Raw genomic sequence first — 144,179 nt, 5'->3', positions numbered from 1 at the left:
CCCCCATCATCCACGTCGGCTGCCCTGAGGCCATACCCCTCCCGTTGGGGGTTATACTATCACGCTGCACCATCCTTCCACCGGCCTCAGCGGTCTGCCCTGCAGCAGCAGCCCCCTGGCTGCATTCAACGGGTGGCGTAGTCATCAACCATTTTCTACCGCTAACAGACTGCCGTCCAGTTTGACTCCCTGGGCACGGACCGGGTCACCGCCACGAGACTACAACCCTAAACAGATCCGGCTCCGGGTAAGCTCCCGCGTGCGCAACGCAGCGCGACACAGGCCCAGGGGCGCGTCAATTATACAGTATGGAGCAATCTATGGAGCCATTATGCAGTATGGAGCAATCTATGGGGCCATTATGGAGCATGGAGCAATCTATAGGGCCATTATACTTATGGAGCAATCTATGGGGCCATTATAGCATGGAGCAATCTATGGGGCCATTATACAGCATGGAGCAATCTATAGGGCCATTACAGCATAGAGCAATCTATGGGGCCATTATACAGCATGGAGCAATCTATGGGGCCATTATACTTATGGAGCAATCTATGGGGCCATTACAGCATGGAGCAATCTGTGGGGCCATTATACTTATGGAGCAATCTATAGGGCCATTATACTTATGGAGCAATCTATAGGGTCATTATACAGTATGGAGCAATCTATGGAGCCATTATGCAGCATGGAGCAATCTATGGGGCCATTATGCAGCATGGAGCAATTTATAGGGCCATTACAGCATGGAGCAATCTATGGGGCCATTATACTTATGGAGCAATCTATGGGGCCATTATACAGCATGGAACAATCTATGGGGCCATTATACAGCATGGAACAATCTATTGAGCCATTATACAGCATGGAACAATCTATTGAGCCATTATACAGCATGGAGCAATCTATGGGGCCATTATACAGCATGGAGCAATCTATGGGGCCATTATACTTATGGAGCAATCTATAGGGCAATTACATCATGGAGCAATCTATGGGGCCATTATACTTATGGAGCAATCTATAGGGCCATTACAGCATGGAGCAATCTATGAGGCCATTACAGCATGGAGCAATCTATGCGGCCATTATACTAATGGTGCAATCTATAGGGCCATTATACTTATGGAGCAATCTATGGGGCCATTATACTTATGGAGCAATCTATGGGGCCATTATGCAGTATGGAGCAATCTATGGAGCCATTATGCAGCATGGAGCAATCTATAGGGCCATTACAGCATGGAGCAATCTATGGGGCCATTATACTTATGGAGCAATCTATGGGACCATTACAGCATGGAGCAATCTATGGGGCCATTATACTTATGGAGCAATCTATGGGGCCATTATACAGTATGGAGCAATCTATGGAGCCATTATGCAGTATGGAGCAATCTATTTGGCCATTATGCAGCATGGAGCAATCTATAGGGCCATTACAGCATGGAGCAATCTATGGGGCCATTATACTTATGGAGCAATCTATGGGGCCATTATACAGCATGGAACAATCTATGGGGCCATTATACAGCAGGGGTCAATCTATGGAGCCATTATACAGCATGGGGCAATCTATGGGGCCATTATACAGCATGGAGCAATCTATGGGGCCATTATACAGCATGGAGCAATCTATGGGGCCATTATACAGCATGGAGCAATCTATGGGGCCATTATACAGCATGGAGCATTCTATAGGGCCATTACAGCATAGAGCAATTTATGGGGCCATTACCGCGTGGAGCAATCTATGGGGCCATTATACTTATGGAGCAATCTATAGGGCCATTATACTTATGGAGCAATCTATAGGGCCATTATACTTATGGAGCAATCTATAGGGCCATTATACTTATGGAGCAATCTATAGGGCCATTATACTTATGGAGCAATCTATAGGGCCATTATACTTATGGAGCAATCTATGGGGCCATTATACTTATGGAGCTATCTATGGGGCCATTATACAGTAGGGAGCAATCTATGGGGCCATTATACAGTAGGGAGCAATCTATGGGGCCATTATACAGCATGGAGCAATCTATGGGGCCATTATCCTTATGGAGAAATCTATAGGGCCATTACAGCATGGAGCAATCTACGGGGCCATTACACAGTAGCGAGCAATCTAGGGGGCCATTATACAGCATGGGGCAATCTATGGGGCCATTATTCAGCATGGAGCAATCTATGGGGCCATTATACTTATGGAGCAATCTATAGGGCCATTACATCATGGAGCAATCTATGGGGCCATTATACTTTTGGAGCAATCTATAGGGCCATTACAGCATGGAGCAAACTATGGGGCCATTACAGCATGGAGCAATCTATGCGGCCATTAGACTTATGGAGCAATCTATAGGGCCATTATAATTATGGAGTAATCTATGGGGCCATTATACAGTATGAAGCAATCTATGGAGCCATTATGCAGTATGGAGCAATCTATGGGGCCATTATGCAGCATGGAGCAATCTATAGGGCCATTATGCAGCATGGAGCAATCTATAGGGCCATTACAGCATGGAGCAATCTATAGGGCCATTACAGCATGGAGCAATCTATGGGGCCATTATACTTATGGAGCAATCTATGGGACCATTACAGCGCGGAGCAATCTATGGGGCCATTATACAGCATGGAGCAATCTATGGGGCCATTATACAGCATGGGGCAATCTATGGGGCCATTATACAGCATGGGGCAATCTATGGGGCCATTATACAGCATGGGGCAATCTATGGGGCCATTATACAGCATGGGGCAATCTATGGGGCCATTACACTTATGGAGCAATCTATAGGGCCATTACAGCATGAAGCAATCTATGGGGCCATTATACAGCATGGAGCAATCTATAGGGCCATTACAGCATGGAGCAATCTATGGGGCCATTCTACTTATGGAGCAATCTATGGGGCCATTACAGCATGGCGCAATCTATGGGGCCATTATACAGTATGGAGCAATCTATAGGGCCATTACAGCATGGAGCAATCTATGGGGCCATTATACAGCATGGAGCAATCTATGGCGCCATTATACTTATGGAGCAATCTATAGGGCCATTATACTTATGGAGCAATCTATAGGGCCATTATACTTATGGAGCAATCTATAGGGCCATTATACTTATGGAGCAATCTATAGGGCCATTATACTTATGGAGCAATCTATGGGGTCATTATACTTATGGAGCAATCTATGGGGTCATTATACTTATGGAGCAATCTATGGGGCCATTATGCAGCATGGAGCTATCTATGGGGCCATTATGCAGCATGGAGCAATCTATGGGGCCATTATGCAGCATGGAGCAATTTATAGGGCCATTACAGCATGGAGCAATCTATGGGGCCATTATACTGCATTGAACAATTTATGGGGCCATTATACAGCATGGAGCAATCTATGGGGCCATTATACAGCATGGAGCTATCTATAGGGCCATTACAGCATGGAGCAATCTATGGGGCCATTACAGCATGGAGCAAGCTATAGGGCCATTACAGCATGGAGCAATCTATGGGGCCATTACAGCATGGAGCAATCTATGAGACCATTACAGCATGGAGCAATCTATGCGGCCTTTATACTAATGGAGCAATCTATGGGACCATTATACTTATGGAGCATTCTTTGGGGCCATTATACTTATGGAGCAATATATGGGGCCATCATACAGTATGGAGCAATCTATGGGGCCATTATGCAGTATGGAGCAATCTATGGGGCCATTATGCAGCATGGAGCAATCTATAGGGCCATTACAGCATGGAGCAATCTATGGGGCCATTATACTTATGGAGCAATCTATAGGACCATTATACAGCATGGAGCAATCTATGGGGCCATTATCCTTATGGAGCAATCTATAGGGCCATTACAGCATGGAGCAATCTATGGGGCCATTATACTTATGGAGAAATCTATGGGGCCATTATACAGCATGGAGCAATCTATGGGGCCATTATACAGCAGGGAGCAATCTATGGGGCCATTATACAGCAGGGAGCAATCTATGGGGCCATTATACAGCAGGGAGCAATCTATAGGGCCATTACAGCATGGAGCAATCTATGGGGCCATTATACTTATGGAGCCATCTATGGGGCCATTATACAGCAATCTATGGGGCCATTATACAGCATGGAACAATCTATGGGGCCATTATACAGCAGGGAGCAATCTAGGGGGCCATTATACAGCATGGGGCAATCTATGGGGCCATTATTCAGCATGGAGCAATCTATGGGGCCATTTTACTTATGGAGCAATCTATGGGGCCATTACAGCATGGAGCAATCTATGGGGCCATTACAGCATGGAGCAATCTATGGGGCCATTACAGCATGGAGCAATCTATGGGGCCATTACAGCATGGAGCAATCTATGGGGCCATTACACTTCTGGAGCAATCTATAGGGCCATTACACTTATGGAGCAATCTATAGGGCCATTATACAGTATGGAGCAATCTATGGGGCCATTATGCAGCATGGAGCAATCTATGGGGCCATTATGCAGCATGGAGCAATCTATGGGGCCATTATGCAGCATGGAGCAATCTATGGGGCCATTATGCAGCATGGAGCAATCTATGGGGCCATTATGCAGCATGGAGCAATCTATGGGGCCATTATACAGTATGGAGCAATCTATGGGGCCATTATGCAGCATGGAGCAATCTATGGGGCCATTATGCAGCATGGAGCAATCTATGGGGCCATTATGCAGCATGGAGCAATCTATGGGGCCATTATGCAGCATGGAGCAATCTATGGGGCCATTATGCAGCATGGAGCAATCTATGGGGCCATTACAGCATGGAGCAATCTATGGGGCCATTATACTTATGGAGCAATCTATGGGACCATTACAGCGTGGAGCAATCTATGGGGCCATTATACAGAGTGGAGCAATCTATGGGGCCATTATACAGCATGGAGCAATCTATGGGGCCATTATACAGCATGGGGCAATATATGGGGCCATTATACAGCATGGAGCAATCTATGGGGCAATTATACTTATGAAGCAATCTATAGGGCCATTACAGCATGCAGCAATCTATGGGGCCATTATACAGCATGGAGCAATCTGTGGAGCCATTATACTTATGGAGCAATCTATGGGGCCATTATGGAGCATGGAGCAATCTATGGGGCCATTATACAGCATGGGGCAATCTATGGGGCCATTATACAGCATGGGGCATTCTATGGGGCCATTATAAAGCATGGGGCAATCTATGGGGCCATTATACAGCATGGAGCAATGTATGGGGCCATTATACTTATGGAGCAATCTATGGGGCCATTATACAGTATGGAGCAATCTATGGAGCCATTATGCAGTATGGAGCAGTCTATGGGGCCATTATGCAGCATGGAGCAATCTATAGGGCCATTACAGCATGGAGCAATCTATAGGGCCATTATACTTATGGAGCAATCTATGGGACCATTACAGCGTGGAGCAATCTATGGGACCATTATACAGCATGGAGCAATCTATGGGGCCATTATACAGCATGGAGCAATCTATGGGGCCATTATACAGCATGGGGCAATCTATGGGGCCATTACACTTATGGAGCAATCTATAGGGCCATTACAGCATGAAGCAATCTATGGGGCCATTATACAGCATGGAGCAATCTATGGGGCCATTATACTTATGGAGCAATCTATAGGGCCATTATACAGTATGGAGCAATCTATGGGGCCATTATACAGTATGGAGCAATCTATGGGGCCATTATACAGTATGGAGCAATCTATGGGGCCATTACAGCATGGAGCAATGTATAGGGCCATTACAGCATGGAGCAATCTATGGGGCCATTTATACAGCATGAAACAATCTATGGGGCCATTATACAGCAGGGAGCAATCTAGGGGGCCATTATACAGCATGGGGCAATCTATGGGGCCATTTTTCAGCATGGAGCAATCTATGGGGCCATTATACTTATGGAGCAATCTATGGGACCATTACAGCATGGAGCAATCTATGGGGCCATTATACAGCATGGAGCAATCTATGGGCCCATTATACTTATGGATCAATCTATGGGGCCATTACAGCATGGCGCAATCTATGGGGCCATTATACAGCATGGAGCAATCTATGGGGCCATTATACTTATGGAGCAATCTATAGGGCCATTATACTTATGGAGCAATCTATGGGGCCATTATACTTATGGAGCAATCTATGGGGCCATTACAGCATGGCGCAATCTATGGGGCCATTACCGCATGGAGCAATCTATGGGGCCATTATACTTATGGAGCAATCTATAGGGCCATTAGACTCATGGAGCAATCTATAGGGTCATTATACTTATGGAGCAATCTATAGGGCCATTATACTTATGGAGAAATCTATGGGGCCATTATACAGTATGGAGCAATCTATGGAGCCATTATGCAGTATGGAGCAGTCTATGGGGCCATTATGCAGCATGGAGCAATCTATAGGGCCATTACAGCATGGAGCAATCTATAGGGCCATTATACTTATGGAGCAATCTATGGGACCATTACAGCGTGGAGCAATCTATGGGGCCATTATACAGCATGGAGCAATCTATGGGGCCATTATACAGCATGGGGCAATCTATGGGGCCATTATACAGCATGGGGCAATCTATGGGGCCATTACACTTATGGAGCAATCTATAGGGCCATTACAGCATGAAGCAATCTATGGGGCCATTATACAGCATGGAGCAATCTATGGGGCCATTATACTTATGGAGCAATCTATAGGGCCATTATACAGTATGGAGCAATCTATGGGGCCATTATACAGTATGGAGCAATCTATAGGGCCATTACATCATGGAGCAATCTATGGGGCCATTATACTTATGGAGCAATCTATGGGGCCATTATACAGCATGGAGCAATCTTTGGGCCATTATACAGCATGGAGCAATCTATGGGACCATTACAGCATGGAGCAATCTATAGGGCCATTACAGCATGGAGAAATCTATGGGGCCATTATACAGCATTGGGTAATCTATGGGGCCATTATACAGCATGGAGCAATCTCTGGGGCCATTATACAGCATGGAGCAATCTCTGGGGCCATTATACAGCATGGAGCAATCTCTGGGGCCATTATACAGCATGGAGCAATCTATGGGGCCATTATCCAGCATGGAGCAATCTATGGGGCCATTATCCTTATGGAGCAACCTATTGGGCCATTACAGCATGGAGCAATCTATGGGGCCATTATACTTATAGAGCCATCTATGGGGCCATTATACAGCAATCTATGGGGCCATTATACAGCATGGAACAATCTATGGGGCCATTATACAGCAGGGAGCAATCTAGGGGGCCATTATACAGCATGGGGCAATCTATGGGGCCATTATTCAGCATGGAGCAATCTATGGGGCCATTATACTTATGGAGCAATCTATGGGGCCATTACAGCATGGAGCAATCTATGGGGCCATTACAGCATGGAGCAATCTATGGGGCCATTACAGCATGGAGCAATCTATAGGGCCATTACACTTATGGAGCTATCTATAGGGCCATTACACTTATGGAGCAATCTATAGGGCCATTACACTTATGGAGAAATCTATGGGGCCATTATACAGTATGGAGCAATCTATGGAGCCATTATGCAGTATGGAGCAATCTATGGGGCCATTATGCAGCATGGAGCAATCTATAGGGCCATTACAGCTTGGAGCAATCTATGGGGCCATTATACTTATGGAGCAATCTATGGGACCATTACAGCGTGGAGCAATCTATGGGGCCATTATACAGAGTGGAGCAATCTATGGGGCCATTATACAGAGTGGAGCGATCTATGGGGCCATTATACAGAGTGGAGCAATCTATGGGGCAATTATACTTATGAAGCAATCTATAGGGCCATTACAGCATGCAGCAATCTATGGGGCCATTATACAGCATGGAGCAATCTGTGGAGCCATTATACTTATGGAGCAATCTATGGGGGCATTATGGAGCATGGAGCAATCTATAGGGCCATTACAGCATGGAGCAATCTATGGGGCCATTATACTTATGGAGCCATCTATGGGGCCATTATACAGCAATCTATGGGGCCATTATACAGCATGGAACAATCTATGGGGCCATTATACAGCAGGGAGCAATCTATGGGGCCATTATACAGCAGGGGGCAATCTATGGGGCCATTATAGAGCATGGGGCAATCTATGGGGCCATTATTCAGCATGGAGCAATCTATGGGGCCATTATTCAGCATGGAGCAATCTATGGGGCCATTATACTTATGGAGCAATCTATAGGGCCATTATACTTATGGAGCAATCTATAGGGCCATTATACTTATGGAGCAATCTATAGGGCCATTATACTTATGGAGAAATCTATGGGGCCATTATACAGTATGGAGCAATCTATGGAGCCATTATGCAGCATGGAGCAATCTATGGGGCCATTATGCAGCATGGAGCAATCTATGGGGCCATTATACTTATGGAGCAATCTATGGGGCCATTATACTTATGGAGCAATCTATGGGGCCATTATACTTATGGAGCAATCTATGGGGCCATTATACTTATGGAGCAATCTATGGGGCCATTATACTTATGGAGCAATCTATGGGGCCATTATACTTATGGAGCAATCTATGGGGCCATTATACTTATGGAGCAATCTATGGGGCCATTATACAGCATGGAGCAATCTATGGGGCCATTATACAGCATGGAGCAATCTATGGGGCCATTATACAGCATGGAGCAATCTATGGGGCCATTATACAGCATGGAGCAATCTATGGGTCCATTACACTTATGGAGCAATCTAAAGGGCCATTACAGCATGAAGCAATCTATGGGGCCATTATACAGCATGGAGCAATCTATGGGGCCATTATACTTATGGAGCAATCTATAGGGCCATTATACTTATGGAGCAATCTATGGGGCCATTATACAGTACGGAGCAATCTATGGGGCCATTATACAGTATGGAGCAATCTATGGGGCCATTATACAGTATGGAGCAATCTATAGGGCCATTATACTTATGGCGCAATCTATGGGGCCATTATACTTATGGCGCAATCTATGGGGCCATTATACAGCATGGAGCAATCTATGGGGCCATTATACTTATGGAGCAATCTATAGGGCCATTATACTTATGGAGCAATCTGTGGAGCCATTATACTTATGGAGCAATCTATGGGGCCATTATGGAGCATGGAGCAATCTATGGGGCCATTACAGCATGGAGCAATCTATGGGGCCATTATACTTATGGAGCCATCTATGGGGCCAGTATACAGCAATCTATAGGGCCATTACAGCATGGAGCAATCTATGGGGCCATTACAGCATGGAGCAATCTATGCGGCCATTATACTTATGGAGCAATCTATGCGGCCATTATACTTATGGATCAATCTATAGGGCCATTATACTTATGGAGCAATCTATAGGGCCATTATACTTATGGAGCAATCTATAGGGCCATTATGCAGCATGGAGCAATCTATAGGGCCATTATGCAGCATGGAGCAATCTATAGGGCCATTACAGCATGGAGCAATCTATGGGGCTATTACAGCATGGAGCAATCTATGGGGCTATTACAGCATGGAGCAATCTATGGGGCCATTATACTTATGGAGCAGTCTATGGGACCATTACAGCGTGGAGCAATCTATGGGGCCATTATACAGCATGGAGCAATCTATGGGGCCATTATACAGCATGGGGCAATCTATGGGGCCATTATACAGCATGGGGCAATCTATGGGGCCATTATACAGCATGGGGCAATCTATGGGGCCATTATACAGCATGGGGCAATCTATGGGGCCATTATACAGCATGGGGCAATCTATGGGGCCATTATACAGCATGGGGCAATCTATGGGGCCATTATACAGCATGGGGCATTCTATGGGGCCATTATACAGCATGGGGCAATCTATGGGGCCATTATACTTATGGAGCAATCTATGGGGCCATTACAGCATGGAGCAATGTATAGGGCCATTATACAGCATGAAACAATCTATGGGGCCATTATACAGCAGGGAGCAATCTAGGGGGCCATTATACAGTATGGGGCAATCTATGGGGCCATTATTCAACATGGAGCAATCTATGGGGCCATTATACTTATGGAGCAATCTATGGGACCATTACAGCATGGAGCAATCTATGGGGCCATTATACAGCATGGAGCAATCTATAGGGCCATTATACAGCATGGAGCAATCTATGGGCCCATTATACTTATGGAGCAATCTATAGGGTCATTACAGCATGGAGCAATCTATGGGGCCATTATACTTATGGAGCAATCTATGGGGCCATTACAGCATGGCGCAATCTATGGGGCCATTATACAGCATGGAGCAATCTATGGGGCCATTATACTTATGGAGCAATCTATAGGGCCATTATACTTATGGAGCAATCTATGGGGCCATTATACTTATGGAGCAATCTATGGGGCCATTACAGCATGGCGCAATCTATGGGGCCATTACAGCATGGAGCAATCTATGGGGCCATTATACTTATGGAGAAATCTATGGGGCCATTATACAGTATGGAGCAATCTATGGAGCCATTATGCAGTATGGAGCAGTCTATGGGGCCATTATGCAGCATGGAGCAATCTATAGGGCCATTACAGCATGGAGCAATATATAGGGCCATTATACTTATGGAGCAATCTATAGGGCCATTATGCAGCATGGAGCAATCTATAGGGCCATTATGCAGCATGGAGCAATCTATAGGGCCATTACAGCATGGAGCAATCTATGGGACCATTACAGCGTGGAGCAATCTATGGGACCATTATACAGCATGGAGCAATCTATGGGGCCATTATACAGCATGGGGCAATCTATGGGGCCATTATACAGCATGGGGCAATCTATGGGGCCATTACACTTATGGAGCAATCTATAGGGCCATTACAGCATGAAGCAATCTATGGGGCCATTATACTTATGGAGCAATCTATAGGGCCATTATACTTATGGAGCAATCTATAGGGCCATTATACAGTATGGAGCAATCTATAGGGCCATTACATCATGGAGCACTCTATGGGGCCATTATACTTATGGAGCACTCTATGGAGCCATTATACAGCATGGAGCAATCTATGGGGCCATTATACAGCATGGCGCAATCTATGGGGCCATTATACAGCATGGAGCAATCTATGGGACCATTACAGCATGGAGCAATCTATAGGGCCATTACAGCATGGAGCAATCTATGGGGCCATTATACTTATGGAGCAATCTATGGGGCCATTACAGCATGGCGCAATCTATGGGGCCATTATACAGCATGGAGCAATCTATAGGGCCATTATACTTATGGAGCAATCTATGGGGCCATTATACTTATGGAGCAATCTATGGGGCCATTACAGCATGGCGCAATTTATGGGGCCATTACCGCATGGAGCAATCTATGGGGCCATTATACTTATGGAGCAATCTATAGGGCCATTAGACTCAAGGAGCAATCTATGGGGCCATTATACTTATGGAGCAATCTATGGGGCCATTACAGCATGGCGCAATCTATGGGGCCATTATACAGCATGGAGCAATCTATGGGGCCATTATATAGTAGGGAGCAATCTATGGGGCCATTATACAGCATTGGGTAATCTATGGGGCCATTATACAGCATGGAGCAATCTATGGGGCCATTATACAGTATGGAGCAATCTATGGGGCCATTATACAGCATGAAGCAATCTATGGGGCCATTATACAGCATGGAGCAATCTATGGGGCCATTACAGCATGGAGCAATCTATGGGGCCATTATACTTATGGAGCAATCTATAGGGCCATTACAGCATGGAGCAATCTATGGGGCCATTATACAGCAGGGAGCAATCTATGTGGCCATTATACAGAAGGGAGCAATCTATGGGGCCATTATACTTATGGAGCAATCTATAGGGCCATTACAGCATGCAGCAATCTATGGGGCCATTATACAGCAGGGAGCAATCTATGGGGCCATTATACAGCAGGGAGCAATCTATGGGGCCATTATACAGCAGGGAGCAATCTATGGGGCCATTATAAAGCATGGAGCAATCTATAGGGCCATTACAGCATGGAGTAATCTATGCAGCCATTATACTTTTGGAGCAATCTATAGGGCCATTATACGTATGGAGCAATCTATAGGGCCATTATGCAGTATGGAGCAATCTATGGGGCCATTATACAGCATGGAGCAATCTATGGGGCCATTATACAGCATGGAGCAATCTATGGGGCCATTATACAGCATGGAGCAATCTATGGGGCCATTATACAGCATGGAGCAATCTATGGGGCCATTATACAGCATGGAGCAATGTATAGGGCCATTACAGCATGGAGCAATCTATGGGACCATTACAGCATGGAGCAATCTATGGGACCATTACAGCATGGAGCAATCTATGGGACCATTATACAGCATGGAGCAATCTATGGGGCCATTATACAGCATGGAGCAATCTATGGGGCCATTATACAGCATGGAGCAATCTATGGGGCCATTATATAGCATGGAGCAATCTATGGGCCCATTATACTTATGGAGCAATCTATGGGGCCATTACAGCATGGCGCAATCTATGGGGCCATTACCGCATGGCGCAATCTATGGGGCTATTATACTTATGGAGCAATCTATGGGGCTATTATACTTATGGAGCAATCTATGGGGCTATTACAGCATGGCGCAATCTATGGGGCCATTATACAGCATGGAGCAATCTATGGGGCCATTATACTTATGGAGCAATCTATAGGGCCGTTACAGCATGCAGCAATCTATGGGGCCATTATACTTATGGAGCAATCTATAGGGCCATTATACTTATGGAGCAATCTATAGGGCCATTATACTTATGGAGCAATCTATGGGGCCATTACAGCATGGCGCAATCTATGGGGCCATTATACAGCATGGAGCAATCTATGGGGCCATTATACAGTAGGGAGCAAACTATGGGGCCATTATACAGCATGGGGTAATCTATGGGGCCATTATACAGCATGGAGCAATCTATAGGGCCATTACAGCAGGGAGCAATCTATGGGGCCATAATACTTATGGAGCAATCTATGGGGCCATTACAGCATGGAGAAATCTATGGGGCCATTATACAGCATGGAGCAATCTATGGGGCCATTATACAGGAGGGATCAATCTATGGGGCCATTATACAGCATGAGGCAATCTATGGGGCCATTATACAGCATGGAGCAATCTATGGGGCCATTATACTTATGGTGCCATCTATAGGGCCATTACAGCATGGAGCAATCTATGGGGCCATTATACAGCATGGAGCAATCTATGGGGCCATTATACTTATGGAGCAATCTATGGGGCCATTATACTTATGGAGCAATCTATAGGGCCATTATACTTATGGAGCAATCTATGGGGCAATTACAGCATGGAGCAATCTATGGGGCCATTATACTTATGGAGCAATCTATAGGGCCATTACAGCATGCAGCAATCTATGGGGCCATTATACAGCAGGGAGCAATCTATGGGGCCATTATACAGCAGGGAGCAATCTATGGGGCCATTATACAGCAGGGAGCAATCTATGGGGCCATTATACAGCAGGGAGCAATCTATGGGGCCATTATAAAGCATGGAGCAATCTATAGGGCCATTACAGCATGGAGCAATCTATAGGGCCATTACAGCATGGAGCAATCTATGGGGCCATTATACAGTATGGAGCAATCTTTGGGGCCATTATGCAGCATGAAGCAATCTTTGGGGCCATTATGCAGCATGAAGCAATCTATGGGGCCATTACAGCATGGAGCAATATATGGGGCCATTACACAGTATGGAGCAGTCTATGGGGCCATTATACAGTAGGGAGCAATCTATGGGGCCATTATACAGCATGGGGCAATCTACGGGGCCATTATACAGCATGGAGCAATCTATGGTGCCATTATACTTATGGAGCAATCTATAGGGCCATTTCAGCATGGAGCAATCTATGGGGCCATTATACTTATGGAGCAATCTGTAGGGCCATTATACTTATGGAGCAATCTATGGGGCCATTACAGCATGGAGCCATCTATGGAGCCATTACGGCATGGAGCAATCTATGGGGCCATTATACTTATGGAGCAATCTATGGGGCCATTACAGCATGGAGCAATATATGGGGCCATTATACAGCATGGAGCAATCTATGGGGCCATTATACAGCATGAAGCAATCTATAGGGCCACTATACTTATGGAGCAATCTATAGGGCCATTATACTTATGGAGCAATCTATAGGGCCATTATACTTATGGAGCAATCTATAGGGCCATTACAGCATGGGGCAATCTATGGGGCCATTATACTTATGGAGCAATCTATGGGGCCATTACAGCATGGAGCAATCTATGGGGCCATTATACAGCATGAAGCAATCTATGGGGCCATTATACAGTAGGGAGAAATCTATGGGACCATTATACAGCATGGGGCAATCTATGGGGCCATTATACAGCATGGAGCAATCTATGGGGCCATTATACAGTATGGAGCAGTCTATGGGGCCATTACAGCATGGAGCAATCTATGGGGCCATTATACTTGTTCAAGAGAGGCCTGGACGCCTTTCTTGAGAACAATAAAATTACATCTTATGCTTAGTTAATTAATCCAGGGATTTAATCTGACTGCCAGATTGGTGTCGGGAAGTGAATTTTTCCTCAATGATGTAAATTGGCCTATACCGCATGTTTTTTTGTTGCCTTCCCCTGGATCAACGCTGCGGAATAGCTGCAGTGCACAAGAAATAGGCTGAACTGGATGGGCGATTGTCTTTTTTCGGCCTTATAAACTATGAAACTATGAAACTTGTGGAGCAATCTATAGGGCCATTACAGCATGGAGCAATATATGGGGCCATTATACAGTATGGAGCAGTCTATGGGGCCATTATTCAAGAGGGAGCAATCTATGGGGTCATTACACAGTATGGGGTAATCTATGGGGCCATTACTGTATGGAACAATCTATGGGGCCATTACAGGATGGAGCAATCTATGGGGCCATTACAGCATGGAGCAATCTATAGGGCCATTATACTTATGGAGCAATCTATAGGGCCATTACAGCATGGAGCAATCTATAGGGCCATTATACTTATGGAGCAATCTATAGGGCCATTACAGCATGGAGCAATCTATAGGGCCATTACAGCATGGAGCAATCTATAGGGCCATTACAGCATGGAGCAATCTATAGGGCCATTACAGCATGGAGCAATCTATAGGGCCATTACAGCATGGAGCAATGTATGGAGCCACTATACAGTATGGAGCAATATATGGGGCCATTATACAGTATGGAGCAATATATGAGGCCATTATACAGTATGGAGCACTATATGGGGCCATTATACATTATGCAGCAGCATGTGGGGGCATTATACAGTATGGAGTTATATATGGGGCCATTATACAGTTTGCAGCAGTATCATGTGGGGCCATTATGCAGCATGGAGCAATCTATGGGGCCATTATATTATGGAGCAATCTAGGGGGGCATTGTACAGTAGGGAGCAATCCATGGTGCCATTACAGTATGGAGCAATCTATGGGGCCATTATACAGTATGGAGCAATCTATGGGGCCCATTATACTGTATGGAGGTTTATGTGGGGCCCATTACATTTTATAGAGGACTTTGTGGTGCCCATAATTCTGTATGGAGGACTATGTGGGGGCCGGGAATTGGATGGTTCGCCCCCGCACAGTTCGCCCCCAGGATGTTTCGCCCCGAACATTTCGCCCCCAGCAGTTCGCCCCCAGGATGTTTCGCCCCGAACATTTCGCCCCCAGCATTTCATCCCTGGATGTTTTGTCTCTAGCAATTTGCTCCTGGATCTTTCGCATACGGGAAAGACCTGCCTGAACTGAACTTTGGCAGGTTCGCTTATCACTAATAATACACCATATGAGTCTAAGATATAGAATTTTGATCAAATGATTTTTTTTTATTCTAAAACATTGTTTTCTAGATAAGTCATTTTACAAACAGACAGGAAAATAGTAGGATTTCATTGGTTACTAAGGAGGTCGAGCCCCCTTGGTAGCAGAACGGATCCTGGCTCCCTGTGATACATTCAGGGCTGCTTGTTCACAGCCCTCTGCAAAGCTCCCCTTCACCCTCCGCTCATGTGCTCTGTCCTGGACAAGAGGAGGGCTCCCCCCCGCCTGTGTAAAGCCGTTACAGGACGGAACACATAGGGGGGGGCTCTGCAGAAGACTGTAAACCAGCAGCCCTTTATACATCATAGGGAATCTATTGTTACGGTAGTTGCATGCTCCTGTGCAGCCACAGCCTCTAGAATCCATCCACAAGTTCTGCTACTAAGGAGAAACAACCTCCTTAGCCACCACTGAAATCCTACAGCACATGGAGCTTTAACTTGGAGGAGACTTTTCACACAGAAGTGAAGCTGCTGGAAGGTCTCCTTTGGAAATGAATATCATGGGCACAGGTACTATAACAGAACTTATGTTTTTTGGAGAGTTATGCTTTAACTGTATATATCAAAACTGTTGTAACAAGAAACATAAAAAGGTATAGAGTGGAAGGATTAGAGAAAAAGAGAAAAGACAAATTACAGGTTATAATGCTTGAATGATTTTACAGCTAAAAACACTGCTCTCAAAACATACAATATGTGACCATGAACTAAAATCCAAAGCTGTAGGCAATGCCTCTCAGATAATCCATCACGCTTCTATTATTGAAATCTTGCTCGATACGTTTAACCCTTGCTGAAATTGCGGCATACTTTTTGTTTCTTGCAGCGATGGGATTTCCTGCTATTATCTGAATAATTTCAAAACTATGGAGCTCTTGCTGATGTTTCAGACAGTTAATGAACCGGTATATATTTTGGAAAAGAGTACCACATGTTTCTCGAAAGCTACGGTGCCATCCTTCGACATCATTATTTGTTCGCTGTTGATCATTCAATGTTCGTTCATACACATTCCAGAGTTGAACTGGAAACAAAGGTGCTTGACGTCCTCTGCGATTCATTCGACCGATATAGCTGTCTTCAAAATAGTTGGCGATAGGTATTGCTTCTTGTGGAAAGTCAGGATCTTCCACCAATTCTTCAAATGATTGCACAAAATTCTGTGGTGGTATAAAGGCCAGGGCAGGTATCATGCGTATCCAACGGGCAAATTCATGGTCACCTTGGTATTGCATCTTGAGTCCTTCATTTTGAACTTTACGCCAAACCGACTGTGATAGGTGGAAAAAGCAACCAGTCTTCTCAAGGTTGGGGAATTCACTTTCAAATGCCTGTATTGCAGCTAGTTCAAAATCCAACATCAGGTTGTCTGGCTGCCGTCCAGGCTGCAAGTTCTTCAGCTCTTGCAGCAACCTCTGGTATGTAGAACAGCTCTTGTCTGTCAGCAAGGTGCACACTAGCGGAACAACAAGGCCGCTATGGACTACATGGATTGTGTAAAGCTGCTTAAACAAGGCTGGTGTAGTGAAAAACATGCCATCAGCAAACCACTCTTTAGTTTGTGCCAGTAGATGGAGATTGTCTCTTGTTCCAAATATCAACATACGGCTGTGTCCATTTCCTAATTTAAAATGAAAGTATTAGTAGAGGAAATAACAGAAAAAGTGTAACAAGCATCAGACAGATAATTTTGGGATGAATTCACAAAAAAAAATATCCTAATCAGAAGCCTCTGTTCATATCTCACATTAAAAACTCACATTTTGCTCCAGATTTTCTGATTTCATAACTGAAGCAAAATCTAGTGTAAAGGGGCCAACCAATACTTTTTGACAACATATATTGTCCCAGTGGAAAATGATATATTTTTGTTTAAAAAAAAAAATTATGCATAATGGAATTGTTTTAATACAATGTTAAATAGTTAAGTAGCTTACCAGAGTCATGCAGAAGGTACTGCTGCTGGACACCATCAATACTGATCTCCTGAAACTCCTGGGGGATAGCAAGTTGATCAAGGGTTTGAGGGAACCTTGGGATATTGCCAAGCTGCCTTGCTAATCGTATTGTTCTCTTCAGTGATGCTTTCCTTGGGAGAAGTGCTACAACATTAGAATGGGCTCCTGAAACGACGTCTGTGAGAATCTGTTGTGGTGTCTCCCGTGTTGTCCTTGTCCTGGTCCTGCCACATTAACAAGTCGGATTGCTTCAGGTCTTGCAGCTGGTGCTGCGTGACTGTGAAGATTGACTACTTTCACAACTTTGCCAGATTCTTCATTGGTCCAAACACGTCCCATGCAAGTCGACCGTTTTTCACATACCCAGATGGAATGGACATCATCAGCGGTTCGTTTGGAAAATAAGTAAATGTGATTCTCATGGACCAACTTCCTCCTTCCACGTTTGGACAGAACTGAATTCATAGTTGTAGAAAGTGAATTGCTGTGGAAGCGGACTGATTTTTTGTGGCAGTACACTTCTCTCTTTGTGGAGATTTCAGACACTGCTATATTCTGATGTACAAATGGAATAAAAGCTAGTCTAATGTAACTTGCAGGACACCTGACCTGCTACTTGTTACATCTGCAACAAAACTTGCAACAAAGCAGGCCCGTGCTGGGTCAGGTAAAAGTTGAAAATGGTTTTGATTTTAGGCCTCTTGCACACTGTAATTTTAGAGTGGTTTCACACTTGTGTTTGGGGCCGCCAGAGGTCGATCCGCTCTGGATCTGACATCCAGCTGACCCCGGGGCAATGCTGGCAGAATGCTGGCATTCTGCTTGCATTGTCCATAGATGTGAACGGATGGGTTCCGCGATCTGCAGCCGCCCGTTCGCTTTCGTAATACCGCATTCCGCTATCAGTGTCAGAACAAAAAGAAAAGCATTTTCTTCTTTTCATTCCGCTGCAGGTTAGCGGAACGGCGGCATTACAGAAGCGAACAGGAGGCCTGTAGTACATATGTAGTGGAAGTGTGAAAGCACCCTTATGCTGCCACTGTTTTAGAACTCCAAAGCACGTGCTTTACTAGCATTTTTAAGAGCACTTTTGTGAGCGCTCTCGGTAATGACCCATAAGATACAGGCTATTGATGAACGCTAAGTGCTCAAAAATAGCTCCTGTAATAAAATAAAAAGAGCTGGCCGAAACAACACCTCGCTTTTCCAGCCATTGACTTATATATTCAAAATTGGCAATCTTCTTAGCAATTTTCCAGTGCTTAGCACTTGGGAAAGTGCCTACTGTGAAAGAGGTCATAGGGCTAAAACACAAGACCGAAATTCCCTGCCTAATTTGGGGCCAAAACATCTGGGGGCAAAAAGCTGGGGGCGAAATGTTCGGGGGCGAAACATCCTGGGGGTAAAATGCTGGGGGCGAAATGTACCTGGGGCAAACTGCTGGGGGCGAAACTTCCTAGAACCGTTTGAGGGTACCATTGAATCGCTCACACAAACCATTGGTTTGGGGATGATACGTGCTCGATACCAGATGCTGCACCTGCATTTTCTTACATAGGGCCTCCATTAAGCAACACATGAACTGGGTCCCCTGGTCGGTAAGCATCTCACTGGGGAAGCATACTCGCGAAAAGATGGCCAAGAGGGCGTCCGACACCTTATCCGCCCTAATTGAGGACAGGGCTACTGCCTCCGGATACTGGGTAGCATAGTCTATCACAGTAAGGATGAAACGTTTTCCAGAGCTGCTGGGTATGGCCAGTGGTCCCACAATGTCCACAACAATCCTCTGGAAAGGCTCCTCTATCACTGGCAAAGATATCAGGGGGGGCATTGGGAGCCGGCTCTGACTTTCCCACTCTGACACGTGGTACAGGAGTGACAGTAGTTCACCACATCTGTCCTCATTTTGGGCCAATAAAAGTAGTGAGACAGCCGGGCCTTGGTTTTGCTGACCCCCAAGTGTCCAGCAAGTGGAATCTCATGGGCGATCTGCAACAACTCACCCCTGAATTGGTAGGGGACGACCAGCTGTCTTCCCCTCAGCCACTCCTGTTGGGGTGTACAGGGAACTGTCTCCCAGTACAACCTCCTATGGTCCCACAATACCCTCTCCTTATCCGACTCGGAGGTGGGTTTCTCAGCGAGGCTCCTTAACGCCTCTAGGCTAGCATCTGAGTGCAGAGCTGCTTGAAACTCCTGGCTGGAGGAAGCCAGAAGTGAGGTTAAGGCCACGTCCTCACTGGGACCGGCTCTGGGTCCCTAACTGATTCCGTTATTCCTCTGTCCGAGGAGGGTCCAGAAGGCAGGGCGTTACTTGCATTCTGGGCACTCTGACTGCGGGTAACAGCGGCTATATAGGCCGTCTCCCCGGGGAATAACACCGTCCCATCAGCCTGCGCGGCTATGCGTGCCACTTCCCCATCCTCCCCCATTACCTCAGGCGCAGTGCTACTTATGGGGCAGCTACCATCAGCCAGATCACAGTCTGTGACACTGGTCGCTGGCACAGCACCACCTGCTTCATGGTCCCCGTGCCTCTCTCCATTACCCATAGCACTGACACTTGCTCCTGCTAGGGGATCTTCAGCAATATCACCCTGCAGCGTGACATGGCTGAGTTCTCCTGTACCTTCAAATACATCATCATCAGGTAAAGCTTTGACATTCACATTATCAGCATTAACCTTAACAACTGTATCAGATCGGGCAGGGGTGTCAGGGATATAATAAGCAAATATCCTCCCCAAATCAGATCCCAACAAAACATTTGCAGGCAGGTTTTCAGATTCTCCCACTTCCTTCACCCCACTCCCCGCACCCTAATCCATAAAAACCTGGGCAAGGGGCATCGGACACCACCAATCCCGGTGACAGTCAGGGTCTTTCCTGGAATAAGCTTCAGCGGACTCCATTTCGGGTCGGATGAGGGTTCGTTTGGCCCCAGTGTCCTTGAGGCCTACAGTGACAGTATCCACCACAGTGACAGACTGCAAGTTTTCACAGGCCCTCCCAACCGGCCCACCCACCAAAAGAATTGATGCATTAGGCCCTGGGACCTTGGATGGGGGGGTTCTTCCTCTGCTTCTCTGGGCAAGTGGCGCTGAAATGACAAGTCTGGTTGCAGAAATAACACTTGCGGGCATCAGATGCAGGCCGGGCGTTGGTAACGGGGACAAGGCCTCCAGAAGGTCGGATGCTGGGGCAGGGATGGCGGTTGATGGCTTACCCCCTTTCCAGCTGGCAACGCCCGGCTTCCGCACCTCCGGTTGGCCTTGTAGGTGTCTGCGATCTGCGCTGCTTTATTGGCATCTGGTGGCTCCCGATCCATTACCTCAGTCGGACACAGATGCAGGAACTGGTCTTTCACCATCAGGTCCTTTAACTGCTCAAAGGTGGTCGCTGACAGTCGTTGGATCCACTGCTTGAAGTTGGTTCTGAGCCCATGCACCACATCGCTGTAACTGTCGTGCGGTCCACGTTGGAGGTTCCGGAACTTTTTACAGTACACCTCAGGAGTCAGTTGGAACCTCTGGATTGGGGCCTGCTTAATGGCATCATAGTTCCCATCTAGGCCCTGAGGAAGAGCCACAAACACATCCAGAGCTTTGCCTCGCAGCCCTGCAGTTAAGTACCGGGCCCACTGGTCCACAGGCAGCTGGTACTGTCTGCAAGTCTTTTCAAAACCCCTCAGAAAGGTGTCGAGGTCGCTGTCCTTTAACATCACAGGAAAATGCTCTGGACGGGGTTTAAACAGGGTCGCATTGTTGGTCTCACCGTTCCGTGAGGTGGATGGTGAGATCCTGAGCTGGGCCATCTGCAGTTCATGGGCCTTCTGAGCTTGGGCCTGCCTCTCGGCCTCTCGCTCGGCTCTCTCTGCCTCTGACTGGGTTTGGGCCTCCGCTCGTCAGCCTCCTGGTGCTGCTGAATTACTTTCAGCCGTCCTTCATGATCCTCTGCAGGAAGTTGCTGTAGAGCCATCTGCAGATAAGGGTCCAGGCTGCCCTGGTCGCTGACGCGGCATGCGTCTACAGGTGGGACCCCTGCAGCAGTACTGTCCATATCTTGGCTGACCCCTGGCCCTGCTGAGGTCTGGAGAAGGGCTTGCTCTGCCTCCAGTTGCGCCAGCGCAGCAGCCATTTGTTCTTTGTTTTTGCCGAGGGGGTCCATGCCTTTGGTTATACATATTCCAATAAGAGTGTCCATTTTCTGCTGGCTGTACCAGAACTCCCCAACAATGACCTTGATCACCAAAATACAAATAGAAAGAAAAAACGAAGAAGGGTAGGGGTGACTGCTGCACATACAGTATTGTCTCAGATCTAATAAACACTGAGTTCAATCTTCAAAACTTTTGTGCAGGGTCCAGGTAAGAACCGTGCAAGTTTTTAGTGAGAGGAATGATTGCTCAAACCAGATCACTAATGTCCTATGATCCCACCGCTTGCCACCAATTGTCAGGAAAACTTGGTCAGACCTTGCAGCACTCTGGCACCCCCTTATCCTGCTGGTGAAACACGGTATTGACCGAGGATAAGCAACAGGGCGCAGCTGCTCTCATTTATGTCGACTATTGCGGCACGTGATGTGACAGGATGTATATATACCACCAGTTCCATCCAGGAACGTATATATACCTCAATCCCACCACCCTCAACCACAATATCACATAAATACACCGTATGCTGCCACCACCGATCTCTTAACAGGTGGATCGGGTACCCGTTCGGTAACGTGAATTAGCGGGTGAGGAACGGGTTTGCTCAACATAGGACAAGAAGAACGAAGCTAGTAAATAATAATTTACTCCTGAAAGTTGGCAGTGTTTGCAAAAGATATACAAGATATTATAAAAGACAATTTACATATATGCACAAAACAGTTATTAAAATAAAAGGGGTAAATAATAGCAAAACCTGCGCCACGAGGTGATGGTCTCAGATTCTGTGGGGGGGACGGCTCCCCGGAAATTAGGTGTGATTCCTCCACGCAGCTAGGAGTGCTTGCATCTGACGTCCCAACATGGACGTTCTGGTTTTTAGTAAGGAGGCAAAACACTAGGACACACCCATGTTGTTTACCTCACACGGGGGCTCGGTTTTGTGAACCCACCCAGCTGCACAAGACATAAAAATCCTTCATCTTCCATATCTTGGTATGGGGGGGCCCACATCCAAGATGGATACATCATGTTTGCCGTCACCAATATTCACGGAGATTGATATAAAATTTGATATTTCTATGATGTTCAGAAGCTCAGAACCCATTTCCTAGGTTTCTGGTGGTTTCCCAGTTATGAAAGATACATCATAACTGGAAAAAGGTGAGCATCCCAAAAATGTGGTCCATGTGTTTGTGACAGTCATGTGCATTGTTAACCCCTTAACATTTGACGTACTAATACGCGTCTGTGCCCTGGGACTTAAGAGCCAGACCCGTATTAGTACGTCATGGCGATCGCGCGCGCATACAGGCTGTGCGGGCGCGATCGCTGCCGGGTGTCAACTGATTGTCACAGCTGACACCCGGTACTATGTGCAGGGAGCGGTCACGCACCGCTCCCAGCACATTAACCCCCGCGATGCTGCGATCGAAGTCGATCGCAGCATTGCGGTGGCAAGGGGAGGTGATCGCAGATACTCACCTCCTCTTCCGGCTTCCAGCGCTGTCTGCCATGGCTTCCAGGATGTTGCCATGATGACCCGATGTTGTCATGACAACATCCGGGTCACCAGACAGCAGGAAGATTTTTTGGACATGCGCAGTGCATCTCCAAAAATCTTCTCCCTGTCCAGCGCTGACAGCCTGCATGACACAGGGATGGCGCTGCATTCCTGTGCCATGCAGGCGATCAGAGAAAAAAAAGTGAAAGTCCCATAGTGGGACAAAGTAATAAAGTATAAAAACTATCAGAAAGTGAAAAAAAAAATAAAAAAAATTGTAAAAATATATATATAAAAAAATAAAAAAAAATAATCCACCAAAAATAAAAATATAATGTACCCATCAATGAATATTATTATATATAAAAAAAAACAAACAATAAAAGTACACATTTGGTATTGCCACGTCCAGAACAACCAGACCTATAAAACTGTCCCACTAGTTAACCCCTTCAGTGAACACGTTAAAAAATAAAAATAAAAAACGAAGCAAAAAACAATGCTTTATCACCATACCGCCAAACAAAAAATGGAATAACACGCGATCAAAAAGACAAATATAAATAAAAATGGTACCGCTGAAAAAGTCATCTCGTCCCGCAAAAAACAAGCTGCCATACAGCTCCATCAGCCAAAAAATAAAAAAGTTATAGCTCTCAGAATAAAGCTATGCTAAAAAATAATTTTTTCTATAAAATTGCTTTTATTATGTAAAAGTGCAAAACATAGAAATACGATATAAATGTGGTACCGCTGTAAACGTACTGACCCAAAGAATAAAGCTGCCTTATCAATTTTACCACACGCGGAACAGAATAAAAAAAAAACAAAAAAAACAATTCCTGAATTGTTGTTTTTTGTTTATTCTGCCTCCAAAAATCGGAATAGAAAGCGATCAAAAAATGTCACGTGCCTGAAAATGGCACCAATAACAACGTCAACTCATCCCGCAAAAAAAAAAGCCGTCAAATGACTGTCTGCCAAAATCTGGAAAAATTATAGCTCTCAAAATATGGCGATGCAAAAACTAGATTTTACAAAAAATGCGTCTTTTAGTGTGTGACAGCTGTCAGTCATAAAAACCCCATATGATTCTGGTATCTCTGTAATCACACCGACCTGAAGAATAAGGTCATCTAATCACTTATACCGCATGAGGAACGGCGTAAAAAATAAACTCTCGAGTTGTGCTAGGGTTAGGGTTGTGCTACGGTTAGGGTTGTGATGGGGTTGGGATTTTTTTCAAAAGTAAGAAAAAAAGATGACGATATGGTGACTAGTGTTGAGCGCAAGTGCTCGCTACTTGAGTTTGCATCGGGTGTTCTGGTATGCATTGAGTATCGTGGGTATTTGAGTGACATGCTCGAGTCTCCGCCCCATATGCTTCACGCCCCAAAAAACTTTGCGGGGATTGCCTGCCATGCACGAGCGATCCCTGCATGTTTTTTTTTGGGTGTCTAATAACCGTGAAACATCCGGGCGGGGACTCGAGCATTTCACTCAAGCACACGCAGTACATGGTGCATACCTGAGTACCCGATGCAAACTCAAGTAGCGAGCACTTGCGCTCAAGACTAATGACAACTTATTCAATATGATGACCTAATGTTATCAAATTCTGTGTCGTACCTCCAAATGCAACATGGTGTCCACTAAAATTGTCGGCTCAAATTGTTAGCGGACACCATGTTGCATTTGGAGAGTCCCTGTGTGCCCAAACATTGGAGCTCCCCCACAAAGTGACCCCATTTTGGAAACTAGACCCCCCAAGGCACCTATCTAGATGCATAGTGAGCACTTGGAACCCTTAGGTGCTTCACAAATTGATTCATAAAAATGGAAAAGTATTTTTTTTCCACTTTTTCATTTTTACGAATCAATTTGTGAAGCACCTGGGGGTTCCAACTGCTCACTATGCATCTAGATAGGTGCCTTGGGGGGTCTAGTTTCCAAAATGGGGTCACTTTGTGGGGGAGCTCCAATGTTTGGGCACATCAGGGGCTCTCCAAACACAATATGGCGTCCGCTAATTATTCAAGCAAATTTTACAATCAAAAAGTCAAATGGCGCTCCTTCCCTTCCGAGCCCTGCCGTGAGCCCAAACAGTGTTTTTTCCCCACATATGGGGTATCTGCGTGCCCAGGGGAAATTGCACAACAAATTTTATGTAGATACAAGTCTGTACATCAGTACAGGGGAGAACACAAGAGCGGTGTATGATCCGAGCTGCGGTAATACATTATACCTGTATAACAATTGGCGCAGGCTTTGGCACTTTCCGGTCTCCTTTCAGAGGCTGCCCGTTCTTCTGGGTCATTACTTGCTTGTTGCCATTTCCTAGAGCTTTTCTTGATGTTTTCCCACATGATACAGAACCGCGCACTTTGTCCTGGTGGCTTTTGACAAGTGACTTTACTTTAGGGAAATATAGATCATGTGAGGACGGTTCCTGAGCCAACCATGTGGAGCATCAATGGGCATGAAAGTGAAAGATTGCCAACACCAAAGCTGCAGAGGCAAAAGTCTTCCAATACACAAGGAACAGAATTATGCCCACCTGGATGTCAGGTGTACTAGTAATCCCAGCACCCAACCCTCATGCCCAAAAGGACTACGTCATTTCTGCACTACAAGTATTTCACGTGTCAAAACCCCACTGAAGTGGCACTTTAACCCCTTACCAACATGATTTGCAGTTACATCATATGCCAGCTCTGACTTCTTGCCTGGAAGATGATGGCTGTGATATTTAGCCATCTGCCTTTAATAGCCACATGTAGAGCAGAGCTCCACCTGTTAGAGATGGACAGCAGCATTAACAGCGAACTGAGAAGGGAGTCATGCCATGTGCCCAACTGTGCCCCTGTAACACGATCGTGGGATGCCATCACTGCCAGGAAGGAGTCTGCTGAAAAGACCCATGCCTGTCATGACAGATCTGTGAGTGCTGGCTATATACTGCAGTATTGCTGTACATAACACAAGAAATCAGATGATTGCATGTTCACGTCCCCTAAGGCTATGTGCCCACGATGCAGAAATGCTCCGGATTTTTCCTGAGCCTTTCTGCATCTCTCCTGGCAGACAAAACGCATGCGGATTGTACATGCGGATAGTACATGCGTTTTTCCTGCTAGGGACATGCGGATGTGAAGCGTTCTTCACATGCATTTCTGCATGCGGGTTGACAAGCGCTTTTCAAGCGATTTTAGCATCACTTGGAAAGTGCTTGTCAACTTGGTCACACTATATAAATCCATGCAAATGGAGTGTGACCCGAGAGAATGTCAAAAAAATAAAAAATAAATCTATACTTACCTTGCGATGGCGCCCGGAGTCTTGCTTCACTCGGTGCTGACTGCTGGCAGATCGCGGTACAGTGCACTGAAGGACCTGCCGACGTCAGCGTCGCGTGACCAGTCACAAGAATATGACGTCAGCGCAGGTCCTTCAGTCCATCGCGATTTGCCGGCATGAGAGGAGGAGCGCAACGGGGGCCGCCAGAAGGTAAGTATCATATTTATTTTTTATTTTATTCTTTTTTTTCACAGTTTCTATGGTACCTGGGTCTGGAGGAGAGTCTTCTCTCCTCTAGACCTGGGTACCATCCGCACATTGGAACACGTGGATTGCGCATCTACAAATACAGTGATGCGTAGTCCATGCGTTCTAATGAAAGTCAATGGCGTATAGCAAATGTGGTGCCAATATTCAAAAAGGGGACAAAAACTGAACTTGGAAATTATAGGCCAGTAAGCTTAACCTCTACTGTGGGTAAAATCCTGGAGGGTTTCCCAAGATATGCTATGATAGAGTATCTGAAGAAGAATAACCTCATGACCCAATATCAACATGGGTTTATGAGGGACCGTTCCTGTCAAACTAATCTGATCAGTTTTTATGAGGAGGCAAGTTCTGGACTGGACCAAGGAAATGCAGTGAATGTTGTGTATATGGACTTTTCAAAAGCTTTTGATACGGTTCCACACAAAAGGTTGATACATAAAATGAGAACATTGGGGATAGGGGAAAATATATGTATGTGGGTTAAGAATTGGCTCAGTGATAGGAAACAAAGGGTGGTTATTAATGGAAAACACTCAGACTGGGTCTCAGTTAACAGTGGGGTACCACAGGGGTCAGTATTGGGCCCCCTTCTTTTTAACATTTATTAATGACCTTGTAGGGGGCATATAGAGTAATATTTCAATATTTGCAGATGACACTAAACTCTGCAGGGTAATCAATACAGAGGAGGACAATTTTATATTACAGGAGGATCTATGTAAACTAGAAGCTTGGGCTGATAAATGACAAATGAGCTTTAATGGGGATAAATGTAAGGTAATGCACTTGGGCAGAGGAAATAAAATGTATAATTATATACTTAATTGTAAAACACTGTGCAAAACTGGAACTGAAAAAGACCTGGGTGTATTGGTGGACGACAAGCTCACGTTTAGTGGCCAGTGTCAGGCAGCTGCTGCAAAGGCAAATAAAATAATGGGATGCATTAAAAGAGGCATAGATGCTCATGAGGAGAACATAATTTTACCTCTATACAAGTCACTAGTGCGACCACACTTAGAATACTGTGTACAGTTCTGGTCTCCGGTGTATAAGAAAGACATGGCTGAACTAGAGCGGGTGCAGAGAAGAGCGACCAAGGTTATTAGAGGACTGGGGGGTCTGCAATACCAAGACAAGTTATTACACTTGGGGTTATTTACTGTGGAAAAAAGAAGGCTTAGAGGTGATCTTATTACTATGTACAAGTATATGAGGGGACAGTACAAAGACCTTTCTACTGATCTTTTTACTCTGAGGCCTGAGACGGGGACAAGGGGGCATCTTCTACGTCTGGAGGAAAGAAGGTTTAGTCATAATCACAGACGGGGATTCTTTACTGTAAGAGCAGTGAGACTATGGAACTCTCTGCCGCATGATGATGTAATGAGTGATTCACTATTAAAATTTAAGAAGGGCATGGATGCCTTTCTTGAAAAGTACAATATTGCAGGTTATAAATACTAGATTCCTTGATAGGACGTTGATCCAGGGAACTAGTCTGATTGTCGTATGGAGTCGGGAAGGAATTTTTTTCCCCAATGTGGAGCTTGGTGTTTGCCACATGGGTTTTTTTTGCCTTCCTCTGGATCAACATGTTAGGCTATGGGTTGAACTAGATGGACTTAGTCTTCCTTCAACCTTAAAAACTATGTTACTATATAATGGTGGCGAAAACGCAGCACTTCCGCAAAATAATTGGTAGTGCTGTTTTTTTTCCGCAATGATAATCCGCAGCGGAAATTTCCACAGCATGTGCACAGCACATGCGGATCATCATTGGGGAACATGGCAGGCCTTCTACCATGCGTTTTTTAAGCATTTCTGCAGCGTTTTTGCCGCTGTGGAAACACTTAAAAAGGAATCGTGGGCACACAGCCTAAGGGGACAAAAAGGAAAAAGTTTAATCTGAACATTCAAATCACTCCTGCCCCTCTATGACCCATTTTAAAATAAAACATATGGGCGTTATCCAATCAAAATATAAAAATAATTAACCTGATCAGTGAACGGCATAAAAACAAAAACCCTCATATGGCTGTATTGACAGAAAAATAAAGCTACTGCTCTTAGAAGAATAAGAAAAATGCAGAGCCGGGAAATAACATGGTCAGGAAGGGGTTAAATTCTGCCACTTCTATAGAAAATTGAACCCATTTCGCTGACTGCCTTCAATGGCAGCCAAATAAGGCAGAGGGTTAGAGGAATACCGACCTTATATTGTAGACTTCTAGGATGCTTAAGAAGTGGACAATCCCTTTAAGCTACATTGTGCAGACAAAGCCATGGCAGTGTAGAAGGCCGACAAGATCTCAGTGGAAAGGCTGCAGGTTTGCGTCTGCATTAGGCAAGTTATAGAGGTAGAAGTGTTGGGACCTTGTTGCTGTGCAGGTAGAATCTGGAGCCTCGGCACCGTCCTGCGGAGCCCATACTACAGGGAGGAGGCGCAGCGCCATGTGTAGTAATCTGAGCAGGATAGTCAGTGTTCAGCCAGCACTGATGGAGACTGACACCCCAACTCATTACCCAATACATGACCGGCTTAAAGACCCTCTCCCATCAGAGCTTATCCTCTTACTATATTGTAATCAGATTATACAGCACTGTACTTACAGCTGCTCATTATACCTTTCTACTGGGCTAATTATTCTCTTTTCTCTGCTCTATGTAGAATTAGCTGGGTCCCCTCCTGACCCAGCCGCTCTCATCCCCCTGCCAGGGACTTTTGCAGGGACTTATGACTCATACAAGGAAAACTGACCTCCTGTTTCTACATACAGCTTATAAATATTAGCAAAAATGTCCAATCACATTGTACATATAACGACATCCAAAAATGTGTGTGTCCAATGGACATTCCACACGGACAGTGTAGAGCAGGGGTCTCAAACTCGGCTGGGTATATGGGCCGCATATGGAAAAAATTGGAATTTGGGGGGCCGCATTCTTTGCAGGTCAAAGTGACATTTTTAGTGATGCCATTTTTTTTGTATACACCGTCTGAACATTTTTGCTGTGTTTATTTTATTTTTTTATAGCTTGGGTCGTTACGGATGTGGCGATAATAAATGTGCACTTTGTGTTTACTTTAGTTTATATATTTAGTTTATATATAAAGCAGCATTTTTAGTGGCAAAATATTTTTTCATGCTTTATTTTTATTTTTACAATTTTGTTTCCCTCTTTTGGCCACAGAGTAATATAGTTTCAGAATTAGCACCATATATAGTAATTCTGGCAAACATCTAGTAATTTGCCCCATCCTGGTCCCCACCTTGTAGTAATGTGCCCCATCCTGGTGGTCCCCATCTTGCAGTAACGTGGCCCATCCTGGTGGTCCCCATCTTGCAGTAACGTGGCCCATCCTGGTGGTCCCCATCTTGCAGTAACGTGGCCCATCCTGGTGGTCCCCATCTTGCAGTAATGTGGCCCATCCTGATGGTCCTCATCTTGCAGTAATGTGGCCCATCCTGGTGGTCCCCATCTTGCAGTAATGTGGCCCATCCTGGTAGTCCTCATCTTGCAGTAATATGCCCATCCTGGTAGTCCCCATCTTGTAGTAATATGCCCCATCCTGGTGGTCCCCATCTTGTAGTAATGTGCCCCATCCTAGTGGTCCCCATCTTGTAGTAATGTGCCCCATCCTGGTGGTCCCCATCTTGCAGTAATATGCCCCATCCTGGTGGTCTCCATCTTGTAGTAATATGCCCCATCCTGGTGGTCCCCATCTTGCAGTAATATGCCCCATCCTGGTGGTCCCCATCTTGTAGTAATATGCCCCATCCTGGTGGTCCCCATCTTGCAGTAATATGCCCCATACTTGTGGTCCCCATCTAGTAGAATTGTCCTCTGCGCTGTTCTTCACACACCTAAAAAAGTAAAAAAAAAAAAAAAAAAAAAAAAAAGATTCCTTTCACCTGTCCTCCGTTCCCTCTGCTTCCTTTGTGCACATGTGGTCCGCGGGTCGCGTGTTTGAGACCTGTGGTGTAGACGGTTATGTAAAAGAATGGGAAGCCACTAGGTGGCAGCACAACGTCACATAACAGGATTTTTTATCCAGATGGCTGTGAATCTACTAGTCATTAGGTTACCTGACTCAAGTAATCATTCATAGATCTCCACAGCCCAATGTAGATGTATTGAAGTAGAACAGTGAGAGCAGAACCAGTTAGGCTTGTATTTTACCAGTGAGATTCAGAAACACAATTTAAACTTCCTTGACATTACAATAATAAATACCAACCAAGGCCGGTTACCACAACACTGAAAACTGACAGCCACAAGTGGGTTACTATCCTGGCAGAGCTACCATCCGGCTCCCCTACGTAGAGGAATACCGAAAAGCCAATATATACGCCTAAGGAGAAATTGCTCAACGGTGAATGAGTACATGATAAAATCGAGGGAATTACAAAAACGCTTCCTACAAAAGGGATGTCCTAAAAAAGTGCTAGGCCAACGCCCTTACAAGAGACAGAAATTCTCTATTGACCCCTAAAGCACGAGAACAAGATAATGAGATCCATCTAATAGGAACCTACGACGACCGAAATCAGGGGGTGATGAACATACTCTATGATCTTTGGGCAATTTTGAGATCAGATAAAGATCTGCAAGATGTGGTCCCTGAGAGCCCCAGGGTCACATACAGGAGAGGCAGGAACCTTAGAGATCACCTTGTGCGCAGCCACTTTGTGGAGGACAACACGGGCAAAACAACGTGGCTGAGCAGTGACACCACGGGGACTTATAGATGTGGTGACTGCAAAGCCTGCAAATACATCTGTAAAAGCAAGAAATGTATCAGTGCCACAACCAAACTAGAAGACCAAAATCACGAATTCACAAACTGCAAGACGCAAGGAGTAATCTATATGGCAACTCGCCAATGTCCGATGAACTACATCGGCAAAACCAAAAGAGTTCCGGAGACGGATATTGCACCATATCGGTTATGTCAGACGTAGGGAGGACACAACTCTCTCGAGACACATGCGTGAGAAACACACCTTGGACCCGTTTTCTTTATACTTTCAAGCCATCGAAGTAGTACGCCCCCCCGAGAGGAGGTAATTGGGACCAACTGCTGCTTCAGAAAGAAAGTAGATGGATCCATAGAATGAAATCCTATAACCCACACTACATAAATGAAACATTGTCCTTCTCATGTTTCATTGACACATAATAACATTTTCACCCCCTATGAAACCTCTTGAACCTCGCTAGACCTAAAAACTCTAAAATATAATATGTAGAATCCAGTCCATGTTCTTCATAATGGATATTGGTCCACATAACTATCAAATCAGCGCCATATAGGACCAAAACTATTAAAGTTATTATACTTTAAAATCACAAAATGACCTCTTGAACAAATTGAACTTTGATAACAATTGGACAAATTTCATCAGAATTTCTTCCTTTGTTTTTAGATTATAAAATACTCATCTGAAGACTTAATAATACAGATACATCGATACAATCAGACACACTGATACAATCAGAATAAAAGTCATCCCAATGTCTATTATGGACATATTGATACGATCCAATGAAATGAACTTTGAGGAAATAGACGTCCGCAAGCGTTTGCTGGTGCGGAAGCAGTGACATAGCCAGATGGCATTTGTCACGATGAAAGGAAGTTCTGCATCGATGTAAGTGTAGGTGGGACGAGGTAGCACATGAAACAGGCAGATCTGTCTGTAAACAAAACAAATGACAAACTACGAACAAACACTATTAACAACTCATATCGCAACAAACTCGTAGAGACGACATTATAAGATGCAATGCAATATACCAGTCTCCTTCCCTAGATATAAAAGACATATTAATACTGTGAGATCGCAGTGCAGCCAAGACATCTCTGTGAGAAAAAGATCCTACTGGAAGAATGAGACAAGTCCCTGCATGATTATATGATCGCAACATGATACGCCTGCAACGCACCCGAGTCACTCGATTGGATGACAGAAGGGGGGGCGCACAAGAGGGGGCACCAACTTTCCTATAAAGTCACGCTGGTTTAGCCGCCAGACGCTGCCGGCAACTCTGCCAATAAGTTTATTACAAAACTATCGTACTATCAAACCAAAACAGATCATAGACTGTGAGCCCCTGATGACCATGAGAGTCTCATAAGAATGATGAAACGCGTAGGGCTGAGCATTTCTATAGAAAGTCCTACAAGATATGATTAGCCAGGCTACCTCAATATAAAGCTCCTAGATCAGGAGAAACAAGCACCGCACCGGTATATGACGGCAGCACTATAAAGCCGTTCTGAAGAGAATAGCACAGGACATGGTAAAATGAAGATTATTAATGCCATTATCAGACTGCAGACTCACAATGAGGAGAAATGAGATGGCATGATTTCTAATAGCCAGAGGCTAAATTGAAAAGGGGGTTATAAATATAAATAAAGAGATACCCCTAGGAATTGTGACTAATCCCTGGCCTCCCAACAAGACAATATATATAAATGGTTAGCCGGTGAGATAAATTAAAACCATACACAATAGTCCTATGTTTAGGATAATTTTAGGAAATTTGTCACGGATTTTGGACACTTAAAAAAAAATCCTTTTTAAAATATTGAATAAAGGTTATTTTTTATATTTTACTCCCATTGGATTTGACTGTGAAATACTGCAGAATTATCTTGGAGCATATTTATACTATATAAAACAGTGAGGGGTCAATATTGGTTTAGTAGTTTCCATATTACTCTGGATAGGCTTCTCAGTGTCTGCGGCATGGCAGGCTGGATGGCAGCGTTCTGCTACGATCCAGCCTGCCATCTCAATGTAGCAGAGCTGGAGCCGTCGTAGGAACCATGGAAAGGTAAAGATGAGGTTTGTTAATTATTTTACTTCTATTGCAGGAGACATTGGCTTCAGCTGGAGTGGGCGTGATGGTAAGTATGGTTTAATTTAGGATATTAAAGTATTGTGTGTTTATTTCAATTAAAAGATTTTATTCTGGGTGTTGGTGTTTTATTCACTTTCACTATGGGGTTAGTAATGGGCGCGTCTTATAGACACCTCCTCATTACTAACCTGGGCTTGATGTCAGCTGGCATTATAAGCTGACATCAACCCCAGCCCTATTACTCCAGTGCCACCGCTACAGGGCAGTGGGAGAGCGAGGCTAAGTGCCAGAATTGGCGTATCCTATGGATGTGTCATTTCTCGGGCGGCTGACGGCTGGTGTTTCTAGCCTGTGAGGCGGCCAATATTCATGGCACCCTTCCTGGGCTATTAATATCAGCCCCCAGCTGTCTGCCTAGCCTTTGCTAGCTATTAAAATAGGGGGAACCCACGTCATTTTTCTTTGGGTCCCCCATTTTAAGATGGCGGATACACAGATGCAAAATACTGATGAAACAATCACTCACAACCTACAATTTCATGGAGGGGGTGACTGCCTAGTATTAGAATTGCACAAAGATAGGCTTGTATAGGGTGCTGTTCACACTAGGGTAGTGCACAGTATCCGGCCCTGGGCACGGAGCGGGTCTGGGCCATGGCTGCACCCCATCGACAACATAGGACCCGGCTCCGAGTCCCCCATCCCCCAGGGTAGGGCTTCCAGCGTCACACATCTGCTATCTTTATGTGGGTCTGCTGCATCCTGGTAGTGCATTTGGCTTTGAAGATCTGGCCAGGTAAACACTGCTGCCCTTTCCTTACCCCCAGCATAGTGAGCGGGGGTGAGGAGCAAGGGGGAATGTGTGTGTGGAAATATAAGGAACAGGGGGGTAATGTGTCAGGAGACAGAGTAGGGGGAGAAAAGTTTGTGCGGGCACATAATAGAGACTAGGTAATGTGGGGAAAGGGGTAACATGAAGAGACAGTGTGAGGGCATACCAAAGAGGAGACAGTACATGTACTGATGATGTTGTACTGTACTGATGAGGGTTGTGATGCTGTATTTCTGCATACTGCTGGTAGTTCTATTGATGTATTTTTGTGCAGCTATTGGTTCTGATCCTGTACACATGGAACAGTCCATAACTTGTAAGATTACATGATACATGGCCATGTTAATAAAGTGTTGTGCTGTCTGAGAAGAGTTACTGTTTTTATTTGTTTTAGGAAAATTAAAGGGTTAGATCAAGTTTGTGATGAAAGTCTGCAATCACTGACAGCACACCTCTGAATTCTCATCGTGCGCATGTGCACTGCATGCGGTCAGGATTCTCTGGTGCTAGTGGTGAGAGCAGGAAGTCTTGAAACCACAATTATGCGAATTGCATACACATGATCACATGCCGACTAGACATGCATGGCCTCATTCTATACAAATTACTTGAGTGAGGCTGGTCACGTTTAGTTGGAATGTGGCCAGAAGTATGAAAATCTCATACTTGCACGCACATGACCTTTCAGGATTCTCCTGTACTGGAGGAAAGGTGAAAGTGTGCAGTGCATGCGCTGCGAGTATTCAGAAGTCTGCAGTCACCTAGAGTTCTTCCGACTTTAATCACAAACCTGGACAACCCTTTTAATTATACAATTAAGTACTGTAGCATGCCCAATCCTAACAGCGTGTAATATACTCAATGTCAGGATTCAGCTCTGCTAGCTGGGTCCAGCAGACACCACATGACCACTCGTATGTGATTTTCATACTTACGGTTATGTGACAACTAGCCTTTAATCCTGCTTCTCTTTATGAAATAGGAGCTGTAGTTTTTGACTGAAATTGAGAGAATTAGGAAGAGTAGCTAGTCACGTGACTGTCAAAAAGCAAATCGTATATGAGCGGTCACATGACTACTATTCAAACTGCATGAGCGGTGTGTGTGGGGGGCGCCAAACTGAATTCCTGCTCCGGGTGCCGGAAAACAGATCTGCCTCTGTGCTAAGCTTGCAGATATGGTCAGAAGGTTCTGTAAGACATTGCTCTATAGATCAGATATTCTTCCAGAAACAAACCGCCTGGAAGCCTCCTTGTCAGATTTATGCTTAAGAACTAATTATATTTTACTTTAAATATTTCTAATAAAGAAAATAATCAATACAGTAATTATAATCCATAATATTCCAATATGTTCTATTACTTGTGATACGTCTGATATAGTCTAGCTTTATTAAATCATGTTTTGTTTCTGTAAAGGAAATCAAGGCTGAGCCTGCAGATATTGTTAGAAAGTTCTGTACCATGTTATTCTATAGATAAAATGTACTCACAGAAACCAGGTGTCTGGAGGTCTCCTGCAACAGACATCCTTGAGAACTAAGAATTGTAATGTTTAATCTGAACATGCATGGAAACTTTGTTACTGTGAGCCAGAACTTTGGTTTAGATCCTGCACTCTTCTGTAACAGAGTAGGTCCCGCTCTCATTCATAGGGGTCCTGTATACACAATTTATGTCTCATCTCCATCTCTGAACTGTAACTATTATTCAAAATACATTTTTCTCTCATTCTAATCACCTGTGAATATGGATGTTTTGCTTGGAATACAGATTTCTATGTCATTTCATTATATTGTCTGGGCGTGCGTGGAAACTCCATGCAGGAGAGAAATTTACATTTATATACTTCATCCTTTTGCAAGAAGGCCGACCCACTGCTCATTCCTAGAGGTTTCTGTAGAAGTGTTTTTATATCTTAGCCTTATCTATACCTTTTTTAATTGTAAGTTTATTCTAAATTAACCTCCATTTTATTCAATTACCTATGAAGACCTGGTTTGTCCAGAAGTCTGCACAGACTTCTGCTCTCAAGCTCATCCAGTGGCCGGTATCATTATGGTATGGCATCCAGCGGCCAGTATCGTTATGGTATGGCATCCAGCGGCCAGTATCATTATGGTATGGCATCCAGTGGCCAGTATCATTATGGTATGGCATCCAGCGGCCAGTATCGTTATGGTATGGCATCCAGCGGCCAGTATCGTTATGGTATGGCATCCAGTGGCCAGTATCATTATGGTATGGCATCCAGTGGCCAGTATCATTATGGTATGGCATCCAGTGGCCAGTATCATTATGGTATGGCATCCAGTGGCCAGTATCATTATGGTATGGCATCCAGTGGCCAGTATCATTATGGTATGGCATCCAGTGGCCAGTATCATTATGGTATGGCATCCAGTGGCCAGTATCATTATGGTATGGCATCCAGTGGCCAGTATCATTATGGTATGGCATCCAGTGGCCAGTATCATTATGGTATGGCATCCAGTGGCCAGTATCATTATGGTATGGCATCCAGTGGCCAGTATCATTATGGTATGGCATCCAGTGGCCAGTATCATTATGGTATGGCATCCAGTGGCTAGTATTATTATACACACTATAATCCTCCCAATTGGCATCAAGATAACAGAACAGTAGTGTTGCGCAGACGTGCTTGGAAAAGGTGTCATCTGAGCATGCTCAGGTGCTAACAGATTATCTTTTGCGTGCTCTAATAATATGTTCACACCGCCGCGGCTCCACACAAACTGGCAAGCCCTGCATGTATTGCGGCGGTCTAACAGCCGTGAGACATGCAGCCGCGGTGACGCAAACATATTTTTCAAGCACGCCAAAGATACTGTTAGCACCCGAGAATACTCGGATAACGCCTTATCGGAGCACGTTAGCTTATCACTACAGAACAGATCTGAACAGTGCTCAGGATTCTCCTCACCTAGCACCCTGCCGAGAATAATAAATGCCTGTAGCCAATTTCCAAAAGTGCCTCCTACATTGCTCACCCTCCACCTCCCTATGCTTTTTCCCTGCTCCCACATTTCAGTGACGAAACACTCAAGAGGCAGTAAAGTAGATAAAGCTGCAGTTTTCCTTTTCCAAATATTTTTAACTTCCATTTTTTAAATGAGGCCCTAATGGTCCTTGAAAGCATACACACACGCTCCCAAGTCAGACTTTGTTGCAGACGGACAAGCCTATTTTTGGTAACAGTCTCTGCTGCCACTGGCCAAGTCCCAACACATCCTTCTGCATCATCAACCCTAACAGACCATGCTGCTACAGGCCCCTCACACTGTGGTCCCAACTTCAACACCCGGTGGCCTAAAAGATGTACCCAGGTCACCGTACGTGAGGTGTGAAAGCGTGTAACTGGCATGTCTCACCGGAGGTCATCACCACAACCCACTAATGGTCCATCCTAACTGACTCTGGGCATTCTGAGGACATGATGCAAAGTATCTTCTGGATTAACGACCTCTGATGAAGTCTGCAATAATGAAAAATAATAATAAAGTAAACGCTGCATTGCACCGAATGACCAGCAGGTGGCAACGAAGTCACAACATTAACTAGCCCCCTATTGTAGAAAACCTAAACACCATCAGGAGGTGCTGAGGCTTCATGAGAACGCGCCACCCCCAAACTTAAAAGGCTTTTCCACTATTCAGACAACTTCTCAATCACTGTTTCCCCTGAGTAAAATAATAACTATTCTACTCTGTGCCATTCCAGCAGTGTCAGCACTGGCTCTCCCGGGGTCCGCGATCCCTGCAGCCAATCAGAGGTGTCTTCACTCTCTCGTACTTTGGAGGAATTGACCGCTGCAGCTGCTCTCCCACTTCCTCCAGATGTCAATGATGTCTGTAGGAGAGGAAAGTGAAGCCAGCGCTGAATGTCACGCCAAAGATGGCTGCCCTCCTATTATATAAATCTCACTAGAACTCCACCACCAGCCTATCACATTCCTAGTTCCACATCCAACCTCCATATCAAACCCTGTAATAAACCCTTCATTACCTGGTCTTGTCAGGACCTCAATAAACCCAGCCTTTTTGAGGCCTAGTTCTGTACGGCCATTAATAATGCACTGGTGTAAATAATGTGTGTGAGGTAAATTGTGTGGAAAACCAGATTGTAATCAAGCAATGATTTCTTCAATTGGACTGCAATGTCCTGAACCCTACGACTTGTACCAGTCATGTGACTTATGCTGCCCCAGGACTACAGCCATATTGGCCAAAGCTGTGATATCACAGAGGCACATACCAGCATGTGGAAGCATGGCGACATAGCGATGACATCACAATGGCAGGTGTCGGAATGTGGATTCTATGACATAGCGATGACATCACAATGGCAGGTGCCGGAATGTGGAATCCATGACAGCGATGACATCACAATGGCAGGTGTCGGAATGTGGATTCTATGACATAGCGATGACATCACAATGGCAGGCGCCTATATACACAGGAGCGCAGGTGAGAGGAGACACACGGGAGCTCACAAACCACAAGGAAGGCAAGAAGAATCGATTGGAGAATAGGGACAGGAGAAGCCAAGAAGAACAGAATAACCCGCTTCTTAGCCTTCACTGAGACATGACGAGACTGAGCGGATGGAAGCGGAGGAGGAGACCCAGGACCCCGTCACATCCACCTGACTGATGAGAAAGGGGAGAAATTATGTAGATTATGTAGCAGCATTACAACTATTCTCGTTACCCATAGCAACCAGTCAGAGCTCAGCTTTTATTAAAGGGGTATTCCCATCTCCAAAATCTTCTCCCAATATGTAGTAGGTGTAATAATAATAATATTAGATATCCATGCTTACAACCACCAGTTATCTAGTTGCTAGTGGTCGTAACCATGGATACCTAAGGTCCTGCAATGCCTGCACATGAGGAAAGAGACACAGCGAAGCAGAAAAACTATTCTACATTTCTAATTGAGGTTTTTTCTAATATTATTATTACACCTACTACATATTGGGATAGGATCTTGGAGATGGGAATACCCTTTTAATCTCTGATTGCTATGGGTAACTAGGAGAGTTTGTTGCTCAGCTTTGATGAGGGATGACAGATTTTACTAGACTAAGTGGATATCATTGGTGCTACCAGTGCAGCTGCACAGGGGGCTAATAGGTTAGGGGGTCACTCACCTTCATTTTGTTAATTCTGTGTATTGCTGTAGCAGTGCTGTGCGCGTATATTGATGCTGTGGGGCAGGGGCGTACATAGAAATCATCGGGCCCATAGCAGAAGTTTGAGTTGAGGCCTCCCCCTTCAAAAGATATTTTTAAAAAAATTATATTTGTCAGTGTCACAACTTTCCAGCCTTTACATAGTAATTTTTCCCCTGCTGAAGTCCTAGATTCCCCTCTCATTGCCACCATAACGTATGATGCCAACAAAAGTGCCCCCCAAACACAGTATGATACCCCCCATGGTGAATTCCTCTACCTTAGCCTCCACATGTACAGTAGGGTCATCAAACTATGCCCCCCCTCAACTCCCAAGGCAAAGTAAGGTGACCACAACACAGCAATCCCCCAACTGTGACCCCCACACAGCCCTCCATGTAGAGTAATGGGCCTACATACAGTATAATGGCCCCACACTGTATAATAGTCTGCACTAGCCCTCCAAACAGTATGATGGACACCACATAGGTCAGAGTAATATTCAGCTCACCCTTGAAGGATTCCCAGTGGGTTCCATATAACGAAGCACAGGATCCAGTCTCTGCCAGATGTAGAAGCAAGGTGCATCCAAATCCAGTACAAAAAAAGTCTTTATAAGAACGATTGAAACAATGGCATTGTTGTGACACACCATTTAGGTGTAGTTGGGGGTTTGGAAGGTGCACAAAATATGAGTCTAAGAACATGCAGAGTGTTTGAAACGCGTTCGGTGTTGCACATTTTCTACACCTTCCAAACCCCCAACTACAGCTAATGGTGTCACAGCAATCCATTTGTTTTTTTACTGGAGCTGGATATTCACTTCAATCCAAGCATGATGGACCCCACACAAACCTTAACACTGTATAATTGCTTGCATACTGTATAATGGCCCCACACAACCCTTCAAATATTATAATGGCCCCCCATAGTATAACACGCCACCATAATCCTCCATACAATAAAATACTCACTATAGTGCTCCACAGAGCATAATTTACTTCCCCATGGTCCTCCTCACAGAATAATACACTCCCCATGGTCCTCCACACAGTAATATGCACCCGCCCATAGGGTAAAACTCAACCCCCCCGCCCATAAGATAAAACTCAACCCCCCCCTCCATAGGGTGAAATACAACCCCCCCATAGGGTGAAACGCAAACCCCCGCCCATAGGGTAAAACACAACCCCACCCCCCATAGGGTAAAACGCAGCCCACAGTTTTCCAGTATTATGGGCACCACGTACTCACTGATTTTTTTTAAGAAAAATACAATACTCACCGCTCCTTGTTCCCCCACTGCTTCAGTCTCTGCAGCGCATATACTCACCTCAGCAGCTACACTATCTGACACAGCATGGAGTGCGATGAAGTGTCATCATCGTGCCCGCTGTGTCAGATGCAGGAGGGAGGGAGCATTAAATGCTGCCGTTCAGTCAATACCATGGCTAATCACTAACAGAGGCATTTAAGTGTCCTGGTAGCTACTTCACTCATGTACCTCTTACCATCGCCCCATAGAAGTGATTGCTGAAGATTTACCATGGCAGTCAGGGGCCTTAAAGAAGGATTCAATCACTGCCATCTTAGTACTCCTATAAAGCTCGGCTTCACAAGAGAATGTCAATTAAACTACATGCATATACTGCAATAATACAAAATTACAAAATATAGTATAAGGGGTTAAATGATCACATAAGTCCACTAAGTTAACTTAAAAATAAAGTAAAAATTGAAAAAGTTTTGAAAAATATGAACGTTTAAATTATACTTCAACCGTTATGTTAAAATACCCCCCAAAACATAAAATGAAATGCTCTTCTTCACAAAAAAAACACAATCAAAAGCAATGACATTTAATGCAACCCAAAAAGGTATCAAAAACGGATCAATTCACTTGTATTGAGAGAGGCTGAACACATCCAGTCGGCACGTGATAGCGTGTATGCAAATTGCAATCTTGCGGCGCCAGTACTAGAGAAATTCTGTCCGCTCGCACACTGTGCACTTTAAGGAGCCACAAGTCTGACTGCAGATGGCGCCCCAAACCTGGGCAAACCTTTTAATATACCCCAAAATTGTATCAATAAAAGCTACGCAAAATCACGCCCTCACAAAGGTCCATCAACAGAAAAAAAAAATGTAAAAGGTCTCAGAATATGGTGACCCAAACCAATTTCTTTAGTGTTGTTACATCGTTGTTTAACCACCATGGGAGATAAAACACCTTGAGTTTGGTATTGCGGTTATCTCAATGACCTGGAGAATTATATTATAATCTAAAAACAAATCCTTAAAAGACAATAGTGGAATTGCTTTTATCTCATTATTTCATCCCAACACAGATTTTGTTTCTCTCCACATTTCAGACCTATGATAAATATATAGTTGTATAGTTTGTTTTTATCTTAGTGGTGAAAACATTTTATTTTGTTTCATTTTGCAACAAAGAAAATAACTCGTTTCCCACTATTTCCTGTGGCCAAATATTTTCCTATTGGTAAAGCAAAATGAGGATTTAGTTTGTGTGAGTGAAGCTCATGTTTTTATTGACAAAAGTTTGGGGAACATAGAAGATTTTGATTCTTTTTTAAAATTATTTGGGTATGTTATATGGTTATTAAAGGGGTAAATACTTGTTATGGTGCTAATATTATGGGTTCAATAATTTAACGTTTTATATTACGATTGGATTAAATGATACTTCCGCGTTTTAAATTTTTATACCGGGGACAGGTGATCGGGGCCCGTCTGCCCACCGGGGACAGGTGATCGGGGCCCGTCTGCCCACCAGGGACAGGTGATCGGGGCCCGTCTGCCCACCAGGGACAGGTGATCGGGGCCCGTCTGCCCACCAGGGACAGGTGATCGGGGCCCGTCTGCCCACCAGGGACAGGTGATCGGGGCCCGTCTGCCCACCAGGGACAGGTGATCGGGGCCCGTCTGCCCACCAGGGACAGGTGATCGGGGCCCGTCTGCCCACCAGGGACAGGTGATCGGGGCCCGTCTGCCCACCAGGGACAGGTGATCGGGGCCCGTCTGCCCACCAGGGACAGGTGATCGGGGCCCGTCTGCCCACCAGGGACAGGTGATCGGGGCCCGTCTGCCCACCAGGGACAGGTGATCGGGGCCCGTCTGCCCACCAGGGACAGGTGATCGGGGCCCGTCTGCCCACCAGGGACAGGTGATCGGGGCCCGTCTGCCCACCAGGGACAGGTGATCGGGGCCCGTCTGCCCACCAGGGACAGGTGATCGGGGCCCGTCTGCCCACCAGGGACAGGTGATCGGGGCCCGTCTGCCCACCAGGGACAGGTGATCGGGGCCCGTCTGCCCACCAGGGACAGGTGATCGGGGCCCGTCTGCCCACCAGGGACAGGTGATCGGGGCCCGTCTGCCCACAAGGGACAGGTGATCGGGGCCCGTCTGCCCACAAGGGACAGGTGATCGGGGCCCGTCTGCCCACAAGGGACAGGTGATCGGGGCCCGTCTGCCCACAAGGGACAGGTGATCGGGGCCCGTCTGCCCACAAGGGACAGGTGATCGGGGCCCGTCTGCCCACAAGGGACAGGTGATCGGGGCCCGTCTGCCCACAAGGGACAGGTGATCGGGGCCCGTCTGCCCACAAGGGACAGGTGATCGGGGCCCGTCTGCCCACAAGGGACAGGTGATCGGGGCCCGTCTGCCCACAAGGGACAGGTGATCGGGGCCCGTCTGCCCACAAGGGACAGGTGATCGGGGCCCGTCTGCCCACAAGGGACAGGTGATCGGGGCCCGTCTGCCCACAAGGGACAGGTGATCGGGGCCCGTCTGCCCACCGGGACAGGTGATCGGGGCCCGTCTACATGGTGGGCGCTTCTAGAAGTACTCCTAGTGTGCAGTTCTAGAACTACCCGTAGTGCCGTGAGCAGTTCTAGAACTTCTAGTCAGTTCTAATACTGCTCCCGGTGGGCGCTTCTAGAACTACCCCCCCCCCCCGGTGGGCGCTTCTAGAGCTACCCCCCCGGTGGGCGCTTCTAGAACTACACCCCCCCCCCGGTGGGCGCTTCTAGAACTAACCCCCCCCCCGGTGGGCGCTTCTAGAACTAACCCCCCCCTCCCGGTGGGCGCTTCTAGAACTAAACCCCCCCCCCCCCCCCCCCGGTGGGCGCTTCTAGAACTAACCCCCCCCCCCCGGTGGGCGCTTCTAGAACTCCCCCCCCCCCCCCGTGGGCACTTCTAGAACTACCCCCGGTGGGCGCTTCTAGAACTACCCCCGGTGGGCTCTTCTAGAAGTCCTCTTAGTGTGCAGTTCTAGAACTACACCTGGTGTCTGTGGGCGGTTATAGAACTACCCCTTGTGCCGTGAGTAGTTCTAGAACTTCTTTTAGTGTGCGGTTCTAATACTGCTCCTGGTGGGCGCCTTTAGAACTTCCCCTGGTGGGCGGTTCTAGAAGTACTCCTAGTATGCAGTTCTAGAACTACCCCTGGTGGGTGGTTCTGAAACTACCCCTGGTGCCGTGAGTGGTTCTAGAACTTCAACTAGTGTGCAGTTCTAATAATGCTCCTGGTAGGTGGTTCTAGAAGTACTCTAGTGAGCAGTTCTAGAAATACCCCTGGTGCCGGTGGGCTCTTCTAGAACTATCCCTCGTGGGCGCTTCTAGAACTACACATAGTGCCGGTGAGCGGTTCTGCAGCTACCTCTGGTGGGCGCTTCTAGAAGTACTCGTAGTGTGCAGTTCTAGACCTACTCCTGGTGGGCGGTTATAGAACTACACCTGGTGGGCGGTTATAGAACTACACCTGGTGCCGTGAGCAGTTCTAGAACTTCTTTTAGTGTGCGGTTCTAATACTGCTCCTGGTGGGCGCTTTTAGAACTTCCCCTGGTGGGCGGTTCTAGAAGTACTCCTAGTATGCAGTTCTAGAACTACCCCTGGTGCCGGTGGGCACTTCTAGAACTACCCCCTGGTGGGCAGTTCTAGATCTACACCTGGTGCCGGTGGACGGTTCTAGAACCACTCCTAATGTGCAGCTCTAGAACTGCCCCTGGGAGCGCTTCTAGAACTACCCCTCACGGGCGCTTCTAGAAGTACTCCTAGTGTGCAGTTCTAGAACTACCCGCAGTGCCGTGAGCAGTTCTAGAACTTCTAGTGTGCAGTTCTAATACTGCTCCTGGTGGGCGCTTTTAGAACTACCCCCGGTGCCGTCGGGCGCTTCTAGAACTACCCCTCGTGGGCGCTTCTAGAACTACCCCTCGTGCCATGATCGGTTGTAGAACTTCTTCTAGATTGCGGTTCTAATACTGCTCCTGGTGGGCGCTTCTAATACTATCACTGGTGGGCAGTTCTAGTACTACTCATTGTGCTGGTGGGCACTTCTAGAACTACCCCTGGTGGGTGGTTCTGAAACTACTGGTGCCGATGGACTCTTCTAGAAATACCCCTGGTGGGCAGTCATAGAACTACCTCTGGTGCTGGTGGGCGCTTCTAGAACTACCCCTGGTGGGCGCTTCTAGAACTAACCGCAGTGTAGTGTGCGGTTCTAATACTGTTCCAGGTGGGCGCTTCTAAAGCTACCCCTGGCGGGCGCTTCTAGAACTACTGCTAATATGCAGTTCTAGAACTACCCCTGGTGGGCGCTTCTAGAACTACCCGCAGTGTAGTGTGCGGTTCTAATACTGTTCCAGGTGGGCGCTTCTAGAACTACATCTTGTGGGTGCTTCTATAAGTACTCAGTGTGCGGTTCTAGAACTACCCCTGGTGCAGGTGGGCGGTTCTAGTACTACCTCTAGTGTGCAGTTCTCGAACTACTGCTAACATGCAGTTCTAGAACTACCCCTGGTGCCCGTGGGGGGTTCTAGAGCTACCCCTGGTGGGCGCTTTTAGAACTTCCCCTGGTGGGCGGTTCTAGAAGTACTCCTAGTATGCAGTTCTAGAACTACCCCTGGTGCCGTTGGGTGGTTCTGAAACTACCCCTGGTGCCGTGAGTGGTTCTAGAACTTCTACTAGTGTGCAGTTCTAATAATGCTCCTGGTAGGTGGTTCTAGAAGTACTCTAGTGAGCAGTTCTAGAAATACCCCTGGTGCCGGTGGGCTCTTCTAGAACCACTCCTAGTGTGCAGCTCTAGAACTACTCCCTCGTGGGCGCTTCGAGAACTACTCCCTCGTGGGCGCTTCGAGAACTACTCCCTCGTGGGCGCTTCGAGAACTACACCTAGTGCCGGTGAGCGGTTCTGAAGCTACCTCTGGTGGGCGCTTCTAGAACTACCCCTGGTGGGCGCTTTTAGAACTACCCCTGGTGGGCAGTTCTAGACCTACTCCCGGTGCCGTGAGCGGTACTAGAACTACTCCTGGTGGGCAGTTCTAGAACTACACCTGGTGTCTGGGCAGTTCTAGAGCTACATCTGGTGGGCGGTTATAGAACTACCCCTGGTGCCGTGAGCAGTTCTAGAACTTCTTTTAGTGTGCGGTTCTAATACTGCTCCTGGTGGGTGCTTTTAGAACTTCCCCTGGTGGGCGGTTCTAGAAGTACTCCTAGTATGCAGTTCTAGATCTACACCTGCTGCCGGTGGAAGCTTCTAGAACTACCCCCCACGGGCGCTTCTAGAAGTACTCCTAGTGTGCAGTTCTAGAACTACCCGCAGTGCCGTGAGCAGTTCTAGAACTTCTAGTGTGCAGTTCTAATACTACCCCCGGTGGGCGCTTCTAGAACTACCCCCGGTGGGCGCTTCTAGAACTACCCCCGGTGGGCGCTTCTAGAACTACCCCCGGTGGGCGCTTCTAGAACTACCCCCGGTGGGCGCTTCTAGAACTACACCTAGTGCTGGTGAGCGGTTCTGAAACTACCCCCGCTGGGCGCTTCTAGAAGTACTCTTAGTGTGCAGTTCTAGAACTACTCCCGGTGCCGATGGACGGTTCTAGAACTACCCCCGGTGCCGATGGACGCTTCTAGAACTACCCCCGGTGCCGTGAGCGGTTCTAGCACTTCTAGTGTGCGGTTCTAATACTGCTCCTGGTGAGCGCTTTTAGACCTACCCTTGGTGGGCGGTTCTAGAAGTACTCCTAGTGTGCAGTACTAGAACTACCCCTGGTGCCATGATCGGTTGTAGAACTTCTTCTAGATTGCGCTTCTAATACCATCACTGGTGGGCAGTTCTAGTACTACTCATTGTGCTGGTGGGCACTTCTAGAACTACCCCTGGTGGGTGGTTCTGAAACTACTGGTGCTTCTAGAAAAACCCCTGGTGGGCGCTTCTAGAACTACCCGTAGTGTGTGGTTCTAATACTGTTCCAGGTGGGCGCTTCTAGAACTACATCTTGTGGGTGCTTCTATAAGTACTCAGTGTGCGGTTCTAGAACTACCCCTGGTGCAGGTGGGCGGTTCTAGTACTACCTCTAGTGTGCAGTTCTCGAACTACTGCTAACATGCAGTTCTAGAACTACCCCTGGTGCCGGTGGGCTCTTCTAGAATTACTCCTAGTGTGCAGTTCTAGAACTTCCCCCTAGGGGGTGCTTCTAGAACTACACCTAGTGCCGGTGAGCGGTTCTGAAGCTACCTCCGCTGGGCGCTTCTAGAACTACCCCTGGTGGGCGCTTTTAGAAGTACTCTTAGTGTGCAGTTCTAGAACTACACCTGGTGTCTGGGCGGTTCTAGAGCTACATCTGGTGGGCGGTTATAGAACTACCCCTGGTGCCGTGAGCAGTTCTAGAACTTCTTTTAGTGTGCGGTTCTAATACTGCTCCTGGTGGGCGCTTTTAGAACTTCCCCTGGTGGGCGGTTCTAGAAGTACTCCTAGTATGTAGTTCTAGAACTACCCCTGGTGCCGGTGGGCGGTTCTAGATCTACACCTGGTGTCGGTGAACGGTTCTAGAACTACCCCCTGGTGGGTGGTTCTGAAACTACCCCTGGTGCTGTGAGTGGTTCTAGAACTTCTACTAGTGTGCAGTTCTAATAATGCTCCTGGTAGGTGGTTCTAGAAGTACTCTAGTGAGCAGTTCTAGAAATACCCCTGGTGCCCGGTGGGCTCTTCTAGAACCACTCCTAGTGTGCAGCTCTAGAACTACCCCCGGTGGGCGCTTCTAGAACTACCCCCGGTGGGCGCTTCTAGAACTACCCGCAGTGCCGTGAGCAGTTCTAGAACTTCTAGTGTGCAGTTCTAATACTGCTCCTGGTGGGCACTTTTAGAACTACCCCCGGTGCCGATGGGCGCTTCTAGAACTACCCCTGGTGGGCGCTTTTAGACCTACCCTTGGTGGGCGGTTCTAGAAGTACTCCTAGTGTGCAGTACTAGAACTACCCCTGGTGCCATGATCGGTTGTAGAACTTCTTCTAGATTGCGGTTCTAATACTGCTCCTGGTGGGCGCTTCTAATACTATCACTGGTGGGCAGTTCTAGTACTACCCATTGTGCTGGTGGGCAGTTCTAGTACTACCCATTGTACTGGTGGGCAGTTCTAGTACTACCCCTGGTGGGTGGTTCTGAAACTACTGGTGCCGATGGGTGCTTCTAGAACTACCCCTGGTGGCCAGTCATAGAACTACCCCTGGTGGCCAGTCATAGAACTACCCCTGGTGGCCAGTCATAGAACTACCCCTGGTGGCCAGTCATAGAACTACCCGCAGTGTAGTGTACGGTTCTAATACTGTTCCAGGTGGGCGCTTCTAGAACTACATCTTGTGGGCGCTTCTAGAAGTACTCTTAGTGTTCCGTTCTAGAACTACCCCCAGTGCCGTGAGCGGTTCTAGAACTTCTAGTGTGCGGTTCTAATACTGCTCCTAGTGGGCGCTTTTAGACCTACCCTTGGTGGGCGGTTCTAGAAGTGCTCATAGTGTGCAGTACTAGAAGTACCCCTGGTGCCGGTGTGCGTTTCTAGAACTACCCCTGGTGCCATGATCGGTTCTAGAAATTCTTCTAGATTGCGGTTCTAATACTACCCATTGTGCTGGTGGGCAGTTCTAGAACCACCCCTGGCGCCGTGAGCGGTTCTAATACTGCTTCTGGTGGGCGCTTTTAGCACTAACCCTGGTGGGCGGTTCTAGAAGTACTCCTAGTATGCAGTTCTAGAACTACCCCTGGTGCCGGTGGGCGCCTCTAGAACTATCCCTGGTGCCAGAGTGCACTTCTAGAACGACTCCAGGTGGGCGCTTCTAGAACTACCCCTGGAGGGCGGTTCTAATACTGCTCCTGGTGGGCGCTTTTAGAACTACCCGTGGTGGGCGGTTCTAATACTGCTCCTGGTGGGCGCTTCTAGACCTAACCCCGGCGGACGCTTCTAGAACTACCCCTGGTGGGCGCTACTAGAGCTACCCCTGGTGGGCGCTACTAGAGCTACCCCTGGTGGGCGCTACTAGAACTACCCCTGGTGGGCGCTACTAGAACTACCCCTGGTGGGCGCTACTAGAACTACCCCTGGTGGGCGCTACTAGAACTACCCCTGGTGGGCACTACTAGAACTACCCCTGGTGGGCACTACTAGAACTACCCCTGGTGGGCACTACTAGAACTACATCTTGTGGGCGCTACTAGAACTACATCTTGTGGGCGCTTCTAGAAGTACTCCTCGTGTGCGGTTCTAGAACTGCCCCCCGGTGCAGGTGGGCGATTCTAGAACTACCTCTAATGTGCAGTTCTAGAACTACTGCTAATATGCAGTTCTAGAACTACCCCTGGTGTCTGTGGGCGGTTCTAGAGCTACACCTGGTGGGCGGTTATAGAACTACCCCTGTTGCCGTGAGCAGTTCTAGAACTTCTTTTAGTGTGCGGTTCTAATACTGCTCCTGGTGGGCACTTTTAAATCTACACCTGGTGCCGGTGGACGGTTCTAGAACTACCCCTGGTGGGTGGTTCTGAAACTACCCCTGGTGCTGTGAGTGGTTCTAGAACTTCTACTAGTGTCCAGTTCTAATAATGCTCCTGGTAGGTGGTTCTAGAAGTACTCTAGTGAGCAGTTCTAGAAATACCCCTGGTGCCGGTGAGCTCTTCTAAAACTACTCCTAGTGTGCAGCTCTAGAACTACCCGCAGTGCTGTGAGCACTTCTACAACTACCCGCAGTGCTGTGAGCACTTCTACAACTACCCGCAGTGCTGTGAGCACTTCTACAACTACCCGCAGTGCTGTGAGCACTTCTACAACTACCCGCAGTGCTGTGAGCACTTCTACAACTACCCGCAGTGCTGTGAGCACTTCTACAACTACCCGCAGTGCTGTGAGCACTTCTACAACTACCCGCAGTGCTGTGAGCACTTCTACAACTACCCGCAGTGCTGTGAGCACTTCTACAACTACCCGCAGTGCTGTGGGCACTTCTACAACTACCCCCCTCGTGGGCACTTCTACAACTACCCCCCTCGTGGGCACTTCTACAACTACCCCCCTCGTGGGCACTTCTACAACTACCCCCCTCGTGGGCACTTCTACAACTACCCCCCTCGTGGGCACTTCTACAACTACCCCCCTCGTGGGCACTTCTACAACTACCCCCCTCGTGGGCACTTCTACAACTACCCCCCTCGTGGGCACTTCTACAACTACCCCCCTCGTGGGCACTTCTACAACTACCCCCCTCGTGGGCACTTCTACAACTACCCCCCTCGTGGGCACTTCTACAACTACCCCCCTCGTGGGCACTTCTACAACTACCCCCCTCGTGGGCACTTCTACAACTACCCCCCTCGTGGGCACTTCTACAACTACCCCCCTCGTGGGCACTTCTACAACTACCCCCCTCGTGGGCACTTCTACAACTACCCCCCTCGTGGGCGCTTCTACAACTACCCTCCTCGTGGGCGCTTCTAGAAGTACTCCTAGTGTCCAGTTCTAGAACTACCCCTGATGCCGATGTGATCTTCTATAACTACCCTTGGAGGGCGGTTCTAGAACTACCCCTGGTGCCATGATCGGTTCTAGAACTTTCTTCTAGTGTGCGGTTCTAATACTGCTCCTGGTGGGCGCTTCTAGAACTACCCCTGGTGGGTGGTTCTAGAACTACTCCTGGTAGTATACATCTATTCTATATTTTTCGATTTTAACTATTGTATGTACATTGGTGTGAGTGCCTGTCTCTAGGGTGTCTTACTTAACCGTGTATTTATTATAGGTTTTTTAATTTCCTATTTATGCATAATTTGACAATTTTGTTCGGTTGTTCTTGATTGGTTCTTTGACATTCCTAGTTTGCCTATGGGGTCAATGCACCAAAATGAGTCATCTAGCGTCAATGAACTTTAACCACCTTCACTGCACACGTCAGTGTTGTGCCCTTCTCCCCCGCCCCCCCAAATAGCTGCAAAGTCCCACCTGTATACTGGAGCCCAAGACCACAAGATCACATGCTGGATCTCTGGCACTCATGAAGTCATGTGCAGGGGCCTCAGGAGCCTCCGAACACCACACTGACATCTGTCTGCTCTCCTCCACAACTGAGCAGCATCAGAAACCCAGCTAACAGACATTGCTGTCACTGCAAACACTCATTGGATTAACTGACACGATGTCAGCAAGTTGCTGAAGATCTGGATACTGCAGCCATGAGATCTGTGGCAGCATTAGGCAGATGGGACACTGCAGCTAATAGAGAGTAAGAGTGCAACAGAGATGGCCCTAAACTGCATTTAAAGGGTGTCAGGAAAACTTAGTCAGACTTTGCAGCCCTCTGGCGCCCCCTTATCCTGCTGGTCAAACACGGTATTGACTGAGGATAAGCAACAGGGCGCAGCTGCTCTCATTTATGTCGACTATTGTGGCACGTGATGTGACAGGACGTATATATACCACCAGTTCCGTCCAGGAATGTATATATACCTCAATCCCACCACCCTCAACCACAATATCACATAAATACACCGTATGCTGCCACCACCGATCTCTTAACAGGTGGATCGGGTACCAGTTAGGTAACGTGAATTAGCGGGTGAGGAACGTGTTTGCTCGACATAGGACAAGAAGAACGAAGCTGGTAAATAATAATTTACTCCCGAAAGTTGGCAGTGTTTACAAAAGATATACGAGATTTTATAAAAGACAATTTACATATATGCATAAAACAGTTATTAAAATAAAAGGGGTAAATAATAGCAAAACCTGCGCCACGAGGTGATGGTCTCAGATTCTGTGGCGGGACGGCTCCCCGGAAATTAGGTGTGATTCCTCCATGCAGCGAGGAGTGCTTGCATCTGACGTCCCTGGGTTGGAATGAGCCAACATGGACATTCTGGTTTTTAGTAAGGAGGCAAAACACTAGGACACACCCATGTTGTTTACCTCACGCGGGGCCTCTGTTTTGTGAACCCACCCAGCTGCACAAGACATAAAAATCCTTCATCTTCCATATCTTGGTATGGGGGAGCCCCACATCCAAGATGAATACATCATTTTTTTATTTTTTTTTTAAGGTTGAAGGAAGACTAAGTCCATCTAGTTCAACCCATAGCCTAACATGTTGATCCAGAGGAAGGGAAAAAAAAAACATGTGGAAAACACTAAGCTCCACATTGGGGAAAAAAATTCCTTCGACTCCATACGACAATCAGACTAGTTCCCTGGATCAACGCCCTATCAAGGAATCTAGTATTTATAACCTATAATATTATACTTTTCAAGAAAGGCATCCATGCCCTTCTTAAATTTAAAAAGTGAATCACTCGTTACAACATCATGCAGCAGAGAGTTCCATAGTCTCACTGCTCTTACAGTAAAGAATCCCCGTCTGTGATTATGATTAAACCTTCTTTCCTCCAGACGTAGAAGATGCCCCCTTGTCCCCGTCTCAGGCCTCAGAGTAAAAAGGTCTTTGTACTGTCCCCTCATATACTTGTACATAGTAATAAGATCACCTCTAAGCCTTCTTTTTTCCACAGTAAATAACCCCAAGTGTAATAACCTGTCTTGGTATTGCAGACCCCCCAGTCCTCTAATAACCTTGGTCGCTCTTCTCTGCACCCGCTCTAGTTCAGCCATGTCTTTCTTATACACCGGAGACCAGAACTGTACACAGTATTCTAAGTGTGGTCGCACTAGTGACTTGTATAGAGGTAAAATTATGTTCTCCTCATGAGCATCTATGCCTCTTTTAATGCATCCCATTATTTTATTTGCCTTTGCAGCAGCTGCCTGACACTGGCCACTAAACGTGAGCTTGTCGTCCACCAATACACCCAGGTCTTTTTCAGTTACAGTTTTGCCCAGTGTTTTACAATTAAGCATATAATTATACATTTTATTTCCTCTGCCCAAGTGCATTACCTTACATTTATCCCCATTAAAGCTCATTTGTCATTTATCAGCCCAAGCTTCTAGTTTACATAGATCCTCCTGTAATATAAAATTGTCCTCCTCTGTATTGATTACCCTGCAGAGTTTAGTGTCATCTGCAAATATTGAAATATTACTCTGTATGCCCCCTACAAGGTCATTAATAAATATGTTAAAAAGAAGGGGGCCCAATTCTGACCCCTGTGGTACCCCACTGTTAACTGAGACCCAGTCTGAGTGTTTTCCATTAATAACCACCCTTTGTTTCCTATCACTGAGCCAATTCTTAACCCACATACATATATTTTCCCCTATCCCCATTGTTCTCATTTTATGTATCAACCTTTTGTGTGGAACCGTATCAAAAGCTTTTGAAAAGTCCATATACACAACATCCACTGCATTTCCTTGGTCCAGTCCCGAACTTGCCTCCTCATAAAAACTGATCAGATTAGTTTGACAGGAACGGTTCCTCGTAAATCCATGTTGATATTGGGTCATGAGGTTATTCTTCTTCAGATACTCTATTATAGCACCTCTTAGGAAACCCTCCAGGATTTTACACACAGTAGAGGTTAAGCTTACTGGCCTATAAATTTCCAAGTTCAGTTTGTCCCCTTTTTGAATATTGGCACCACATTTGCTATACGCCAGTCGTGTGGACCCTGTTATTATTGAATCTTTAAAGATTAAAAATAATGGTCTATCTATGACGTTACTTAATTCCTGCAGTACTCGCGGGTGTATCCCACCTGGGCCTGGGGATTTGTCAACTTTAGTGATTTTTAGACGCCGCCGTACTTCCTGCTGGGTTAAGCAAGTGACATTTAATGGAGAATTTTTGTTATCACTAATCATGTTTTCGGTCATGCGATTTTCTTGTGTAAATACGGTTGAAAAAAAAATCATTTAGCATATTGGCTTTTTCCTCATCCTCATCCACCATTTCACCCAGACTATTTTTAAGGGGGCCAACACTATTATTTTTTAGTTGTTTACTATTTATGTAGTTAAAGAATATTTTGGGGTTATTTTTACTTTCTCTGGCAATGATTCTCTCTGCCTCAATCTTTGCCGCCTTGATTTGCTTTTTACATAATTTATTTAATTTTCTATATTTATTTAATGCCTCATCACTACCTACATGCTTTAGTTCTCTAAATGCTTTCTTTTTGTCACTTATTGTGCCCCTTACAGCTCTATTTAGCCATAGTGGTTTCCTCCCATTTCTAGCATGTTTATTCCCAAAGGGTATATATTGTGCACAGGTCCTATTCAGGTGGTTAATAAATGTCTCCCATTTGCTTTGTGCAGCTTTATGTCTCAGGATATCGTCCCAGTTTATTGCACTAAGATCATCTCTCAACCGTTGGAAATTAGCCTTCCTGAAGTTTAGTGTCCTTGTAACCCTTCTACTACACATCTTATTAAAGGTTACATGAAAATGTATTATTTTGTGATCACTATTACCCAAGTGACCCCCAACTCGTATATTTGATATGCGGTCTGGCCTATTGGTTAATATTAGGTCTAGCAGTGCCCCCCTTCTTGTTGGGTCCTGAATCAGTTGTGAAAGGTAATTGTCTCTCATAGTTGTCAAAACCTATTACCTTTGCTTGAAGTACATGTTTCTGTCCCCCAACGTATTTCAGGGTAGTTGAAGTCTCCCATAATAATGACTTCTCCTTGAGTCGCTGCTTCATCTATTTGCTTTACGAGGATATTCTCCGCTACTTCCATTATTTTTGGAGACTTATAACAAACCCCTATCAGTAATTTATTATTTTTTCCCCCTCCCCTTATCTCCACCCACAGGGACTCTACATTTTCATTAGATTCACATATATCCTCCCGCAAGACAGGTTTTAAGGATGATTTTACATATAAACACCCCCCCCCCTCGCTTGTTTGTACGGTCATTTCTAAACAGACTATAGCCCTGTAAATTAGCTGCCCAGTCATGGCTCTCGTCCAGCCACGTCTCAGATATTCCTACCATGTCATAATTATTTTCCAACAAAATTAATTCTAATTCCTCCATTTTGTTGGTGAGGCTTCTGGCATTAGTGTACATGCATTTTATGTATCTCTCTGTACCTCTATTCCTTCTTACTTTATTGGCTGTTCTAACCCCACCCCCAATTTATTTGTGCCCAGGTCACTATCTGCACTATCTTCCCCACCTATAAAATGAATACCCCCCCCAATCCCTAGTTTAAACACTCCTCCAACCTTCTAGCCATTTTCTCCCCCAGCACAGCTGCACCCTCCCCATTAAGGTGCAGCCGGTCCCTAGCGTAGAGTCTGTAGCCAACTGAGAAGTCGGCCCAGTTCTCCAGGAACTCAAATCCCTCCTTCCTACACCAGTTCTTGAGCCACTTATTTATCTCCCTAATCTCCCGTTGCCTCTCTGGCGTGGCACGTGGTACCGGTAGTATTTCAGAGAATACCACCTTGGAGGTCCTTGCTTTCAGCTTGCAGCCTAATTCCCTGAAGTCATCTTTAAGGACCTTCCACCTACCTCTAACTTTGTCATTTGTGCCAATGTGCACCATGACCGCTGGGTCCTCACCAGCCCCTCCCAGTAATCTGTCAACCCGATCAGCGATGTGCCGGACTTGAGCGCCAGCTAGGCAGCACACTGTTTGATGATCCCTGTCTTTGTGACAGATTGCCCTATCTGTTCCCCTAATAATTGAGTCGCCCACTACCAGCACCTGCCTGGCCTGCCCTACTCTCCTATTTCCCTCTTTACTGGAGCTGACACTCCTCCGGCTTTCAGGATACATGCCTTGCTGCAGCAGTGCTACCCCTGTACCATCACTCCCCTCATCTGCCAACTTTGCAAACTTATTGGGGTGTGCCAGATCAGGACTAGCCTCCCTTGCACTCTTCCCTCTACCCCCCCTTCTAACTGTCACCCAACTAACGGCCTCACTGTCCTGCAGCTCCAGACTACCACCCTCCCCCACATCTACCCCAGTGAGCGGCTGCTCAGTGAGCAGCAGACTCCTTTCCATGTTGTCAATGGATCTCAGTGTTGCCAGCTGCTCATTTAGATCCAGTATCTGGGCTTCCAAACGCACAACGTGCTCACATCTCGCGCAGCAGTAAGCAACCACGACCGGCTGTTCAGGATTGCCTACATGTGGCAAGATGTACACTGGATAGCATTGTCAATAATGGAGCTCATTTCCTAATGGGGATTGCAATAGACAGAATGTTAAGTAAAAAGAAAAGCAAAGAATTAATGAAATACAGACAGCAATTCAGTCCAAAGTCCTCCCTTCCAAACTTCCTGAATCCAAGTCACTGAAAAATAAGTCACACACTTACTTTCGTTCGCACTTACGCTCTGGTCACACTCCACTCGTTCACACTCGCAAATTAAGAGATTTAAAGAGGTTTTGTTTTGTTTTTTCCCCTTTTCCAGCAATACACCCTTCACCTCAATGCACTTCCAAAGGCAAGTTTGCCGTCACCAATATTGACGGAGATTGATATCAAATATAACATTTCTATGACGTTCAGAAGCTCAGAAACCATTTCCTAGGTTTCTGGTGGTTTCCCAGTTATGAAAGATACACCATCATAACTGGAAAAAGGCGAGCATCCCAAAAATGTGGTCCATGTGTTTGTGACAGTCATGTGCATTATTAAACTTGACATTAAAAGTTTGTACAGTTACACAATAGGGCTTTGGAGGGGAAATCCAGTGTAAACCAGTATGCTTGCCCTGGGCTGAGGTTTATGGCGGTTATAAAAATTCCTTGTTTGGGGGAAGCAAGAGTAGAGTTCTATGGAGGTCCCTTCCAAGTGAACAGGGGACGGAGATTTAAGACATCTCTGGCTGTCCTTTCAACATTTTTAAAACTAGGACAAAAATACATTTTGCCTGACAAAGGGAATGTCACTAGGTTTATTGCCACCTGATCTGAGCACAGCACAACGTGTGGACAAAGATCCCCAATTCCAACGACATGTTGCTCTCTGGGCTGACTGATGTAGTTTTGATAAGTGATCCTCCACCAGCAGGAGACTGCCACCAGAGGACTAGTAAAGCTGCTGCCATGTAGTCCAACCCTGTCCCCACAACTGATGAATAGCTCTGTACACTGTGCATTGGTAGCTTTCTGCCTATCAGTGGTGTGGGTGGGGTTATACAGAGCCCAGCATTCAGAGAATTAGATCTGCAGCAGACACAGAGTATGTGCCCACGAAGCGTTTTTCAAGAGGATATGCTGCAGAATTTCCGCAGCGTAAAGGCTTTTTTAGCGCTATGTTATCCGCCCCCCATGGTCCCCAATGTGATTACGCAAGTTCAATGCCCATGCTGCGTTTTTTTCCGCAGCGTTTTTCCGGCGGGGAAAAATCCGCAGCACGCTCATTAATTTTGCGTTTCCGCAAGCGGAATTGCCTTTGCAGTGCAATTAAAAACTCAAGGCAATTCCGCATGCGTTTATCCGGGAGAGGACATGCAGAAATGAAGCAGAAAATTTCTGCTTCATTTCCACAGCATGGGAACATAGCCTTACTCTGAACTGCACCAAGCGATCCATCACTGTAATCAGGATCTCTGCCCCTAAATCACCCTGCTCTCAGATGGGGCAGCAAAATCCTGGTGACAAATTCACTAACCCCATCCAGCTTCAGATGCAAGTATTAGAATTGATTCTGATGCTCAAAATTAAATGTAATGGCCAGTGGCTAATGGCAGGCAATAGGTACAGCAAAGTGTGGAAAAGTTACCTGCAGGATTGTAGGGAACAAACTTTTCAGTGTCGGGGTACTGCTGCTCGTCTGTCTTATCAGAAGTGCCAGAAACCTAGTGGGGAACAGGAACCAGGTCACAAGCTTCATTTATCCAGGGTTTACCATTAGGTTCTCCATATAGGATCTGAAAAGTAGTGTTGAGCCACCCCCGTAGTGTTCGAGTTCGGTTCGTCGAACACCCGTATGTTCGCCGAACACCTTCGAACACTTAAAACCAATGGCAGGCAAACAAAAACACATAGAAAACACCTTCAAAAGGTGTCCAAAAGCTGACAAACTGCTCAGTAGACACAACTAACACATGGAAAAGTGACAAGTACAAATAGTCATGCGAAAAGAAAAGAGGTGGAGGAGTAAAAGGAGGGGGAGACACAGATATAGGCATGTCATGCCCTTCTAAAGCCAAAAAAATGCGAAGCTAACACGGCCAGTCCGTTCCTGCCCGTGCGACCTCCGTGACGCCGGGTTTGTGCCAGAGCTGCGGTGGACCCTGACGGCTAGCACCCTCTCCCAATACTGGTGCCTGTCCGCTGGTGGGTCGAGCGAGCCCCCCTGCGGTGGAGACAGGTCTAAGCTTTTTAATTTAAATTGTCTCTCTAATTTGAATGAGTACACTTTAAATCCTTTTACAAGGATCTATTGGAGGGCAAGTCTGATGCCAGCAGCCGCGGGAATTCCAGCTCTAGTAGCGTCCACTAAAGCTGCTGCAGTTAAAAAGCTTTTATAAGATCGAGCTCGGCGGTCCACCGCAAGGCGTCCTACCGCCAGTCCCAGGCCCTGTGCCTTGGGGTGCCTCCCCGATGCTCTTCACTGAGTGTCCCGGGGGCCCGAGGCATTTCCTTTGAAAAAATTAAGTGTCCAAACTACAGGTGGTGCAGCTTGCTTAACAGTTGGGATAATCCGCTGACTAGCAGACACTGCTACTAGGTCCAAAGTATTTCCTGGGCTAGATACAGTTAAAAATTTGTAATTAGATACTCTCGTTGGATGCTGAGAAAGCATTCCATAGAGTCTCCTGGCACGCCATATATTATTTTCTTAAAAAGCTTGGGGTAGGGATCTAGGGGACCCTTTCATAGGCAAAATCACAGCCCGGTATCGCAATAAGTCACCTAGGCTGAAGATGAATGGAACATTTTCATCACCTTTCATAATCACCAATGGGACAAGGCAGGGATGTCCTCTGTCCCCTCTCTTATACATCCTAGTGATGGAGCACCTGCTCTCATCAATTCGCCATAACCCCAATATTAGGTGGATTGAGGTGGCAGGCACAGAGTACAAGTGCTCTGCATTTGCTCATGATGTCCTAGTATATAGCACTCACATATATCCATCCCTGCTGTTATGGCTGAAATAGATCACTTTGTTACATGGTCAAATTTTAAAATCAATGCAGCGAAGTCTGAGGCCCTCGATGTCTCCCTCCTCAAATCCATATAGGATTCCATCCAGTCCAACTTTCCCTTTGCCTGTCCCTCACAGGGTATCAAATACTTAGGAATTCGTATTCATAGAGACCTCTCCCGTCTAGGTTATCTTAATTTTGGGCCCTTTATTGAACAACTCCATACAGACCACGGTTGGCAAGTTAGAACTGTAAGATTCACTACGTGAACCACTGGTGTTTTGTGGAAAAGCACATGTACACTGTTCCAAATTATTATGCAAAAAGTGTTTAGGAGTGATAAGGGAAGAATTTGTTTGTTTGTCAGTTAAACTCATTGATGGTGATGTGTGTCAGGGCTCTTTATATCACTGTAAGCAATTGCAGACACCTGTGCTAATTAGTTTGGCAGGGGTGTCCAATGAAATGCAAGACTTCTTAAGAAGGCTGTCCCACATTATTAAGCAGCCTACATTTTCTGCCAAAATGGGAAAGAAAAAGGATGTGTCGGCTGCTGAGAAGCAACAAATTGTGGATTGTTTAGGTCAAGGCATGACTACAATCAACATTGCCAAGACACTTCATCCTGATCATCGCATAATCAAGAAGTATGAAGCTGATTCACAGTACACATGTGTGCGTGCTGATAAGGGAAAATTGAGGACTCTTTCCTACAGGCAATTACGTCAGGTTAAAAGAGCAGCGGCAAAAAAGCCTTGTCATAGCAGCAGACAAGTTTTTGAAGCTGCTGGTGCCTCCAACGTCCCCCGAACAACAAGATGCAGGGTCCTCAGAGGTTTGCAGCTGTGCGTAAGTTATCCTGTCGACCTCCTCTATCTAATGTACACAAGCAGAAAGGGCTACAGTGGGCCAAACAATACATGAACACTGACTTCAAAACTGTTTTGTTCACCGATAAGTGCCGTGCAACGCTCGATGGTCCAGATGGATGGAGTGGAGGATGGCTGGTTGATGGACACCCCATGCAAACACTGCTACGGCACCAACAAGGAGGAGGTGGAGTAATGTTTTGGGCTGGAATCATGGGGAGAGAGATTGTCGGCCCCTTTAGGATCCCTGAAGGGGTAAATATGAACTCCATAATGTATGTGGAGTTTCTCAAACAGCACTTCCTGCTATGGTTCAAGAAGAAGAACCGTGTATTCCGCAGCAAGATCATTTTCATGCATGATAATGCACCGTCTCATGCTGCACATAACATCTGCATCTCTGGCTGATATGGGCATAAAAGGGGACAAAGTTATGGTGTGACCCCCATGCTCCCCTGACCTCAACCCCATTGAGAACCTCTGGAGCATCATCAAAAGGAGTGTCTATGATGGCGGGAGGCAGTTCACATCTAAGCAACAGCTCTGGGAGGGTATTCTATCCTCATGCAAAACAATTGAAGCAGAAACCATCCAAAACCTGACAAATTCAATGGACGAGAGAGTTCAGAAGCTCCTTTCGAACAAGGGGTCCTATGTGCAAATGTAACATCACCTAGAATAAAGTTTTGAGCTGAAAACTGTTTGATTACAGTTTGTAATAACCGGCTAATGCTTATAATTTCAAAAATGACCATTTTTTTGCTCTTTATTAAAATGAAAAGGTTGATCGTAGAGTGTGGGGGATCTAAGTGTGGCAACCCAGTAGTCAGGATTATTTCGAATTCTGACAATCTGAGGGTCATGTTGCAGGTAGTGCAGCAAGAAGGCACTCATGTGTCTTGCGCATCTCGGAGCCCCAAAATTATTTTCCGGGCTAGATGCAGCAAAAAATTATTAGTAATTTGAAAGCTGGTGGAGCTTAGTATAGATGGCCTAATAGAATTAGTACTGCAAACTGCTACAAGGCCCAAATTATTTTCCAGCCAAGATACAGATAAACATGATTAGTAATTTGAAAGCTTATAACGGTTGGTGAGGTGATTTTAACAAATCCTCAAGCTTTTACTCTCCCCAGCATGACACAGGGGTAGAAAAGTCGTTTCGGATCCATGATTTGTTCATCTTTATGAACGTGAGTCTGTCTACATTATCAGTGGAGAGCCCCGTGCGCTTATCTGTCAGCACACCACCAGCAGCGCTGAACACACGTTCAGACAGAACGCTGGCTGCGGGGCATGACAAGATCTCCAAGGCGTAAGTGGCAAGCTCCGGCTATTTATCCAGATTGGAAGCCCAAAAAGAGCAAGGGTCCAGTGACACAGTCATGGCTTCAATGTTTACTTGGATATACTCCTGTACCATCGTCTCTAGGCGTTGACTATGTCAGACTTCTTGTCTCCTGTGGCCTTGCAAAGGATGGGCTAAAAAAGTGGTGAAATGATTCCGCAAAATTGATGTTACCAGCAGATACTGTGTTTGTTACGTTTTGAGTGCTGAACACTCGACGGTCCCACGGTTGGCAAGTTGGAACTGTGAGACTCACTACGTGCACCACTAGTGTTTTGTGGAAAAGCACATGTAAGATTCTGAAACAGTCCCTGCTGATACTCCAGCATGCGTGCATCTCTTTCTATGGCAGGAATAATTTCTGCAAATTTACTTTTGTACCGGGGATCTAAGAGTGTGGCAACCCAGTAGTCAGGATTATTTCTAATTCTCACAATTCGAGGGTCATGTTGCAGGTAGTGCAGCAAGAAGGCACTCATGTGTCTTGCGCATCCAGGAGCACCAAGTCCCTGTTGTGTTGGTGGCGAGGTAACAATCATGCTTCCTTCCTCTGCCCTCTCCCCCCAACCTCGCACAACAGAAATGTGATCAAGGTCTCCCTCATCTGATGAGTCTTCCATCAGTTCGTCCTCCACTCCTGCACCTTCCTCACTAGTTTGGCTGCTACCATGCGCCCTGGTAAAACCATCTCCCCCACCCTCACATGCCTGCCGCCTTGGTGCTGCCGACCATCTGGACCTTGCAGATGTTAGCCCTTCCTCATGCAACTCCTCCTCCTCTACTTCCTCCACCTCCTCTTCTGCCACCACCTGACTCCGAATTCTGTTTAACATGTGCTCCAGCATGTAAATCACCAGAATAGTAATGCTGATAATGGCATCGTCAGCACTAAACATCTTCTTCGCCATTTCAAAACTGTGCAGAAGGGTGCATAGGTCCCTGATCTGAGACCACTCCTCCAGCGTGATTTGCCCCACCTCTGGATCTCGTTGGCCCAGGCTATACGTCAGAACGTATTGCACCAGGGCTTGTCGGTGCTGCCACAGTCGCTGCAACATGTGCAGAGTTGAATTCCACCGGGTAGGCACATCGCATTTTAGCCGGTGAAGTGGCAGGCCCAACGACTTCTGTAGAGATGTAAGTCGCTGAGCTGCGGGATGCGAATGGCGGAAGCGAGCACACAGCGACCGTGCCCTCTGCAGAAGGCCATCTAGTCCGGGATAGTGGGCTAAAAGTTGCTCGACAACCAGGTTCAACATGTGAGCCATACAAGGCACGCGTGTGACATTGCCTCGGCAAAGGGCCGCACCCAGGTTTGCAGCATTGTCGCACACGACTTTCCCTGGTTTCAGGTCCAGTGGAGACAACCATTCATGAAATTGGTTCTCCAGAGCTGACCACAACTCCTCAGCTGTGTGACTCACATTTCCCAGACATTTCAAAGTAAAAACCGCCTGATGACGTTGAGCCCTGCTGCCAGCATAGTAAGGAGGTGTGCAGGATCCCTTCTGCGCAGTTAGAAAGCTTGTGGAATGACCAGACAGGCTTTGAGTGCAGGTGGAGGACCGAGAGGAGGTTGAGGAGGCAGAAGCAGTGGAGGAAATTCGAGATAAAGAGGATTGACGCACAACTCATGGGGACGGCAAGACTTGGACAGCAGCCCCTTGTCCTGCTGTCACCATAGTTACCCAGAGCCCAGTCAGCGACATGTAACGCCCCTGTCCATGCCTACTCGTCCAAGTGTCTATGGTGAAATGCACCCTGTCACACACAGTTTCTCAAAGAAGCGGTGATGTTGTGTGCGACATGCTGGTGGAGGAGCGCAGGCACACCTTTCTTTGAGAAGTAGTGCCGACTGGGCATCTGGTACTGGGTCACTGCGACAGACATAAGGTCTCGAAAATCCTCTGTGTCCACCAGGCGGAAAGGCAGCATTTCTGTAGCCAAAAGCTTGCAGATGGTGAAATTCAACCTCTTAGCTTTCTCATGGCTAGGAGGAAATGGTCTTTTACTTGTCCACATCTGAGGGACCGAGGGCTGGCTGTTGTGCTTAGACGAGGTTGAGAAGGGTGTCCCCGGCAAACTGCCGGTCCGTGAGGAAGATGCAGGCGGACATGTTAGGTTGCCTTGATCCAAAGGTGGTGCTATCGATGTCGGACAGCGCTGAACACCAGCTGGTGTTTCCACCTCCAAAGAAAATGATGACCTGCCAATCACGCTGGCTGTTGCAGGTAAAGAGGTGGCAGGTCTGCGTCCCAAAACAGGTGTGACTGCTGTCCCCCCAGTCACAGAGGATGAAGAGGCCGCGGATGCACAAGATGTGGCAGACGGCGGTTGGCCCGGCCGGCTAGGCCGCATTGTAGCACAGTGAGCTTCCCACTGCAATTTATGCTTCATATCCATGTGCCGGTTCATGCATGAAGTGCTCAAACTATGTATTTTTTGGCCTCTACTTAGCTTTTGCTGACAAATGTTACAGATAACACAAGTTGGGTCATCCTTATTGATCTGAAAAAATGCCCAGGCTATGCAAGGCTTAGCACCCATGCGACCTGAAGAGCCACCACGACTTGTGGTCAGAGGCAGAGTTGTGTTTGAGGATGCAGTTGTTGACGTGCTTCCAGTACTACGTCTGCCCAGGAAGGCGCAACCTGACCTCGTCGTCACTAGCATCCTCCTCCACCTCCTCTGCTGACCTCATCGACTGGCTAACTGTGGGTTGACAGTAAGTGGGATCTCCAACCTCATCATCATCACCCTGTGTGTTATCACACCCGTCGTCCTCAGAGCCAACCTCTTCCTGCCCTGACAAAAAACTAAAGTTGTCGCTCCAATCAGGTATATGAGTCTCATCATCATCTTCCTCATTGTCTCCACCAACAGGAGTTACAGTTTGGGAACGAGGGTCTACATTATGGTCAGAACCTTCTGCCTCTGGTCCTGGATCCGACTCAAAGATTCTGGGCATCAGTGCAGATCATTTCCTCGTCTGGATTCACAGAAGCTCTGCAGCCGACCTCTAATTCCCAGGCTATAGTATGAGTAAACAGCTCTGCAGACTCCACCATCTGTGTTACCCCATACTAAGACGGGCAGCTGGAGACTTGGGAGCTGTGAGGAAGCAAGTGCGATTGGGGTGACACCTCTGAGGACTGGAGTATTTGTGATGTTGAAGTTGAGGTGGAGGAGAGCCCACTTAAAGGAGCACTTGATATCTGTTGAAGCACATGCTGTTTTTGTGCCTCATCTGGAATTTGTAGCGATTGGCGTGGCCGTAAGAAAGGGATCTTCTCACATTGTCCGCTAAAAGAAGTAGACATCTTAGTTTGGCTGGAAGATTGTCTTTCTTCAGCAGATGTTACTGTTGCTTTAACACCTACCCCATGGATACAACCTTTCTTTCCCTTCCCAACATGCCTATTCCCCTTTCCACAAGCAGCAGGCCTTTTTCCACTCATTTTGGTGGTTAACTAATTGACAACTCTGGAGTTGTTTGCACAAAAACAATGAATGGGAACCGAGCAGAGCTGAGTGGCCAAACTGTGGTATTAGCCCAAAAGTATTGGCTGGGTTAGATGCAGAAAAAAATTATTTTGAATTTGCAACCTGGTGGAGGTTAGTATAGATGGACTAATAGAACAAGTCCCACACACTGCTACAAGCCAAAATATTTTTTTTTCAGAGCAAGATGCAGATAAAAATTATTTTGAATTTCCAACCTGGTGTAGGTAAGTATATGTAGCACCCTGAGGATTCGGCTGCTACAGGGGTATTGCACCTCAACCCAGAGGTGTGATATTCCACTCCCGGGTAAGGATGGAGTGTGGAACTGAGCTCGGTAGGCTGCATGCACTACACACATCCCATTTCCGAGGAGCAGACCGACGGTACTCCCACTTAGAAATGTGCAGGTACGACCGAGTCTGTTCCTGGCTGGAGTGGGAGGGGGGTGGTACATCCCAAGTAGTGTAGGGGCAGATAGGGGGAGCAGCCTGGGTAAAGTTAGGAGCTCATTGGGTGCTGGTCACCTGAGCTCACACATAGAGGGTGTATATAAGGTGGGCACCAACTAAGAACAGGGTCAGATGCAGAGAACAAGTCAGATGCAGAGAACAAGTCAGTTGCAGAGCAGAGGAGAAGAGAGACCCAGAGTGAGAGAGGAGAAGAAAGAGAGACCCAGAGGGGGAAACAGCAGAAAAGGACTCCAAGATCCCAACTTAAATCCCCGGGTGAAGAGTCGGCATCAGGGTACCGGAACCCAAGCTGGTGGGGGTAAAAACATTCCCCAGCCAGAGACCGGAGACCGTGGGCAGCGTTTGCCACGGTCACCCACCACATCCACCCCGAAGGCACACCACATGAAGGGTCAGGGAACCCAAGGCCAAGGGTGTCCCAACAGAAGGCCCGAGGGAGCTGGACCTAGGTGGATCACTGGTGGGGACGGCCAGAGAACGGGACAGAAGGAGAGCTCAGGGCCACGCTCCGGACTTGTTTGGGGGTTGGCTGGATCCAGGACCTGGTGGACGCAGCACGGCTCGGGTGGTCACTCGAAGCTGGAGTGACCAGTACAACATCTGCAGTAAGTAAACACCCTTAACTGCACAACCCGACTCTGTCTTCATTGCCGTCTGCACTGCACCACCACAACCCCCATCCTCTGCACCTGTCCCCTCTGAGGCTATACCCCTCCCGTTGGGGGTTATCCCACCAAGCTGCGCACCCACCATCAGCCTCAGCGGACCCTGCTGCAGCGGCGGCCACAGTGACCGCATCACAACGGGTGGCGTAGTCGACACAAAAGAACTCTTAATAACATCTGTAGGACTGCCACATAACACTGAGCTTGACACCCTGGGCACGGACCGGGTCACTGCCACTCGGCGACTACAACTCCCATCTGATCCGGCTCCGGGTATTCCCCTAAAGAATATGGCCCAGGGGGCGCGTCATATAGATTGACTAATAGAATGATGCTATGCCCAAAAGGTTTTCCTTCACTAGGTGCAGTAAAAAAATTTGCATTCTATACACAGGTGGTGTAGCTTGCAACACAGATAGGCTACTCCACTGACTAACACACTGCAAGAGGCCAAAAAGGATTTGCTTTGCTAGATTTAGCCAAATGCTGTGAAAAAAACTTGCACAGCACTAGTACAGACCTGCCTGGCAAAAAGTGATAGGAACTGATGTAACCTAGTCCTCAAAAGGACTGCAATCACAACTATTCCCTACTCCCAAGCTATCTGTAGATTTGTGCGAAAATTGGCTTGAAATTAACACAAAGTATAGCGCACACAGCAACAGCAGTGCAGTCTAACACGCAGCTGCAGCAGTGAGAAAATGGTGGTGACGGGGAAAATGGCTGGGTCTTATAGGGCAAGGACATGTGACATACACTGCCAATGACATGCCCTTGCTTGTGTGAAAAAAAGCAGTTCGCTCCGTGTGTGCGCTGCTGATAGGCTGACAGATTGCACCTCCCTACTGTAAATGCGGGAAAGAGAAAAAAAAATGGAGATCTTCATTATTTATGCAGAGATCCATCCCCTGCCCCTCCCCCCACCCCGCTGTACACTCAAACTGCGTATTTACATTAATTTTCAGCATTACTGAGAAAAAATCCAGTTATGATTTTGGTGCACGAACAGTTATCGAACATAACCTCGAACAGCCGAATTTTTCTCAAATTGTTCGTGTTCGCCGAACGGCTCGAACACCGCCCAAAACAGCTCGAAGTTGAGATTGGCAAACAGTTCGAGTCGAACACCGCTCCTCTCTACTGAAACTGAGTCAGCCAAGTCCTTGTGGCATAGCTGTGGCCTGGCCATACACTATTTGGCTAGCAGCCATCTCTCCCAACATACAGATGAGTTCTCATGTGTTCTGTGGGGAGGAGGGTAATCGCCTGCCTCTAAGCAATTTGTGCCTAGAGAACAAGGAGCGGGTATTTGAACTGAACATTTGTTAGGGCAGCTAGATTAGCCAGATATTAGCCCACTTTAATCAAACAGAAAACAATGGGACTTGTAATTGTGGTGCCCCTGATGGTTCAGTCACCACAGAGATAGTGCACCTCACCCAGAGGTGTGGAGTCTCCTTCTCTCAGGTGAGGAGGGAGTGCTGCCCAGAACCCCAACACCCGCATTCAACACTACACTGCTCCAGGCCGGCTGGAGGGGCAACATGCATGAGCGCAACTGCTGAGCCCTGTCCCAGGCTGGAGTAGGGGGAACCCAGAGGTAGGGGGAACCAGTAGTGGGTGTGGGTGGAGGAAGTAGTTTAAGGGAGCACTATAGTAGTAGGTATATAAAGGGGAGCCATTTTAGGGTGGCAGGAGAGTTCGGTAGAGGAGTCAGTGGAGAACAGTCAGGGATCAGAGTCTCTTTAGGAGCTCTGCTCCACAAGCAGGGCCCAGTGCTAGAGGCCCAGGAGGGGAGCAGAGGAGTAGGCACCGATCTAAGGAAGGGATCCTAGGGGGTACGGCGAGTGCAGGACAGCACCCGTATGCCCCGCATCTGTCAGAAGACAGGGATCGTAAGCCGCAGGAAGGGGACGGACCCCTGGTCCAGCCGTGTAACTCCAGGTCTTGGCTGGGAGGCTTCTGGCTTATATAGTCAGTTGCTGAAGCCGCATTCTAATCCCCGTGAGGGACAAGCAGGTCCGGGAACTCCAACGTACAGGAGGGGCTTCAGAGCACCCAAATGGGATTGAGAGTGGGAAGCACAGGGCAGGAGGGAGACAGACCCAGTGTGAAGACTGTCTAGCTAGGAACACAGAAAGTGGAGTTCTGTCAGGTGCTCCTAATCTACCTGAGGAAGTGCTGAACCCCTGCCTGGTGAACGCAGCGCGACGTGGGGAGGCTGACAACTGTACAGTGCACCAATGGAACTGTCATAAGAACTGTGAGAAAAGACTCGGATGACTGCATCGCACTGCCTCAGTCCATTCTTTATCTGTGCCATCTTTCCCTCCCTGCACTACAACGCCCAGTGCAACTTTCACTGCCTTACACTGCCCAGGAGCAAGCTCTACCTGTGGAGAGCCACACCATCCCTGCTGCCGTAACATCAGCTCCAGAGGACTGCTCCGCAGCGGCAGCTCCCTTTGGCTGCCTTCCACAGGTGGCGTCACAAACACTATCCCCAGATCCTCCAATATCTTCCCCTTTTTACTGACCGCCCTGGGTCACGGACCGGGCCAGCCACGGTGATATCCCCTATACCGGCATCCATAGGCCCAGCTGCCAGGGGGCGCGTCAGCTCTGGAGTCATGAACAAGATAAGTGACCAACCCGTTATCGGTGGGTGAAGTGTGCCTAAAGAACTGTGTAATGATACTGATGTGGTGCCCGCCCCAGAAGAACGGGCGCCATTATGTGCGTGATCAAAGACAACAGTATGGAACCTCCCATCGTGGGCCGGGTCCCAGAATGGCGCCAAAAGCATACCCTGCCCCTTGCAACTGTGACTGTCCGCATAGATGTGTCCGTCAAGGCAGGGAGGCCGTCACAAGGAGTGACCGACAGCAGATTGCCATGGGACCGACCCCGAAAGAGGAGGAGGAGGAGGAAAGAAGGAATGGAGACAGGGTGTGGTCTTAACCAGTCTAGACCAGGGTTCCCCAACTCCAGTCCTCAAGGCCCACCAACAGGTCATGTTTTCAGGATTTCCTTAGTATTGCACAGGTGATGGAATTATTGCCTGTGCAGGTGATGCAATTATCACCTGTGTAATACTAAGGAAATCCTGAAAACATGACCTGTTGGTGGGCCTTGAGGACTGGAGTTGGGGAACCCTGGTCTAGACAGACCGCACCCGGCAGACAACATGGACGGAAGTCAGGATCAAGCCTCCGCCTCTGGCCTGCTGCCGTGGCAAGCGACCCCCCTCACCCTGGAGGGAGAAGCCAGTAAGTTATCCCCGGAGGACGCGGAGTTCCTCCAGAGTGAGATTCTGGAGCTGAGCCAACAAGTGGACCGGGCCCAGCAAGCAGCAGTTACCAAGTGGAGGAGCGAGCTGTTGGAGAAGTTTGCAGCACGGTGTAGAGCAGCACAGGATGCCAGCAGCGGCAACCCAGCGGAACCCGCTGAATACCAGGAGGCCGTGTGCAGCACAGGAGCAGGTGGGAAGAAATCCCCTGTCCCAGACGCTGCAAGCGCCGACCTGCTCCTGGGCTTCCTACACCAACACTCTCCGTACCCCGCCATGCCCTCCCTGGAGCAGCTGCTCAGCCCGGAACCTCCACCCCAGGGCACTGACTGAGGACCTTCCACTTGTTGCCCTCCCGGAACCTCCACTCCCAGGCACTGAAGTCAGGAACCTTCTGCTGGGTTCCCTCGCGGAGCCTCCACCTCCGGCACCTGAGTGGGTGTACGGCGCGCCGGGCTTCGATTGGTCCACCCGGTTTGAGGACCAGCAGCCGTGCACGCTAGTGTTGATCGAGCACTAAAATGCTCGGGTGCTCAAATCTCGGGCCGAGCTCGCCGTGATACTCGGGTGCTCGACCCGAGCAACGAGCCCAATGTTAGTCTATGGGAGACCTGAGCATTTTTGGCATGGCACTCCCGGCCGTCTTTTAAAAGCCTAACAAGTGCCCAAAACGATAGTGACAGTGCTCAAATGACATGGGGACAGCATGGGGATCGCCCCAGAAAGCATTTCTGATGCCCAGGTCACTGCTGTCAACAACGTGGTCAGAGGTATTAAGCCACTTTTAAGGGCTCACAATAAAACATTCAAAAATGAAACTGAAACGGCTTTCCTGTGAAATATGTTAAGGAACTTCCTTTCCAGGGTAAAGACTTGTGTATAAGGTAAAATAAATAACCCCCCCAAAAAAATACTCCTCCACACCTTGGGCTATGTTAACAAGTAGCATTTTTTTAGAAGTTTTTGCACTTTTGTATTGCTTTCAACCGTGACAAATGCATTCACCGGGAAATGTCATTTTAACATTTTACAACCTTATCTGACCATGTGCTGTGTGACACATGCATACAGTGCTGAAAATACATGGGAACAGCATGGGGAATACCCCTGGAAGCATCTCTGACACCCAGGTCACTGCCTAAAAGTGTGCCCATCAGAAATGATCCTTGCCGCGTCAGAAGATGCAGACTTGCAACTATCCCCGTGCAAGTTCTTGTCCCAGGGTACTGTTCAATTGTACCTCCCCCATTCCTTGCAATGCAAGCGCAAGTATGCAGCCTGCCACCCACCCACCCCCAGGCTGCAATACCATACTGCTTGCTTGCTTTCACTTGAAATTGGGCCTTTTAGGCATATGGAGGCGAAATCTGGCCACCACGTCATGGCTGCGTTGGCGGCCTGGAATCCATACTCAGTCCCCAGCCGCCAGGTAGCCGGGCATCCACACTGGGTCCCCAGCCGCCCCGCGGCCGGGTGTCCACACACGGTCCCCAGCCGCCTGGGGGCAGCCGGGTGTCCATAAACGTTCCCCAGCCGCCCCTATTTCTCCTGTCAACTTCCCCCCACACACTTTTCTTAGCCCAGCCTGCTTTAGGGCAGCATTGGACGACACCACCAGAGAACCAGACTCCTCTGGTAGGCCCTGGCTTCTCCATCAGGGGAGTTGAGAGTGCCAAGGTGAGGAGCATGATGATGATGATGAAAGTTAGCATCTGCTTTGTTTTCTTGGAATGCAAGCATAAGTGTGCAGCCTGCCACCCACCCACCCCCAGGCTGCAATGCCATACTGCTAGCTTGCACTTGAAATGGGGCCTTTTAGTTTGGAGGAGGCCGAAGCTGGCCACTACCTCATGGCTGCTTCGGCAGCGAGGTATTCAAACTCAGTCCCCAGCCGCCCCTATTTGTCCCTCTGTGCCTTATACATAAGATTAAGCGCGTATACCAAAACATTACCTGTGCCCTCCCCAGTGCATTTAGTGGGAAGGACAGCCTATTCCGCTGTAGTGTGTGCATGCCAAACCCCTGTTCATGGTACATGCGAAGATGCCTCCCACCCTGCACCTGTCGTTGCAGACTTGCAACTATACCCGTTCAAGTCCTTGTCCCAGGGCAGTGTTCAATTGTACCTCTCCCATTCCTTGCAATGCAAGCGCAAGTATGCAGCCTGCCACCCACCCACCCCCAGGCTGCAATACCATACTGCTTGCTTGCATAAACGGTCCCCAGCCGCCCCCATTTCTCCTGTCAACTTCCCCCCACACACTTTTCTTAGCCCGGCCTGCTTTAGGGCAGCATTGGACGAGACCACCAGAGAACCAGACTCCTCTGGTGGGCCCTGGCTTCTCCATCAGGGGAGTTGAGAGTGCCAAGGTGAGGACCATGATGATGATGATACAAGTTAGCATCTGCTTTGTTTTCTTGGAATGCAAGCGCATGTATGTAGTAGCGGCTAGGCCTGAGGTGGTCAGCGTTTTGGCGCATATCCTACCTCCTCCGAGGATTTCTGGATGTTTTCCTGCTACTATCACAGTTCTATGACTCCCATTAAAACAAAGCTTCAGGTGATAAATGATGGATGAGGTAGTGGCAAAGGAGAAGGAGCAGGAGGAACAGGGACCATTCACATCAATATCAGGCCAGTCAACCACATATGTCTTGTAGGATATGTTTCTGTAACAAAAAGGAGCAGTTCGGCTACACAGTTATAGGGCATACAGTGAGTGCAATGCCTACCAAAAATTTTGAGGCACTCCAATGCCCCTTGGAAATGACATGGAGGTCAGAGGGCCTTAACTAAACAGTTTTTTCCATTTATACTAACTGGGTCTCCTGTACACTGTTAGCCTAAGCAGTGAATGGAAGGCTTTCCAAAAATTATGAAGAACTTGCAATGCCCCTTACAAGAGCCATGCAGCACAGCATATTACAAACATAAGTCCCATTATTGGGGAGTGGGTCTCCCATAGTATTTGCTTATGCCTTCCAAGCAAAAGCTTCAAAAAATTAGGAGGAAATGCAGAGCCCGTTCAAAGACTCGTGGAGGTCCCAGTAGCTTAACAAGACGGTTTTAATGCCCCTTACAAGAGACGTGGAGGTCAGAGTGGTATAACAAGACGCTATTAATGCCCCTCAGAAGAGACGTGGAGGTTAGAGTGGTATAACAAGATGCTTTTAATGCCCCTTACAAGAGCCAGACAGTACAGCATCTTAAAAATAGTATTCCCATTATTGGGGAGTGGGTCTCCCACAGTCTTTGCTTATGCCTTCCAAGCAAAAGCTGACAAAAATAAGGACGGAGGAACTTGCAATAATGGAAACACAGACCACGGTCACCCTGGTGGTATAGTGGTGGTGGAGGCTGAGGATAAGGAGAAGAACATAAAACAGCCGAAATGAGGAAGCGTATACCCATGTGTGGGTGTGAAGTGGTGCATGGGAATACACCTCCCGAAATAACACCGTGGATTTGACTTTATGTTACTCTGCTGTCATTTGGTGGTGATGAGAAGTCTGGCCCAATCTAGCCCTTGTTCATTTTGATAAGGGTCAGCTTGTCAGCATTGTCAGTTGACAGGAGAGTGTGCTCATCAGTTATAATTCCCCCAGCGGCACTAAAAACAAGCTCCAATAACATGCTAGCGGCAGGGCAGGCCAGGACCTCCAAGGCGTACAGAGCGAGTTCATTCCAAGTGTCCAGCTTGGATACCCAATAATTAAAAGGCACGAAGGACGCTGGTACGGTCGGCAAGGTACTCCCTCACCATCTTTTGAAACTTTCCACTCCTTGTGAGAGTACCCCATGCCTCAGGGTCTGAGAAAACTGTCCCAGAACGTTGACAGTGTTCCCCTGCCTCTACTAGATTGGAGTTGCCTCTCTCTCGCTTGTACGCTTTGGTTGGTCAACGAACTGTGACCTCTGCCGCTAGCGTGTTCAGATGGGAATTTTTTTTTAACAGTTCTGCAGCAAGGGCCTTCTGGTACAGGCCCATTTTTGTAGACCTCTCCACCTCAGAAATAAGACAGTGAAAGTTCTCCTTGTAGCGGGGGTCTACAAGTGTCACCAACCAGTAATGACTGTCACCCAACATTTTGACAACGCGAGGGTCACAGTTAAGGCAGCGCAACATAAAGTCAGCCATGCGTGCTAGACTGGTAATGGGCAAGATTTCCTTGTCCTCACCAAGATGACGACTGACCATGCTCTCCTCCTCCCCCCTGTCCTCAGGCCACCCACGCTGAACCGACGGTATAACACTTGTACAGGTACTACCATCTACAGCACTTGATAGCAGCTCCTGTTCCTCCTCTCCCTCTGTCCCCCAATGCACGTTGGGATGAGATGAGGCTGGGCTGTGTGTAATCGCCCACTACGGCTTCTTGATCCATCTCATCATACTCTGGCTGCAATGCCTCCTCTTTAATTCTCTGCAGAGAGCGTTGCAAAAGACAGACAAGTGGGATGCTGACACTAATGATGGCGTCATCGCCACTCACCATCTTGGTGGCCTCCTCAAAGTTTGTCAGGATGGTACATATGTCAGACATCCAGGTCCACTCCTGAGGTGGAGTGGACCTGAACATCGACGGCCTTGTTGTATCTGGTACACCACAACTGCTCTCTTCTGCTCACAAATCCTTTGCAACATGTGGAGGGTAGAGTTCCAACGTGTGGGGACATCACACACCAGTCGGTGTGCTGGAAGCTGCAAACTCTGCTGCAACACAGCAAGGGCGGCGGAAGCTGTAGCAGACTTGCGAAAATGAGCTGACAGGCGGCGTACTTTCACGAGCAGATCTGGCAACTCGGGGTATGATTTAAGAAACCGCTGAACCACGAGGTTAAGCACATGAGCCAGGCATGGTACGTGTGTGATCTCACCTCAGAGCCGCCACCAGGTTACGGCCATTGTCACACACGACCATGCCGGGATGTAGGTTCAGCAGTCTCAGCCACAGATCTGCCTGCTCTTTCACAGCTGTCCACAACTCACAAGCAGTGTGAGGTTTATCACCTGAGCTTATGAGTTTCAGCACAGCCTGTTGCCACTTGGCGGAGGCAGTACTGCAGTGCTTCCAGCTTGTAACTGATGTGGTGATATCTGAGATGGAGATGGAGGCTGAACAGAAGGAGGAGATGGAGATGGAGATGGAGGCTGAACAGAAGGAGGAGATGGAGATGGAGATGGAGGCTGAACAGGAGGAGGAGATGGAGATGGAGGCTGAACAGGAGGAGGAGATGGAGATGGAGGCTGAACAGGAGGAGGAGATGGAGATGGAGGAGGAGGCTGAACAGGAAGAGGAGATGGAGGAGGAGGAGGAGGAGGAGGAGATGGAGATGGAGGCTGAACAGGAGGAGGAGATGGAGATGGAGGAGGCTGAACAGGAGGAGGAGATGGAGATGGAGGAGGAGGAGATGGAGGAGGAGGCTGAACAGGAGGAGGAGATGGAGATGGAGGCGGAGATGGAGGAGGAGATGGAGGCGGAGGAGGAGCTATAAACTATGGGGGCAACTATGACTGACATAGGGCCCGCAATCCTCGGTGTGGGGAGGATGTGTTCCGTCCCAAGGTCCGACTGGGTCCCGGCTTCCACTATGTTTACCCAGTGTGCCGTCAGAGAGATGTACTGTCCCTGGCCACAAGCACTTGTTCATGTGTCTGTTGTCAGGTGGACTCTCCCAGTAACTGCGTTGTTGAGGGCACGGCAGATGCTTTGGGACACGTGCTTGTGTAGTGCGGGGATGGCACACCGGGCAAAATAGTGTCGGCTGGGGACCGAGTACCGAGGGACGGCCACCGCCATAAGATTGCGGAAGGATTCCATCTCCACCAGCCTAAAAGGCAGCATTTCCAATGCAAGCAGTCGTGAAATGTGCGAATTTAGGACTGTGGCCTGTGGGGCGTTAGCTGCGAATTTCCGCTTTCGTTCAAAGGTCTGGGATATGGACAACTGAACGCTGCGGTGGGACGTGGACGTGGATGCTGTTTCTTGAGAAACTGCCATAACAAGTGAAGACTGAGAGGAGGGGGAATCTTTACATGCAGTATGGACAAGGGATTGCCTTGCACACACAACAGGGGGTTCTATTGCACGCACAACAGTAGAAGAAGCAGTGGTGACACCCGCTGACACTGGTCGTGGACCCTGGGTTTCGCCCCACAAAGTCGGGTGCTTTGCTGCCATGTGCCTGATCATGCTGGTGGTGGTCAGGCTGGTAGTTTTGTCACCCCTGCTGATGCTGGCATGGCAGGTGGAACATATGACCTTTTTGGGGCTATCAGCAGAGTCTTTAAAAAAAATTCCAGACTCTGGAAGACCTACCGCTTGTACTGGCAACGTCCCTCGTGTTGGTGTTACGGGGAACGGTTGCCCGCCTTCTGTCTGCGGCCACCACACTGCTTCTTCCTGCCTGTTGAGGTACTCTGCCTCCCTCCCCCTGTGTGCTGCTGGCCTCACTCTGCATGTCCTCCTGCCACGTTGGGTCAGTTACTAGATCATCCACCACCTCCTCCTCCTCTTCCACTTGCGCACCACGATGCTCCTCCTCACTTCCTGGCAATTGTGTCTCGCCATCGTCCACCTCTTGTGACAAATTGGCAGCATCGACTTCCTCTGGCCGTGGCTGTTCAAATATTTGGGCATCGCTACATGGGATCTCCTCTTCCACCACAAGCGTATCAGGCGAGGGGCACAAATATGGAAATGGACCAGTGAACAGCTCTTCAGAGTGTCCAAGTGTGGGATCAATTGCTGTCTGACGACACTCAGCATGGTGGGAGGAAGGAGCATCAGGGTGAGGAGGAGTATGCGGTCGAGACTCACGGCTACTAAGAGCTGACTGTGTGGAAGACAGAGCGGAGGTGGTGGTGCCCATGTAACTGGAAGTATTATCTGCTATCCAATTAATAACCTGTGCACACTGATCAGTTCTCAATACTGGTGTTGTTCTGTGCTTCCCTAATAATTCGGTCAAGAAGTGGGAGCGAGAAGATGTGGCGTTGGTTGTGGCACGTTTTCACCTTGGCCACGGCCCCGTCCTCTGCACAAACCATCACCAGAACGTCCAGTTCCACGTCCCTTGCCACGCGCCTTGCCCATTGTAAAGGAAGTAAAATAGCTTACACTCACACTATCAATGGAAAAAGGGTAATAAAAAGTAGATTAGATCCGTGGAAGAGGAAAACCACAGTTCTATTTCTCTGGCCTACACCCGACTCTTTTAAACAATCTGAACAATCAGGGAGAAACTATTACTGTTTTTCTTTACGTAAAAACTACTAAAACCTGAATAGAGATTTTTTACCGTGGGATGGCAAAACCACAGTTATTGTTTACTGGGGTATACCAGACTTTTTTAAATAGATATAATTGCGGCTGAACAGTGAGCGACACACTCAAACCATGTTTTTTTTTTAGATACAAATGGGCCAAAGTGGATAATACAGAGGTTTGAACCGTGGAAGTGCAAAACAACACTTCTGTTTCTCTAGCCTACACCTGACTATTTTCAACAGATATATTTGGGTCTGAAAAATCAGACACGCTTTTTTTTTTGGGGGGGGGGGGGGGGGGGAACAAAAGGTTAATAAGATGGGTATTTGTACAGTGTGAAGGAGGAAAAAAAAAAAAAAAGGATTTTTCCTGTCCCCTGAGACCTGGAGCTAAGTCCAGCAATTTCAGCAACAGGAGCACACAGGACTGTAATGCAGCGTTTGCTGGTATAACCACTGTGTCTCCTATACAGCCTGCCTGCCTGGTATCTGGGATGGATATTAGTCCTGAGAAGGACTGTTTGTTTGATCTGGCAGCCTTTACAGACCCTACACTAACTATTTCGCAGTTTATATCTCTCCCTAAATCAGCAGCGCTGTCTCTACACTGTCTGATCCGGAGCGACTGTTTCCAAGATGGCGGCGCCCGGTTTTAAATACTCGAGGTGACGCTATGCGGCCAACCAATCACTGTAATGCCCACAAACAACATGGCTGCGGCATTACAGTGACTGGCTGGCAATCCCTGCATGTTCATTGGCTCTGTAAAGAGCGCCAAACATACAGGGCGGAGACCCGAGCTCCCGCCCGAGTAACCCGGAAATGCTCGGTGCTCGCCGAACATCCCGAGTAGTGAGATGCTCGGGCGAGTACTGAGCAGTGTCGAGCATGCTCGCTCAACACTAAAAATGACCTCTTGAACAAATTGAAGTTTAATAACAATAGGACAAATTTCATCAGAATTTCTTCCTTTGTTTTTATATTATAAAATACTCATCTGAAGACTTAATAATACAGATACATCGATACAATCAGAATAAAAGTCAACCCAATGTCTATTATGGACATATTGATACGATCAAATGAAATGAACTTTGAGGAAATAGACGTCCGCAAGCGTTTGCTGGTGCGGAAGCAGTGACATAGCCAGATGGCATTTGTCACGATGAAAGGAAGTTCTGCATCGATCTAAGTGTAGGTGGGACGAGGTAGCACATGAAACAGGCAGATCTGTCTGTAAACAAAACAAATGACAAACTACGAACAAACACTATTAACAACTCATATCGCAACAAACTCGTAGAGACTACATTATAAGATGCAATGCAATATATCAGTCTCCTTCCCTAGATATAAGAGACATATTAATACTGTGAGATCGCAGTGCAGCCAAGACATCTCTGTGAGAAAAAGATCCTACTGGAAGAATGAGACGAGTCCCTGCATGATTATATGATCGCAACATGATACGCCTGCAACGCACCCGAGTCACTCGATTGGATGACAGAAGGGGGGGCGCACAAGAGGGGGCACCAACTTTCCTATAAAGTCACGCTGGTTTAGCCGCCAGACGCTGCCGGCAACCCTGCTGATAAGTTTATTACAAAACTATCGTACTATCAAACCAAAAAAGATCATAGACTGTGAGCCCCTGATGACCATGAGAGTCTCATATAAGAATGATGAAACGCGTAGGGCTGAGCATTTCTATAGAAAGTCCTACAAGAGATGATTAGCCAGGCTACCTCAATATAAAGCTCCTAGATCAGGAGAAACAAGCACCGCACCTGGATATGACGGCAGCACTATAAAGCCGTTCTGAAGAGAATAGCACAGGACATGGTAAAATGAATATTATTAATGCCATTATCAGACTGCAGACTCACAATGAGGAGAAATGAGATGGCATGATTTCTAATAGCCAGAGGCCAAATTGAAAAGGGAGTTATAAATATAAAGAGATACCCCTAGGAATTGTGACTAATCCCTGGCCTCCCAACAAGACAATATATATAAATGGTTAGCCGGTGAGATAAATTAAAACCATTCACAATAGTCCTATGTTTAGGATAATTTTAGGAAATTTGTGACGGATTTTGGACACTTAAAATCTTTTTAAAATATTGAATAAAGGTTATTTTTTATATTTTACTCCCATTGGATTTGACTGAAATACTGCAGAATTATCTTGGAGCATATTTATACTACACTGCTCAAAAAAATAAAGGAGACACTCAAATAACACCTCCTAGATCTGAATGAATGAAATATTCTCATTGAATACTTAGTTCTGTACAAAGTTGAATGTGCTGACAACAAAATCACACAAAAATCATCAATGGAAATCAAATTTATTAACCAATAGAGGCCTGGATATGGAGTCACCCCCAAAATTAAAGTGGAAAAACACACTACAGGCTGATCCAACTTTGATGTAATGTCCTTAAAACAAGTCAAAATGAGGCTCAGTATTGTGTGTGGCCTCCACGTGCCTGTATGACCTCCCTACAACGCCTGGGCATGCTACTGATGAGGTTGCGGATGGTCTCCTGTGGGATCTCCTCCCAGACCTGGACTAAAGCATCCTCCAACTCCTGGACAGTCTGTGGTGCAACGTGACGTTGGTGGATGGAGCCAGACATGATGTCCCAGATGTGCTCAATCTGATTCCGGTCTGGGGAATGAGCGGGCCAGTCCATAGCTTCAATGCCTTCATCTTGCAGGAACTGCTGACACTCCAGCCACATGAGGTCTGGCATTGTCCTGCATTAGGTTTCACCCAGGGCACCAGCATAAGGTCTCACAAGGGGTCTGAGGATCTCATCTCGGTACCTAATGGTGGTCAGGCTACCTCTGGCGAGCACATGGAGGGCTGGTAGGTCCTTTCACAAGCATTTTGGTCGTACTATCACTTCTGGTCGGCCTGGGCTCACGTTATTGTCGTGCACCAGCTGTGCCAAGGCCTGCATTTTGTCATGGAAGCGTAAGACATTCAATGACTGACACTCCAGGGGAGGCCAAGTCCCCTTCCCAGACCTCCTTCACCAGAGCCAGGCGCCCCGCGCACGCCAGTCGTACAGGAGCTCAAAAGGGAGAACCCCGTTGAGGCCCGTGGAACCTCCCGGTAGGCAAGGAGCAGGTGTGGGAGGTACCGCGCCCAGTCGTGCCCCTAGGAGTCAACCAACATCTTAAGCATCTGCTTCAGAGTGCCAGTTCGCACAGGCCATTGGTCTGTGGGTGGTATGGGCTGGTCACCAGATTTTGCACCTGTATTTGCTTACAGAGGGTCTCCATCAGCTGCGACATGAACTGGGTTCCCCGGTCGGTGAGCATTTCCTGGGGAAAACACACTCGGGAGAACATCTTCAGTAAGGCGATAGCCACCTTGTCTGCCCGAATGGATGACAAGGCTACCGCTTCCGGGTACCGGGTGGCATAGTTTACTACCATCAGTATGAAGCGTTTCCTTGAGCTGCTGGGAGTGGCCATCGGGCCAGCCAAATCCACAGCTACCCTCCTGAAAGGCTCTTCGATGATGGGCAGAGTTACCAGTGGGGCTTTGGGCCACCGCCCCACCTTCCCCACCCTCTGACAGGTGTAACACGAACGGCAGTAGACAGTTACCTCAGCCCCCAACCTTGGCCATTAGAAATGCTGGGCTAGCCTGGCCTTGGTCTTATGGATCCCTAGATGTCCAGCCATCGGAATTTCGTGTGCCATCTGCAACAAACTCCACCCTGAACGGATAGGGTACCACTAACTGTCGATCCCTGGGCCACGCCTCCGGTGAGCCTCGCTGGACTGCTACCCGGTATAGCCATCCTTGGTCCCAGACCACCCACTGGAGGACCGAGTTCGAGGGAGGCTGTGCCGCCCGCTCCTCACGAGGCTTCAGGCTGTCAGTCTCTAACGCCACCTGAAACCCCTGACTGGACATGGCCAGAATAGACAAACCTGCCACGTCTCCTGGCCTCCGTCTGACCCGGCAGCCACTTGGTCGGAAGGGGAGAAGCAGTCGGACTCCCGAGGGGCCACTAGGGCCCGGGTGCCGCCACTGCAAGCAACAGTGGCTACGGCCGCTGAGACCGCAGGTAGCGCCCGTTTCTCCTCTGCTTCTGACCAAGCATCTGGTCTAAAAGGACTACCCTGGCCCTCTAACATCCTGGTTGTGGAGGAACCCTACCATGCGGCCTTACCTGGGAGCCCTATCTCTCCTGGAACTGCCCCGCCCTCCATGGCATGCTCCCCCTCTGCAGCTGTTTGCCCCTTGTCTGCCCCCTCTGCAACAACCTCACAGGACAAATTTCTCCAGCCTGCCGTATGGCCACATTCTGAGGCCTCATCACAGCTGACTTGATTGATCTCGTCCCCCATGGGGAGAGAGGTGTTAGGGGCTCAGGGTGGTGAGGGGCTGCTGTGTTCCCACACTCTGGCTCCCTGATAAAGACACATGTCCCAATTCTCCTGTGCTCTGTATGTGGTGTGTAACACTCACGTTTTGGTCGCAGATCTCTGCTGTCTTCGGTTCTTCCACCTCAGGAACCACCGCACACACATTAGGGAACTTCCACTCCATTTTATAAAAAAGAACTTTACTTGAACGTTTGAATACAACTTCATACAGCATGCAGCATTGATCACATACACCTTGGCGATGGACAGCGCCAGCTTGATGCCTCCAATCCCGGAGCCGGCGAAAGTTTTATCAGGTATCAAATCCTAGGGTGACACCAGTTCGGGCCGCACAAGGGTCATCTCAGCACCGGTGTCTCACAGTCCCATTGCTCTGGCGTGGCCTATGGTAACAGTCTGAAAGTTGTCAAGGGACCTCCCACCACCCCCACTCACACACAAAACAGTGGACAGATTCTGGGACGAGGATCAACTGCTCTCATTAGGGCCCACATGTGATCGACCCAGCAGTCTGCAGGACACCACTGCATACTCTGGAGCTTCTTCCGGTATGACTCAGGAGTCAAGTTGTACTGCCAGACCAGAGCCTGCTTGAAGTCCTCATAGCTCAGGGTTGTCTCACTGTGCAAGTACCCAAAGATTTCCAGGGCCTTACCCCTAAGCTGAGGGGTTAGGAACCGGACCCACTGTTCCTCAGGCAGATGGTACTGATGGCAGTTTTTTTCAAATGCCAGCAAGAAAGTGTCCAAGCCCCCTCCTTTGTGCAGAAGGGAGAAGTCATTCGTCCATAGCTTCGGGACTCGGATCTCAGGGGACTTGCGACTGGCTGGGGCCTGCAGTTGGAGCTGGAACACATCTTTCTGGTGCTCGTGCTCCCGCTGACGTTCTGCCATGAGGGTCTCATAGGTGGCCCTGTCTCCAACCTGGAGACTGGCTAGGGAAACTTGTATGAGGGGGTCAGGTGGTGGGTAGCCCACTGCGGGACCGACCACTGGTGAATCTCTCTCTGGGGGGCCTAAGTTGGACTCCCCTTCTCTTAGAGTAACGTGGTCTTCCACCTCCTCAACACCATATGGTGCATTGGCCATCTCCTTGGTTTTGGCCCTGGTGCCACTGGCCATCCTTGCACTCTATGGTCAGTGACACCGAACTGCCACCTGATGCACCCACACACACCTTACAGTATTTGCACTCGGACTGTCTAGTGCTGAGCTGATCTTAAGTGTCTGAGTATGCGTTACACACACACACTATTATCTTGATCCCACCGCTTGCCACCAATGCAAAGAAATTGGCAGCAGGAGGGACCCCGCAGAATCCTACCACTGTCGGAACTGATGAATCCACACCCCACCACCTGCCTGACGTCACAATTACGTGAGACGGAGCACGTGGTACGGATCTGTCATTTGCACCATCGTGACATTCCGCACCCCCTCGAGGACGTGTAAGGTCAGATTGGTACAGTTCTACACAGACAATGGGACCTCTGCTTATAAAATATATAATTCCCGGCATGACTATATTCTCAACTACAGCTGGAACTTTTATGCTGAAAGGGGTCCTGCCCACACATTCCCCTGTCATGACTTCACTGTGGGCTTGGCACCACTTCATGGTTTTATTAAGATCTCTAACTTCCACAATAACTCCTCGCTGGTTGATCGCAGAAGTTTCCATGTAATATCACATTTCTTATTACAAATTTACCTTTCTTTAGAGACTAGACATGACATATCTTCGGTTGGTCATTCCTGCCTTCTTGCATCATAGCGCACCTGTACTGTTCTCAGATAAGGAAAAATATGTATATTGTTCCTTAGCTAACCCTGCCACTAAAAATATGTATCCTATCACAATCAGTGTTATAGAAACTCTGATATTCCATATTTCATTTCAGTGCCTACCAGACTGCAGCTTGAATACATGTGCAAATGGAGATGAGCCAAGCTTCAAAGGAATTCTAGGAGCTGTATCCTTTTCACCCAGGTGTCAATTCATCACTCCTGTCTCCATTTTATATGGTGATTAGCCTGAACACTTGGTGGATCCCGCTATTTGCATATGGGCAATTGGGAAGAGTGTAAGCTCTTGCTCCTTTGACAAATGGTAGATAGGGGAGGAGGGAAGAGTGAGTGGGATTTCGGAGGGGGAGAAAGAGATTCTCAATATTTCTATGACCGTGACATTTCCCATTCTCTTGGGATCTCGAAAATCTAGATTATGAATAACTAGGACATGCTATAATTCAATACCGAGTTATGGGAATACTGTATCTGACACAAAGGGCATGCTGCATGGCTGGGGTCCAAAGGGGGTCTTGCTGTGGCAGCTTCTTGGCTGAGAGCTGCTGTGAGACATTTGTCACTCGCTGCCTCTCTGCCCCCTCCCTTCTTAGCTGCAGAAGTGTCCAGTTACAACTGTATGCTGTAGACCTCTATAATCCCACCAAACAGGGCACAATGATTGACATGGGGTTAAATTTTCAATATTCTTCTCAAGGCAAAATCACATTAAAAAAAGATGGCATCACTTGCTAACTTCTGTGATCAACCAGTGAGAAGTTATTGCAGAAATTATAGATTTCATAAAACCATGATGGACAGAGATGAGCCCACGTGAGGTCATCACAGGGGAGTGTGTGGGCAGGGCCACCCCTTCAGCATAAAAGATCCAGCTGAATATGGGTCTATACTCATGCCGTGAGATACATATTTGTAAGCACAGGTCCTGCTCCATAACAGTCCATTGGAGCACCTCTCCTCCAGGTAAATTGAATAGTCTCTGATCTGTCTAGTAAGTTCTTCCATTAATACCTTTTATTTTGTGTAACTGTATATGTATTGTACTGTCCCTCTTTGTAAAATCCTTTGTATATTTTTTCATAAACCCTGCCTCCCTTTGGATTAAATATAAAATGTATTAGTCCTGTTTCTTCTGTTCTGTATTCGTTCCTCCCCCGAAGCCATACGCTACCAGAAAGCAGGAGTCCGATCAGGCCTGTATTTAGAACTGATCGGTGGTGGCAGTGAATACTATTAATTGGGTTATCGTGAAGCTGGCAATGATCGTATGGGGGCATATACACATTCAATGCGTTGAAATTCGGAGGCGTGTACGCCATACGCTCACGGCTTGCTTGCCGGTAACTACATAGTGAGTAATCAGGATAGTCTGTGTGTGCAAATCCCTGACAAATTGGTGGCAGCGGTGGGATATTGTAAGATCTCGCCGATGCCTTCCCCCATAGTTCACTATCCAGCTACATCTAATTTTCCTACTTGTCAACTGGGCATTCTGCATATGGGCTGCTTAGATTGCCCTCTTTTGTCCTATTGCAAAAGAGGAGGTGAGAGGGGTGAAGGAATGCTCCTTTACTAGTGGCTTCAGAAATTGCAATATTTTCTATGACACGGTGCAATACCACATTATTATGCTATATAGTGAAAATACCAGTTTCCTTCAAAGCTCTGATTCAGATCAGTTCAAATATAGTCGAGACAGGGACCTTCAGCATGCCACCAGCTTTCATTTTAACTCATCGGCCTCATCCCAGAGCGCCAATGGGAGCCAGCGGCATTTAAATGGTTAACAGCTGCGGCCGAAACGAAGCTCTGACTGCGACTGTTAGAGATAAAATGTCAGCTATATAGAAAGGGTTGTCCACTACTCAAACAGCTCTCAATCACAATATTTCCTACATATTAAACAGCTATAATCACCTTTTGTGCTGTTGCTGTTCTACCCAAGTCTGCGCTTAGTCTCCCAGGACTCGAGTGACCTCATATCACGCAGTCAGTAGCCATTTCACTCTCACTTCCTTCAGACGAAAGGGACACCCTAAAGAAGTGTAATCTGCTGCTGCTCTCTGGCTGTCAGTTCTGTTCAAAGGATGAGAGAGTGATGCAGTTGTAGCGCCCAGAGGGTTCGGTCGCTACAGGGGTATTGCACCTTAACCAGAGGTGTGATATTCCACTCCCAGGTAAGGATGGAGTATGGACCAAGGCTCAGTTAGCTGCATACACACACTCCTCATTTCCGGGGGACAGTTCGCAGATGCTCCCATTTATTGCAGGCACAACTGACCATGTCCCTGGCTGGAGTGGGGAGGGGGGAGAGAACCCGGTGATGCAGGAGCAGAAGGGGACGGTTTCTGGAGCATAGGAAGGAGCTCATTGGTTGCAGGTCACCTGAGCTCAGACACAGTGAAGCAGATAAAAGGTGGGGGCCATCTTAGGAGAGTGTTCAGTCGGTTAGTTCAGAGAGGGAAGAAGTTCAGCCAGAGAGGGCTGACAGGGAGCTGAGGCTCAGCTTGGGCTCAGCTCCACGAGGCAGGCCCAGAGAAGAGGCCGGGGCCAGGAAGGAGAAGAGGAGAAGGAGAAGGAAGGAAGAAAGGTGGAGAGAAAGAGGAGTAGAAAGGCTCCAGAAACAAGAAGGCAGAAGGGACCCTGAGAGAGAGAACTACATAACCGGACACTGGGATCCGAGGCTGTCAGGGTTGCAAGCCCGGCAGCAGATAACCTACCTGCGAGGGATTTTAGATCCCTGGGCCTGAGAAGCCTGGAGGCTCCGCCACACAGAGGGACTGGTACAGCACAGAGAAGCAACAGGTACCTAAGGCCCGAGTCGCAAGCCATACAGGCGTAGTACACGGCCAGCTCAGGGACGTTGGCTATCACACCACTAAAGGGGGAGATAGTCAGCAAGGGCAGAGAGAACGGTAGGCCTACCCACTCACCCTGACCAGTGGGGTTCGCCTGAATGTTCTCAGACACCCAGGCCCATTCCTACCCTGTACTCCTGTTGGGTCATAAGTACCACCTACAATAAAGACCCTGGACTGTTTGAAGTAGACTCTGGACCTTTATTATTGCGGCCTGCACCATCACCCCCAGCATCCTATTACCTGCTCTGAGGCTACACTCTTCCCGTGGGGAGTTATCCTATCCCTGTGCTGCATATCTACATCAGCCTCAGCGGTCTGCCTTGCAGCGGCGGTCCTCCCTGACTGCAATCCACGGGTGGCGTAGTCTGACATTCAAAACCCTACAAATAGATTGTCACAACATTTGGTCTGACCACCCTGAGCCACGGGATCAGGTTGCCAATACTACCCCCATCATCACACTGAAGCCCGGTTCCAAGTGCCCCACGGCCCAGGGGGTGAGTCACAGTCACTGATTGGCTGCAGGGATCCTATGATTAGTCATGCATGTGACTCGCCCCCTGAGCCGTGGGGTACCCGGAACTAGGCCTTCTAGTGTACGGTGCTGATGGGGGTAGTAGTGGCAACCCGATCCCGTGGCTCAGGGTGGTCAGACCAAATGCTGTGGCAGTCTATTTATAGTTTTGTGAATGTCCGACTACACCACCCGTGGATTGCGGTCAGAGATAACCGCCGCTGCGAGGCAGACCGCTGAGGCTGGTATTAGTGTGCAGCACAGGGATAGGATAACTCCCCATGGGAAAAGTGTAGCCTCAGGGCAGTGAAAGTGAATGCTGGGGGTGATGGTGCAGGCGCAGCATAAATGACACAGAGTCCAATGATGCAGTCCAGGGTGTTTTACTCACAGTTGATATCCAAGTCACTTCTGTCAGCAAGGACTGCCCGAGCCGTGCTGTGTCCACCAGGTGAGGAGCTGTCAACCCCCAGGCAATTCAGGAGTATGGCACAGGACCCCCTTCTGTCCTTTCTCTGGCCTCTCGTGCCCCACCAGTGTCCTGACTTCTGTCCGGCTACCGCGGACCGTGTCGGGTAAGCATTGGCCTTCACTTCCCGCTATCCTATATGGTGCCTCCCTAGCAGGTTTAGCGGGGGGTCGCACCAATAAATGGTCACAACCTCCGGTTCTTGGCTGAGGGTAGATTCGCCTCCACCAACTTAGGGATCCGGTACCTTTCCACGGCCTGACCCTTTCACCCGGTATAATGGGGTTTGCAATGGTTGCTGGCCGTTCTGCACTCTTAGGATCCCTCCTGCCTTCTTGTTTCTGGAGCCCTTCCACTCCTCTGTCTCTTCTTCTTCCTTCCTTCTTCTCTTCTTCTCTCTGGCCCCGGCCTTCTCTCTAGGCCTGCCTCATGGAGCTGAGCGCAGGCTGAGCTGCTGCTCCCTGTCAGCTCTCTCTCTTACTACTCCTACTATTCTCCTAGACTTGAGATGGCTCCCACCTTATATCTGCTTCTCTGTGCTGAGCTCAGGTGACCTGCACCCAATGCGCTCCTTCCTATGCTCCAGAAACCGTCCCCTTCTGCTCCTACACCACTGGGTTCTCTACCCCCTCCCCACTCCAGCCAGGGACATGGTCAGTTGTGCCTGCAAAAATGGGAGCACCATCGAGCTTTCCCCCGGAAATGGGGAGTGTGTGCGTGTGCAGCTAACTGAGCCCTGGTCCACACTCCATCCTTACCTGGGAGTGGAATATCACACCTCTGGTTGAGGTGCAATACCCCTGTAGCAACCGAACCCTCGGGGTGCTACACATGCCCCAGGAGACCAGACACAGACATCACTGGAATGGCGTTGGCTGCAGGGTTCCCGTGATATGTCATGCATGCTCCAGGAGACCAGACATAGACATCACTGGAATGGCATCGGCTGCAGGGTTCCCGTGATATGTCATGCATGCTCCAGGAGACCAGACGCCGACATCACTGGAATGGCGCCCGCACCAGAGGAGAGCATAGCTGCTATTTCACATGATTGAAACCGTAATTAAGAAGGGGTTGTCTAAGTAATGAACAACCCCTTTATTTCAGTCTGCATCAGACACGTGTGGAAGGAGTTCAGCTCCTGAGCCGCCTCCACATGCGTTCACCTCAGCGCGGACGTACAGTTACGCCCATATATGCAAAGGGGTCAAATTCATATAAAACATTAAATGTTATTCTGAATTTATCTGCCTTTCATTCATTTCTAACAGTAAATCCTCATAGTAGTTGGTGCTCAGTTTTTCAGATTCAGAGCTCCAAATTTTCATAAGCAAAATTAAAGGGGAGGCATCATAAAAAAAGTTTTCTTTAAATGCATTCAAAAAAATTGGCAATATTTTCCCATATCAAAATTTATATTTAAAATGAGAAATCTTAGAATTTTTTACACTGACCACTGAGGCTATTCTATGTTCATATGTCCTGTTCTTTCAGGAAATCTACATTAACAGCAATAAACTCACTTAGACACTATGGGCCTCATTCAAAGCCAGAATACTAGTGTAAAAAGCTTTGAAAAGTCACAAAGTTTTAGCGCAACTCGAAGCTGGGCTGAAATTGTGACTTTTTAGCGTTCACACTCCATTTTCACCCAGCCCTGATAAAGTGGGCACCAGCAAAATTTTATAAGCTGTGGCATTCTCTGTGCGACATATCTTACTCCAGTCACTGACTGGAGTAAGATTATTGGCAAGGCACACATGGAGACACACAAGGCGCTCGCTAGTTCTCTGATAGTCCTGATTCATTGACCTCTGCATGACTCTAGCACACCGACCTCATCAAGATTAGCATGAACACCACCGGTCTGAAGTCAGGGCCTCTGTTTTGCATTGAAGCGTCCAATGAGCTTGTACAAAGATCATTGGGTGAAGGGGAGTAAGGTCTGGTGTGACATCAACTGTGATTGGTGGAACCTGCGTTATCAGCTGTATGTTACCGGTCATTGTAATCCGGCCTCTGATAAAAAGCTTTGCTGAAAATTCTTCCAGAAAGGACAGAAGTAAATGTCTAAAATAGCCCTGGTGGCCAGTGTGAGAACTGCAAGATTGTGAGAAGAAAGTATGAAAACATTAAAAAAAAACACACGGAAAACAAACTAATTTAAACATTTTCTGATGACTAGATCTGAGCGAATCGATTCAACGGGAATCAAGTTCATGTTGAATTTTTGTGCCTAAAATGAATGTCACCTTTTGAGACATTGCAGAAGATTGCATCAGTCAGAGAAGACGGGCTTTCCCAGAATGCCTTGCTGCCATCATATTAGGTCTCATCTGCATTGCACGCACGAGTTGTAGCAGTTTTAATGGATAGAACGTGTACTCAATGTATGGTGCTATTCACACACCAGTGTTTTTACACACCCCTTGTGTCCATACAGAACACACAGAGCCATGTCCATTTTTTTTCCGGCAGCACGGATGACACGGAGGTCCAATAGTGGTCTATGGGTCGGTCAGTGTGCCATCAGTGTCCTGTACAAGTTTAACATTGTATAGGAGAAGCTTTGTAATTTCTTTATCCATCGGTGAAAAACACTGATCGAAAACTGAGGACACCGGTACCATTTTTTCACGTACAGGTTTAAACCCTGCACATGTGAATGAGGCCTAACATAGTATAGCTCAGACAATTAAGAAGGACTATTATAGCAAGTATAAAAGCAGAAGCAGGAAAGGAAGCAGCCATTTTGTGGTGAACCTGGATAGAGAAAAGTACATCACAGCTCACAGCCTAGCCATAGAAATAGGGAGAGAAAGCCATGAAACATGATAGAAAACAGACAGACAGAGAGGGCGACATCAATGCAGTGAAGGGGATTAGTGTGTTAAGGAAAAAAGGGAATGGCGTCATACATGTTTTTCAGGGCAAGTAGAGGCTTTGGAAGACATTTGCAGAGAATGGAATTTCCTGGGAAAACTCTGCAAATGTAAGATTCAAAAGTCTTGCTCATCTTTACTGATCGGTCATTATCCATTGGTGGCAGTTTTACCTATAGTATGTTCCCCTCCATACAGGGCAGTAACTCCCCTGTGGGCCTCATTGTTCCAGTTACCTTACACATCTTCCTTCCGTGTAGTGCACATTCCCATCATCTTCATGCTTTCCCATCCTGCACAGCCGGCTGCAGCGGAGGAGGATCAGGACAAATTCCTATCCTCCTCCTTGAGGGATAAGAGGGAATGTGGAGCCATCACCCTGCTCCATGCTGCTCTACTCCTCCAAGCTAATTACTCTAAAGGCAAACCTGGGACTGAGCTTTATATTAACTCTTCTCCTCCCGCCTTCTGGATGCTACATAGCTAATCTGTTGGGTTAACCCTGTAGTGTGTAAAGTGCTGAATTATACAACAGTGATATGTCTTCTACTCACAAAAATGGTGTAAGTGTGATGAGTGTTTTTTATCAGTTTCATCACAGTTTGGTCAGGGTTCATTAGCTTTTCTCAGCTGAAAATAAAACTGATGAATGTTTCTCCCCCTTCTCATAACCAACAGTCCATTTCATGACTGGCACACAGATGACATCCAAATGCTGTCCACATTTTTTGCGGCCTAATAGACTTGCATTGGTGATACTGTATATAATTTTGTGTGGACCACTTAGGCCTCATTCAGACATCAGGTTTTTTCATGTACGAGAAAAATGGAGCGAGTTTAATCAGTGATTTTTACCTTAGGTTGGTCAGAATTACATCAGTACTTTTCCCATCGGTCAGTCAAAAACGGACAAACTTCATCCGAGTTCTGGCCCATCTTTTAACAGACCCGGACACTTTCATTGATGAATTTGATCTGACACTTGAATCAATATAAAACATATCTCAATGAAAAATCATGGACATGTGAACATCCCCATAGACTGTCATAGGTACACATGCTGCCTGTGAAAAAAATAAAAAATAGCACAGAAACTAACAGGTGAATGAGCCCCAAGACTGTGAAAATACACTGGCATGTAAACAGGCCCATAGACATGGGTGTACATAGAAATCATGGGATCCCATAGCAGAAGTGCTAGTTGCCCCCCACCCAACAAAAAAAATAACATTCGACGGGGTCACAGAAGAGCATATCTCACAACTTTCCAGCCTTTAGAAAGTAATTTTCCTCCTACTGAAGCCCCAGATTCCTCTTTCATTGCATGTTTAAAGTATGATACCAACAAAAGTGCCCAACAAACACAGTATGTGAATTCTTTCACAGTACCCTGGACATGCACATAATGATGACCCTACTGTACTCGACTTCAACTCCCCCGGCAAAGTATGGTGACCGTGACACAGTGTGATCCCCCAGCTTTGGCCCCCACACAGCCCTCTATAAAGTATAATAGGTCATCATACAGTATATTGGCCCTCACATAGCCCTCCACAAAGTATAAAGGCTCCCACATAGCCCTTGAAATATTATAATAGCCCCCACATAGCCCTCTATATACTATAATGGGCCCCATATTCCTCCATATTGTATAATGCAAAATCATAATCTTTTATATAGTGTGCTGAACCCTATAGTCCTCCATATAGTATCATGCACTCCCCATAGTCTTCCATATAGTATAATGCACTCCCCATAGTCCTGCATATAGTATAATGCAATCCACACAGTCCTCCATACAGTATAATGCACCCCATATTCCTCCATATACTATAATGCACTTCCCATAATCCTCCATATAGTATAATGCACTCCCCATTGTTCTCCATATAGCATAATGCACTCTCCATAGTCCTCCATATAGCATAATGCACTCCTCCATATAGTAAAATGCACTCCTCATAGTGCTCCATACAGTAAGATGCACTCCTCATAGTCCTCCATATAGTATAATACACTCCCCATAGTCCTCCATACAGTATATGGCACTGCCGATAGTCCTCCATGTAGTATAATGCACTTCCCATAATCCGCCATATAGTATAATGCACTCCCATAGTCCTCCATATAGTATAACACACTCCCCATAGTCCTCCATATAGTATAATGCACTCCCCATGGTCCTATATAGTCCATACAGTATAATGCACTCCTCATAGTCCTCTATACAGTACTATGACCACCACAATGTGTTCATTGATTTAAAAAAAAAAAATACTCACCTCTCCTCCATGTTCTCCGCTGCTCAGGTCTATGCAGCAAGCATTCTGAAGTGCTTGCACATCTCAGGGCAGTGGATGCCATGTAATGATGTCATAGGGCCCGCTGTACTGAGACGTCAGATGCTGAGGAAGAATGACGAAGTAGGAAGTCACAGGCCCCATAGTACTCGCGTGGCCTATGTTCCAACAATGAGCTTTTGGTTTGCTTTTGACACTAATTATTTTCTGTGGCAAAAACTGAGTGTTTTACAATTCAAGCAAAGTGGATGGAATTTATAGAAACCTCATGGCCACTATGCTTTAATTTTATTCAGCGTAAACTGAGCTGCGGTGTGTGTATCAAATCCACATCATGTCAATTTCTCTTGTGAGTATGCTGAGTTTTATGTGTGGATTTTCCCCATAGATTTTCATTAGATGCCGAAAATCTGCAGGTAAAAACGCACATACATAGTCCTGCATATAGTATAGTGCAATCCACATAGTCCTCCATACTGTATAATGCACTCCACATAGACCTCTATATAGTATAATGCACCCCATATTCCGCCATATAGTATAATGCACTCCCCATAGTCCTCCACATAGTATAATGCACTCCCATAGTCCTCCACGTAGTGTAATGCACTCCCCATAGTCCTCAATGTAGTATAATGCACTTCCATAGTCCTCCATATTGTATAATGCACTACCCATAGCCCTCCATACAGTATAATGCACTACCCATAGTCCTCCATATAGTATAATACACTCCCCATAGTCCTCCATATAGTATAATGCACCTCCATCGTCCTCCATACAGTATAATGAATTCCCCATGGTCCTCTATACATTACTATGACTACCAAAATGTGCTCATTGATTTAAAAAAAAAAAAATACTCACCTCTCCTCCTTGTTCCCCGCTGCTCCGGTCTATGCAGCAAGCATTCTGAAGCGCCTGCACATCTCAGGGCAGTGGGTGCCATGTAGTGATGTCATCAGGCCCGCTGTGCTGAGACGTCAGACGCTGAGGAAGAATGATAGAGGAGGAAGTCACAGGCCCCATAGTACTCTTGTGGGTTATGTTCCCACAATGAGCTTTCGGTTTGTTTTTGACAATATTTATTTGCTGTGGCAAAAACAGAGTGTTTTGCAGTTCAAGCAAAGTGGATGGGATTTTATAGAAACCTCATGGCCACTGTGCTTTAAAGGGGTTGTCCACTACTTTCACATTGATGCCATATCCATAGGATAGGGCATCAATTTATGTTTGCCCGGGGTCCCGCACACAGCACCCCCGCCATCAGCTGTTATCGGTGCCGGCGGTGGCCGCCGGCCGGAAGTGCTTACCTTCCGGTGACTCGTCGCCATGTTGTAGTGGTCGGCACTTGTTAGTGCACATCAAACTGCCACTCAATTGAATGGGAGGCGGATGTGCAGTACCCCGCGGTGGCCACTACAGATGGATGGCCAAACACCGCAGGCAAGTACTTCCGGCCGGTGGCCGCCGCCGCCAGCACCGATAACTTCTGATCGGCAGGGGTGCTGCGTGCAGGACCCCGGCCGATCATACATTGATGCCCTATCTTATGGATATGACTCGCCCCCTGGGCCGTGGGTTACCCGGAACCGGGCAATAGGGCAATAATGGGGGTAGTAGTGGCAACCCGGTCCATGGCTCAGGGTGGTCATACCAAATGTTGTGGCAGTCTATTTGTAGGGTTTTAAATGTCCGACTACGCCACCCGTGGATTGCGGTCAGGGTTAACCGCCGCTGCAGTGCAGACCGCTGGGGCAGATGTAGGTGTGCAGCACTAAGTAGTATAACTCCGCACGGGAGGAGTGTGGCCCCAGGGCAGTATATAGATGGATGATGGAGGGGATGATTCTGACCGCAATAGCCAGGAAACGGAGGCCTCTTAAACAGTTCAGGGTCTTTATTAGAACAGGTGAGACGACCCAAAAACAGTCCCGGCTAGGAGGGGGCCTGGATGTCTGAGAACAAGTGGGAAGCTGGCCCTGGTCAGGGTGAGGGTGAAGGCCTACCATGCTCTCTGCGCTCTTTCTGGCTATTTCCCTCCTTGTGGTGTAACAGCCCACGTTCCTGAGCTCACCGTGTCTTCTCGCCCGTATGGCTTGCAACTTGGGTCCCTTTCTACTCTTGGCCTGGTGCAGCTTTGCTGGTCCCTTCTGCTGTGGCGGAACCTCCGGGCTTCTTAGGCCAAGGAACATACAGTCCCCTGCGGGCTGGTTATTTGCTGTAGGACTTGGATTCCTAACAGCCTCGGACACCAAGTCCGGTAGATCAGTTTCTCTCTCAGCCAGGACAGGCTCTCCTCGCCTTCCGTCCCTGGCTCGTGGCTCCTCTACTGCCACACGACCTCCTCAGCTTCAGCTGAACTGGCTCTCCCTTCTCTGGGACACCTCTCACTCCAGAGACAGGTCGTCCAGAACTCTCTAACCCTGCCCCCAGTTCCAGCTTTTATAGGGTCAGCCTGCTCCCCCTACTGACTTGGGACAGGAGGTGCTGCATGCTAATGGTCCCTGACCAGAGAACCTCCCCCTTGCTCTCAGACACAGCTTTATTATACATTTGTGGCATCCAGGCCAGGGTGACACATTCCCCCCTAGTAAAACTTAGTACTCCGGGACTAACAGGAAACACAAATATAGGTTATAAACAACAACATAACATATGTACAAGTGCATTTTGTCCTTAAGGAAACGGCGCTTCCGCGACCGGGTGTCCATTTCACCCAACAAGGCGAAGTCTTTGAGCGATGTGGGGACCTGTCCAAAGCAAACCCCAAACGTTGGGCGTGGCTGCAAGGCAAAACTACCTACTTTGGACCACACGGGGCCACGCCAGACAGGTTTTTCTTCCGTGGCCGTCTTCGCAAGAGGCACCAACTGCAACTATCTACATGATAGTTCCGGTTATTCATCGTCCATAACCTGTCAGTCCATGAGCTAGAAAAACTAGAAAAACATAATTAATAACCAGGGTACAACATAACACATTAAATACATACATTATCCACTTAGATCTTCCAGCGAGCTGGCATTTGCCCCTTAGTGCTTCGGGTTGACCTACGTAACCCACTGTCTGGTGGTGGTCTAACCTGGTTTTTCTCACTAGCGCTCGGGGTGCAGTCACTGGCTAAACTTACAGGCAGGGCAGGCAGCTGTCTGCGGGTCCTCTGGCTTACCGCAGGCATGGCAGGCTCACTGTCAGCAGAGGGTTGACTCTCCTGGGCTGCTGGTACAGGCCCTTCTGCCTCTGGAACTGCTTGTTCTTCTCCACCTTCCTGCTCTGGTGTAGGTTGTTGCTGAGCCGGTTGCAGGAAATGCAGGACGGGTACCACTATGGCACCGTTTATTCGAGTCCAGGACTGAGGGAATTCTCCGAGAATGGTGCTGATCATTTCTTCCTTGTCCTCTGCGGGTTCAAGGTCACTTTGATCCTCTTCTGCACTACAGAGTTGCTCGGGGCACATTTTTAGGTGGTCTCTGGAGACGGTACTAGTGGTTTCTCCTCCATCCTTAGTGACCACGCACACCTTCGGGTTGTCGTGATCAGACTGCAGTACTGTGTAGGGTTCCCTTTCCCACTGGTCATCCAGCTTATGTAGCCTTCTCTTTCGCTTCAGAACCTGCTCACCAGGTTCCAGGGGACAAGCAGGGACGTGTTGGTTGAAGAGCCTCTCTTGCTTTTGTCTCGCCTGGGCCAGGCTCTTCTCCACACTCTCCTGTACCTTCTTGTACTGCAGTCGCCTTTCCGTATCCCAGTCCGCATCTGGGGAGGTGTCCTTGGGTGTTAGGACTCCCATCTCCAGGTCTATGGGCAGCTTACCTGGTCTGGCTCTCATCAGGTAAGCCGGGGTGCAGTTTGTAGCATTCACCGGGATATGGTTGTATAAGTCTATCAGGTCCGGCAGTTTTTCTGGCCACAGGCTGCATTCCTCCAGGGGCAACGTCTTCATGAGATCAATGACTATATTGTTCATTTTCTCACACATCCCGTTGGTTTGTGGGTGGTAAGGCGTTGTCCGAATCTTCTTACAGCCATAGAGGTTGCAGAACTCTTGGAAGATTTTGGCCTCGAATCCAGGACCTTGGTCTGTCAGGACCTGTTCTGGATACCCGTGTGGGTGGCAGAAGGTTTGCTGGAAGGCTCTGGCCGCCGTTTGAGCTGTCAAGTCTTTTACCGGGACCACCACTAGAAATCGGGAATAGTGGTCCATGATTGTCAGGGCATAAACGTATCCTGACCGGCTTGGAGCCAATTTGACGTGGTCCAGAGCTACCAGATCAAGAGGCTGCTTGGTGACGATGGGCCTCAAGGGTGTCTTCTGGCTGGTGCGGTCCTTCCTCCTTAGATTACAAGGGCCACAGTCTCTGCACCACTTCTCTACAGCCCCTCTCATGCTGATCCAGAAGAACCGTCCTCTTAGCAGGAACTCCAGTTTCTTCCAGCCGAAGTGCCCCGCTCTGTCATGGTAAGCCTCCAGGACCATAGCTGCATCTCGCCTTGGGACGACTTGCCAGGTCAGCTCGTGCGTCCGGTGGTTGACGAGTCTTCTGCACAGCTTACCTTCATAGAGGAACAGCCTGCTCTTCTCTTTCCATAGCTGCTTGGCTTCCTCTGGGGCATCCGGATCTAGACGGACGTCTTCTCGGGCCAGCAGGTCTTTCACCATGCGGACTGCAGGGTCACTATCTTGGGTCTTGGCCCAGCTGTGGTGAGGTAGGGGATTGATCATGATGGTTGTTAAGTCTTCCTCCTTCACGCGGTGGGAATATTGAGTGGCCCCATACCGGTGGAATGCAGGGAGCTGTTATGAACTGCTACAAACACTAAGGAAAGAAAGGAAAACTGTCCCTACCATAGGACTAAGCTGATTCCCTACGATGCAGCGGGGGACCTGTTCCTTGTGAACAGACCCGCCTAAGTCCCCGGCTAGTCCGAACGCTGACCTATAGATATAAGGGAGGGGTCCCTACAAGAACTAAGGACTGGGATATAGTTGGACACCTCCTAGCAGAAATTGTAGCAGAGCAAAGACAAACAAACAAACAGAAGTACTAGTGGTCAAAAGACCAAGCAAACTACAGAGTAAGGTACAAGGCACCTGGCTAGCTTAAGAGTAAATGTAACACTGAAGTCCTGCAAGGCCAGGAGGGCGGAGCTGGATTATATAGGCAAAAAGTCATGTGACCAGCAAAATAGAAAAAACTAACAGGAGGGTTCTAACAGTACCCCCTCTTCAATGAGGATCCTCCGGATCCTCCAGGCCCAGGTCTATCAGGAAACCTCCTGTGAAACGCTCCGACAAGTCTAGGAGCAGAGACATCATCCGCCCTTACCCAGGAGTTATCCTCGGGACCGAAACCCTTCCAAGCGACGAGATACTGCAATCTCCCTCTATGCCATCTAGAATTAAGAATGCGGGAAATTTCATATTCACCTTCTTCCTCCACCGGAGGAACAGAGACAGTGGCGTCCCTATCAGAAACATCAGCTTTTTTCAATAAGGAAACATGAAACACCGGATTAATCTTCCAGGAGGTAGGAACCTCCAACCTAACAGCAGATTGGTTAACTACCTGAAGCACCTTAAACGGACCTACAAACTTCGGGCCCAATTTCTTAGAAGGAATCCTCAACCGCAGATTCCTAGAGGACAACCAAACCATGTCACCAACAGTAAACAAAACCTCTTGACGTTTCCTGTCAAAGTACCTCTTGGATTTTTTGTTGGCCTCTTGAAGGTTACGACGTACATCAGTCCAAACTCTCTCCAAATCATCGGAAAAATTCTCCTCCTCCGGCACAGCCGATACCAATTTGGAGAATGACCCAAACGACGGATGTCTCCCAGTACAACAAAAAAAAGGAGAACACCCAGCAGAAGAGGATGTATGGTTGTTAAGAGCAAATTCAGCCAGTGGCAGAAACTCAGACCACCCCTCTTGATTGTCAGCCACAAAACAACGCAAAAACTGTTCAACATCCTGGTTCTTTCTTTCTGTCTGTCCATTAGACTCAGGATGATAACCAGACGAAAATGACAAATGGACTCCCAACCTGTCACAAAAGGCACGCCAAAAACGAGCCACGAACTGAGGTCCCCTATCGGAAACAATGTCGGAAGGAACGCCATGGAGCCTGACAATTTCTTTAACAAAAGCCTTAGCGAGTGTCCTGGCGAAGGGCAGTTTGATGAAGGGAACCAAGTGACACATCTTGCTAAAACGGTCCACGACCACCCAGATAACAGTGAAACCCTCAGAGGCAGGAAGGTCAGTAATAAAATCCATAGCAAGATGCGTCCAAGGAGCACTAGGAACCTCCAGAGGGCAAAGCAACCCCGCAGCAGGAGCATGTGAAGACTTAGATCTAGCACACACAGTACATTGACGCACCCACTTAATGACTTCCTTCTGCCACCCAGGCCACCAAAAACTGCGACCTACAAGTCTCTTAGTCTCCGAAATTCCTGGATGACCTGCCAACCGAGACTTATGACACTCCACAAACAAATCTCTCATAAAGTTCCTAGGCACAAACAACCTTCCATGGGGAGTGTTAGATGGGGCATACTCCTGGGCTTTCAGAATCCCATCTTCCAAAACGGAGTCCAATGCTGCTATCACAACACCTTCCTGTAAAATGCTCTCCTCCTCCTCGCTACCAACCATGGGAGAAAAACTGAGAGATAAAGCATCAGCTTTTACAATCTTGGTACACGGGATGTAAGTAACAGAAAAATTAAACCGCGAAAAAAAAAGTGCCCACCTAGCTTGACGGGCATTCAAGCGCTTGGCAGCATCAAGATAGATCAGATTCTTACGATCAGTAAAAACCTGAATGGTAAATTTAGCACCTTCCAAGAGATGACGCCAATGTTCAAATGCGAGTTTAATCGCCAGCAATTCCCGATTACCGACATCGTAATTAAGTTCGGTCTCAGAAATTTTTTTTGAAAAAAAAAGCACAGGGATGTACTCCATCCTTGTTTTCCTGAGACAAAACAGCACCGACCCCCACCGAAGAAGCATCAACCTCGACCAAAAAAGGCTTGGTCTCATCAGGCTGCATAAGGATGGGGGCAGAACTGAACCTCTCCTTGAGATACACAAAAGCTTCAATGGCCTCAGTAGTCCACTGAACCGTATTCGCACCTTTCCTGGTGAGATCGGTCAGCGGCTTAACAATTATAGAAAAATTCTTAATGAATTTTCTGCAATAATTGGCGAAACCCAAAAATCTCTGTATTGGTTTCAAACTAATAGGCCTAGGCCATTCCTGCACCGCCTGAACCTTCACCGGATCCATCTCAAAGCCCTCACTGGAGATAATGTAGCCCAAAAAACTAATTCTCTGCACAGCGAACTCACATTTCTCCAGCTTAGCAAAAAGTGAATTGTCGCTTAACAACTGCAATACCTCACGTGCGCTCTGCCAATGAGACTCCAGATCCGGCGCAAAAATCAAAATGTCATCCAAATACAACACCACATTCTTACCGATCAACGGTCTTAGGATGTCATTAATAAGGTTCTGAAAAAAAGCTGGTGCGTTGGTAAGACCAAAGGGCATAACCAGATTCTCAAAATGACCCACTGGAGTGTTAAAAGCAGTTTTCCACTCATCACCTTCCTTCATACGTAACAAATTGTATGCCCCCCGGAGATCAATCTTAGAGAACCACTTGGCCCCCACTAACTGGTTGAACAAGTCAGGAATTAATGGCAGTGGGTAGGAATTGCGTACTGTAATTTTATTAATTTCGCGAAAGTCCAGACATGGACGTAAACCGCCGTCCTTTTTTTTTCCAAAAAAAAATCCAACAACCACAGGTGACTTAGAAGGTCTAATGTGACCGGCGGCCAAGCTTGTCTGTATGTATTCCTCCAAGGCCTTTCTCTCAGGGATAGTAAGATTAAATAAGCGACTCTTGGGAAGAGTTGCTCCAGGGACAAACTCAATAGTACAATCATAGTCCCTATGAGGAGGCAAAACTTGCAACTCCTCCTCTGAAAAAACCTTCCAAAAATCCTGAATAGGTACAGGTAATTCCCCTCTTTCCACAGCAGCAATGCGACCGTTACAACATCTATCATAACACTTAGGACTCCAAGACTTAATTTCATTGGTAGACCAGTCCAGTACAGGATTGTGCAATTTTAACCAAGGTAACCCCAAAACCACTGGAGCAGGCAAATTATTTAACCGGTTCCCGACCGCCCACTGTAGATAAACGTCGGCGCTTGCTGGGCTCTGTGCAGCGCCGACGTTTAAAAACGGTGGGTGGTCTCGCAGCGCTCAGGACCCCCAGGGTCCTGCAAGCGCTGCGATTCCGGTGCAGAGCGTTAGCTCTGACAGGGGACATCATCGGGACCTGATTGGATCAGGTCCCAGTGATGTTAACCCTTTGCTATGTTCTATATGCCGCGATCTATAGTGATCGCGGCATATAGAAGATAGACAGAGGAGAGGGGGTCGTCTTACTTACCTCTCCGACGACCCCTGATACCTTCCAGGACCTGGGGTAGCTATGGCAGCTGGAGGTCACATGACCACCTCCAGATCTGCCATATATGGTGTCCTGCCTGGCTCAGCCTGCAGCTGAAGCCTGGCAGGAGACACGGTGTGAAACAGTCAGCAAAGATCTCATGTAATGTAATACATGTCTATTACATTACATGAGATCAGTGATCAGAAAAATAAAAATTAATGTCCCATACAGGGACTAAGTAAAAATGTAAAAAAAAGTTTAAAAAAAGTTTTTAAACTGTTAAAAAAAATCACAAAATAAATAAAAAATAAATAAAATATTAAACCAATAAATCCGTATATTTTTACAAAACCAAAAAAAGTACACATATTTGGTATCACCGCGTCCGAAACAACCCAAGCTATAAAAGTGTCACACTAATTAACTCCTTCTGTGCACACCGTAAAAAAAATAAATAAAAAACGGGGCAAAAAAATATGCTTTTTCATCATATCGCCAAACAAAAAGTGGAAAAAAATGCGATCAAAAAGCAAAATAGAAATAAAAATGGTACCGCTGAAAACGTCATCTTGTTCCGCAAAAAAAAAGCCGCCATACAGCTCCATCAGCCGAAAAATAAAAAAGTTATAGCGCTCAGAATAAAGCATAAAATTGTTTTATTGTGTAAAAGCGCCAAAAAATAAAAAAAATACAGTAAGTGTAGCATCGCTGTAAATGTACTGACCCGAAGAATAACGCTGCCTGATCACTTTTACCACACGCAGAACGGCATAAAAAAAAACCCTCAAAAAACAATTCCTGAATTGTTGGTTTTTGTTAATTTTACCTCCCAAAAAACGGAATAGAAAGCGATCAAAAAATGTCACGTACCCAAAAATGGTACCAATAAAAATGTCAACTCGTCCCGCAAAAAACAAGCCATCACATGACTCTGTCAGCCAAAATATGGAAAAATTATAGCTCTCAAAATATGGTGATGCAAAAACTAGATTTTGCAAAAAAAAGCGTCTTTTAGTCTGTGACAGCTGTCAATCATAAAAACCCGATATGATTCTGGTATCGCTGTAATCACACCGACCCGAAGAATAAAGTAATCTAATCAGTTATATCACACGAGGAAAGGAGTAAAAAATAAATAAAACCAATTCTTCACCGGCTACTGATTTGTTTATTATGTCTCCCAAAGATCGCAGTAAGGCTCTGCCCACATTTATCCTGCGCTCTGCGCTGAGCGCTTACACAAGAGTTTCCGTGTAAATCTCTGAAATACGTGATTCAGACAAAACCCATGACGGAAGATTCCCTCTAATGAGGCAGATATAGGCCACTGTGGATGCCGTCTGGCCTGGGATCCCACGGTGTCATTTGTTTTAGGCGTGCATAAAAGTGCGGTTGGCCACAGTTTTGTGCACTTCTGAAAAAAAGGACACCGCTAAACAGAGGCCAGACGGAGTCCAGAGTAACTCTGCTGCCTCATTACAGTGAATGGATCCTGCAGGGGTTTCATCTGAATTACATCACTTGGAAATTTAGATGGAAACCCCGATGTAAGTGCTCAGCCTAGAGCGCCGGATAAATGTTACGTAAAATGTTCCCAATAAAAGCTTCAACTCAGTCCTCAAAAAAAGATAGTCCCCACTCAGGTCCGTCATCTGTTAAAAATATAAGGGACTTCCAAGTTACTGGTAGCAGAAAGGCTCTGGAAAAGCGAAATGGCCCTTGCCCCCCAAAAGAAATTCAGAAAATGTTGTGCTCCCAAATTCAAATGCCTATTCTACAATAATTTGTTCTCCAATTGTCAAATAGCACTCCGTCCCCCCAGATCTCGCCGTATGGCTGAGCGGTACAATACAGCCACATATGGGGTATTGCCACTTTTAGTAGAAATTGTGTGACACATTTCGGCACCATTTTTACCCATTGCCCTGTGTGAAAATGTAAAATCTGAGGGTAAAACATTTTTTTGTGGTAAAAATATAATTATGCTTTTTTCACTGCCCAATGGTATAAATTTAAAAATTAAACAATACTCACTACTTCCCTAGATGAATTCCTTGAGAGATGTAGTTTACAAAATGGGGTCACTTGTGGGGGTTTCTGCTGTTTTGGCATGTCAGCGACTCTTCAAATGTGACATGGTGTCTGCCACCTATCCCAGCCAACATAGCGCTCCTTTCTCTTCCGAACCCTGCCGTACACCAAAGCAGTGCTTTTCCCCCACATATGGGGTATCGGCGTACTCAGTGCAATTTATCCTGTTACCCTTATGATAATGCAAAATTAGGGAATGAAAAACATTTTTTGTGGGAAAAATGTGAAAATTGTATTTTTACGGCTCAATATTATAAACTTCTGTGAAGCACTTGGGGTGCAAGGTGCTCACCACACATCTAGATAAGTTTCCTAAGGGGTCTAGTTTCCAAAATGGTGGCACTTGTGGGGGGTTTCCACTGTTTAGGCACATTAGGGGCCCCCCAAATGCGACATGGCGTCTGCTAATTATTCAAACAAATTTTCCATTCAAAAAGTCAAATGGCGCTCCTTCCCTTTCAAACCCTGCCATGCGCCCAAACAGTAATTTGCCTCCACATATGGGGTATCGGCGTGTTCAGGAGAAACTGCACAATAAATTTCATGGTGCAATTTATCCTGTTACCCTTATGATAATGCAAAATTAAGGGATGAAAAACGGTTTTGTGGGAAAAATGTGAAAATTTTATTTTTACAGCTCAATATTATAAACTTCTGTGAAGCACCTTGGAGTTCAAGGTGCTCACCACACATCTAGATAAGTTCCCTAAGGGGTCTAGTATCCAAAATGGTGTCACTTGTGGGGGGTTTCCACTGTTTAGGCACATCAGGGGCTCCCCAAATGCAACATGGCGTCCGCTAATTATTCAAACAAATTTTACATTCAAAAAGTCAAATGGAGCTCCTTCCCTTTCAAACCCTGCCGTGCGCCCAAACAGTGGTTTGCCTCCACATATGGGGTATCGGCGTGTTCAGGAGAAACTGCACAATAAATTTCATGGTGCAATTTATCCTATTACCCTTATGATAATGCAAAATTAAGGGATATAAAACGTTTTTGTGGGAAAAATGTGAAAATTTTATTTTTACAGCTCAATATTATAAACTTCTGTGAAGCACCTTGGGGTTCAAGGTGCTCACCTCACATCTAGATATGTTCCCTAAGGGGTCTAGTTTCCAAAATGGTGTCACTTGTGGGAGGTTTCCACTGTTTAGGAACATCAGGGGCTCTCCAAACGCAACATGGCGTCTGCTAATTATTCAGACAAATTTTACATTCAAAAAGTCTAATGGCGCTCCTTCCCTTCTGAGCCCTGAAGTGCGCCCAAACAGTGGTTTTCCCTCACATATGGGGTATCAGCGCGCTCAAGAGAAATTGCACAAAAAATTTTGGGGTCCATTTTTTCCTGTTACCCCTGTGAAAATAAAAAAAATTAGGTCTAAAGTAACATTTTTGTGAAAAAAGTTAAATGTTAATTTTTTTCTTCCACATTCCAAAAATTCCTGTGAAGCACCTGAAGGGTTAATAAAGTTCTTGAATGTGGTTTTGAGCACCTTGAGGGGTGCAGTTTTTAGAATGGTGTCACTTTTGGGTATTTTCTGTCATAAAGACCCCTCAAAATGACTTCAAATATGATATGGTCCCTAAAAAAATGTTTTTGTAAATTTTGTTGGAAAAATGAGAAATCACTGGTCAACTTTTAACCCTTATTGCTCCCTAACAAAAAAAAAATTTTGGTTCCAAAATTGTGCTGATGTAAAGTAGACATGTGGGAAATGTTATTTATTAACTATTTTGTGTGACATATCTCTCTGATTTAAGGGCATGAAAATTCAAAGTTTGAAAATTGCAAAATTTTCAAAATTTTTGCCAAATTTCCGATTTTTTCACAAATAAACACAAGTGATATCAAAGAAATTTTTACCACTATCATGAAGTACAATATGTCACGAAAAAACATTCTCAGAATCAGGGGAATCCGTTGAAGCGTTCCAGAGTAATTACTTCATAAAGTGACAGTGGTCAGAATTGAAAAAATTGGCCCGGTCACGAAGGCAAAAACAGGCTCTGGAGCGAAGTGGTTAAAACATTATCTTTCTTATTATTCTAACATTTGGCAAATATTAAAAATTATGGTAATCCTAATTGACCTAAAACGGGAAAGGTTTATTCTTATTTCATGTCAGATTTTGAGAAAAACATGCATATGTGTCTTTTTATATAGTGTATGTAAACTTCTGGTTTCAACTGTATATATGTGCACATCTCATTGCTATAGCAAATCAGTGGGAGTCATCAACAGTGATAAAATAATAGAAAAAAAGGAAGAAAATTGAATCCTTAGAGGAAAAGTAAGATGATTTGTCTAAAAAATGCCAGTGTAAGGAGGCTCGTAAGCTCCCCGGGGAGCCATTGCATGGTTTATAAGCCTCCTTACTCTGGCATTTCACTCTCCTCACTAGGATCTAAGGGGTAAAGTTTTTCCTTCTGAAGTCTCTCACACAGCTAAATCAGATCTCATGCTTTGCACTGCTGAGGGGCAACACCCCGAAACACCATGGCTGCAAATTGAGATTCTAGTTTCCCATTTATCCTAAATCATGTGGAAAGGCTTGTTAAAAGGTTGATATTGACTTTTAGGATTGCTACTTCCAATAGGTGGCACTGGAAGAGACAGTTTGCAAGTTTTGGGTAGAATTTCTCTTAAATAAAAATACTTTTTGATTACACCAGTGATTTTTTTCCTTTCTTACAGACTGGACCAGTCATTGGGGAAGCCCTCACTGTTTCTTTCTGGATAGATTCCACTTCCTACCACTATGAAATGGAATAAATGCTATGTTTTAGAGAAATTAACAATAGTAATGGTAATAATCTGACACCATATGATGGCAAATCCAAGCAACATGCCGTCATTTGTAACAATGGGAAAGCCTTTTTTTAAGAGGTTGTCCAGAATAAGGATGCCATATTTCATCGCTTTGTGGAAAAATAGGTAAATCGTTTCTCATGTTATATTCTCTGAACTGTAAATCGTAAACAGTTTCACAAATTTGGTTGAATGCCAGTGGACCCAAAAAATGCTAATTTCTAATAGTAAATTTAAAAATGACTTTTTTTTACTTTTATTTATTTCCAGATAAAGTGAAAGATCGAGGCTCTAATACAATTGGGTCAAGATTGAACCGTGTCGAGGACAAGGTAAGAAAATAAGATAAAACCATATATATTTATATTATGCACAGCTACTACTTACACATACACACATGGAGTACAGGATATACAGACAATTACCACATACTACATACAGAATATTCCTCACCAATTCTACAGCGCTGCTCATACACTGCAAAGAGTCTAAATACCTGTGGTCATCTGTGACTTGCACACACAAGTTAAGGTGGCCACACACAATAACTGAACGTTGATTGCTGGTTCGGCCGTCCACTACCTCTCCCAACTCTCATACACGAGAAGGTTTGGCTTGGTTAAATGTTCATGTGTTTTCAAAGTGGAGAACTGTGAAAATCACTGCCAAACGGCTCTGGCAGCAGCTTATCACCTGAATAACAAAAGGGTCGGGCATTAAGGGTCAGGCAGTTTGAATTTTACCTCCTCTGACCTCATCTGTCAGGGAAGAGTCTGGATGTCCCCTTAGACTATTAGCTTAGTCTATTGTGTATGGAGGCTTAAAGGGTTTTCCATTACTCAGACAACTACATCTCAATCCATATGTGTGTCCCCCAGTAAAATGATAACACCTATACTCACCTCCAGTGCCAGCACTATTCCAGCGGTGTCTGCACTGGCTCTCCTGGGGATTGCGTGTGTCATGGGTGTGTCAAAAGTGACAGACAGTCATCCTGCAGTTGGTTGCAGGAGATCTCTTCATTTGGCCTTACAGACAACTTCTTAGAATATGTATCTCTAGGACCCAGGGGGCTAGCTTCCTCGGGCTAATTAACACCCTGGCCTGGATGTATAAATACCTGTTGTGAGCCAGAGGGAGGTGCCAGCGATATTCATTGCCCCTTGTGAAGGCTTGAGCAAGAGCAGTACTTCTATCTCTCTGGTGCTAGAGAACGTGTGCGCATTTGTCTGGAGTCGAGTAAAGCTACGCGATTTTCCCTTGTTTGTCCCCCCTTGTTGTCTTTAGTGTTCAGTGGGGATCAACTAGTGCTCATCCTTTCTGTTCCCTAGCCTGAGCCTAATGCCAGGGATAGACAGGCTGAGGTATGCGTGCGGCGATTGGTGAAGAACCAATAAAGGGACATTAGTGGAGACAGGGTGACACTAGATCAGCCTAGGAGTTCTCCACTCCCCACTTTCCCTAGTTTGGGTTCCCTTTCCGTTTTCCCTTTGTGTTGCACTTAGTCTTTCCCACACCTTGCGTGACAGCATGACATTATGTCTCATGATTCCTAGGGGCAATCAGTGCTGACTTTACTCTCCCCGCCTTTGGCCAACTTGCATACATCCAGAGGAAGTGAGAGATGTTGCTGCTCTTACTTCCTCCGGATGTACAGGTATGTGCTATAACTGGAGGCAGGAAGAGTGAAGCCAGCGCTGATTGGCAGCAGGGATCACTTGACATAACAATGTCACGTGATCCCAAGGAGAGCCAATGCCGACACGGCTGGAACACTGGAAGGGAGTATAGGTGTTATTATTTTACTGAGGGCAAAAATATATATATGGAGAAGGAGATGTCCGAGTAGTAGAAAACCCCTTTAAGTGTTGGCTACTACTTTCATGGATGTGGACAGAAAGCTCTTTCTGAGTTCATTAAGTAGTTCAATCTGACAAAGGTTTCCAATAGAGTTGGTGCGAGTCAATTCGCAGGACCCAGTCCATCAGCCACATCCATAATCTGTGACGGCTGCATCGGAGCCCTGAGAACCACCTCCTACATCCCGGCATCCACAGCTGTTCTACTGATTAGCCGGCCTGATGCAATGTCACATATGCATCATGCTGTAACCATAAAGATGCAGCTAATCAGAAGAGAAGCAGGGATCTTGGAAGGTAGAAGGCAGGTCTTGAGGCTCCTGTCCAGCATCCAAAGATTACTGACATGGCTGATGGACCCAGTGCTGCGAAATGAATCGCACCAACTATAGTTTTCAATTAAAACAACAATGTCTAAATGGCTAACCAATATTGCATTAAAGGATCAATCTACTTTATTTCTCCCCAAAACTGTGCCTCTCTTGTCCATGGGGTGTGTCTGGTATTGCAACTCAGCGCCCCATTGATTTGGTTAGGGATAAGCTACAATATCAGGCAGCGCTCATGGGTAGTGTGAAATGTGTATGGAGTGTGGTCTGTATCTATGCTATTTTCTTTGTTTGAATTTTTTTTTATATATTTGTAGGTAACTCAAATGGATCATAAACTCAATCTCATAACCGATATGATTCACCACCTGATAGCAAACCAACAAAGCGGTCAGTCTACCAACAGAACACCGCACCGGAGCAACTCTCTGAACGACGGGAGCAACCTCTCCAGTACTCTGCCTACCTACCAACAGTTAACAGTGCCAAGACGAAACCAAGATAATGCATCTTGATGAACAAACACAAACTCGTTCTTCTACTGTCCTCAATGCAGATATTCATTATTTTAATGAATGCATTTATAAGCAGAAAGTAAAATGAATGATGAAATTAGACTGAGTATCGAGTAAGTGTGTAACACTGTAAAGGACGTCTTGTCTATTCTCTGTAGATCCTATCAGGGTTCATTGAAGGTTTCTTAGAGGAAGGGACATGGAACATATGTGTATTGCTCCATGTAGAAACATGCAAGAAAGCATCTGATACATTGATGAATCCTTTCTCAGGAAGATTGTAGCTCATCGGACTGTGGGATCGTAAATCGCTACGGGTCGTGCTGTAAAACTGGCAATACAACTGAACAATTACCCTGATTTTTTTTATTGTATTAAAATACACTTTTTACATTGATTTTCAATTTTTGGGGGGCCTAAAATGACAATTCATTTGAGAAAAATAGAAATAAATATTGTACTGTAGAAAATTACACTTCTTTTTTTTTACAATGTATTTTTGGTAAAAATGGTATTAAAGAGTTAATTTTTCTTTATGATTTCTGACACAATTTTTTTTTCTGGAATATTTTTTGACATCTGATCAAATGTATTGTATTTTCTCAAAAATGTTGATATTTGCACATTGATTGGTTTAAAACAGTGATGGCGAATCTTTTAGAGACCGAGTGCCCAAACTGCAATCCAAAACCCACTTATTTATCGCCAAGTGCCAACACGGCAATTTATCCTAAATATTGAGGTTTTACTGATACAAACAACTGATACAAAGAGCAGGCGAGGGCAGCATAGAGCAGCCACAGACAGGAGCAGGGGTAAGAGACTGCAGAAATAAAGAATGTGCTCGCCCACATCCTGGTATATATGCTGGCCCTCCCCTCAATCCTGGTATATATGCTGGCCCTCCCCTCAATCCTGGTATATGTGCTGGCCCTCCCCTCAATCCTGGTATATATGCTGGCCCTCCCCTCAATCCTGGTATATGTGCTGGCCCCCCCCTCAATCCTGGTATATATGCTGGCCCTCCCCTCAATCCTGGTATATATGCTGGCCCTCCCCTCAATCCTGATATATATGTTGGCCCCCCCTCAATCCTGGTATATATGCTGCCCCCCCCTCAATCCTGGTATATGTGCTGGCCCTCCCCTCAATCCTGGTATATATGCTGGCCCTCCCGTCAATCCTGGTATATATGCAGGCCCTCCCCTCAATCCTGGTATATATGCCGGCCCTCCCCTCAATCCTGGTATATATGCTGGCCCTCCCCTGAATCCTGGTATATATGCTGGCCCTCCCTTCAATCCTGGTATATATGCTGCCCCTCCCCTCAATCCTGGTATATATGCTGGCCCTCCCTTCAATCCTGGTATATATACTGGCCCTCTCTTCAATCCTGGTATATATGCTGGCCCTCTCCTCAATCCTGGTATATATGCTGCCCCTCCCCTCAATCCTGGTATATATGCTGCCCCCCCTCAATCCTGGTATATATGCTGGCCCTCCCCTTAATCCTGGTATATATGGTGGGCCTCCCCTCAATCCTGGTATATATGCTGGCCCTCCCTTCAATCCTGGTATATATGCTGGCCCTCCCCTCAATCCTGGTATATATGCTGGCCCTCCCTTCAATCCTGGTATATATGCTGGCCCTCCCCTCAATCCTGGTATATATGCTGGCCCTCCCTTTAATCCTGGTATATATGCTGGCCATCTCTTCAATCCTGGTATATATGCTGGCCCTCTCCTCAATCCTGGTATATATGCTGGCCCTCCCCTCAATCCTGGTATATATGCTGGCCCTCCCCTCAATCCTGGTATAAATGCTGGCCCTCCCCTCAATCCTGGTATATATGCTGCCCTCCCCTCAATCCTGGTATATATGCTGGCCCTCCCCTCAATCCTGGTATATATGCTGCCCTCCCCTCAATCCTGGTATATATGCTGGCCCTCCCCTCAATCCTGGTGTATATGCTGGCCCTCCCCTCAATCCTGGTATATATGCTGGCCCTCCCCTCAATCCTGGTATATATGCTGGCCCTCCCCTCAATCCTGGTATATATGCTGGCCCTCCCCTCAATCCTGGTATATATGCTGGCCCTCCCTTCAATCCTGGTATATATGCTGGCCCTCTCTTCAATCCTGGTATATATGCTGGCCCTCTCCTCAATCCTGGTATATATGCTGGCCCTCCCCTCAATCCTGGTATATATGCTGGCCCTCCCCTCAATCCTGGTATAAATGCTGCCCTCCCCTCAATCCTGGTATATATGCTGGCCCTCCCTTCAATCCTGGTATATATGCTGGCCCTCCCCTCAATCCTGGTATATATGCTGGCCCTCCCTTCAATCCTGGTATATATGCTGGCCCTCTCTTCAATCCTGGTATATATGCTGGCCCTCTCCTCAATCCTGGTATATATGCTGGCCCTCCCCTCAATCCTGGTATATATGCTGGCCCTCCCCTCAATCCTGGTATAAATGCTGGCCCTCCCCTCAATCCTGGTATATATGCTGCCCTCCCCTCAATCCTGGTATATATGCTGGCCCTCCCCTCAATCCTGGTATATATGCTGGACCTCCCCTCAATCCTGGCATATATGCTGGACCTCCCCTCAATCCTGGTATATATGCTGCCCTCCCCTCAATCCTGGTATATATGCTGGCCCTCCCCTCAATCCTGGTGTATATGCTGGCCCTCCCCTCAATCCTGGTGTATATGCTGGCCCTCCCCTCAATCCTGGTATATATGCTGGCCCTCCCCTCAATCCTGGTATATATGCTGGCCCTCCCTTCAATCCTGGTATATATGCTGGCCCTCTCCTCAATCCTGGTATATATGCTGTCCCTCCCCTCAATCCTGGTATATATGCTGGCCCTCCCCTCAATCCTGGTATAAATGCTGGCCCTCCCCTCAATCCTGGTATATATGCTGCCCTCCCCTCAATCCTGGTATATATGCTGGCCCTCTCCTCAATCCTGGTATATATGCTGGCCCTCCCCTCAATCCTGGTGTATATGCTGGCCCTCCCCTCAATACTGGTATATATGCTGGCCCTCCCCTCAATCCTCGTATATATGCTGGCCCTCCCCTCAATCCTGGTATATATGCTGGCCCTCCCCTCAATCCTGGTATATATGCTGGCCCTCTCTTCAATCCTTGTATATATGCTGGCCCTCTCCTCAATCCTGGTAGATATGCTGGCCCTCCCCTCAATCCTGGTATATATGCTGGCCCTCCCCTCAATCCTGGTATATATGCTGGCCCTCCCCTCAATCCTGGTATATATGCTGCCCTCCCCTCAATCCTGGTATATATGCTGGCCCTCCCCTCAATCCTGGTATATATGCTGGCCCTCCCCTCAATCCTGGTATATATGCTGCCCTCCCCTCAATCCTGGTATATATGCTGGCCCTCCCCTCAATCCTGGTGTATATGCTGGCCCTCCCCTCAATCCTGGTATATATGCTGGCCCTCCCCTCAATCCTGGTGTATATGCTGGCCCTCCTCTCAATCCTGGTATATATGCTGGCCCTCCCTTCAATCCTGGTATATATGCTGGCCCTCTCCTCAATCCTGGTATATATGCTGGCCCTCCCCTCAATCCTGGTATATATGCTGGCCCTCCCCTCAATCCTGGTATATATGCTGGCCCTCCCCTCAATCCTGGTATAAATGCTGGCCCTCCCCTCAATCCTGGTATATATGCTGCCCTCCCCTCAATCCTGGTATATATGCTGGCCCTCCCCTCAATCCTGGTATATATGCTGGCCCTCCCCTCAATCCTGGTGTATATGCTGGCCCTCCCCTCAATACTGGTATATATGCTGGCCCTCCCCTCAATCCTCGTATATATGCTGGCCCTCCCCTCAATCCTCGTATATATGCTGGCCCTCCCCTCAATCCTGATATATATGCTGGCCCTCCCCTTAATCCTGGTATATATGCTGGCCCTCCCCTCAATCCTGGTATATATGCTGGCCCTCCTCTCAATCCTCGTATATATGCTGGCCCTCCCCTCAATCCTCGTATATATGCTGGCCCTCCCTTCAATCCTGGTATATATGCTGTCCCTCTCCTCAATCCTGGTATATATGCTGGCCCTCCCCTCAATCCTGGTATATATGCTGGCCCTCCCCTCAATCCTGGTATATATGCTGGCCCTCCCCTCAATCCTGGTATATATGCTGGCCCTCCCCTCAATCCTGGTATATATGCTGGCCCTCCCCTCAGTCCTGGTATACATGCTCCCTCTCCCCCCCCAGCCATTGTGCATCCCATATTAAAAAAAAAAAAAAACACATAATAAACCTTCCTCCTCACCTTCCTTCTTCTCCCGCGCAGCATCCTCTCCTGTAGTCGGCACATCTAGCTGAAGTGTATTGCAGCGCACGTACTAGCCAGGTCCGTGCGCGCTGCAGTACACGCTGCCGGCCAATCAGAGGCCAGCGACCGCTGGCCTCTGATTGGCCAGCCGACGTCATGCTGGCCTCTGATTTGCCGGCAGCCGCTTCTGATTGTCCGGAAGTCGCTAGCCTCTGATTGGCCGGCCAACGTCATGCTGGTCTCTGATTGGCCAGAAGCCGCAGGCCTCTGATTGGCCGGCTGAATTCATGTTGGCCTCTGATTGGAAGGAAGCCGCTGGCCTCTGATTGACCGGCCGACGTCATGCTGGCCTCTGATTGGCCGGCAGCCGCTGGCCTCTGATTGGCCGGCAGCGTGTATTGCAGCGTACGGGCCTGGCTAGTTCGTGCGCTGCAATACACTTCAGCTCGATGTGTTTCCGTCCGAGAGAGATCGCACATCTAGCTGCAGTGGCGGAGCTGGTGCCGGCACTCGGCGGCTCAGAGTTCTCCCCGCCGGCCCGATCCAGTATCGCTAGTGCTGCGGCCATGGTGCCCCCCAGGAGGGCTCTGCTGCCCCCTCTGCACGCTGCCTTAGGTTCCCAGCACTGGTGTAAAGCATTTCTTCTTTTACAGCTGAAGACCCAAAATTGGGGATATTCTGAAAAAAAAAATAAAATGGCCAGTATGCATTATATATGGTGGAAGTGAGAATGTATCATCTGGATAAGGGGGTGGTCTTCACAGAGGGGTCTATGGAGAGATGTCTCTTTATAAGAAGCACATAGCATGGAATACCGGGGGGAAGCCTTCTGGCTCCTTATGTTGCTCCAGTCCGGAATGCTCCACTATGGTCCATCCTTCTATAGTTCTTCTCTTACACTTTCTGCTGGTCGGTATATGGACGTATTCGCTCTATGCTGACAGGCGCTCCCTTAGTATAGCCCATGTAATGCACGGCACCACAATGTTGTAGGTTCTGACTACTGTGTAAAAAAACACCCACCCAGAGACCGGCCATAATCTTATAGTCTGGGTGTGAATACGCTGTAGCTAGAGCTACACTTTTGTTGTGGAGATTTTGGTAATTTTATTTACCTTTTTGCATTTAGGCTATGTGCCCACGATGCAGAAATGAAGCAGAAAATTTCTGCAGCATTTCTGCATCTCCCTGGCAGAAAAAACGCATGCAGATTGACAAGCGCTTTCCAGGCGATTTTAGCATCACTTGGAAAGTGCTTGACAACTAGGTCACACTGTATAAATCCATGCAAACAGCATGGATTTATATAGTGTGAACCGTAAAAATGAAAACAAATAAAGCTATACTCACCCCTGATGCCCGACGTGGCTGCAGCGCTCGTTCCTGTCTGGTTCCTGGATGCCGGCATATCGCGAGACAGAGCGGTGAAGGGCCTGCGGTCACCGCAGGTCCTCAAGCGATGCCGGCATTCAGAGAGAAGCCGCCGGACAGGTGAATATAAACTTTATTTGTTATTTTATTCTTTTTTTACAGGTACAATGGTACCCAGGTCTGGATCAGAGTCTCCTCTCCTCCAGAACTGGGTACCATCCGCACATAGAGACGCATAGAAGCCGCTTGTAAAAATGTACAGTCGCGGTTTCTATGCGTCTCAATGCAAGTCAATGGCGGGAGTTCCGCTGCGCTTCTGCAAAATTAAATGACATGCTGCGGATTTTTGTACGCAGCATAAATGCTGCGGAAAAATCCGCAGCATGTGCATAGAACATGTGGAATCCCCTTGGGGACCATGGGGTGCGGATTACCTAGCGTTTCACAAGCGTTTATGCTGCGGAAATTCCGCAGCATAAACGCTTGAAAAACGCTACGTGGGCACCCAGCCTTACCCGAATGAGGCTTGTGAGAAATCCTTAAATATGCTGCAGATTTCTCCTGTATGATGCTGACCAATCATAAGCAAGCAGCAACACTCAAAGAAAAGAAGAACACGCTCCACCATAGCTCAAAGTGGGTTTCTTAGGGTATAAAGCTATGTTCTCACTATGAGTTTTTAGTGAGTTTTTACGCTGCATATTTTAGAAATAATGCAAGTAACCTATCTTAATGGGTGCTGAAATTCTGCAATATCAAAAACTCACCAAAAGCTCATCGTGGGAACCTAGCCTTAAGCCCCCGTCTCACATAGCGATATCGCTGCTGAGTCACGGTTTTGGTGACTCACCAGCGACCTCACCAGCGATGTCGCTGTGTGTGACACTTTGCAACGATCAGGCCCCTGCTGTGAGGTCGCTGATCGTTGCAAAGTGTCCTGGACATACACCTCTATATACAGAATATAACACAGGATCCAGCATTTACAATAGGTGAGGTCACAGCTCACCTCCTCCTCCTGTACAATGACTGATAACTCCTCTATATACAGTAGATAACACAGGATCCACCATTCACAATAGGTGATGTCACAGCTCACCTCCTCCTCCACTTGTACAATGACTAATAACTCCTCTATATACAGTAGATAACACAGGATCTACGATTCACAACAGGTGATGTCACAGCTCCCCTCCTCCTCCTCCTCCTCCTGTACAATTACTGATATCACCTCTATATACAGTATATAACACAGGATCCACCATTTACAATAGATGATGTCACAGCTCACCTCGTCCTTCTCCTGTACAATGACTGATAACACCTCTATATACAGTAGATAACACAGGATCCACCATTCACAATAGGTGATGTCACAGCTGACCTCCTCCTCCTGTACAATGACTAATAACACCTCTATATACAGTAGATAACACAGGATCTACCATTCACAATAAGTGATGTCACAGCTCACCTCCTCCTCCTATATAATGACTGAAAACACCTCTATATACAGTAGATAACACAGGATCCACCATTCACAATAGGTGATGTCACAGCTCACCTCCTCCTCCTCCTCCTGTACAATGACTGATAACACCTCTACATACATTATATAAGACAGGATCCACCATTCCCAATAGGTGATGTCACAGCTCACCTCCTCCTCCTGTACAATGACTGATAACACCTGTATATACAGTAGATAACACAGGATCCACCATTCACAATAGGTGATGTCACAGCTCACCTCCTCCTCCTGTATAATGACTGATAACATCTCTGTATACAGTATATAACACAGGATCCACATTTCACAATAGGTGAAGTCACAGCTCACCTCCTCCTCCTCCTGTTCAATGATTGAAAACACCACTATATACAGTAGATAACCTATTGTGAATGGTGGATCCTGTGTTATCTACTGTATATAGTGGTGTTTTCAATCATTGAACAGGAGGAGGAGGAGGTGAGCTGTGACATCACCTATTGTAAATGGTGGATCCTGTGTTATCTACTATATATAGAGGTGTTATCAGTCATTGTACACGAGGAGGAGGAGGTGAGTTGTGACATAACCTATTGTGAATGGTGGATCCTGTGTTATGTCACAACTCACCTCCTCCTCCTCTTGTACAATGACTGATAACACCTCTATATATAGTAGATAACACAGGATCCACCATTTACAATAGGTGATGTCACAGCTCACCTCCTCCTCCAGTACAATGACTGATAACACCTCTATATACAGTATATAACACAGGATCCACCATTTACAATAGGTGATGTCACAGCTCACCTCCTCCTCCTGTACAATGACTGATAACACCTCTATATACAGTAGATAACAAAGGATCCACCAATTACAATAGGTGATGTCACAGCTCACCTCCTCCCCTCCTGTACAATGACTGACAACACCTCTATATACAGTAGATAACATAGGATCCACCATTTACAATTGGTGATGTCACAGCTCACCTCCACATCCTGTGCAATGACTGATAACACCTCTATATACAGTAGGAAACACAGGATCCAACATTCACAATAGGTGATATCACAGCTCACGTCCTCCCCATCCTGTACAATGACTGATAACACCTCTATATTGAGTAGATAACACAGGATCCACCATTCACAATAGGTGATATCACAGCTCACCTCCTCCCCCTCCTGTACAATGACTGATAACACCTCTATATATAGTAGATAACACAGGATCCAGCATTCACAATAGGTGATGTCACAGCTCACCTCCACCTCCTGTACAATGACTGATAACACCTCTATATACAGTATATCACACAGGATCCACCATTTACAATAGATGATGTCACAGCTCACCTCCTCCTCCTGTACAATGACTGATAACACCCCTATATACAGTAGATAACACAGGATCCACCATTCACAATAGCTGATGTCACAGTTCACCTCCTCCCCCTCTTGTACAATGACTGATAACACCTCTATATACAGTTGATAACACAGGATCCACCATTTACAATAGGTGATGTCACAGCTCACCTCCTCCCCCTCCTTTACAATGACTGACAACACCTCTATATACAGTAGATAACACAGGATCCACCATTTACAATTGGTGATATCACAGCTCACCTCCACATCCTGTGCAATGACTGATAACACCTCTATATACAGTAGATAACACAGGATCCACCATTCACAATAGGTGATATCACAGCTCACCTCCTCCTCCTGTACAATGACTGATAACACCTCTATATACAGTATATCACACAGGATCCACCATTTACAATAGGTGATGTCACAGCTCACCTCCTCCTCCTGTACAATGATTGATAACACCTCTATATACAGTATATAACACAGGATCCACCATTTACAATAGGTGATGTCACAGCTCACCTCCTCCTCCTCCTGTACTATGACTGATAACACCTCTATATACAGTAGATAACACAGGATCCAACATTCACAATAGGTGATGTCACAGCTCATTTCCTTCTCCTCCAGTACAATGACTGATAACAGCTACTATATACAGTATATAACACAGGATCCATCATTTACAATAGGTGATGTCACAGCTCACCTCCTCCTCCTGTATAATGACTGATAACACCTCTATATATAGCAGATAACACAGGATCCACCTTTCACAATAGGTGATATCACAGCTCACCTCCTCCTAATATATAATGACTGATAACACCTCTATATACAGTATATAAGACAGGATCCACCATTTACAATAGGTGATGTCACAGCTCACTTCCTCCTCCTCTTGTACAATGACTGATAACTCCTCTATATACAGTATATAATACAGGATCCACCATTCACAATAGGTGATGTCACAGCTCACCTCCTCCTCCTGTATAATGACTGATAACACCTCTATATATATCAGATAACACAGGATCCACCTTTCACAATAGGTGATATCACAGCTCACCTCCTCCTAATATATAATGACTGATAACACCTCTATATACAGAATATAACACAGGATCCAGCATTTACAATAGGTGAGGTCACAGCTCACCTCCTCCTCCTGTACAATGACTGATAACTCCTCTATATACAGTAGATAACACAGGATCCACCATTCACAATAGGTGATGTCACAGCTCACCTCCTCCTCCACTTGTACAATGACTAATAACTCCTCTATATACAGTAGATAACACAGGATCTACGATTCACAACAGGTGATGTCACAGCTCCCCTCCTCCTCCTCCTCCTCCTGTACAATTACTGATATCACCTCTATATACAGTATATAACACAGGATCCACCATTTACAATAGATGATGTCACAGCTCACCTCGTCCTTTTCCTGTACAATGACTGATAACACCTCTATATACAGTAGATAACACAGGATCCACCATTCACAATAGGTGATGTCACAGCTGACCTCCTCCTCCTGTACAATGACTAATAACACCTCTATATACAGTAGATAACACAGGATCTACCATTCACAATAAGTGATGTCACAGCTCACCTCCTCCTCCTATATAATGACTGAAAACACCTCTATATACAGTAGATAACACAGGATCCACCATTCACAATAGGTGATGTCACAGCTCACCTCCTCCTCCTCCTCCTGTACAATGACTGATAACACCTCTACATACATTATATAACACAGGATCCACCATTCCCAATAGGTGATGTCACAGCTCACCTCCTCCTCCTGTACAATGACTGATAACACCTGTATATACAGTAGATAACACAGGATCCACCATTCACAATAGGTGATGTCACAGCTCACCTCCTCCTCCTGTATAATGACTGATAACATCTCTGTATACAGTATATAACACAGGATCCACATTTCACAATAGGTGAAGTCACAGCTCACCTCCTCCTCCTCCTGTTCAATGATTGAAAACACCACTATATACAGTAGATAACCTATTGTGAATGGTGGATCCTGTGTTATCTACTGTATATAGTGGTGTTTTCAATCATTGAACAGGAGGAGGAGGAGGTGAGCTGTGACATCACCTATTGTAAATGGTGGATCCTGTGTTATCTACTATATATAGAGGTGTTATCAGTCATTGTACACGAGGAGGAGGAGGTGAGTTGTGACATAACCTATTGTGAATGGTGGATCCTGTGTTATGTCACAACTCACCTCCTCCTCCTCTTGTACAATGACTGATAACACCTCTATATATAGTAGATAACACAGGATCCACCATTTACAATAGGTGATGTCACAGCTCACCTCCTCCTCCAGTACAATGACTGATAACACCTCTATATACAGTATATAACACAGGATCCACCATTTACAATAGGTGATGTCACAGCTCACCTCCTCCTCCTGTACAATGACTGATAACACCTCTATATACAGTAGATAACAAAGGATCCACCAATTACAATAGGTGATGTCACAGCTCACCTCCTCCCCTCCTGTACAATGACTGACAACACCTCTATATACAGTAGATAACATAGGATCCACCATTTACAATTGGTGATGTCACAGCTCACCTCCACATCCTGTGCAATGACTGATAACACCTCTATATACAGTAGGAAACACAGGATCCAACATTCACAATAGGTGATATCACAGCTCACGTCCTCCCCCTCCTGTAAAATGACTGATAACACCTCTATATTGAGTAGATAACACAGGATCCACCATTCACAATAGGTGATATCACAGCTCACCTTCTCCCCCTCCTGTACAATGACTGATAACACCTCTATATATAGTAGATAACACAGGATCCAGCATTCACAATAGGTGATGTCACAGCTCACCTCCACCTCCTGTACAATGACTGATAACACCTCTATATACAGTTGATAACACAGGATCCACCATTTACAATAGGTGATGTCACAGCTCACCTCCTCCCCCTCCTTTACAATGACTGACAACACCTCTATATACAGTAGATAACACAGGATCCACCATTTACAATTGGTGATATCACAGCTCACCTCCACATCCTGTGCAATGACTGATAACACCTCTATATACAGTAGATAACACAGGATCCACCATTCACAATAGGTGATATCACAGCTCACCTCCTCCTCCTGTACAATGACTGATAACACCTCTATATACAGTATATCACACAGGATCCACCATTTACAATAGATGATGTCACAGCTCACCTCCTCCTCCTGTACAATGACTGATAACACCCCTATATACAGTAGATAACACAGGATCCACCATTCACAATAGCTGATGTCACAGTTCACCTCCTCCCCCTCTTGTACAATGACTGATAACACCTCTATATACAGTTGATAACACAGGATCCACCATTTACAATAGGTGATGTCACAGCGCACCTCCTCCCCCTCCTTTACAATGACTGACAACACCTCTATATACAGTAGATAACACAGGATCCACCATTTACAATTGGTGATATCACAGCTCACCTCCACATCCTGTGCAATGACTGATAACACCTCTATATACAGTAGATAACACAGGATCCACCATTCACAATAGGTGATGTCACAGCTCACCTCCTCCTCCTGTACAATGACTGATAACACCTCTATATACAGTATATAACACAGGATCCACCATTTACAATAGGTGATGTCACAGCTCACCTCCTCCTCCTCCTGTACAATGACTGATAACACCTCTATTTACAGTAGATAACACAGGATCCACCATTCACAATAGGTGATGTCACAGCTCACCTCCTCCTCCTGTACAATGATTGATACCACCTCTATATACAGTATATAACACAGGATCCACCATTTACAATAGGTGATGTCACAGCTCACCTCATCCTCCTGTACAATGACTGATAACACCTCTATATACAGTAGATAACACAGGATCCACCATTCACAATAGATGATATCACAGCTCACCTCCCCCTCTTGTACAATGACTGATAACAACTCTATATACAGTAGATAACACAGGATCCACCATTCACAATAGGTGATGTCACAACTCACCTCCTCCTCCTCCTCAAGTACAATGACTGATAACACCTCTATATGCAGTAGAAAACACAGGATCCACCATTTACAATAGGTGATGTCACAGCTCACCTCCTTTCCCTCCTGTACAATGACTGATAACAACTACTATATACAGTATATAACACAGGATCCACCATTTACAATAGGTAATGTCACAGCTCACCTTCTCCTCCTGTACAATGACTGATAACACCTCTATATACAGTATATAACACAGGATCCACCTTTCACAATAGGTGATGTCACAGCTCACCTCCTCTTCCTCATGTATGTAGCGCCCCGAGGGTTCGGCCGCTACAGGGGTATTGCACCTCTGCCAGAGGTGTGGTATTCCACTCCCGGGTAAGGATGGAGTATGGACCAGGGCTCAGTTAGCTGCATACAGCACACACACCCCATTTCCGAGGGACAGCTCAGCGGTGCTCCCACTAGACAGAAGTGCAGGCACGACCGACTATGTCCCTGGCTGGAGTGGGGAGGGGGGTGGAACACCCAGTGCTGTAGGGGCAGATAGGGGTTGTTTCCTGAGCGTAGATAGGAGCTCATTGGTTGCTGGTCCCCTGGGCTCATGGCTAGAGGGAGGTATAAAAGGTGGGCACCATCTTAGATCTAGGTTCTGTCCAGAGAAGAGAAGACAGGGAGTAGAGGCTCTGTAGGAGCTCTACTCCAGAGTGGGCCTAGTGAGAGGCCGAGGAGGAGAGTGGAGAGAGAGAGGAGGTGAAGTGGAGCTGAGATTACGTCTCATCCCAGCTCCACGAGAAAGGAACAGAAAAGGAGAAGAAGAGAGAGAGAGAGAAACAGAAGGGCTCAGGAACAAGAAGGTGGAAAGGACCCTAAGAACCCACGAGAATCCAGGGTGCAGGGTCAGGCAGATTAAGGGTGCCAGATCCCAAGTTGGTGGAGGAGAAACAACCCTCAGCCAAAGACCGGAGGTCGTGATCATTTATTGGTGCGACACCTCATCAAACCTGCTAGGAAGGCACCATATAGGACAGCGGAGGACGGGGCCCACGTTTAACCGCACAAGTCCGCGGTAGCTGGACAAAAGTGGGTCACTGGTGAGGCAGGCCAGAGAAAGGACAAACGGGGGTCTTGAGCCATACTCCTGAGCTGTCTGGGGGTTGACCGAGCCCCTCACCTGGTGGACGCAGCACGGCTCGGGCAGTCATTCCCTGCAGAAGTGACTTGGATATTAACCGTGAGTAAAGACCCTGGACTGCAGTACGTTGTCTGTGTACTTTTTCGCTCCTCCGGCATTACCGGTACTGGGACTCTCACCACCATCACTCCCACCATCCACTACACTGCCCTGGGGCCGCACTCTTCCCGTGGGGAGTCACACCATCCCAGCTGCGTACATCATTGGCCCCAGTGGTCTGCCCTGCAGCGGCGGTTCCTAATAACTGCAATCCACGGGTGGCGTAGTCGGACATTATCTAAAACATCTAAAAGACTGCCACTGGTCTGACCACCCTGAGCCACGGGACCGGGTCGCCACTACTACCCCCATCGTCTCCCTATTGCCCGGTTCCGAGTGCCCCACGGCCCGGGGGGCGAGTCAGCTTTGGCGTAGTCGGCAGGATTTCGTGCCCGCTAACAACGGGTACTGCGCGCCTGAAAAGAGACTGTTTCATTGTACTAAAGATGGCGCCCGCCCCAGAAGAACGAGCGCCATAATGTGCGCGCCAAAAGACCACAGGAGGCCACCTCCCATCGTGGGCCAGGTCCCAGAATGGCGCCAAAGAGGAAGCCCGCCCCCAACAACCATGAGCACGGCGGTAGAAATGTCCGTCAACGTGGGGGGGCTGCCCCTGAGAGTGATTGTCAGCAGAACGCCCCAGGACCACCCCCCATGGGGGCGGAAAGAGAAGAAAACTGCAGGGCAGGGGGTGGTCTGGATCAGTCTGGCCAGGCCGCACCCGGAGATGGAGAAAGGAATCAGCTCCAGCACTTTAGCAAGGGGCCTTCTGCAAGCCACACCACCATGCTGCCTCACAGAGCTGCTAGCCCATCTCCCCAAGGAGGACCCCGAGTATGCGCGGGCGGCGTTGGAGGAGCTGGACCGGAGGATGGTCCGGGCGCAGCAGGACGTAATAGCCGGGTGGAAAGAAGAAGTGGCTCGGCGGGCTGTGACCCTGCAGCAGGAGGCGCTGTCGACGTCCAGGAGCACACCAGCCACCGAGGGCAGTGAAGACGGAGCGGAGGCTGACGACGATGCCGCGGAGGAGGCTGAGACAGCAGAGGCAGGTAACGGAGACGCCCCTACCCCGAACCCTGGGGCCGCCGACCTGCCCCTGCACCCTGTTGCGGAGCCCAGCGCACCTGGACTCGCCGTCGACACCGTGCCGCCACCGCCATCAACCGGCCCCCAGGCCGTCGACGCTGCCAGTGAGCCCCGTCCCACGCCGTGCCCTCTGACCCCGGGCGTGCTCAGTAAACCACCACCGCAGGCCCGGCCGCAAGGCCTAGCGCCCCCGGGCGCCGCTGCCCTGACGGAACCCCCTGCACCCGCTGTACCACCCCTGGGAGCAACTAGGAAACGACCAGCGTGGGCCTGGTCGCAAGGCCGCGTACCCCCGGGCGCCGCCAACCCGCTCGCGCCCCCTGCCTCTGCAGTACCACCACTAGGCGCAGATCTTTTCGCCCAACATACCAGTCCGGATGGGCTTCCTTTCATCTGGCCCCCCGAGTATGTCAACCCCCGCCTACGGAGGAGCCCGCCCGCGGAGGTTGGGGTACCATTTGAGCCCCTCATCCCTGCTCCGGCACCTCAGGAAACCCCCCAGCTACCGTTGGAGGACGCCCAGTTTGAATGGGACCCCACTGGGGAGGACCTAATGGGGTTCACAAAGGAAACGCGGGCAGACGCAGCCGAACGGCGGGAGGCCTGCCGCCAACAGCTGGAGATGTTTGAGAGGGAGCAGCGAGAGCGGCGCGTGAAACAGGAGAAGCTGCAGGTCCAGAGCGCGGAGCAGAAAATGAAGGCCCGGCGAGATCCCCGAACTGCCCGCAGTCTCCGAGTCACCGGAACTGTTGTGAAGTTCCAGATGGAGTGCGGCTGGGGTTTCATCCGAGACCCTGAGACCATCAGCGACGTGTTCGTGACGAGGAGGGATGTGGAGAGCCACCTGCCGGAAGGTCATCGAGGGCGGGACCTATTTCCAGGGGATGTGGTGTCTTACACCCGGCACCAAGTCGTGAAGGGATGGTACGCCCTCCACGTCCACAGAGTAGTAGAGGAGGAGGAACAGCACTACTCGGACTCTGAGTACCAAGAGGGCCTGGACGGGCCTGAAGATTATGAGGAGCAAGGAGCGGCTGGAGGGTATCGCTACCAGTAAACAGTAGCATACCAGTGTAAATAGTTACCCGTCGGGGTACAAAGGAACTGTTTGGGACTGTTTCACAAAATAAAGTGTGGTCCCCGTTGGGACTGATAAAAGACTGTGTGACTGTTGCCCTATCCCCTAAGTAACCTGGCTGAGGACTGAGAGCAGCCATCCCTCTTCCCTTTAACAGGCTGAGGACTGTGAGCAGCCATTCCCCCTTTTCAACCGGCCGAGGACTGGGAACGGCCAATCCCTTGTATATAGTTGCGCTTCCTAAAGCGCCCCCTACTGGTTTTATATAACAACCGCAACGTCTACCTCAAGACAAGTTTACTGGACTGTTGCACCTTTAAGAAGAAAGAACATCTGGTCGCAAGTTGCACCGCGGCCAGGATACAAGAATATGCCGTATTTGAAAATGTTTTACATGAGAAAGTTTTATATGCTGCTAGGTGATAATGCAAATGTTTTATATGATGTTTTATATGATAAAAGAGTTCCGGTAGTATTAACAATGACAAAGAAAAGTGTTTCCCATAAAGAGAATTGAACAATGTCGTCCGTTTCTGATGTAAAAAGTTATTGAAAAAGTTTGCATGTCCTGTAATTAATTGTTTTTGCTCTTTTCCAGCCCGAGGACGTGCTGTGGTTTACCAGGGGGGAATGTAGCGCCCCGAGGGCTCGGCCGCTACAGGGGTATTGCACCTCTGCCAGAAGTGTGGTATTCCACTCCCGGGTAAGGATGGAGTATGGACCAGGGCTCAGTTAGCTGCATACAGCACACACACCCCATTTCCGAGGGACAGCTGAACGGTGCTCCCACTAGACAGAAGTGCAGGCACGACCGACTATGTCCCTGCCTGGAGTGGGGAGGGGGGTGGAACACCCAGTGCTGTAGGGGCAGATAGGGGTTGGTTCCTGAGCGTAGGAAGGAGCCCATTGGTTGCTGGTCACCTGGGCTCATGTTTCTAGAGGGAGGTATAAAAGGTGGGCACCATCTTAGTTCTGGGTCAGTTCAAGCAGGAGGAGAAGAGAGAGGAGTTCGGCCAGAGAGGGCTGACAGGAAGCTGTGGCTTAGTCTGGGCCCAGCTCCATGAGGCAGGCCTGAGGAGAGGGCCAGGAACAGAAAGGAACAAGAACAGAAAGGAACAGAAACAGAAAGGAACAGCAAAGAAAGAGAGGAAGAAACAGAAGGGCTCAGGAACAAGAAGGTGTAAGGGACCCTAAGAACCCACGAGAATCCAGGGTGCAGGGTCAGGCAGATTAAGGGTACCGGATCCCAAGTTGGTGGAGGAGAAACAACTCTCAGCCAAAGACCGGAGGTCGTGATCATTTATTGGTGCGACACCTCATCAAACCTGCTAGGAAGGCACCATATAGGACAGCGGAGGACGGGGCCCACGTTTAACCGCACAAGTCCGCGGTAGCTGGACAAAAGTGGGTCACTGGTGAGGCAGGCCAGAGAAAGGACTAAAGGGGGTCTTGAGCCATACTCCTGAGCTGTCTGGGGGTTGACCGAGCCCCTCACCTGGTGGACGCAGCACGGCTCGGGCAGTCATTCCCTGCAGAAGTGACTTGGATATTAACCGTGAGTAAAGACCCTGGACTGCAGTACGTTGTCTGTGTGCTTTTTCGTTCCTCCGGCATTACCGGTACTGGGACTCTCACCACCATCACTCCCACCATCCACTACACTGCCCTGGGGCCGCACTCTTCCCGTGGGGAGTCACACCATCCCAGCTGCGTACATCATCGGCCCCAGCGGTCTGCCCTGAAGCGGCGGTTCCTAATAACCGCAATCCACGGGTGGCGTAGTCGGACATTATCTAAAACATCTAAAAGACTGCCACTGGTCTGACCACCCTGAGCCACGGGACCGGGTCGCCACTACTACCCCCATTGTCTCCCTATTGCCCGGTTCCGAGTGCCCCACGGCCCAGGGGGCGAGTCACTTGAATATATGCTGCCCCCCATCCTTGTATATATGTTGCTCCCCCATCCTTGTATATATCCTGCTTCCCCATCCTTGTATATATGCTGCTTCCCCATCCTTGTATATATGCTTCTCCCCCATCCTTGTATGTGCTCCCCCAAATCCTTGTATATATGCTGCTCCCCCATCCTTGTATATATGTTGCTACCCTATCCTTGTATATATGCTGCTCCCCCATTCTTGTATATATGTTGCTCCCCCATCCTTGTATATATGTTGCTCCCCCATCATTGTATATATGCTGCTCCCCCATCCTTGTATATATGCTGCTCCCCCATCCTTGTATATATGCTTCTCCCCCATCCTTGTATATGCTCCTCCAAATCCTTGTATATATGCTGCTCACCCATCCTTGTATATATGTTGCTCCCCTATCCCCTAAATATAAAGTATATATTTTTCCACATGTGTTAATTCATAGTTTGATGCCTTCAGTGTGAATGTACAATTTTCAGTCATGAAAATACAGAAAATCTTTAAGTGAGAAGGTGTGTCCAAACTTTTGGTCTGTACTGTATATACTTTTTTTTAGTTTTTCAAAGGGCTGGTATCATCGGGAGCATGGGCGTGTTTTGATGAGTTTAACCGTATTGAGCTGGAGGTGTTGTCCGTGGTAGCCCAACAGATTCTCCGCATCCAGAGAGCCATCCAGACGAAGATGGACATGTTCAACTTCGAAGGAACAGAACTGAAGCTTAACCCAAATTGCTTCGTAGCCATTACCATGAATTCTGGCTACGCGGGACGTTCTGAGCTGCCCGATAACCTCAAGGTAAAGAGTCCCAGTGCCTTGCATCAGGTCCTTCCACAACATTTCTATAGGATTAAGCTCAGGACTATGACTCGGCCATTCCAAAACTTTATGTTTATTCAACCATTCTTTTGTAGAACGACTTGTGTCTTTGGGCCATTGTCTTGCTGCATGACCCAAGTTTTCTTGAGATTCAGTACATGAACTGATATCCTGATATTTTCCTTTAGCATTTGCTGATAGATTTTAGAATTCATTGTTCCATCAATGATGGCAGCCGTCCTTGGCCAAGTGCAGCAAAACAGGCCCAAAGCATGTTACGATTACCATCTTTGTGTTTCATAGATGATAGGAGGTTCTTATGCTGTAATGCAGTATTTTCTTTCTGCAAGCATATAGCTTCTCACTTAAAATCTCTATCTTGGCCTCATCCTTCCACAAAGCATTATTCCAGTTACCTATTGATGTGCCCAGGTGAGTTTTAGCAGTGACATTTTAAATCGCATTGCCTTTCTCCTTGCAATCCTGCCATGCTCGCCATTGTTGTTCATTGTCCTTCTGATGGTGGACTCATGAACAATTACATTAGCTAATGTGAGGAGAGGCCCTTAGTTGCTTAGAGGTTACCTTGAGTTCCTTTGTGACCTCACAGACTGATGTAGCTTTAACCACTTCGCGCCAGAGCCTGTTTTTCCCTTCGTGACCGGGCCAATTTTTTCAATTCTGACCACTGTCACTTTATGAGGTAATTACTCTGGAACGCTTCAACGGATTCCCCTGATTCTGAGAATGTTTTTTCGTGACATATTGTACTTCATGATAGTGGTAAAATTTCATCGATATCACTTGCGTTTATTTGTGAAAAAATCGGAAATTTGGCGAAAATTTTGCAATTTTCAAACTTTGAATTTTCATGCCCTTAAATCAGAGAGATACGTTGCACAAAATAGTTAATAAATAACATTTCCCACATGTCTACTTTACATCAGCACAATTTTGGAACCCAAATTTTTTTTTGTTAGGGAGCTATAAGGGTTAAAAGTTGACCAGCGATTTCTCATTTTTCCAACAAAATTTAAAAAACATTTTTTTAGGGACCACATCATATTTGAAGTCACTTTGAGGGGTCTTTATGACAGAAAATACCCAAAAGTGACACCATTCTAAAAACTGCACCCCTCAAGGTGCTCAAGACCACATTGAAGAACTTTATTAACCCTTCAGGTGCTTCACAGGAATTTTTGGAATGTGGAAGAAAAAAATTAACATTTAACTTTTTTCACAAAAATGTTACTTTAGACCCAATTTTTGTTATTTTCGCAGGGGTAACAGGAAAAAATGAACCCCAACATTTTTTGTGCAATTTCGCTTGAGCGCGCTGATACCCCATATGTGAGGGAAAACCACTGTTTGGGCGCACGGCAGGGTTCGGAAGGGAAGGAGCGCCAGGTGCTTCACAGAAGTATGGAACATTGAGCCGTAAAAATAAAATTTTCACATTTTTGCAACAAAAATGTTTTTCAGACTCCAATTTTGCATTTTCATAAGGGTAACAGGAGAAATTGCTCCATGCAATTGTTTGTGCAATTCCTCCTGAGCACGCTGATACCCCATATGTGGGGGAAAACCACTGTTTGGGCGCACTGCAGGGCTCGGAAGGGAAGGCGTGCCATTTGACTTTTTGAATGTAAAATTTGCTTGAATAATTAACAGACACCATGTTGCTTTTGGAGAGCCCCTAATGCGCCTAAACAGTGGAAACCCCCCACAAGTGACCCCATTTTGGAAACTAGACCCCTTAGGGAACTTATCTAGATGTGTGGTGAGCACCTTGCACCCCCAGGTGCTTCACAGAAGTTTATAATATTGAGCCGTAAAAATAAAATTTTCACATTTTTCCCACAAAAAATGTTTTTCATCCCCTAATTTTGCATTATCATAAGAGTAACAGGAGAAATTGCACCATTAAATTTGCTGTGCAATTTCTCCTGAGTATGCCGATACCCCATATGTGGGGGAAAACCACTATTTGGGTTCACAGCAGGGTTCGGAAGGGAAGGAGCGCCATTTGACTTTTTGAATGTAAAATTTGTTTGAATAATTAGCGGACGCCATGTCGCATTTGGGGAGCCCCTAATGTGCCTAAACAGTGGAAACCCCCCACAAGTGACACCATTATGTAAACTAGACCCCTTAGGGAACTTATCTAGATGTGTGGTGAGCACATTGGGAGACATAATAAACAAATCAGTAGCAGGTGAAGAATTGGTTTTATTTATTTTTTACGCCGTTCCTCGTGCGGTATAAGTGATGAGATTACTTTATTCTTCGGGTCGGTGCGATTACAGAGATACCAGATTTATATCGGGTTTTTATGACTGACAGCTGTCACACACTAAAAGATGCTTTTTTTTGCAAAATCTAGTTTTTGCATCGCCATATTTTGAGAGCTATAATTTTTCCATATTTCGGCTGACAGAGTCATGTGATGGCTTGTTTTTTGCGGGACGAGTTGACATTTTTATTGCTACCATTTTTGGGAACGTGACATTTTTTGATCATTTTCTATTCCATTTTTTGGGAGGTAAAATTAACAAAAACCAACAATTCATTGTTTTTTGAGGGTTTTTTTATGCCGTTCTGCGTGTGGTAAAAGTGATAAGGCAGCATTATTCTTCAGGTCAGTACGTTTACAGCGATACTACATGTACTGTATATTTTTTTTATGTTTTGGCGCTTTTACACAATAAAACAATTTTATAGAAAAAATATTTTTTTTGCATCACTTTATTCTGAGCGCTATAACTTTTTTATTTTTCGGCTAATGGAGCTGTATGCCGGCTTTTTTTTTGTGGAACAAGATGACGTTTTCAGCGGTACCATTTTTATTTCCATTTTGCTTTTTGATCGCATTTTTTTACACTTTTTGTTTGGCGATATGAGGAAAAAGCATAGTTTTTTGCTCCGTTTTTTATTTATTTTTAATTACGGTGTGCATAGAAGGAGTTAATTAGTGTGACAGTTTTATAGCTCGGGTTGTTTCGGACACGGCGATACCAAATATGTGTACTTTTTTTGTTTTTGCATAAATATACGGATTTATCGGTTTAATATTTTATTTATTTATTTTTATTTATTTTGTGATTTTTTTTTTAACAATTTCAAAACATTTTTTTTACATTTTTTTTTACATTTTTACTTAGTCCCTGTATGGGACATTAATTTTTATTTTTCTGATCACTGATCTCATGTAATGTAATAGACATATATTACATTACATGAGATCTCTGCTGACTGTTTCACAGTCAGTGTCTCCTGCCAGGCTTCTGCTGCAGGCTGAGTCAGGCAGGACACCATATATGGCAGATCTGGAGGCGGTCCTGTGACCTCCAGCTGCCATAGCAACGTCAGGTCCTGGAAGTATCAGGGGTCTTCGGAGAGGTAAGTATACGACCCCCTTTCCTCCTGCTGTCTTCTATATGCCGCGATCACTATAGATCGCGGCATATAGAAGACAGCAAAGGGTTAATGTAGCACCCCGAGGGCTCGGCTGCTACAGGGGTACTGCACCTCAAACCAGAGGTGTGATATTCCACTCCCGGGTAAGGATGGATTGTGGACCAGGACTCAGTAGCTGCATGCACCACACACACCCCATTTCCGAGGGACAGCTCAACGGTGCTCCCACAAGATAGAAGTGCAGGCACGACAGCATCTGTCCCTGGCTGGAGTGGGGAGGGGGTGGAATACCCAGTGGTGTAGGAGCAGATAGGGGTGGGTCTCTGGGCATTGGTAGGAGCCCATTGGTTGCTAGTCACCTGGGCTCGGGTGTCAGAAGGAGGTATATAAGGTGGGCACCATCTTAGAACAGAGTCGAGTTCAGTCCGGTTCAGTTCAGTGAGGAGGAGAAGAAGACAGGATTCAGCCAGAGAGGGCTGACAGGGAGCTGTGGCTCAGTCTGGGCCCAGCTCCAGAGGCAGGCCTGGAGTGGAGGCCAGAAACAGCAGAAAGAGAGAGGAGAAGGAAAGGAAAGTAAGAAAGGAACTGGAACAGAGGAGAAAGGAAGCAAGGAACACAGAGAAAGGCCCAGAGACATGAGGACCGAAGGAACCCCATATGCCCAGAGGAGATACAGGGTGAAGGGTTGGCAGAACAGGGTACCGGAACCCAAATTGGTGGAGGCAACAGATTCCTCAGCCAAAGACCGGAGGTTGTTACCACATCTTGGTGCGACCCCTCACTACATCCACCAGAAAGGCATACCGTATAGGGTCAGGGAACCGGGAGAGGTTTCGCCAACAGAAGGCCCGAGGAAGCTGGACAAAGGTGGGTCACTGGTGGGGACGGCCAGAGAAAGGTAGAGAAGGGAGCTCTGAACCACACTCTGGAATTACCTGGGAGTTGACCGAGTCCCTTGCCTGGTGGACGCAGCGCGGCTCGGGCAGTCATCGCCTGCAGCATTGACATGAACAACAACTGTGAGTAAAGCATTGAAAACTGCAACCGCACGTCTCTGTGGTTCCTCGCCGCACCAGCACCATTAGCACTGGGACGCTCACACCATCACTCCCATCATCTCTCACATTAGCTGCCCTGAGGCAATACTTCTCCCGTGGGGAGTTATCCCATACTCAGCTACGCAAACAACATCAGCCTCAGCGGTCTGCAGCGCGGCGGCGGTCCCCACTGACCGCAATCCACGGGTGGCGTAGTCGGACATTTGCTATACATTAAGACTGCCACTGGTTTGACCACCCTGGGCACGGACCGGGTCACCGCCACACGGAGACTACAACCCCCAGCATTCTACAACAGGCCCGGTTCCGGGTTCCCCTGCACAACACAGGCCCAGGGGGCGCGTCATTAACATCACTGGGACCTGATCCAATCAGGTCCCGATGATGTTCCCTGTCAGAGCTATCGCTCTGCACCGCTCCCGCAGCGCTTGCAGGACCCTCAGGGTCCTGAGCGCTGCGGGACCACCCACATTTTTTAAACGTCGGCGCTGCACAGAGCCCAGGCAGCACCGACGTTTATCTACAGTGGGCCGTCGCGAAGCGGTTAAGTCAAATTTATGCAGTAATACAGAAATTTTTGAGGGGTTCACAAACTTTCAAGTAAATACTAGGTTTACAAAAGAAACATAAGATTTCATCAAAGGGATTATTCTCCCCCAAACCTATATGAGATTGTACATTTCCTATGTATAATCACAACACCTGATGCCCTCATTTCTGCAAGCTCCTTAATATTGATGTCCCATTCTCCTATTTTCCAAAATGGACACAGTAGAGGTGTGGAGAGAGATTTGGAAAGTGTTAAAGGGGTATTCCCATCTCCAAGATTCTATCCCAATATGTAATAGGTGTAATAATAATATTAATAGCAAATACCTCCAATTGGAAATGTAGTATAGTTCTTCTGATTAGCTATGTTGCTTAACCCATGTGCAGGGCATAGCAGTAGCTTAGGTATCCATGGTTACGACCACTAGCAAGTAACTAACTGTTACTATGAGTGGTCGTAACCATGGATACCTAAGCTACTGCAATGTCCTGCACATGGGGGTAAGAAACATAGCTAATCAGAAAAACTATACTACATTTCTAATTGGAGATATTTGCAAACATTATTATTATACCTATTACATATTGGGACAGGATCTTGGAGATGGGAATACCCCTTTAACCACACTTTGACTGACTTTCCTCTGATGTGGAATAGACACATCACTTTTAGGTCTGGGGTGGAGGATAGTGTAAATGGACATAATGGGTTCCCCGGCTCTATGCCTAGTTTACAGTAATTTAGTTTCATTTGTAGACTGACCTATCTGGTTTGCGCATTTCAGGTTCTTTTCCGGACTGTAGCAATGATGGTCCCCAACTATGCTCTGATTGCGGAGATCTGCCTTTATTCTTACGGTTTTCTGCACGCTAAACCTCTAAACATTTACCCTACACAGTCTGACAATGTCACCACTGTTTGGGCACAGTCAGAGTGTATAGGGTTGTCCCCTATATAAATTATATATACATTATATATCATTTACACATACATTTCCAGGAGGTATAACAGAGGGACGATACAATGTAGAGTTTTAGGAAAAGAGGTTTCATCCTTATTTTTTGGAGAATACTATTCTTTACTAATACAGACATACCACAAGAACTGACGGCTCCTTTGTAATGGGGTTCCTCACTTTTAATATTGTTTCATGTCATATTGTATATGAATTATTTTATCATTTAATCCTTTTTCATTCTATTTAGCTCTTGCGGTCAATTAAGGATGTAAACGAACCCAAATCTTTGTCTCCTGATATTCCTCTGTTCAATGGGATTACCAGCGACCTGTTCCCTGGCATTCAACTTCCGGAAGCCGATTATAAGGTATTAAAATATAATAGTGTCTTAAAGGGGTTTTCCAAAACTTAAAGAGGACTTGTCCCTCGCCATAAATATGTAAATGCCGCTGTTCTCCTGACTCCGGCATTGTTTTTCTTTTCTTCCTGCTCCTCTCCGTTCCTGACATCTGTCACTCTCCTCTAGCCCTTTAAGCCAACTGGGCAAGGCCTTCCTGAAGACTCCCACAGAGAGGACTTGATGACCACGCCCACTTGGCTATTAAAAATTATGAACTAGATTTCTATAAAGAGGCTATATCTCAGGAATGGAGAGGCGCAGGAGCAAAAGAAAAACAACACCGGATTCAGGAGAACAGCGGCATTTACACCAGGTAATAAAATTGCATATTAATGGCAAGTGATAGGTCCTATATAGCTGGCCAGCTATCATTTGGATGACAGTTATCTTTCCCGACTCCCCCATATTCAGGAATGCTCGCTCCTGTTTTCTCTATGACAGAGTCGCTGCCAGAATCTTATGGCAGCTGCTAATTTCAGGGTCAGAAAGTAAGGATCGGGTGATTAAATTCCATCCGCCCGATTTTTATGTCCCCCAACATAATCTGTCATGAGGCCCCCATACACAGTAGATGGTAGACCAATCCCATTGAATTCACCCGATCCTGATCCACTGCTTTGGAATTGGGTTACATGACCTTGTCACTCATCATCCGGTCCCATTAGTGCAACCTGGGCAGCTGCACAGGGGCACCAGAGGTAAGGGGGCTCACTTATACCTCCAATGCAGGATGATCTGATGTAGAAAACAAATGGTTAAAACATCTGTGAGTGATTTATCGCTAGTTTAGTTGTAGGTTATGGAGACATTTTTTTTTAGATGAATGAATCGATTCGCAGGAGACTGATCCAATGGCCAGGTGTCATCGGTGCGTCAGATGTGACAGACAGTCGCCCTGCAGTTAGTTGCAGGAGATCCCTTCGTTTGGCATTACAGACATCTTCTTAGCGGTCTCACTGTAGGACCCAGCGGCTACCTCCCTCCTGCTCTAATTGACAATCAGGCCTGGGTGTTACTTCCAGGTTGCTACACAGAGGTGCCAGTGATATTCACATGCCCCCTTGTGAAGGCTTGGAGCAAGTGCAGCTCTTACTTCCTCTCTGGTGCTAAGAGGATGTGTGTGCCATCTCTCTGAAGTCGACTCAAGCTAAGCTACTTCCCCTGTGTCTGTCTCCCCTTGCTGTCTTTAGTTGTCAGTGGGGATCGAATAGTGCTCACCCCCCTTCCCTATCCAGGGTCAAGCGCTAAGGAAATACAGGGATAGGTTCCTGTGCGGCAATTGGTGAGGAACCAATATAGAGTGGGTAGGGGAGACAGGGTGATTGCAGATCAGCCTAGGAGGTTTCCATTTCCCCCTTTCCCTAGTATCTGGGCTCCCTTCCCCTCATCCCTTTGTGTCGCACTTTGTCTTTCCTACACTGTGCGTGACATCAGGTCAGTGGTGGGCACTGAATGAGACCCCTGAGAGCCACCTTATTTCTTTCTGCCCCCTGGCTCTTCTTCAGATTAGCCGGCCTGGCATGACGTTATGGTTGCAGCATGATGTACACCAGGCCATATAATCAGAAGAGGAGCCGGGGATGCCGGCAGCTAGGAGGCGGCTATCAGGGGTCCCGTCCAGCGGCCACAGAATACTGATCTGGGTCCTGAAAATGTATTCTCCCACCTCTAATTGGATCCACTGTAAACAGACTGATGAAATATTTTACCTTCCTTTTGCTCAGGATTTACTCGAATGCGCACAGGAGAGCTGTGCTGGACACAACATCCAGCCCGAGAAGGTCTTCCTGGAGAACATGATCCAGACGTATGAGATGATGATTGTCAGACACGGGTAAGCTGCAACTACAGAAGTCCATGGGACGGGGGATTTATTCTTCGCTGTTTCCATTTTATTCAATGGACCATGCTGCATTTTGTTTATCCCGTACAGTTGTATGTTGGTTGGAGAGCCGTTCTCTGGAAAAACGAAGGTCCTCCACGTCCTCGCTGATACGCTGTCTCTTATGAGTGAGCGAGGGTGCGAAGAAGAAAAAGTGATTTACCGGACAGTGAACCCTAAAGCCATCACCATGGGGCAGCTGTTCGGGCAGTTTGATCCAGTGTCACATGAGGTTCGTCTATGATTGGAATTATTGTTTACTAGATGGTGGCCCGATTCTAACGCATCGGGTATTCTAGAATATGTATGCGGCCGACCGGGCGCAATTAGCAAAGCGGTGTTTCAATTTGGCAGCAACATCGGTGATTGGTCGCGGGCGGCAACCACGACCAATCAGCAAAGCGGTGTTTAAATTTGGCAGCAACATCGGTGATTGGTCGCGGGCGGCGGCCACGACCAATCAGCGAACCGTGTTAGTGAGGACTGGAGAGCGTGTTTAAATTTGGCGCCAAAATCACTGATTAGTCGCGACCGCGACCAATCAGCAGAGCGGTGTTTAAATTGACCAATCAGCAGAGCGGCGTTTATATTTGCCGCCCATATCGCTGATTGGTCACGCCCGGCCACCGCGACCAATCAGCAGAGCGGGGTTTAAATGTGGCACCAATAATGCTGATTGGTCGCGGCCGGCCACCGCGACCAAGTAGCAGAGCGGCGTTTAAATTTTCCTTCCATATCGCTGATTGGTTGCGGGCGTCGACCGCGACCAATCAGCGTCATATTAGTGAGGACCGGGGAGCTACTTCCGCTGTGAGAAGCCGGGAGATGCGTGGCTGCTCGCAGCAAAAGCATCCCGACCGGCGGCGCCGCTCCCCGGTCCTCCGTTCAGCTAGCGGCCGGGAGATGAGCGCCTCGCGACGGTCATCTCCCTGCTGCATCGCCGCTGACCTCCGTCCTGCAGATGAGCCGATAACGGCCGCCATCTTTTTCTCAAATCCCGCGTCGCTGATTGGCCGCGGCCGGACCAATCAGCGACGCGGGATTTCCTGGACAGACAGACAGACAGAAAGACAGAAAGACGGGATAAGACGATTATATATATAGATAATGCTAATATCTTTGCTGAAAATGGGAAAAAGCCCTTTTATGGCTTATGGACATGGTAGAAGGGGTTCCTTCAGAGACATAGACCCCAGTCATACATTGCCGGGCAATCATTTTATTATGACTTACTCCCTGTTTGCACAAAAATTGGAAACTGTTTTATTTTCCCCATCAGACATATAAAAAACAAATTGTATTATTTATGCCAGAAATTAGCATAAGTTTGCATACTTCCAGCCACATTCTGACTAGACTGTGTCTGGCCTCACTCAATACACTTGCTTTGAGTGAGGTCACGCACTTCTAGTTGGCATGTGACCGCATATATGCAAATCACTTACTTGCGGTCTCTCCCGGTGCCGGCACGTTCACTTCAATAGGGGCCACGTGTAGTCAATACATGTGTATCATCAATATCATAATCCCAGGCATTCCCTTTAATAATCCTTTCAATTGTGGGATTGTATTGGATTTTATGGGAAGAGCAATTTTATTGATTCCTCTCTTCATTTGCAGTGGACCGATGGGATAGTCGCTAATACTTTCCGGGAGTTTGCGTTATCTGAGACCCCGGAAAGAAAATGGGTTATCTTTGATGGACCTATTGATACGCTAGGGATAGAAAGTATGAACACAGTCCTAGATGATAATAAAAAGGTAACTCTCTATTTTACTTTGTGAAAACTTTTTTTTATTTAACCGCTTCCCGACCGCCCACTGTAGATAAACGTCCACGCTGCCTGGGCTCTGTGCAGCGCGGACGCTTAAAAACGGTGGGTGGTCCCGCAGCGCTCAGGACCCCGAGGGTCCTGCAAGCGCTAAGGGTGCGGTGCAGAGCGATAGCTCTGACAGGGAACATCATCGGGACCTGATTGGATCAGGTCCCAGTGATGTTAACCCTTTGCTGTCTTCTATATGCCGCGATCTATAGTGATCGCGGCATATAGAAGACAGCAGGAGGAGAGGGGGTCGTCTACTTACCTCTCCGACGACCCCTGATACCTTCCAGGACCTAACGTTGCTATGGCAGCTGGAGGTCACATGACCGCCTCCAGATCTGCCATATACGGTGTCCTGCCAGGCTCAGCCTGCAACTGAAGCCTGGCAGGAGACACTGACTGTGAAACAGTCAGCAAAGATCTCATGTAATGTAATATATGTCTATTACATTACATGAGATCAGTGATCAGAAAAATAAAAATTAATGTACCATACAGAGACTAAGTAAAAATGTAAAAAAAGTAAAAAAAATGTTTTCAAACTACTAAAAAAAATCACAAAATAAATAAAAATAAATAAATAAAATATTAAACCGATAAATCCGTATATTTATGCAAAAACAAAAAAAGTACACATATTTGGTATCGCCGCATCCGAAACAACCCGAGCTATAAAACTGTCACACTAATTAACTCCTTCTGTGCACACCATAATAAAAATAAATAAAAAACGGAGCAAAAAACTATGCTTTTTCCTCATATCGCCAAACAAAAAGTGGAAAAAAATGCGATCAAAAAGCAAAATGGAAATAAAAATGGTAACGCTGAAAACGTCATCTTGTTCCGCAAAAAAAACCCGCCATAGAGCTCCATCAGCCGAAAAATAAAAAAGTTATAGCTCTCAGAATAAAGCAATGAAAAAAAAATATTTTTTCTATAAAATTGTTTTATTGTGTAAAAGCGCCAGAACATAAAAAAATATACAGTAAGTGTAGTATCGCTGTAAACGTACTGACCTGAAGAATAATGCTGCCTTATCACTTTTACCACACGCAGAACGGCATAAAAAAAAACTCAAAAAACAATTCCTGAATTGTTGGTTTTTGTTAATTTTACCTCCCAAAAAACGGAATAGAAAGCGATCAAAAAATGTCACGTACCCAAAAATGGTAGCAATAAAAATGTGAACTCGTCCCGTAAAAAACAAGCCATCACATGACTCTGTCGGCCAAAATATGGAAAAATTATAGCTCTCAAAATATGGCGATGCAAAAACTAGATTTTGCAAAAAAAAGCGTCTCTTAGTGTGTGACAGCTGTCAATCATAAAAACCCGATATGAATCTGGTATCTCTGTAATCGCACCGACTCAAAGAATAAAGTAATCTCATCACTTATACCGCATGAGGAACGGCGTAAAAAATAAATAAAACCAATTCTTCACCTGCTACTGATTTGTTTATTATGTCTCCCAACGTGCTCACCACACATCTAGATAAGTTCCTTAAGGGGTCTAGTTTCCAAAATGGTGTCACTTGTGGGGGGTTTCCACTGTTTAGGCACATTAGGGGCTCCCCAAATGCAACATGGTGTCCGCTAATTATTCAAGCAAATTTTACATTCAAAAAGTCAAATGGCGCTCCTTCCCTTCCAAACCCTGCCGTGTGCCCAAACAGTGGTTTTCCCCCACATATGGGGTATCGGCGTGTTCAGGAGAAATTGCACAACAAATTTAATGGTGCAATTTATTCTATTACCCTTATAATAATGCAAAATTAGGGGATGAAAAACATTTTTGTAGGAAAAATGTGAAAATTTTATTTTTACAGCTCAATATTATAAACTTCTGTGAAGCACCTTGGGGTCCAAGGTGCTCACCACACATCTAGATAAGTTCCCTAAGGGGTCTAGTTTCCAAAATGGTGTCACTTGTGGGGAGTTTCCACTGTTTAGGCACATCAGGAGCTCTCCAAACGCAACATGGTGTCTGCTAATTATTCAAATATATTTTGCATTCAAAAAGTCTAATAGCACTCCTTCCCTTCCGAACCCTGCAGTGCGCCCAAACAGTGGTTTTCCCTCACATATGGGGTATCAGCGCGCTCAAGAGAAATTGCACAAAAAATTTTGGGGTTCATTTTTCCTGTTACCCCTGCGAAAATAAAAAAAATTGGGTCTAAAGTAACATTTTTGTGAAAAAAGTTAAATGTTAATTTTTTTCTTAAACATTCAAAAAATTCCTGTGAAGCACCTGAAGGGTTAATAAAGTTCTTGAATGTGGTTTTGAGCACCTTGAGGGGTGCAGTTTTTAGAATGGTGTCACTTTTGGGTATTTTCTGTCAAAAAGACCCCTCAAAGTGACTTCAAATGTGATGTGGTCCCTAAAAAAATGGTTTTGTAAATTTTGGAAAAATGAGAAATCGCTGGTCAACTTTTAACCCTTATAGCTCCCTAACAAAAAAAAATTTTGGTTCCAAAATTGTGCTGATGTAAAGTAGACATGTGGGAAATGTTATTTATTAACTCTTTTGTGTGGCATATCTCTCTGATTTAAGGGCATGAAAATTCAAAGTTTGAAAATTGCTAAATTTTCTAAATTTTCGCCAAATTTCCGTTTTTTTCACAAATAAATGCAAGTGATATCGAAGAAATTTTACCACAATCATGAAGTACAATATGTCACAAAAAAACATTCTCAGAATCAGGGGGATCCGTTGAAGCGTTCCAGAGTAATTACCTCATAAAGTGACAGTGGTCAGAATTGTAAAAATTGGCCTGGTCATTAACGTGCAAATCACCCTCGGGGGTAAAGGGGTTAAACACTGCACCCCTCAACGTATTTAACCCCTTAAGCCCCGGAGCATTTTCCGTTTTTGCATTTTTGTTTTTTGCTCCCCTTGTTCATAGTCATAGTGGTTTTATTGTTTGGTCAATATGGCCATGTGAGGGCTTATTTTTTGCGGGACGAGTTGTACTTTTCAACGCCATTACTAGTTTTACCATATCGTGTACGGGAAAACGGGAAAAAAATTCCAAGTGCGGTGAAATTGCAAAAAAAGTGCAATACCACAGTGGTTTTTTATTTATTTTTTTTACCACGTTCACTGAATGCTAAAACTGACCTACCCTTCTTATTCTACAGGTCATTACGAGTTCGTAGACACCAAACATGTATAGGTTATTGTTTATTTAAGTGGTGAAAAAAAATTCCACAATTTGTTAAAAAAAAATAGCGCCATTTTCTAAGACCCGTAGCGTCTCCATTTTTTGGGATCTGGGGCTGGGTGAGGGCTTATTTTTTGCGCACCGAGCTGAACTTTTTATTGATACCATTTTGGGGTAGATACGATGTTTTGATCGCCCATTATTGCATTTTATTGCAATGTTGCGGGGACCAAAAAACGTAATTCTGGCGTTTAGAATTTTTCTCTCGTTACGCCGTTTACCGATTGGATTAATTCTTTTTTTATATTGATAGATCGGGCGATTCTGAACGCGGCGATACCAAATATGTGTGTGTGGATTTTTTTTATTATTATTTTATTTTGAATGGGGCGAAAGGGGGGCGATTTAAACTTTTATATTTTTTTAATTTTTTTTTTATTTTTAAAAACTTTTTTTTTTCACTTTTTGCATGCTTCAATAGTCTCCATAGGAGACTAGAAGCAGCAACTATCCGATTGTGTCTGCTACATACAGGGGATCAGCAGATCCCCTGCATATAGCAGAATTGGTCCTGTGCTATGAGCGCCGACCACTAGGTGGCGCTCATAGCGACCAGATCATGACAACCACAGGAGTCTGCTGCAGACCCTGGGTTGTCATGCCCACCCATCGGTGACCCGCGATCACGTGACGGGGTCGCCGGTGGGCGGGGCTTAGGGCGCGCTTCCAGGAAGCGCGCGTTAAATGCCGCTGTCGGAGATTGACAGCGGCATTTAACATGTTAACAGCCGCGGGTGGATCGCGATTCCACCCGCGGCTGTTGCGGGCACATGTCAGCTGTAAGAATCAGCTGACATGTGCTCGGTTCAGTGAGGGCTCAGCGCAGCAGCCCTCACTGAACCGGGGGGAGGCCAAATGTGTGTACTAATTCGGCATGGGCTCTAAAGGGGTTAAAATTGCTTTCATATAGTTCATTAACCCTTCTGGTTCTTTTCAGGAAGTAATGGAAAGTGGAATGACAAGAATGAAAAAGTTTATTTTTACAATCTAGATTTTGGTAACTTCTGAACAGGCAATTATAGCCGGCATACTTTAAAGGTAGTTATTTGGCCATGAACTGCCAAGGCAAACATCAGGACCACACAATCAAGATATCAAGGTGCCGATAAAGTTAAAAGGAAGCCCCCACACTGTGTTAACTATTTAGATTCTATAATCACTATTGACAACAGAATCGAAGGGGTTAAACGTCCATGGTCTGTGCCAACACTGATCATGGCTGATGCAGCAAGTTGTCAGCTATAATGTACAGGTGACAGCTACAGGATAGTCACCTGTCGGGGAACGCTAGTCTCTTATATTGCAGATCAGTAAAAAGACGTCTATTGGTCAATAAGGGGTTAAGGATAACAAAGTCAATGTTTTGGAGCGGCCATCACAAAGCCCTGATCTTAGTCCTATTGAAAATGTATGGGCAAAGCTCAAAAGGCCGGTGCGAGCAAGACGACCTACAAACCTGGATCAGTTACACCAGTTGTGTCAGGAGAAATGGGCCCAAATTCCGACCTAAGAGTATGTGCCCACGTAGCGTTTTACAAGCGTATATGCTGCGGACTTTCCTCAGGGTAAACGCTTGTGAAACGCTAGGTAATCTGCCCCCCATGGTCCCCAAGGGGAATCCGCAAGTTCTATGCCCATGCTGTGGATTTTTCCGCAGCGTTTTTGATGCGCGCAATAATCCACAGCATGTCAATTAATTTTGCGTTTCCGCAAGCGGAATTACCTTTGCAACGCAATAAAAAACGCAAGGCAATTCCGCATGTGGAAAACGCGCGATAAACGCAGGATAAACCCGCGTGGAATTCCGCATGTGGAAAACGTGCGATAAACGCAGGATAAACGCACGTGGAATTCCGCATGTGGAAAACGCAGGATAAACACAGGATAAACGCAGGATAAACGCGCGTGGAATTCCGCATGTGGAAAACGCGCGATAAACGCAGGATAAACGCGCGTGGAATTCCGCATGTGGAAAACGCAGGATAAACGCGCGTGGAATTCCGCATGTGGAAAACGCGCGATAAACGCAGGATAGACGCGCGTGGAATTCCGCATGTGGAAAACGCAGGATAAACGCAGGATAGACGCGCGTGGAATTCCGCATGTGGAAAACGCAGGATAAACGCGCGTGGAATTCCGCATGTGGAAAACGCGCGATAAACGCAGGATAAACGCGCGTGGAATTCCGCATGCGTTTTTCCGGGAGAGGACATGCGGAAATGAAGCAGAAATTTTCTGCTTCATTTCCGCACCGTGGGCACATAGCCTTATATTGTGAGAAGCTTGTGGGAGGAAATCCCAAATGTTTCACCCAAGTCATTCACTTTAAGGACAATGGTACCAAATACTAATGAAATGGATGGAAAGTTTTGACTTTGTTTTAAGCATTTTTATTACTTACTGCATTCTCGCTCTCTCATTATTCTGGCATTTGGCAAATATTAAAAATGATGGTAATCCTAATTGACCTAAAACAGGAAAGGTTTATTCTGATTTCATGTCAGATATGGAGAGAAACATGCAGATACTGTGTGTCTTTTTATATAGTGTATGGAAACTTCTGGTTTCAACTGTATATGAGATATTGACATTTAATTGGTCATATTGTAATTTATTTTGAATGAAGTAAGTGAATTCCCACATTAATTTGACATTATATAATAATGTCTTTATATTTAAATAAATCTCAAGTGATTTCAACAATACAACAGGATGTTATTTTCTTATAATAAAAAAATTAAAATAAAAAATTCTATTGTGTGTTAATTTTGGAATATTGATTTCTTTATCAGTTTCATTTATGTCTCAGTGTTTGAAAAAGGCCTTTTGCATAAGGCTGAAACGTTACATTGAATTTTGGGATTTCTTTATGAAATAAAGAATTGCATTATCATTATGAATATTTGAGTGCCGAGTATCTATATATACACTGGCATGCCAGACATGTCACTCTCCACAAGGAGAAAAATGACCCTTTAGATCCCAGTGAGAAGCCTCTCATACAGTCAAATCGGATCTCATGCTTTGTACTGACGAGGAGCAATACCCTGAAACACCGTGGCTGCAAATTGAGATTCTGGTTTGGCTTTTATCCCAAGTCATGTGACAAGGCTCGTTAAAGGGTCGATATTGACTTTTAGGATTGCTACTTCCAATAGACTTGTCACTTATCTCACTTTTAGCAAATCAGAATATACCGTAGATCATATATAATAGAAATAATCATTATCCACTGTCTGTCTTTCCAAAAGTGATAATAGGAAGTGCAGCCATATCGGTTGTGACCTTTGAATTAATTTCTCAGAAACAGACAGTGAACAGTCATTTTGTCAGGATGTTATATCAATGACTAAGTCATTAGTTTCCAAGAAGCTGCTTTAAAATTGACAAACTACTTCTTCCTATTTTTGCAGCGGTGCAATATTGCCATCTTATTAGAGAAGAGCAGTTAAAGAGAATGTGTTATCAAACAATAACCAATTGTTTAAATTACCTTTTTACATGAAATTTATTATTTTTTTTTTACTTTTTTTTCACTATAGTAACAATCTAAACTAAAAAAAACACACCCACAGATCCTGCAATTATCACCCTGGCCAAAATTAGTTTCATATTTCCTGTTGTATGCAGAAGATTTTTCAGCAGTTTTATTATCATGACTGAAAATGACAATGAAAGATGACACCTCTATATAAAGCAGATAAAGTAGCCACCATTCACATTAAATGATAGTCACAGCTCACCTCCTCACCCTTCCTTCACAATGAGTCTATTCTTAGGACTAGTGGCCAGTGTGAAAATTGTAAG

Source organism: Phyllobates terribilis, unplaced genomic scaffold (genome assembly GCF_046119375.1).
Source record: "Phyllobates terribilis strain yellow unplaced genomic scaffold, ASM4611937v1 Scaffold_469__1_contigs__length_1427685, whole genome shotgun sequence".
Taxonomy (NCBI): domain Eukaryota; kingdom Metazoa; phylum Chordata; class Amphibia; order Anura; family Dendrobatidae; genus Phyllobates; species Phyllobates terribilis.
Note: the sequence above shows the minus strand (reverse complement) of the source record.